This window comes from Hippichthys cyanospilos, chromosome 21 (assembly GCF_059441005.1).
Source record: "Hippichthys cyanospilos isolate Australia breed blue-spotted pipefish chromosome 21, RoL_Hcya_1.0, whole genome shotgun sequence".
NCBI lineage: Eukaryota > Metazoa > Chordata > Actinopteri > Syngnathiformes > Syngnathidae > Hippichthys > Hippichthys cyanospilos.
In genome coordinates this window covers 11,960,339-12,104,517 of record NC_142389.1, presented here as the reverse complement: position 1 = coordinate 12,104,517, position 144,179 = coordinate 11,960,339, and the positions used below count along the sequence as shown (strand labels likewise).

General features: G+C 38.1%; 4 protein-coding genes and 2 long non-coding RNA genes across 14 annotated transcripts; 3 read left to right on the top strand and 3 right to left on the bottom strand.

The window, feature by feature from the left end:
- Nucleotides 1–10,424: 10,424 nt before the first annotated feature.
- LOC148406630 (uncharacterized) lies at nucleotides 10,425–14,953 on the top strand. Its single transcript, XR_015864026.1, has 3 exons — nucleotides 10,425–10,599; nucleotides 10,672–10,748; nucleotides 13,456–14,953. It is a non-coding gene; the product is annotated as an uncharacterized LOC148406630 (long non-coding RNA).
- Nucleotides 14,954–34,156: 19,203 nt separating this feature from the next.
- Nucleotides 34,157–50,201, bottom strand: khdrbs1b (KH domain containing, RNA binding, signal transduction associated 1b). 4 transcript variants are annotated; one of them, XR_015863972.1, is made up of 12 exons: nucleotides 49,847–50,201; nucleotides 48,085–48,203; nucleotides 47,242–47,358; nucleotides 45,978–46,124; nucleotides 43,904–44,034; nucleotides 43,633–43,840; nucleotides 43,473–43,540; nucleotides 43,182–43,240; nucleotides 42,912–43,106; nucleotides 41,394–41,478; nucleotides 40,938–41,005; nucleotides 34,157–34,236 (listed from the first exon to the last, which is right to left on the bottom strand). XR_015863972.1 is itself a non-coding variant. In XM_088404776.1 (9 exons), the coding sequence occupies exons 1-9, from the start codon at nucleotides 49,941–49,943 to the stop codon at nucleotides 42,997–42,999; spliced, it is 1,056 nt and encodes a 351-aa protein (XP_088260902.1). In that variant the 5' UTR covers nucleotides 49,944–50,200; the 3' UTR covers nucleotides 41,855–42,996. The 4 variants fall into 4 exon arrangements, 2 of the variants coding, with proteins under 2 accessions (XP_088260902.1, XP_088260903.1); XR_015863973.1 differs by lacking the exons at nucleotides 34,157–34,236; nucleotides 41,394–41,478; XM_088404776.1 differs by lacking the exons at nucleotides 34,157–34,236; nucleotides 40,938–41,005; nucleotides 41,394–41,478 and having other exon boundaries at nucleotides 41,855–43,106; nucleotides 49,847–50,200.
- A 13,984-nt stretch (nucleotides 50,202–64,185) lies between these two features.
- Nucleotides 64,186–73,277, bottom strand: LOC148406627 (homeobox-containing protein 1). Of its 6 annotated transcripts, XM_088404841.1 has the most exons (11): nucleotides 73,002–73,277; nucleotides 72,348–72,457; nucleotides 71,351–71,786; nucleotides 70,993–71,078; nucleotides 69,893–70,003; nucleotides 69,205–69,411; nucleotides 67,858–68,011; nucleotides 67,063–67,145; nucleotides 66,763–66,858; nucleotides 66,576–66,694; nucleotides 64,186–66,503 (listed from the first exon to the last, which is right to left on the bottom strand). In XM_088404841.1, the coding sequence occupies exons 2-11, from the start codon at nucleotides 72,427–72,429 to the stop codon at nucleotides 66,363–66,365; spliced, it is 1,515 nt and encodes a 504-aa protein (XP_088260967.1). In that variant the 5' UTR covers nucleotides 72,430–72,457; nucleotides 73,002–73,277; the 3' UTR covers nucleotides 64,186–66,362. The 6 variants fall into 6 exon arrangements, with proteins under 6 accessions (XP_088260967.1, XP_088260966.1, XP_088260968.1 ...); XM_088404840.1 differs by lacking the exon at nucleotides 73,002–73,277 and having other exon boundaries at nucleotides 72,348–72,622; XM_088404842.1 differs by lacking the exon at nucleotides 73,002–73,277 and having other exon boundaries at nucleotides 66,576–66,691; nucleotides 72,348–72,622.
- Nucleotides 69,355–71,936, top strand: LOC148406628 (uncharacterized). The gene is made up of 3 exons (XR_015863980.1): nucleotides 69,355–69,831; nucleotides 69,912–69,979; nucleotides 71,380–71,936. It is a non-coding gene; the product is annotated as an uncharacterized LOC148406628 (long non-coding RNA).
- Nucleotides 73,278–74,420: 1,143 nt separating the features above from the next.
- Nucleotides 74,421–81,616, top strand: LOC148406626 (transmembrane protein 54-like). Its single transcript, XM_088404848.1, has 5 exons — nucleotides 74,421–74,692; nucleotides 75,365–75,561; nucleotides 77,067–77,126; nucleotides 78,286–78,477; nucleotides 80,471–81,616. Exons 1-5 carry the CDS (start codon nucleotides 74,680–74,682, stop codon nucleotides 80,960–80,962), a joined length of 954 nt encoding a protein of 317 aa, XP_088260974.1. The 5' UTR covers nucleotides 74,421–74,679; the 3' UTR covers nucleotides 80,963–81,616.
- Nucleotides 81,617–81,945: 329 nt separating this feature from the next.
- Nucleotides 81,946–127,915, bottom strand: LOC148406625 (hippocalcin-like protein 1). The gene is made up of 5 exons (XM_088404457.1): nucleotides 127,553–127,915; nucleotides 92,876–93,058; nucleotides 89,956–90,237; nucleotides 86,900–87,005; nucleotides 81,946–85,737 (listed from the first exon to the last, which is right to left on the bottom strand). Exons 2-5 carry the CDS (start codon nucleotides 92,969–92,971, stop codon nucleotides 85,640–85,642), a joined length of 582 nt encoding a protein of 193 aa, XP_088260583.1. The 5' UTR covers nucleotides 92,972–93,058; nucleotides 127,553–127,915; the 3' UTR covers nucleotides 81,946–85,639.
- Nucleotides 127,916–144,179: the final 16,264 nt, after the last annotated feature.

Genomic DNA, 144,179 nt, shown 5'->3' with positions numbered 1-144,179 from the left:
AAAAGAAGAAGCGATGAAAAAAAGAGCTTGTGATACGACATCTGTCAAGAGTGCAGAGGTGATGATGCCAATGGCATTCATTCTCTTTGTGCCTCTGCTCCCCAAAACACATCAGCCTGTCTGTCATCGCTGCAGCTTACTTTTGGTGCCGACACATTTGCAGTCAAGGAAAGTGTGTTACCGCCTCTCTTGGTGCGACTATTTACAGTATCTCTCAAGCCATCGAGGCCTGTCACTGGCAACCTCACCTCCACACACACACACACACACACACACACACACACACACACGCACACACACACATTTGAACACAACCGACAATGGAAACGTTTCTATGTACTTATCATACTCACTGATATTTCATTACTATAATTAAATTAAAAAAACATACTTCCACTTCCAAAGTCTAAAAATTTCTACTGATTAATTCTTATTTTGCATATTTGGAGGGTGTTTCCAAATACCGGTATGCAAAATGAAAATTAACTATTCACAACTAATCTACTAGTTTAGTTGTGAATCATTAATTTTCATCTAAAACAAACTAGTAGTTTAGTTGTGAATAGTAGTTTAAGTAATAATTTATTTATGTATAGTAGTTTAATTATTTTTTACCAGCAAAAGTAGTTTCCTCCATAGTCTTCTTTTTGCCTAGGTACAAATTCTAAACACGTCATGAATGATTCACAAGCAACTGTTTTAAAAATTGCTTTTGTTTTGGATCTGGTTTTGTTTAATATACAGTACAGATGGAATTCAGCTGCTGGAGCAGTTAAAAAAAAAAAAAAGAATTTCTAAAGTATATGCAGTTGATTGATTCTTTTTGATGTGATTGAAAAATCAAAATAATAAAAAATATATTTTATTGGCTCTTGGATTATTCAATTTTCCTGTATGTGGCCCTCAAATAAAAAGGAAGTACTATACTGTAGTTGCTTGATTTTTTTTTTTTTTTTTAAATTGGGTCGTGAGAATGATAACTTGTAAAAGTCTATATATATATATATATATATATATATATATATATATATATATATATATATATATATATATATATATATATATATATATATATATATATATATATATATATATATATATATCTGTAGCAATACATAATCAATACTTTGGGAAACAAACGATGGGAAGGTACTGGAAAAAGAGTATGCAATATGCAAGACTTGCTTTACTGAAATTTACCATCATGGTGAACTACTGTCCGTTGATCATAAGGGCAAACCAAGCCGGCCAACAATCATATATATATATATATATATATATATATATATATATATATATATATATATATATATATATATATATATATATATATATATATATATATATATATATATATATATATATATATATATATAAAACAATAACTTAATAGACTAGGGAAATTCAATTACATTCTTTCCAAAAACCACAACTACACATCAGTACAGCATGAAACATGATATTAAATGAATATAGAAGTTATTGAATGAAGAACTTTTTTTAACCTTGGTCAGCTCCTCCCTTACTCAGGAGATGCTCGTTGTGACTAGATCATGTCGTCGGGGTGTGTTGTCAAATTGGTTGTTCCACCGCTTGAACATAAAGTTTGTTGGTAAACAAAACACACATTAACTATATCCACGATATTGTTGTCAATTGTTCTCTTTTTAAGGCTGAAATGTTACCAAATGGATGATTTTGATCTCTTATAACTAGCAACTTCATACTCGATTTTGTCTTGGTCAGCTATCTCACAACTAAACCATAAATTAAGCACACTAGTTTTGTGACATCACTTGTGCTGGTGAGAAAAAAAAAAGACAAAAATTAATAGTTATCATTTATTGAATAATTTGTTATAATGAAATATTACAAAAATAAGGAGTTTCAAAATTGATATGCAATATATTGCAGATTGAGCATCGTATTGTGACACACAATGCCCCGATATATCAATATAATCGCCCAGCCCTATAAATTATTATCATGGACAAATGCAACTAAATAGTGAGAGCTTTGGGAAAGGTTGGGAACCCCTGACAAAAACACATTTTAAAAAGTTTTACAAAGTTCAAACGGGAGTCATGGGGATGCAGTTAACATGGCTTTGTGTGGAATTAAAACTCTGCATCAAAAGCTTATATAAACACAAAACAAATGTTTGTTCCCTAGCTGTGCTCCACACATAGTTACTATCAGTTCAAACACTTGGCGACAGAGGTTTTATGCAAGCGTAGTGCTTTGCCTGCCTTGTCAAGACTGAAGGTCTAGAAGGGGGAAAAACCCCATGTGATCAGGTTGAACTTCCAACAACGTGCGCAAAAAGAAAGACCGGTCTATATTCAAGTCATTGACTGAAAGCTTTAAGGAGCTCTTTAAAAAGCCCCTGCTGACTTGCAAGGATAAATGGAGGTAGTCTTGAACACATACAGTACACTCACACCAGTGTGGTCTGTCAGAAGTCCAATTGCAGAGCGATGTACCAAAGAAAAGCTCAACAGACAGATGCAGCCTGGTCGGTGTGGGAGGAAGGTGGTGAGAGGTGAGATGGAAGTAGAGGGAGGAGAAATCATCCAAATGAACGTACACTTTCAGGATATGACATCGGGTACACGGGGAGTAGGGGACTCTACTGTTTTTCTATGTAAATTCTAATTTATAATAGAAAAAATGTCATGTCTGTATTTTTTGTAACATCGCAAGAGCGCGCCAAGCATGATATTCTTTCTAAGGTGCCACGTTAGCGGAGGAGTAGCTCGCATCCGGCAGCAGTGTGATGTAGGATTCCTGTAGAGCTCCAACAAGCAGGGGTGGGTACTTGAAGCGTTGACGCAATAAAAAGTTGAGGCAAACTTCAAAAAGCTTCTGGCACTGGTGCAAGGGGCATGCAGAGCGGAGAGCCCCGGGCATTCAACTGGGAGGAGGGAGATGGTCAAACACATTGCACGGGCATGAAAATAAGAACTAAGCACAAATACAATCTTGCCATGCAATTGGCTGGCAGACAGTTCAAGGTGTCCCCCACCTACTACCCGAATTCAGCTGGTATAGGCACCAGCAAGGATGCGACCAATGTGAGGATAAGCAGCTCGAGAAAATGTATGTATGGATGGAAAATATCATCTGTCAAAAAAAATGCTATGAAATGGATAAGTAGTATGACAAAGTGGTAATTGATAGTGAGGGGAATTTGAGCTCTTTATTATTATTCACAAACAATTCACAATGAAGAGCCGTTCAAAACACTAGCCATTTTATGTTTTTTTTTAATTAATTCTAATAATTATTTTATATACTGTATTATTTTTTAGTTTATTGTAAAACACCAATATTTCACTCATAAAATAAAAATTGGGATTAGCGATAGTACATCATGAATCAAGTGCCATCCTGCACAACGTTCAAAAATGATTTGTTCGCGAACGTCGATAGTAACTATTAACTAAAGGGTGACTACCTTTTCAAGTATCATGTCATATCTATTTAACGTTTGTGCAGTGTTTTTTCAAATTCTTTGATCTTTATATCAAAGGGAAAGCATTGAAACCATATACTTATATACAAAGCACTGATTTAGAGCATCATCACAAGTGTCTTCATGAAAAGTCCTGTCATCAGCTGTAATGTTGGTGATCTGTAATATGTGGACACAACATTTATAGAAATACGCATGATGGCGCCCACTGTGGCTGCCGTCTTCTGTCCGCTGAGGTGAACAATGACAATAATTCAATGTGCAATATTCAATGTGCACAATGTGCAATATATACATACATATACACACTTATATACATGAATGTACATCTTTATATATACAGGGGATTCTCAACTAACCACGTTGATCCGTTCTCAAGAAGCGGTGAAACCCAAATTTCAGTGTAAGTACACTAAACAAATAATGAATAAAAAATAAATCAATAATAAATAAAATAAATAGATTGTTCTACATGTAATAAAATGTATCAAATGACATAAAAACCATATGAATTAAAGTAAAGTAAAAATTAAGTAATGTTTAATTAAAAAAAAAGAAAGAACAATTCCTTACCTTGGAAAAAGCCAATGTTGGTTGCTGTTTCATCGTTTTTCAACCTTAATGATGTCTAATTTTGCCTCCATGATGATGGCCTTTCTTTTCTTTGATGCACTTGTGCAAAAAGTTAAAGAAAAACAATTAAAAAGAAAGCGAGTAAAAAGAGAAACACAACCTGAGAGACGCTGTCTTCTTCGCCTACAACCACCACAATTTTATGGCGTGTTCGTAACATTGAAACATCATAAATTGAGGACCCCCTGTATATAGATGGATGGATGGATGGATGGATGGATGGATGGATGGATGGATGGATGGATGGATGGATGGATGGATGGATAGATGGATGGATGGATGGATGGATGGATGGATGGATGGATGGATGGATGGATGGATGGATAGATAGATAGATAGATAGATAGATAGATAGATAGATAGATAGATAGATAGATAGATAGATAGATAGATAGATAGATAGATAGATAGATAGATAGATAGATAGATAGATGTCACCTAAAGACAAAATGATTACGCCACTTGAAAGGCCTCACCCATGTCTTACAATACGAGTTGCTGCAAATTGAGTTGACCTTTTTCATAGACAGCGCTGTTTGGACTGAAATGAATGCTGAAGTACAACAGCAGCAAAAACTCAGAAGAATTAAAGTGTTAAATCTTACACTGCTTCTAGCGTTGAGAGTTGTGGGATGCTGGACCAATAGGTTGACTGCAGCCTGGGACATTCAATCACAGGGTGCGTGGAGAGAGAGAGACAAACCACAACGTGAGCCCAGGCTGCCTGCAAGTCAGGTAAGCGAACTCTCACACCATCACAGAATCGACAGTAACGTTGTAAAGATGTGTGGGTACAAATAAATGCTTCCCACCTAATATCCGCCTCCCCCAGCAGGTCATTAAATGCCCCCGCCACTGCTTGCGGAAAAACTGCAACTATTCAAAGATGTGAATGAGTCACTTTTTTAGTGGTTACTGCTTAGTTGAATCAGGGTAGACAAGGCCTTGGTAGACATTGAAGAGAATCTCCCTCCTTGTTGCTTTCAAAGAACTGAGTCATTCGTGCTAAACTCCATCGCACTTCATCTGCTTTCCAGAAACCCCTAAACGAGATCACATCCTGTGTTGAGTAACCCAACCAGCATACTGCCATCTTTATCTATATGGCCAGACCACTCGTAGAGGGCTAATTTGCTTTTGCCTGAGTAATGAGCACAATTGACAGAAAGTACAATTTAATTAGGGGCCACACAGATGCGGAAGATAACGCAACAACGCCTTGCCACAAGTCCATCACTGCAATCTGATTTAATAATTACCCGTAGCAATAGGATTTTTTTTTCTCCCTCTTCATGCAAATGCAAGGTGGATACCAAGGAGCAAGCTCGACTTGTTTATTGGATATTGAGAAAAAATGACTTAAGAAGAGTATGGTCCCCATGACAAAAACAAATAGTTTTTTGTGGAAGGAAATAAGATGTCACACTGTAATATTCAGCATCTAGCAGGGATTAGTGCCAGACCGCGGCTGCATACAATCTTGTGTGGTATTCTGTGCATTGACAGACACTTATTTAAGATGCAACACACACACATGCAAAAACACACACACACACACACACACACAAAAGCATCAGAAAATGGACCCGTGGATCCAGACTCATCTTGTATCCAAGCAATAGCTGCATGGCAAATAACATGCCGGTAAAAAAAAAAATGCAGTCTTCCGCATTTTATCATCATAAACAATAATCATGCATGAAATGTTATGAGTGTTTACATTTGCAAGTTATGTTAGAACCACAATCGAGGCACCCATGTCTAAAGGAATAAGAGCACCAAGGTGTTTTGTTTAACTCCCTTATCGTCTACTGTTTTATTAGTACAAAATTGAATCGTAATGGCAAGAGATTTAATAAAAAAAAAAAAAAAAAAAAATTTAATTAACTACTGGTTATATATCTTTAGTCTCATCTAAAATATTTGGAAAAGTTTCAGTCAGAGTTTTTTTTTTAAATTTAGAATATGTACTCCACAATATGCTCAGAATGTAAGTCTATTCATTTATTAGTGGTTCATTATTACTGCCCGTATTGCTCTATGCACACATGCACGCGCACACAACAAGACAGTGGCTTCAGTCATTTATTTTCTTAAACAGCCTAACACTTGACTGTTAATCTTGTTACACTTGCTATCGTTATCAGTGGCTGCAGTCACAGCTCGATGCTTTGCATTTATGCGGTAGGCTAAACTTGAGCTGCCTCTGTAGTCAACTCCGCAGCAAATGCACATCACTCAACCTTTACCAAATGTGCCATCAGGGTGTGTATGCTAAATTTGCCATTCATCGGACACACAACAGGAGCCTATCAAGATATGTCAAAGACAACGACAGCCAATCAGTTCCCACTTCAGGTTGTGATTGACCTTTGTTGTCGACTCAAGAACAAAAAACCTGATGCATAAAAAAAATCGAATCAGCATACAGAAAGCAGAGAGTTTGGGGTAAATAAAAACTAGATTAACGCAATTGAAAAATTCTACTTAACCGTGAGTGTAATTGATTGACCACAATTAATCTGCTAATCTGAATCCGCCAGAATCCAACAACTAAACCGCTGAAGTATTCTGCTTTGATATGTTATCTAGAATCTGGGGCCACAAATAGGCTGTCAATAGGCCAGATGGAGCCCGTCGGCCACCTAATGAACACCGTTTGTCACAGAATACTCCCATGCAACCCACATTATGAAGACAACACTGCAGTTTTGTTTACATTCCCAATAATCCTTTTTCCCTGCAAGGCCAAACCATTGGACTGTGTACAAAGACATATTTTATGTTATTTAAAAAAATGGAACCTCAAAGCACAAATACGGCCCTCAGTGAGATTGTCTCCTTTGCTAAATATTGCAGGAACAGTGCAGCAGCAGTGAATCACCAGTGTTTGCTGCCCGTGGGTGGCAAAGTGTAGCGCAGACAACATTGTTTGTTATTTCAAAAGCCCAGTGCAAAGCCCGCATGTATTGTGCCCGAAAGCAATTATTGCTGCGGATGAGCGCCATGCCACGTGTCCTCAACCATGGGAGGCTGTCACATCGCTGCGTGTATGTGTCATCTGCAAGGCAACATAGTCTGGCGTGGGCAAAGATTAAAAGAATGAAAGCAAAAGAAAGATTCAGGAAAACAGTGATTTGGAATAAATGTGTGTAAATGATCTTGCTTTGATGGCCTTGAAATCAAACCTCTTACAGAATGAGTTTTGGACCTAGCCAAGCATAAAAAGCACAAGTGAAATGAATAAGGAAAGGTGGCAATGATTTGGGTTTTGGTCATGCAGATTTCTGTGTGCTTGGAAAGATTGTGCAAAAACTACATAACAAAACATAACAGTTTTGTGACAATCAGTTATTGCCACAAAATTGTGTGAGGCATGACCTATCAAATTGCGCTATACAGTTCTACAAAACCTTTATTCATCGTCATAGTCATTATTCAAAGCCGAATTCCAGAAGCTGGTGCCCTTTTTTTGGAAGTTGGCAAACTCTATCGTGTAAATTACTACCACCTACAGGCTTGAGCTGGAAAACAATTTCTTTCCCTTTAATAACAATTCAATTACAGACCAGCATAAATTACAGCCTTTATAATAAGCATACTTTAAATTAATAACAACACAGCATTTTTTTTTTATCTAAGACAACTGTTCACTGGATCAGGGATGAAATGGTGATAGTGTTCCATCAAATGTATACCAGTGACGCCAGTAAGTTATTATTATGTAACATTTTGCCATTACAACATTGAAAGGAAAATTTCTTTCTGGGACAACAGTTGATTCGTCTGTCTTAAAATGACTACTATGTAATAGTGTTCTCAGTCGCGGACATCCTCTAGCTGAGACAAAATGAACACAGTGGACACAAAAGAATAGACTGGCTCTCAGAAAGATGTTGCACAGAAAAAAATAAAAATGCCTTATTTTAGCATTTATTTTAAAATGTGTTCATGTCAAGTCTGGAAAGGCTTTTTTATTTATTTTTTTTAATAAACAAGTAGATGACACATTTTTAATAGTTATACATCAATACTAAAAGACACTCCAATGAATGTCTAAACTCTGTAAAGCTGTATAACTACGTCTTTGGGATTGAATGAGTTTCCTCTATCAATGTGATCCAGTCAACTGCTACAGGGAAGGCACTCAGCAAAGCTTTCTTCTCTTCAAGGATGTTTCAATCACAATCCAAAGACACCATCAAGCTGAATGCATCCATCAAGATTATGAATCTTCAAATGCACTATCATCACAAAATCTGCTGCGCCGCCACTCTCCAGTCCATCCCCACTAAGTCCAGCCTTCGCTGATGCGCAGGACCTTGATGTCACTTTTGAGGATTTGCCATGGCACATTTCCGCTGCAAATCTAGCGTGTTCCTGCCAGTGTCTGCACCCCACCCACCCACCCACCCCCAAAACTATTCTCACAAATCCACAGAGGAAGGCCAAAACACAAATCTCCTCCATCACAATGGTACAAAACATTACCATCGTGAAACGAAGCACTGATTGTCCTCGTAACGCTCCGGTTCGATGTAATGATTGAACCTTGAGCAAAATACGAAGAAGACTGAATGTCTAACTGTGAGGAAATTGTAAATGGATGCATTTATGGAGCACATTTCTACCGTACTTTAAGTCATTTTTCCTCAGAAGAGCTTACACAATGATGATGGCTTACAGTTACACTAATCATGAAGAATCAACAAGAATTGACTATTGTGTTACTCGACAATATACAGAAGAAAGAAATGTTTAAAGTCAGACACAACCCATTGTGTAGTGTTGTATACATTCTGATGTGGAGCTTTTAACTGTTGGAATAAGCTGTAACAAAATGCTGGGTCAAAATTAAAACGAAAAAAAATGTATTGCTTCATGCATTTAACCCGGAAAGTTAATCCCTTTTTAACTCATAACTGTTGTTTTGTGACGTACTTTGGAAACACCTTCAACTACAAATGGTGTGAACCAGGGGCGTAGACTGAAATTTTGGAGAGGATTGGCCAAAGTAATACATCTCAATGAGGGGTGGCCATGAATGTGTGCATCATTCTATATTATTATACAATCTAGAGTGCTCAATATTCTTACCATGGCTGTTTTTATAATGTGGGACAAAAATGGAGCAGCCTGTGAAAACATACAGGCACAGGGAGAACAAGCAAACTCCACACAATAAGACTGGAGCTGGAAGCAAAAGTCGACCTCAGCACTGTGAGGCAGCTGTGTTAACATTGTGTATTACATTTTTTCCGTACCATAAGGCGCAAATAAAGGCCTTTAATTTTCTCAAAACTCTACAATCTAGTGAGCCTTGTGTGTGTAATGAGTCCCAAAATGTGTCAAAATGTTATTGTGCGACTTCTGCAACCCCTCATCTTGACTGACTGACCATTTCCCGCTTACGCAGTGACAAAAGGGAAAGCCCGTGCACTGTAAGTACTCTCGCAAAGAGCAGTCAGTAAGTGCAGTAGTCAGTGTTAAGTGCTTTGCGTATCTAAGGTAGAAAAGCTTTTATTTAAGTACAAGTCCATTTACCTTAAACCAATCAGAGAACATTATGTAATACATATGTACAATGGGTACACTGGTTTTGGAGAATGACCAAGAAAACTTGTTTGCTCACTTACACAAACAGCTTGGTAGAACGAACGAGCCTCCCTTTTTTGTTGCAACACTTACAGTACTTATATAGCTTATAGTTTCATAACAGCATGGGTCAAAACATTCCATTATACTGACATCACAGAATTGCGAATCTAACCATATTTGGACAAACCCACTGCTGGTTATATAACCTTACATAACCGTGGCTATTAGTCCCGTCACGTAGGGTCCTCAGTTCATCCGTAGTTCAAAAATCACTCTTCATCACTGGCAGCTCTAAACGAATCAGAAAACATTACATATTATGTGCAATACATACGCTGAGAGTGCTATAACATTCGGAGAACTTTGCATACGTTCTTTTACTTTGCCGGCTATGTTAGCGCATGCGCCTTTGAATACCTATGTTTGGGTTGAGTATGGAAAGAGACGCCATAATCGAGACTGTGCCTAATAATATGGTGCGCTGTATCATGCAGAAAATACGGTGTGTACATTGAAATTTTACATTTTCATTGTGCACACGCCCTTGATTAGATGGCTTCAACACCTGCGCTTAATTGACAATGGACGGGCACTCTAACAAGAGCCAATCAAGTTTGGCATGCTGGCAAAATGGGCCTATCGCAAGCAAGGGTGGAACTACACTCCCCCTTTATAAGGACAGGGGTTATGGGAAGAGGTGAGGTTGATGAATGCTGCCTGGACTGGACGTGTACCCTGAAGAAGAAGTGGAGTGAGAGCTGGTGGTTCATATATCTGAAGGTGCAAGTGGCAGAGGCCTTTGCTGATCCTTGGCCTGGCAGCAATGCTTGGAATGCCTTTCGATGCGAGTGGCAGAGGCTGGAGCTTCTGCCACAAAGGCGTGACATTCCCTGGCCAGTGAACTATTTTTGTCCCACCCTTCCCAGTGGGCAGCCTGTTTTATTTCTCCTTTTGTCCGTCGACAGGTGACCCTCATGTGTGGCCTCCGATCTGGAATGGTGGGAGAGGACTCGCTGGAACCTCGTCGATCGCCGACTGCATGGTGAGTGTTTTTAGCTTGGACTTTTAAATCTTTTAAGAGACGTTTACATGTGTTTTTATGAGTGACTTTTAGTTTTTAGGGTTGGATCTAATGTTGACCAACTGCTCTTCCTTGTGAATAACAAGGACTAAAAGGGGTGGTTGTGAGGGAAAGTTCCGCAGCTTGGCTGTCACTCAAATCCCCCTTCATGACAATGTGGTTAACATAAATAACTTGTGGTACGTTCTGCGGAGAACACACAACATCATAAAGGACACGACACACCCACAAAACGATCTGTTTGAAATGCTGCCATCAGGCAGATGCTGCAAGAACCTGAGGGCCAGGACAGCCAGACTGGCAAACAGCTTCTACCCACAAGCATTTCGGATTCTCAACAAAACCCTCACAAACTATTCGGCCTCTCACTGCATGCATGAAAAATATCTTGCACAAAAATGTTGCTCTACATGATATTCTGCACTACATTATAAGCACCATTGTCTCTGTTTTCTGCTATTTATTGATTTATTGCTATTTATTGCTCAATTATGGAATGTAGTCTGCTACACGGGAAGTGAACACAATAGGAATTTCATTGTGTGGTACAACTATACATATGACAATATATCTCTCTTGAATCTTGAATCAAAAAATTGTGTGTTAAAATCGTCAAAAATAAAGAAATAAATTAAAAAAAACATCCGCATTTTTCCCTAGGAGTGGGTTTGTCCAAAAGGGAGGCCAGCCCCTGGTCTTAACCAAGTTATTATTCAACTCTTGATAAGTCACAGCTGTCAATTAAAGGTCCTCCCATATCATAAAGCATGACACTTTGTTTCTCACCAGATAGTTTCATCATTTTTTCCTAATGTTGATGACTTATTTTGAGCAACAAAGACTGAATCCCAAAATGTGAGCTTTCCAGCCATTAACGAGTTGAGATTCCGCTGCTCAAAGGAGGATGGTGCCTCCAACCAATTACTTGCAAGACACCCACCGAGTCAGACAAAACGGCATGTGGCAAAGGGCTTTCATGTAAATGCCAAGGAACAAACTATCGCGAACCTTCAGCACTGGGTCGTGTTACCCCGAGGTGACAACGGTTCAAATTCGGCTCACGCAAAAATCAATGATCACTTGTGTTCGCGGTGCACAGATCAATGGTATTAAGAGTGATCAAACAGGGTGTCAAATCCCACCCTGCGGCAGGCCGTGTCCCACTCTCTCCGCTACAGCTACATTTAGCAGCGATCCCACTCCCAGTTTGAAGCACGGTGCCGTCTCCAGGGCACGGGCAGATAAATGTGTCGCCAGCCTGAGCAGTGGCAGTTAAGTAAGCGAGCGGCAGGAGAGGCAGCGGTTCATTTATGAATCATATTAGGATTTATGAGACAATGAAGCATGGAGGTGCTTTATTACGCTGCCACCAACATGGATGTCGCTCGGAATATTTCAACTCGTGTTTCCTACACATCGTTCGCATAACTATGAAACGGAGTCATTAAAGTTCGGGGAAAATTTCAGGAAAAGTCAACTTATTATTCAAGAAGGATTCGTTTCCACTCTTTTCTCATTTGAGTGGTTTAGGAAAAGGCTGAAAACAAAGAAGTTCCCACATGAGTTACTTTTAGTTTCCATCCATATTGGATGACTATAAGATGTTATTAACATGCAGGGCTGTGACCGAGTCCAATCAGGCGTGGAGACAAAATAGCACTTATCTCCGCAAGTCATGTGAAGGAATAAGGAACCAGAATCATACGTGTGCTTTGGGAGCCAAAGTGTGAAAAGTTATTTTGCCGCTTCACTGAAGCAGGATTGGATCAGGACTGCCTAACACGTGCAGAAAAGGGTTTCAGAAAGGTTAAAACGGGCCAGATCACTTTTTTATTATATATTTATTTGTTTGCAGGTCTTTTTGTGTGGTTTTGCATGCCTGTTAAACTACAAACATAGCTAGTAGATTCAAGTCACATTTTTGACAACTTTGACTCATATTTTAGAATGTCTTAAAAAGTCGACATGACTTTGAATTGGAGTTCTTGAGACTGCATGCCATTAACGACTATAGATGTCAAAGTTCCTTTTTCCATTGACAGCTATATAAGTCACACATCTATCTTAACCGGAGTAGCAAATTAAAAATAAACCAGGTTAAATACATATGTTTTTTCAATCAATCAATCAAATTTTATTTATATAGCCTCGAATCACCGAAGTCTCAAAGGGCTTCACAGATGAAAAGAGGTCATTTCGAGAATTCTTTTCGGTGTAAGGTACACAACAGCATCCCCTGTCAAAGCTCCTAGAAGGGGAAGGAAAAACTCAAAAACCTCAATTTGGGGAAAATCAGAAACCTTCAGAAGGGACCACAGGGGAGAGGAGTCCCCTTCCAGGCCCACAGGTTGAAGTGGATGCTGCATGTACCAAATACAGACAAATAGATACACATCACAGACAAATATAAGTACACAATAGAGATTACAGAAAACATATTGTGCTAATATAGTGCAATGACTTGACAGCAGGCAAAGTCATTGGGCAAGAACCTTCCCACAGTCCAACCAAGTCGACCGCAGACGCTCGATCTCTTAACTCGCGATGGATTTAATTCATTTTTACCAAATGGCACGGCAAAGGAATACAATGTAAAATGGCTTCCAAAAATTCTTCAAACGGGCGAATAACAGCCTGGTTGAGAGGGGAATCCTGCTATGTGATTCAGGTTACGAGAAGCGTGTCAAAGACGATGGATGGGCGAGCGAGGTGATGAACACGGGAGCGAGGGAGCACGGCCAGGTTGCTGAATCCTCCGCTGTGCTCACTATTGCAACGATTCATCAGCTGACCGGTGACAGGCGGGAAAAGTGCATCACCTCACACCACAGAAACAAACTGCACCCAGCCTGTGTCATTCATTGAACACTTTCAATGCATCCTCTGCTATTTTTTTTTCTTCTTCAGGCTGTTATTGTAATTGTGTGTAACTGTTACAGTTGCAGGGAAGCACACCCCAGTTTTCGACATGAATCCACAAAATTATCATCAAACTTTGATGATGTGCTCCACCCACGTCAGATGGCATCTTTGCAGCATCTGTCAAGGAAACATGCATCTCACTGGTGCTCATTTGAAAGGAATTCCCGAGTGGCAGTTCATCAAAGTACAGTATACCCAAAATGGCTGCTTCAAACCAAATTGGCTGACTTCCAGTGCAGAAAGTATTTACTTGATTCTATATGAAGCAAAAAGTACATACAGGAAATGCCTGTTGATCAGTAACAATCTACCGACAGTTTTTCAAACAACTTTGAGCTGAGGAATGTGATCGTATTTAACCCAATGTCTCTCGTTGTGAAAATTGAATGTTCCTCTGACCCTTGTAACAAGGAAACTAGCCAAAGGTGGAGCAGTTTTATTGGCATCATTATTAAACCCGTAATCCGAGCAATCTGACGCGTTGGTTCATGTAATGACACCTAATTACGTGGCCCCGTAAAATGCCAGCCCTCTCCCAGGTCAGCTTGTTGCAGTTTGCCATGCCGCAAACGCCTTCGTTTCATGTGTGCGCATGATACAAAAGGTAATTATTAGCTAGAGAGACTCTCATTAGAAATGTTGCGTATCAGACCAGTGCAGAGAGAGCGGGAACCAAATCTAATTACTGCCCTCTTTTCACCCGCCCCTCTGCGACATCAATACTCCATTATAGTGGCTTGCCTTCGGGGCGCAGGTTGGCTCGGACTCCGACTTGTGCGGTGTTGAGATTTACATGCAAACAAGCACGAGGCATGAAGCCATTAAATTATGTGTTCTGGAAAAATTCAATATCTACAAAAGCTGAGAGTACGATGCACCCTATTTGTTTTTTCTCATATTTCATGATAAAAGTGTGGGGATACCAGGTAGCTAATTATCGCCTCTTTTTCATTTGAACTGTAACATCATCCAATGTTCCAGAATGTGTTTTACAATAGTGCTTTAGAATAGTGCTTCTCAACTTTTGTCACCCTTAACTGTTTTTTTCTATTGTCACAAAATTAAAAGAAAAGAGAAGGCTAAGCTAGCTAGATAGTGTAGTAGGGACACCTGGTTACTCTAAGTCTAAGCTATCTAGATACGCGAGCTAGCTGGCTATGCTAGTTAAATAGATAGATAGTGTAGCATTGAGGGGTCCCAAAGAAAGAATTACATCAATCTGAGCCAGATAAAAGTGCAGACATACAAAAGAAACAATACAGTTCAAAAATAGTCGGAGAAAACATGTCTTTTATGTTTAACCGGGTGTCAATGGTCGTATTAGTTATTATTAATTTTGCTATTAAATAAATTCCATTTGCAAGAATTTAGGAATGAATGCATGGTGCTGTTTTGAACCTCTACCTGTTTTGACCATCTAAAGTAATTTTTAGCCTCCTCATGTTTGTTTTTTTTAATGCTTTTTGTTAGATACAAGTAGCTCAATGGCCCAAATCAGGTCGAAATTGATGGCAAGGGGTTACACATACTGTACAGTAAAGATACACCTTTGATATTCAAAGAGTCTTCCAGATCATCTTACCTTAGAAACTGATGATAAACATTAATTCATAGACAAAAACAAGTACATTTATTTCAATGGGGAATATTGTTTCAGTTTGGGTTTTTAATTTTGGTCAAGGTCTGACTTTTTGGGAGAGATTTATTATAAACCTGAGTTTCAGCTACATGTTGGTGATGTCATAAATCAAGGAACCAGTGGAAAGTGAAAACTGCAGTTCGCTCTAGAGGAAATACTTTTGTGAAAAGTCGTCGCAACAATTTAATGTCTTAACATTTCAGTTCAAAAATTCTCGCAAGAATCTTACATACACATTTCAGACAATCAGGGTATCCAATTTAGTGCTGATCCAAATTAGCATTGTTCAGCCTTGCTGAAGGACTCTGCTCTACTGAGTTCCGTTTCAGTGATTCTTGCAGTCGTTAAAAAGAAGAAAAGAGCCAACTCCGAGAGGACTCGGGCTGCCAACTGCAAAGAGAAACTTCAATCTTTGCCAAGCACTTTTGTCGCCTGATGGAGAAGTTGCAAATGAGAAATGGAGGGCGAAGACTGTGGGAGGCATCAAGAGTTTGGCTGGCATCTCGGCTGCACTCCCACTCACGACTCGAGTGGAGCGACGACAGGTGGGCGTTTTCCCGGGGAGGGCGGCAGACTCAGTGAGGCAGGTAAAAAAAAAAAAAAAAAAAAAGAATGCGAGGAAAGGTGCGAGATATAATTCAGCGCCGGAGACGGCAGGCGAAAGAGGGAAGGGCTCGGCGTGGGATGGATTTATTACATCCGCTTCCATCAGGGTGTGTAATGATGCTGAAAGGCTGCGTCCCACCACTGTTGGTCGCGATGCTGGTGGGAGTTAAATTAAACAGGCCGTCAGCCATTGTTCGCCATCAATAGCCACTTTACCACTGCCTGAAAAAAAAAAACATGTCTTTTTTTTTCCCCCGCTTTCTCTCTATGTCACAATTCTATATGAACGGCACTGACAGCTAATGGGGGGGGGGGCAACACTGTAGTGATGTGGTTTTGTAATAATATTAAATCTTTAGGCACCTTAACATTTGGTGAGTGTTTAAACCCTTAAGGACCATAAATGGTCCCTGTCATATGATACGATAATACAGTATACTTTTTTTTTTTTTTTACTTTGAACACATCAAATCTTTTCAACAATTTGCTGTCTATGAGATATAAAGATTGCAAAAAAGGTTTTGTGTTTATGGTTTATGCTCTTTTTGTCAAGAAACAGTATAAACTGTGTTAAAACATGTGTTATTTTACCGCCAAAAATGTCCAAATGGAATAATTGAGATGGTTGTATTACAACCTTTGGTCAGTCGATAATTTGTAACAAATCTGATGTTAATGCATTCCTTTTTTTGGAGCAGTGAGAGAGTTTCCACATGGGCCCACAAATGGGCCCTATTATAAAAGTGTTTAAATAATTAATACAATAATTTTTTTTTTACTTTAAACACATAAAATCTTATCACTAAGATCAGATGTACCTATAGATACTAAGTTAGTATTACTTTTTATTTCTTGTTTTATGCTGGTTTTCTCCCAATAACACCTGCTCTTTTCAAGCAACAAACACAAAATATGTATTATCCCCCCCCAAAAAAAAAGTTTCAAAGTGAAATAATTGATTATGTTAAGGCCTTTGATACTTCAATAATTCATAACATCACTGATTTTAATGCATTGGGCGGGGGGAGCAATGACATTTTTTAAATCAAAATTTAATTAGAACAAAATACAGAAAATGTATTTAACTTTTTATCGTTTGTTTACAAGCAGCTAAATCTCTGCAACGTCTGCCCGCAAACAGATATATTTTAAGCTATCTACACAGGAAAAAGAATAATTGAATTTCTTATGTTAGATGCGCTACGCGGTATATATTCTTTTCTCGAACCAAAAAAAGAGTCAATGTATGCAGGGTTTGTTGTTGCTGCGCTCGATTATTTACTGTTGTTTTCAGAACCTTATTCACTGATAAGACCTTAGGGCTCAGTGGAAAATGGGCCCCATGTGAATTATGCAAGCCGGCAGCCATTGAGATCAATAGAGGCGCTGTAAGTCCAGCCTGCTCTACATATTGAATCGCTTGCCCGTGTTGTTGGTGCTTTAATTCTTTGTGTTACAGCAGCCATATATTAGATATGTGCATCTTAAACACCTCTCAGACTGATTCTCTCGACTTCAAGCCAGTGTTTCACACTTTGAGGACACGCTTTGCAGTAGAGCAACATGGCTTGCAGAGCGGTTGACTTGCAAGTTTGTTTTCTTCTTAATTTTTTTTTCCCATTGAATTTCATGTAATGTAAAGCAATTCAGTTGAGGCTTAAATATGTGTATTAACTGTACCGCTCATGGTTTACGCATCATTTTCACATCTTTTTCGAGTCCAGACATGACATTCCCAGGTACTAAATTACATTTTTTTTCCCCAAAATATCAACCACAGACAAAATAATTACTTTTTAACTCATTCAATGCCAGTGACGTATTTTCACGTTTTTAGGAGTCCAGAAAGTCAATCCCAGATACTTAAGTATTGATTTAATACTTAAGTATCTGGTTATCTAGTTATCATTAAATTATATTACCTGGGGGGTGGCACTCCACTGGAGGCTGCCATGTCTATTATACGTAGCTACGGACAATGGTAAATGCAGCACCTCCTGCTGTCCATAATCAAAAACGGCCTAAATCTTACACATTGTCCCTCTAATGTCCTTGAGTATCAATTAAATCCTTAAATATCTGGGATTTAATGTCCAGACTTTAAAAAAAAACTTGAAAATACATCCCTGGCACTGAATGAGTTAATACAGAAAATGAGAAATTACATTAATATCAAGTTACTGCCTTACAAAAATAAAGTTTGCTGATGTATAATGTTAAGTTCTAAAAAGAAGCATGAATGACCAAATGTGTGTAATTAGCCTGAATTGCATTGACTATTTACAACATAAGAAAATAACAACAGAAGCTTATCCGATGTCATGAACCAATCAGCTCCTTCCTGTGAGCACAACAGTCAATCATCTCCATGTGTATATCGACTCAGCTCCTCCCTTTATACCACTGCGTAAAAAAGTCAAACACAAGATATTAGTGACTGGATGGGAATTTCAAATTATTTTCTAATTGATTTAAATCTCTCTTTGTAAAAGTAAGTGCTTTATAAGTTGTTCCATATTTTTATGGTCACGCCTGCATGGGGTCATTTTTTCTTTTGCAGCAGCAGCAGCAGTACTACAGCTTTGCAAAGGATGAAAGCACTGGAGCCTATTATGGGTCAAACATGGTCTCTTTCTTTTATAGAGCCTTTTAAAATGTGCTCATGTGTGCTCCACTTTTATTTTATTTCATCCACGGCCTCGGGGCAGGTCACCGCTGACGAGGTTGAGTGCGGTGACGCGGAAGTCCTCCAAATCCGAGAGATGATTTTGCCGGCAAAGTGAATTGGATGCTGGTTTTCTTGAAAGCGGCGTTTTGTGTTAATGGTGCATCACGTGATTCGTGCTTGCACAGATGGAGACTTGACTGTTGGATCTCAAATAGGAAGGACATTTTGTGAATAGACACTGGAAATGTTGGATAGTGATGTAGACAAGGTTTTTCATCGTGGTCTTCCTTGGAGTTCTGAGTTCCTGGGTTTGGTCCAATTTGCTATTTCCTTCACTGAGGCATTTCTAAGCATTATTCTGTGCTCTCAAATCACAGATGTCAGATAAACATGACTTGAGAGAAAACTTGAACACAGAAGATATTTGTTACCTTTCCTACACCACCTGTACACAAGTAAATACACTCCAACCTTATCCACATCTTTTATTTTCATTTTAATTACGGAGTTGAGGAGGAGAGATTTTGCACCAAGCTTTACAATAGAACTTGTCAAAGTAGCGTAAATATGTGTTTGGGAGCAACATCTGGACAATCAATGTTACTAGTCAATCATTTATCCATGAGGGGAATTATAGTTATGAATCCATGTGGACTGATTTGATATGAGAAATGGATGTTCATGAGAGTGGTGTATTGATACTGTTTTGAATTTTAATGTCAATAAAACACTTGTTTTTGACCCCTTTAGACACTGTTGGAATAGATTTAGCACCTGCGAGCCTTGTGAGGATGAGAGGTCAAGATGATGGATGGATGGATGGATGGATGGATGGATGGATGGATGGATGGATGGATGGATGGATGGATGGATGGATGGATGGATGGATGGATGGATGGATGGACGGAAAGAGGGACGTTTCATGGCCGGCCAGCATTGAACGTCACAAAGGGGGTGAGGCAGCCATACGGTGAGAGGTACAGCTTCAGTAAACAAGATGTTTCACAACCAGGTTAGAAAATAACTGCAGTATAAAATTCACATTTAATCGGAAATTAAATCCCCAATGTGCCAAATGTAATTCATATGCAATCTTTCATTGTGGATTGTTTAAAATATCATGATATAGGCTCTTCAAATGAATATTTTTTTCTGTTAACTATACTTGTGTAGTATACTGGGGTGACTAAACATTTAACACGATACATTTTACTACAATGTGGCCCACAGAGCAAATGAGTTGGACACCGCTGTCTGAAAGCTATTTTTAGCTGAATATGTTTCCTACGTATATGCAAGCTAGGAGGGAGCAATTTCTACCATTAATTGCTTCTCTTTGACAGAAGTCTGCACCCTCTGAGTGCTTTTGTTCTCCTATTAGGTCCAGGTGGGAGAAAGTAAAGAAGGGGTAATGGGGCTTCTATGTTTGGCGTGAATTGTGAAGATGAGACTTCACACACACACAGATGAGCAAGCAAACAAGAAGAGAAGAAGCTTCTTGGTTTTAAATGAGACCATAGTGGATTCCATTCTAATTTCCTTCTCTTCCATTTTATCCCGGTTTGTGCCGACTGAAGCCTAATGATGTCCCGGGTGACGTGCCGGCCGCCGCTCGTGGCTGCGCAGTCGCGTGCACGTAGGCGCCAAGCAGCTGTTCGCTTTGGCCAGCTGAGTCTATCTGACTTGAAGGGGGCGCGTGCGGGGCAGATTGTGGGGAGGAAGCGACAACGCTACATCTACCTTTTGTGCCGTTTTTCTGCCACCATCTCCAGACGGGAGGCATTAGGCTGCTTCATTATCTGCTCGGCTGCAGATTTGTATGAGGAAGCATCAGCGCTTTCACGAGGCCGTCACGCCCCGCCGGTGTACGTCGTAATCCGACATCTGCGACAAAAAAAAAAAAAAAAACGGTGGATTAGAGAACAACGGCAGCCAACAACCGAGTTTCATACAACCATGTTCTATTCTTTTCAAATCGATGTCAACGGGGTAGAGTGTACAAACCAAGTCACGTGCTTTAATAGCACAAAGGATTGGCACAAAATTCCCAGGATGATTTGAGTTTATTGTTTGCCGTTAATATCTTTTTATGTCATTTGTTTTAGCGGTTCCCTTTGGGGCCTGGCCAATTAAATCGACTGATTATGGCCCTTCAAACATCAGCCAAAAATAATCGTCCAAATTCCGGATTTTTTTGTTTTTTACCTCGATGTACACCAACCAGCAAGTGTCTACAAGTATCACTGTTCATGACACAATCCATGCCATAACCATGTATCATACTGTATGTCATGAAATTTGCTGATAAGACTATTCAGCAGACCTGTCAGTCAAAACAAAGCAAATCTTCATTTTTAAAAGGAATGATTAGATGAGCAATGCAAGGAAGACATTGACCTGATGTCACTACTTTCCACACAAGTTTGTTTAAAACAAATATTACAAAATCCAAAAATACATAGTGAATCAAAAGTAAGCATAAATGTGTTGAATATGATACCCATATAAGTACTAGTAACACAAACACATGACAAGAATGAATGTCCTTTGAACTTCATTGATTGCTCCATGCAATGCATTTTGTGATTCAAACTTTTTTTTAAAGATTTTTTGTTGAAACTCACTATTTGGGGGGAATAGGCTGGCCCATGAATAGTGAAAATCTGCATACAATTGTCATCTATTGAAATGCATTGAGAGGATCAAACGCTATTAAATTTATTATATTTGTTTTCATTAATCTGCTAATTAATTAGTAACCAGCCAAAAAAAGTATGTCAGCATGTATTTTTTTCTTTTACATGCCCTAGCTAACAGTGCTGTTTGTATATTGCATATTAAGTTGAAGGACCCCTAAATGCGCTTTGTGCAGCAGCCACACATATTGTCCATACCGAAAACTCCTCTACACTGATGGCAATACAAAGTTAGCATTTGGCCTATGACACTTTGCAAATGAGTTAACAAGTATGACGATGAAGAATCACGGAGAAACAAGCAAATACTGCCTCATCAATGAGATTGACATACTCCCCAGTCAACAATATATTATATCTAAATCCTTGACGTTGAGGCACTTTCAAAAATGTGCGCCTGATGGGCTTATCTCCAATCAAGACCCTAAACCGGTGGTTCTTGACCTGAGCTCGATCGAACCCTAGGGGTTCGGTGAGTCGTTCTCAGGGGTTCGGTGGAGCCTCCGCCGCAGAGGTCCACCCCTCAGTCTAGTCTGCAGTTAGTGTGTATGGCGTTATATTTGTGCCACAATTACAAGCGCGCAAAAAAAAAATTTGAGCGGAGAAAATCAAACTGAGCGAGCGAAAACAGATTTTGAGCACAAGAAAAAAAACTATTGAGCGCGTAATAATAAGAGTTTAAGCATGCGCCGATGGATTTTGAACACTGAAAAAGAAATTGCTCACTCAAAATTCCTTTTTGCTCGCTCGGGATAGCCCTCTGTCGCTCAACATCTCACTCTCGCTCGCGATACTCCTCCCTCCCTCGCTCAACATCGCGTTTGCTCAACATCGAGCTCTCGCTCGCTCGAGTCGTCCTCTGCGCTCGCTCAATTCAGCTCACACGTTACGTTTGTGCCACAAAACCAGCCAATCGGAGCTTGTAAAAGCACTTTGATTGACAGCTTGGTATCCAATGAGATTGCTTGTACGCTATCCGTTGACGCACTCTCGTTTGCCCTGTGTTCACCCGGAAAGGGCAAACGAGAGTGCGTCAACACGGCCTTGGGCTGGAGAATTACTTTTAATACTATTATTATTACTGTATTGTATCATTTGACAGATATACCTTGTTAGTTTTTGTACTTTAATAATATAAGCCCACCTCCTCCTGCCCATGTCGATGTGACGCACTCTCGTTTGCTCGTTCTGGGTGAAAACAACAAGCAATCTGATTGGATACAAACCTGTCAATCAATGTGCTTTTACAAGCACCGATTGGCTGGTTTTGTGACACAAACGTAACGTGTGTGCAGAACTGAGCGAGCGCAGAGGACGACTCGAGCGAGCGAGAGCTCAATGTTGAGCAAACGCGATGTTGAGTGAGGGAGGGAGGAGTATCGCGAGCGAGAGCGAGATGTTGAGCGTGAGAATGCTATTGCGAGCGAGCAAAATGGAATTTTGAGCGAGAAAGTTCTTTTCAATAACTTTTTTCTGCGCTCAAAATCTGTTTTCGCTCGCTCAGTTAGATTTTCTCCGCTCAATTTTTTTTCCGCACGCTCGTAATTGTGGCACAAATCTAACGCCATATTAGTGGGCACAGTCATTGAAAGCGTCCTGCTCTGAGATTTCCTGCTGGTCCGCTTTGAGGTCGCTGGTTTATGCAGCAGAGTGATACCTCTCCGTTAGACCGCTTTGAGAGCGCTGGATCAGCAGCAGAATGACACCTCCTTCTCAATCGGGACCACACACCGGAATTAGTCCGTTATCTCCAAAGCACCGATCCAGGCAAATGAGCTCCTGCGGCCGGCGATCTAAAGGGTCGATCGCCGTACGGACTCACAACGTGACGGCGGGGAACTGGTACTTTTACCCACGGTGATGACACGTTGTAAAACAGCTATAAAGGAGTGTGCGCACTGCCAGTGTATTACTTCCTTTTTATTTCGTGCACCAGGAAAAAAAAAACCATAGGCTACAGTATTTTATTTTTTACTAAAGAAGGGTTCGGTGAATGAGCATATGAAACTGGTGGGGTTCGGTGCCTCCAACAAGGTTAAGAACCACTGCCCTAAACCTTTGTTTTGCAGGGATTAAAAGGTAGGGAGTATTTAAACTTTAATGTTTTCAGATAGGCCACTTTTGCCTACAGGAATCAGACTAACATGCTTGATGTGCTTGGTAAGCGCAGTAGTGTGCCAATAGCATTTGTATTGTTGTGCGCTGATCTGGGACCAGGCCATTAAGACACTTACTGGCACGAAAAACTTGCCGGGCTGTTTATTGTTTGACTGTACATCAGTTTAAACTAAAACCTCAATGGAGAAATGTCATATTTTAAAATACGAATCGTTAATTAATTTGGGGGAAACTTTGTATTTGCAATGTGAAGTGTAATTGCAATTAAATAAAATTCAGCATCATTTTTTTTTTTTAGTATTTCAGGAGCTTTGATGCACTGGGTCAGTGGTTCTCAACCTTTTTTAAGGGATGTACTACCTGTGAAATATATTTTTCAGCATAGTACGCCTTAACCAGTCAGTGCAAAGAATTTTGGGGTTTAAAAAAAAATTAAAACATGCCATCAGTGTTGGATTTATTAAGCTTTAGACCCTTTCAAACTTCATTTGTATTGGTCCACAAAGAATAATCAACCTAAAATGTCCTCTTTTGTATCATAGAAGAAATCTGTTGTCAAAAAGAAATAACTTAATTATCAATAAATATTTTTCCATTAAAAAAAATAAACAAGAGTTGTTCTAATTCAAGTACCGGTACCCCCAGAGGTATAAATACCCTAATTTGAAAACCACTGCACTAGGTTATGTTTTTTCTTGTTAAGACTGTGACTTGCATAAACACTGGAAAAACAAAAGTAGGTAAAAGAAGTTGAAAGTTGTTTTTTTTTCTTTTGTTAATGTTAAAAAGGATCCAGTCTTAGGCATACTTATACAATTGTTCTTGATAATATTATTAAAGTCACTGCAGCAAATAGGAGGGTGCAAAAGGTTTTCTCTTTCCTGGGGGAGGGGGGGGGGGGGGGGGGGGGGTCTTTGCAAAATATAATTGAGAAGGATTGGATTAATTACCAAGCCTTGGAAATTTAAATTAGATGAGCTTCATTGTGGAAAGCAAGATTTATCTACCACAAGATTTTTGGTGCCATGTGCTTTCCAGATCATTTATTTTTGTTGAAATCATTTGGAAGTACGCACTCTTCTTGTTTGACTGTATTCCAGCATAACACACACACACACACATACACACACAATGTCTTTTCATTGCTGGTGAAAGCCATTCTTCTCCCTGAAATAAAGCTCAACCTTCAACTATAATTGAATTTATCTGGTTTTCATACATCTTTCTATCTACAATTTTCAACATTTGGGCAGAAATTGGTGTTAGTAAAAGTTCAGGACTGGTGTTGCAATTCATAAATCCAAAGTATACAATTTATCCCATTTAGGTAATCTACCCTGTAGTCCAACACATCTTCCTGAGCATCTCTGCCACTTCCGATTTCAATATCATCCTGATGACAGCCACATCTTCAAAATGAGTCATCTTGATGAGCGCCTTGTTTGGAAAAGAGAGAGAGGCTTGAAATACAACTTTTCTGACACAACTTGTACATTACCAGACTGTGAAAAATCAAACATTTTCAACTGTCAATCAAAGTTGAGCAATATCATTTGGAGCACTAATTGGTTTATGAATCTTACAAGCTCCTGAAACAAATGTGACATGAGTGCATCCTAATGATTAGTGGCGTATGTGTGGTTTTGTGTGTGTGTGTGTGTGTGTGGATAAATAAAAAGTTCAACTAGTGTCCCAGTTACTTAGAATAACTCAAAAGAGCACAAGTGCTCTCACAGGAGCCGCTTTCTTCTAAAAATTGCCAAGTCGTCAAGGTTGCGCGCTCCAGAGGGTCCCGTGCTAATGTTGTGATGTGCCTTTAAATGGTAATTAGTTCGTTATCGGTGCGGGCATGCCAACAACGTAAAATCAGCTGATTTGCTGATGTGCTTTATAGTTACAGTCCGCATGTTTGGCTATAAAGGAATATTTGTTTGTATAAGGAAAACACTAATCTCATTGGAATTACTGTATTAGAAATGAGTCATGCGTCTCCATTAAATTTAAATTCACAGGCAAGGCTCTAAGTATCATAAGTAAAGAAATGTCAGAACACGATTTCCTGTGATGCACATGACTTTTCCTGTGTAACCCTGTCGACAAGTTTAACTGAGTTCCTTTCAAAGCTGTTGTTTTTTTACAAAACACATCTAAGCCTGTTCTCTAAATAGACTTCTGAATGAGCAACGCAGTGACAAGGTGATGATGATCTGTGACCAGGTGTTGTAGATTTGAGTACGGCTGAGGAAATGCTAAGTGAAAATCTACACTTTCACTCTACAATTAGTTGGGATAAAAATAACCCAAAAAATGACACTTCCCAATACTTAGGTCATTTTGACCCAACTTTTTTGGTTATTTTGCACAAAACCCCCCAAAATTGGTTATTCTGTAAAAGACAACCTTAAAAATGGAGTTGTTTTGGGGGTCAAACACTGGCTCATCCTTTTTGATCCATAATTGAGTTATTTTATAAAGTGTAGATAGTTTCTTCTTCTTTTTACTGTGTTTCTAAGATTCCTTTGTTATTATCCTTTCTTATTCCAGATTAAAGGGGAAGTCAACCCCATTTTATTTTTTTACAATATGTTCAATGTAGCCCCACTAATCTAAACATGGTATTCTGATTAATATCCTGCCTGGGGAAAGTAAATTAGGCTGTATAATCTCAGAGGATGACCATTTTAACAATTGCTACCAACCGAAAATGACATTACAGGGCTCAGCATTGGACCAATCACGGTCACATTACCAAACTCAGAAAGAAAACAGGTGTGCTTTGATTGGTTGTTGCCTGAAACTTGAGCAAGAGCGATGTCATTTTCAGTGGACAGCAAATGGTAAAATGACCACTGACTGAGATGGATAAACATGGGTGGTTTTTACTGCTTAGTTCATATTCCACACTCTAGTCAAGTTTATTTGTACATCTCTGAATTACGACAGTCTCGAAGGGCTTCACGGGTGAAAAGGAAATTACAGATCACAGAACATTACAGATACAAAACAGCATCCCTGAAAAACCCCATCTGGGGAAAATAAGAAACCTTTAGAAGGAACCGCAGGGAGGAGGGGCCTCCTTCCAGGCTGAAAGGTTGCACTCGATGCCGGGTGTAAAAAATTACACATTGGGCCATATTAAGCCTAAGCATATTAAGCACATGTCTAACACGAAGAAAAAAAAAGAGTTGGGTTTGAAAAAATTCAACGGTGGGTACAAAAAGTGTACAAAAACGACCAACTTAATGTTTTTGTCAGTTTGATCCACAAATCAACCCCAAACCTGGCTCTTTTTGTACATGACAACCTCAAATGTTGGGTTACACAATTAAACCATTAAATTGTAAAATAAAAACACATAAATAAATAAATAAACAAATAAATAAATAAAAGGACATTGTGTGTTTTATTGAAAGTATAAGCTTAAAATGACTTAATTTCTTGTTACACTTGTATGACATTTACGAATGTTAAAAGAAATTATTGCCAGCAAAAAAGATTTTATGATCTCAACTGGACACTTCTTTTTCAATAATAATTAAAAAAACAAAAAACAGCTTTTTTTTCTTTTCTGTTTAACTGGTCAGCCTGAGAGACATCACTGATTTGCCTGTGGAAATTTGCAGAACATCTAAACACGCAAGCGTTACCTTGTCACAACTCTTTCTAGCGCTCATCTGGAATGAGAACATGCCCTGGGCCATGCTGGAAGAACGGGGAAAAAAGGACAGCGGGAAACAAAATGAAAGAGAAAAGCTAAAGGGGATAACAGGGCTTGATAAAAGGCCAAGCTAGGACACAAAGGAGAGAAGGTAGGGGACGGGTCATAGAACTAGCCTGGGAGGTCAATTGCATGAAGAGACCCAAGGCTCATCATCACATCTCCTCCGTGAAGTCCAACTGTACCTTCTAGGCTTCTATTTAACATGCAAATGGATGAAACACATGCATCCACACAGGGACCTAAAGACAGGTGCCCGCATTTATCCGGGAGAGAAGCTAATTAGAGGTGAGGGACCTTAGTCGAGCCAAGAAGAAAAAAGCGACAGACAGAAGCGCAAAGAGGAGAAAAGAAGAGTCGGAGTGAAACTGTTGAGAAAAAGTTGAGTGTATTTCTTTTTGCTAGAATCTAAATGAGGCGTCGCGTGGGCGTCGAGCTGCAGTCTGGGGGTCTTGCGGTGGTCAGGCACACGCAGAAACAAAATTCAAAAACACCAAATGTTTCAAAGTGAACTTTAAATCTTGACTAACCGCTTATCTCAGAGGGAGCCACATTTGGTAACCTTGGCAACAGTTTAGAATGAAGGGTAAGTTAAAGAATCTGGCTAAAGTTTCTTGAAGGCGACTCAGGGGAGGGTACAAATAACAATGCCAGGTATCTTATTTTTAGGTTTATAGGTCCTCCTCGACATTAGATGGCGCTATATAGTTGCAGTGTGATTAAATCGCAAATCCTTATCTGCAAGTTTTTGTTGTAAATACTTTGACATTTTGTTAAATGAAATGTTATAAGAAGTACTAGAGGTATTAGTACTGGTATCAGTGAGTACTCAAAGAGTGACTACTCATCCTAGTATCGGTCTGGAATTCTAAAAAAGTGGTATCGAACATCCCAACATTACAAACGCACGTCATCATTTTGCTTAGCTTATCCTAAGGTTCAGTTTTTGGACTGCAAGGATTTTGTTACCATAAAAACCGGTCAGAGCCAAACACTAAAAAGGTACATAGATAACAATTGCCATGCTTGTTTTTCTAATTTCATAAATAAAAAGCACTTAAGCAATGCACAAACACAAAATCAGGAGGGCTAATGTGGGATGATAAAAAAATATACATGAGTATTTTTTTTATAAAGATAAACATATACGTTAGAAAACATTGATCAGAAATCAACAAAAGGAGTTAGAGGACATCACATAAATGTATGTTTGCATGTAAAAATCAAATTTAAGAATTGATTTTTAAAAATGGCAGCACCAATCGCACACAGATGCGTGACATTATAGCGTCATGACTGAATTTGCAAAAGTATCTTTTAACTATAATTATTCTACCTTTATTTTTCTTTCCTATCTGTAACTCGTGTAGTCTTATTTTCACTTAAAAATTAGTGTGTTGACGTAACTAAGAAACGGATGTTTCACTTGGTGTTATTGATCCAAACGAACAAGCTTCCACGAGCTAACATTGGCAACATACATATAACAGTATTAGCGATGCGTCTTAAAACAATACATTGAGTAAGAATATCTTGCTACGGGAATGTGTGTGTCATTCATTTAGCTGATTTTTTTCCTGATTGAATCGAAACAAAAGAGTGTGAATGGACGTCAATTACGAACTGCATTGTACGGCAGTTCGGTATCGCGCAGTGCATTCTGGGACTTGTAGTAATTTGGTCATTGTGTCTACAATTCTAACAACCCGGAGGTACTGTAATTTAATTTAAAATGATATCCTACCAGTTACTAATAATTTACTTTAATGTATGTGAATTGTAATGGTTTTAATAGGGACAGAACCAAAATTGTTTTCAACAATTTCAAAACGCTTAAACAAAAAACTAACACTTAATGATGGAGATGGGGGCATTGTAGGAGAAATGTACTGTACTTTGAATATACAAAGAAAAATCAGCATTACCTCCTCGAACTAACAGCTTGAAAAATGAAACTACAAGTGTTACTACGGCATTTATTTAAATAGCAGATCAGTAATATTGATACAGGAAAGCACCTGAATAAAATGGCTGAAATGAAGCTTTCACAGACAGTATAAAAGTAGCACACACACACACACACACAAAACACATTATCGTGCATTGGCTACAGCTCTGATGCCTCAAAATATGCGCTGTCACCCCATTTTAGTGTGTAACAATTTATAAAGAATAACCACTTTGGGCAGGAAGAACATTTTAAAGGTGTAACCGTGACAAGACATGATGCTACCTTGGAAAAATGCAGGTTCACTCTAGCCCTCCAATTACGTTTTTACAGAAAAGCAACAAAATGGCAGACAAAATTATTTCTTTTATGGCATGTAAATAGACTACAGATGCACCTGTGATGCACCTCTACGCAGAAAATTGCTGACTTTGAATAGGAAGGTTAAAGTTATTCTAGATTTTTTTTTTTTTAATATGGTGTGGTAAAAATATTAGACGGAGAATGTGAGGATTCATCACATCTGCACGTAAGCGAGCGTGTGTGTGTGTGCTGGCAACGAGACAGCAAATGCCACACCTGTCGTGTTCCCCAAATAACATTTATCAAACGGTGAGCGAGATCCGGCGCGTGTACGCCGTGTTCTTCGCCAGTTGAAGGCTCATAAGAAATAGACCTTTCACAAATCCTGTTGATATTTAAAAGCGTCTCCTCAGGGCCGGAGCTCACTCCTCAACATGTGCTCTTGTTGAATTCTCCCAATCCCTGAGCGACTAGCTTCGATCGATGCCATCGACAAACCTCGGAGAAGCCAACCTTTGCTTTAAAACAGGTTTAGACCAACTGAGTGGAGATGAAAAAAAAGGGGGAATGGGTGCAGAAAACAACCATCCTCGTGATTCTTTTGTCTCTTTTTATTACTGTCAAATATTTGAAATTGCTTCCTCTGGTCTCAGGCCCTGCCAGCATTCCTTTCCCCCACTTTTCTTTTTTTCCAAGAAAAATGTAATCTTTAAGAGAGTTGCAGTCAAGTACCTATCCAGGTCAAAACCAGCCTTAATTTAAGGTATCATATCATCACAGAGACTACCATTACCAGTAAGCGATACTCAAAGCAAAAAAAAAAAAAAAGCGACATGGCCTCATTGGCAGTAGTTGGCTCAATATCATACTTGACAAAACATACAAAACTTATTTATCCATTTCCAGCAGTAAAATGCTTATATTTTGTCTTTTGATTTGATAGCTAAATTATTTTTTTGTGTAAAATTTAAAATGTATTCAAATTTAGCCCATTTCAGGCTCATTTACTGCCATTCAAAACAACTGTCAATTTTGGAAACTTGTTTTATCGTGCATTTCCCCTGATTTTTGCATTAATCATTTCAACAGCAACTCGCGAAGAGACAATAATTCTCTACAATCTAATTACAATTTATAGAATTTTTTGTGGTGGGTGGCAGTAATGGCCAACTTATGACATTTGCATGCCTTTCAATGACTTCCATGATTGGCTTAGCCTGGACTCCCATATTTCAAAAGTCATAATGCTCTAATTGTGACATAATATTCCTATTTTATATTTTAATATTTCAATTTCATAAATATATGCAGCACAGTTACTTCTGTTATTATTGCATTTTTAATATTTTTACGCCCATATATGACAAGTTTATGACCCTTTCAAAGTCAGCCCAAGGTGATAATAAGACCAGGCGAGTGAAAAATCCCCGGACATCAAGGGGTTAATACAATTTTTTAAAAATTCTCCCCCCCCTTGCTGTTGATTGAAAATGAATCAAGGCTCACTGAAGTTTTTATTTAGAGAAATCTAATTAATTCTACACAAAACGATTTTACTGCTGAAGATGGCGAAATAAGTTTAGTGTTCATTTAGCATTCTAATAATCAATTCTAAAAATGATAAAAAAACAAAAAACAAAGTGTTTACTGCTGAAAATGACTAAATAAGTTTAGTACAGTATACATTCAAGATTCTAATAACAATAATAATCCATCCACATCAGTTTTCAGTAAGAAAACAGAAGTTCCAGTACTCTCCTTCTCGACAGTTAAACCAGGCAAAGGGTAACAGCAAATCACTAATTTAATTAATAAATAAGTCTAAAATCACTGATTATAAATTATGAGTTTTAAATGTCCGAATGAAATTGAATACGCCTCACGTCTCGTATCACGAGATGTCAACTCTCCCGTTAGCGGCTAGCCGTCAAGGAAAGACTTTGGCCTTATTCTACAATATCGGCGAAAGTAACGTTTTTTTATTTTTAACCAAGGCGAGACTTGTGCCTTATTCTACAATATCGGCGAAATTAACTTTTTTTTAACTAAGTGTTTACGTGTGTTCAGTGAGCCGCCATTCCCCCATTCCTCCGGTTTCTCCCGAATCCAAGGCCACTCGGCAAGTAAGAGTGCAAGTCAGCTCTGCACGCGTCGCCATGACAACCATCTCTCCACTCGTCGCCAGTGTTGCAGCAAGCGTCGGGATGCGATGTTCCTCTGATGGTGTGAATCTTGTCAGGAGCAGGAGATGCAATCCAGCTGTCCGCCAGATCCGCATATCCACGCCATCATCAAGTTTAACACGTCCACCTCCACGCCTGACAAAGACGAGTCGGGCCTGCTGTTTCTCGCCCATTTGGACCACTACTTTATAAAGCGGGCATGCAGGCGGAAGAGCTCCTGTGCACTTGTATCGATCGTTCAAACAAGTAACATTTACTTTATTCTTCTCCCTCGTGCCGGACACTTGATCGATTCCGAAAGGAGACGGCTCGAATCGCTTAGCCTTCATTACATTAGAGAAGAAGCAGGGATCATTATGTCACGTATAATGGCCCAGACGGGGGTTATGTTTGGAACTCATTCAAGTCATTCTGGGAAATCGGTAAACATAAAAAGTTGACGACACCAGGTTTGTTATTTAATGCCACACCAGATAGGTAGCAGCAGTGTTGGCATAAGGGAAACGGTGAGGATAAGCAGAAATAATCATTTCAAGCAGTAACTGTCCTGTTAGGTGGTAATTTAAAAACCCTAAACCATAAATTGCCCACCATCATCCCGCCTCGCCCATTTTTCGTGAATCCGTACATTGACAAAATGCATGTTTTTTTGTGATCGCACTCAGAACCAGAAGAAAATAATAAATTGTAAGCACTCAACAGTAATAACTCATTTTTAACCCCTTTCTGATAATCACAGAACCGGGTATTCATACCATACTGAGAAATGGTTATCACTCTCCCTTCACTGAAACTTAATTTGAATCCATTTTTCATTACACGCTGAGAAAGAAGAAATGACAATGACATTTAAAACTTTAAAACAAACTGTTTTGGGGATTGTTGTATCTTTCACTCTTCTAAATATACCAACTCCGGACAACGACGTAGTGTTGACTCTGCACTAGCATAGCACATTGTCGTAACAAGCGGTTCAATGCAACTTGGAACCCGGGCTTCCATCATGCATTGCGTGACAAACTATGGGTGCCATTAAGGCTCAAAATACACCACAGGGATTTACTGTACAGTATTTGATTTCCGATAGCAAACAAGCCTTTTTTCTTCAATTTTTATTCTTAAGCATTTATTTCCAAGGAATACTTTTCTGCACAAAAATGACTATTCACTGAAACATACTAGGAACCATCAGCTTTCAATTATTGTAAATCTCTTAGTAATTATAAAATTGTAAATATTCCATGTGAATGGCTTCCTTCCTCCATGTGGAAAAAAAAAAATCTGCTGTTAATTTCTTAATTGGAATAAATTGTTTGTGGTAGAGGAAACGTCATAACCCATTCAATCCCAGGGACGTAACAGAAGTAAGCAACGGTTTGAGGTACTTGAGTACTAATGTAACAGATGACCCTTAGGTATTTGGGTACTAAAATAATTAAGTACCAAAGTACTCAATTACTCTCGTACCTAAATTGATTTTTAATGAATTATAATTAAATGCCACTGTAAATCGATTACCTCAGGTAATAAATTGTTAAAAGTAATTGATTACTTTGGGTGATTAAGTGCTGAAGTAATTGATGACTTCAAGTTCAAAAGTAAGCCACTATTTTAGGTATTTCAGTACTAAGTAATTGATTACTTTGGGTGATTAAGTGCTGAAGTAATTGATGACTTCAAGTTCAAAAGTAAGCCACTGTTTTAGGTATTTCAGTACTAAGTAATTGATTACCCTGGGTGATTAAGTGCTGAAGTAATTGATGACTTCAGGTTCAAAAGTAAGCCACTGTTTTATGTATTTCAGTACTTAAGTAATGGATTTCTCTAGCTACCTAACTAATAGAATAATTAGCTACCATAGTATCAAGTTAATTTGTACTTCTATTTAGCTACTAGTACTACCAAAAAAAAGTCGAATTCCTGGCATTGACTGGACATTTAAAAAATGTATATATATATATATATATATATATATATGCATTTTGGTTTGAGTAATAGAAAGATGGAAATATTAAATGACATGTTCTTTCTTTGTATCACTCCCTTGTGAGCTATCACCTTATTGTGGTGTTTTGTTTTTTTTAACCCAAAAATGCTTTGCACTGGTTAAGGGGTACTTAACTGAAAAGATGTTTCACAGGGGATACAGCTCTGAAAAAAGGCTAAGAACCACTGCTCTAGCCAAGCACTTTAAAAAAAAAAAAAAAAAGTATTTTGGATTCAATGGGTTCAAGAAAAATGAAAATATTCTATGTTATTTTCTTTTATTCGATGCCTTGTATCAACGTCAATAAAAATCCCTTCTTCAATGCAGTGGGAGGGAATTCTTTTACAACACCCTCTATAAAAACATTTGCAATTCAGACCTGACAGACTGCGAGGCCTGTCAGGAATTAGAAACAATTTCACGGCTCGACTACGAGAGAGAAGGCTGCTCATTTGACACTGAATCAAAGCGTAACAATTGCATTAGACGCCGGAGAGGTTCTCTATCAGTAAGAAGAAAAAAAAAAAACCTAAAGCAGCAGTTGCATTTGGACTTAGAAAAAGGGGTCCTGTTCATTGTTGGTCTCTGGTGATTCCATTGGAAGCCCGCTGAGGTCATCTGGCTCCAAAGTCTCCACTTGACGGCCGTCTTACTGTGTTTCCTGGAGAGAGCAAAGCAGCGATGTCATTGAAAGGATCAAAAGATGCTCATACATGTGTCATAAGGGGAAATGTACATTTATTTAACAGCACAATGTATGGTACAAAGGAGAAAAATCAATTTGAAGTAGTACATGAGCGAGCGGTAGCTTTTACGCTGTCTGAGACAAAACATCAGCTTGTGCATTCAATCAGCTTTAAAGTCATAGGTCGCTATTTTAATCTGCTCGAAGGGGAAATTGTTACCTTGAAAACATTTCAAATGCTGTCTGGTTTGTGGTTTCAATTACATGGAAAAACAGTTTGAATTTAAATCAATTTCATTATGAATCAACTTTGTGCATGGTAACTGGAATTTAGCACATTGTTATATGACACTCATAAATCACAAAATGCCACCCTTTAAGGTATGTGGCCTACCTCGAGTATTTTTCTGACATTACTTTTACACCCAATATTTAAAAAATAGGGTGTAGCAAGATACTTAGAAAAATATACATAACCATACAATCATATTCTAGATTTTGACACCTTGGGAATGATAAGGTCGAAAAACTGGTACCGCTGGAACATAAATGGCGGTCAACTACAATTCAACAAAAATGTTCAAAAAAATTCTGATTTAAGCCAATTGTTTGCAATATAAGAATAATGTAAAAATAATAGTAATGACTACAAGTATGCATCTCATGTTGGCACAAAAAATAAAACAATTCCCCAAATATGACACACATTTAAGACGCACCCTAAATTTGGAGGTCAAATTCTGGTATTTTCTATGTTACCGGTGTAGAAGATGGGCCAACACTTGGGCAACAGTGTAAAAACAATTACTAAACAGAATATATATATATATATATATATATATATATATATATATATATATATATATATTTTTTTTTTTTTTTTAATTCTATATTTTCTGGAGCTGGAGACATCATTAGGTTTTTTGGAAGGAAAAAAAAGTTAAGTTACAGTTTCTTTCTATTTTTAAGACTGTGGCTACAGTAAAAGTAGCCCTGGGATTTGTGAAAGCACTTTTCACTTCTTTTTTTTTTTTTTTAACAGGACTTCTGCAGTTATCAACAAATTTTTTTGTTTTTGTTTTTAATAACACATTCTTTTCAAATTCGGAGGAAATTATTGGAACATGCAAATTATATTGACTATTTTGCTTTTATTTGAACTTTTTACAGATGCGCATTATCATTAGGGATACAATCTTCCAGCCAGAAAGCTAGTGATAAATGTTATATGTATAGTTTCAACGTGTAAAAAAATCAAGGCATGAATTGAACATCACACTTTTTTTTGCAGTGGTTACAGGTTACCTGGCTGAAGATATTTTATAGACTGAAAAAATATTTCACAAGATAAACTACGGACACAAAACTGTTTTGTCATAGTTTTTTTTTTTTTTTTACAGTGAGAGCACAACAACACCCTAGGAATACATCTGCAAATGTCAGGAAACAAAAAACATTTTTTACAGTGGGAGCGCAACAACACCCTAGGAATACATTTGCAAATGTCAGGAAACAGAAAAAACATTTCTAACATGCTCACCTTCAATATCAAACAATTTTCGCATAATTCTGCTCCCCCTACCATATGAGAAATAGAATATCACAGCATTGAATGCAAATATCTACAAAGTTTTAAATTAAAGTTCAAATCGGTCAAAAATTATGAAAATAATTTGCTGCACCAGATATCACCTAAGTTTAAAAAATTGAGAATTCATATTTGCATTGGGCTTTTCTCACACAACATCACTTTCTAACAAACATTCCCACCCTGGTGATAATTCCAGCTCGCGCCATCCTTCTTGTATTGAGTTTGCGTGTTCTCCCCGTGCCCATGTGGGTTCTCTCCGGCCACATTCCAAAAAAAGATGCACGGTAGTGGTCTTGGATATTCTAAAATTGTCTTTTGGTGTGATTGGAGGCGTGAGTGGTTGTTCATCCCTGTGTGCCCTGTGATTGATTGGCAACCAGTTCAGGATGTCCCCCTGCTACTGCCCGTAGACAGCTGGGATAGACAACAGCAAGCCAGCAACTCTAGTGAGGATAAGCGGCTATAGAAAATGGATGGATGATCCACTACCGGAGGGGGAAAAAAAGTGCAGCATTGTGGCTAGATCTGTGTATGGAAAGCTTATGCTCTGCAGTTAACTTGATTAAAGTGTGACCGAGCCGCACTACTCTCCAAACGTTCAATTAACTTTTCCCTGTCTTCCAGGCAGACGGTAGTACATTGTGAGTAATCCCTCAGACAGCGCTCCTCCTGCTACTACTATTTCCATTCCGGTAATCGCCAGAGTCCCTTTTGCTGCCGTTTCCTCTCTGTCGTAGCGGGCCTGGAGCAATGGCTGCTCATTAGTCACTTTCGCAGAGGCCGCGGTGACACTAGCGCGCCGCACTCTCACTCTCCCCTCCTCCGCGGTCGGTACTGCCATCGGCGAGCGACACCACATGCCAATTCGCACGCTTGTCAAGACGCGAGGAGATCATCACAATCCGCCAGGGCATTGTCTATATGCAACTGATAGAGTTGCTAGCATGAGAAATTAGCTGACATAAAGACTACACTGCTAGTGGTGGTCAGCATTTACAGTTATGTCACAATAAGGCAGTCCTATCATCGCAAAAGTAACTACGCTGTACATTTATATATTTATCACATTTAAATAGAATTGTCAAAATTAGGCTATTAGGACTTTTGTATTTTGATAGTCCAAGCTAAGCCAATCATCAAAGTCATTGAACGGCTTACAAATGTGATTGTCGGTAGCGCCGCCTAGTGGTTTTGGGGTGCCAACTCAAAAATGTCTATTGCGCCCCGTTTGGGAGTTGCTGTTGAAAGGATTAATGCAAAAACCGGGGGAAATGCATGATAAAACCAAGTTTTCAATATGTCCAAAATTGACAATATTTCCAATTTTCAATAGAAGTAAATGACCCCAACATGGGCTAAATTTCACACCTATAGGGTGTACCTCTTGACCTCCCGTTTGCAAGCATTTAAAAGGGAAGGCAAGCGTGGTGTCATGTTTTGACAATCTATACAATATTTAAGCCCTTTTATTTTTTTTTTTAGTTTTTTGTATACTTCCCTTATATTGAATTTGATATTGAAAATATGGAATGTGAAAGCTGTAAATATGAAATATAAAATCACCCAATGTTAAGTCAATGGGATTTTTGGGGAAAACGATATAAATAATTGGAATGAGAAAAATGGAAGCACACTCACAAATAAGTGGAATAATATGAGATTGGAATGGTGTGAATCGAATGAACAGGGAATGAGTTGAAACTCATCAAAAAACGGGCAGAATAAAGAAGAGGTATAACAAAGAGGTGTCCACAGTACATTGTTCCATGTTCTTTTTTAAGGGAAAAAAAGAAAATCTTAAAGGGGTATTTGGTTATTATTCATTTCGTTACGTGTTTTATTTCATTAATAGTGTTCTTATTTTCTGATGTTTTTCCTATCAAAATCCCATAAAGGGTTACTAATATTTGGCTGTGTGGGGCTTTCTGGAAAACAATAAAAATGTTTACATGTAGACACCTCTGTGATTGTCACACTTTTTGTTACAAACTGACCCTGTCCCCTATTAGAGAAGGTGAAGTTATTTGGCCCTCACGAGAAAAAGTTTGGTGCCCCTGGTCTAGATGCTCAGTGTCATACAAAATGAACCTTAATTAGCTTTGACAACTTTAGGCGAGGGCAGTCTTAACCAATCCTTACAGCATGAACTGACGATGCCTACTTGGATGGGAAGCAAATAATTTCTTGCAGGGTTAGGGTAGTTAGTTCACACATTTGAAACATTTTAAAATAGAATTGAGGATATTGACAGATATGGTAAAATCTGTTTTTAAACACTGAACAAAAAACAAAAAACAAAGCTTACTGCATACAGCTAACAGGAGCTGTATGCATTTTGTTTATTCCATTTACCAATCAATTTCAGACTCTTAGCAGCGATCTTTTTCCTCACACTTTGCGGCTCATACTACAGAATCTTTTCATTTTTTTGAAGCCACCAGGGGGGTTTAATTTTTCACTTGGAACTGACATTTTCCCCCCACCACAAGGGAAATTCTCCCCTAGTAAAAATGTTATCATGTTATTGTATTGGTGCTGTATTCTGACAGTATATATATTCTTACTTCTGAACGTACATGTATGTTTAATCTGTGTTGGTGCTCCTCTTATTTATTTTTTAAATGCAGGCATGTTCAGTCTGTATTAAAGGCATGATGAGAGGGAATTAATACAAATAAAAAAATCTTCCTGCGTAAATATCTGATGTGGCTTATCGTCCGGTCAGCCTATAAATGACAACAATAGATTTTTTTTGTTAAGTTTTTGCTGGTGTGGCTAAAAATATGGTACAGTTGCATGATTAGATAGTTAATATTGTTGAGTCTGCTCAGTAAAACAAAAAAAAACTTGAAACTGAAAATTTGTTAGCCATTATTTTGGTTGCAAAATTTAGCCAAAATCTTTTCTGGGTGGGCTGAATTTCGTGAGAGGTTTTGGGTATTTGTGTCCCATCACTACTGTTTACTATTCCAAATATAAACAAGCTTACGGTTATATGTATGATTCTGTGAGTTATTTAACAAGGGGTGTGTCCAAACCAACAACAAAAAAATCAAAATCAATTTTAAATATGATTGTCACGTATTTACCTACTTCTGAGATCATAGGCCAGTAAAAATGGTTCTAAAGAGAGATTGGTAACAAAAAAAACTCCCCCCCCCAAAACCTTTTCAAAGATAAAGACAACTTGAAAGTTTGATATTTCAGTCGGCTTATTAGTAGATTATCCCAGAAAACAAATGGTCCGTACTCAAACACACAAAACTTTCAACAAAATGAAGCAAAAGATAAAATACAAAACACAATGTATCCAAACTCCAAGATAATTCACATTTTACTTATGTGTAAATGATTAAAAATACTGTCTTAAATGTTACAAACAAATGATTACGCTCCCGATATACTCAGAGATGAATTGGCACATACTATCAATTTAGCTGCTCACTTGGAAAAAGTTCATTTTCATAGCTTGTCATAAATTATCTGAGAAATGTCATTATTTTTCATTTGGGCAACAGTTTTTCACATAATATTTTGGGACTGCATTTTCCTATTAGGGCTGCACAATTAATCAAATTTTAATAGCGATCACAAGATTGGCTGCCATGATTAATTAAGATGATCCTTGGCGTTATTAACATTTAAAAAGCCACCTCAAGATCTTTGTCATCCTACCACCAGGGGGGCAATGTTTCCCTATATGTTTGCATGTGAGATGTCGGCTTTTCTCACCCTATTATTTACCAGTGTGAAATGGTTCAGTTTTTCACCTGATTCCTAATATAAAACTGTGCTAGCTGTCAATTGAGACCCATTTTTAAAAATCCGACTGGCAAAAAATTTGAATACATTTGGTTAGAAAGGAACGAAAATGATAATGACTGCAAATTGATTAACAATTGCTTAAAAGTAAATGTGCATGGTTCTAAGTAGGCTTGATTTTTTTCATTGGTTTGTACTCAGCAAGTAAGTTAACTGTGCTGCCCTGTGTGCCATTTGTTTTTATTATTTACTCTATTTTAGTTTAATATTATTTGTTAGTATCAAGCCTTGAGGCCTTGTTTATATAATGCATGTTTGAAAAAAAATAAATAAAAAGGGATAATAGACATGTTTGACCAAACATTAAGAATAATCGTAATTTCAACATTGACCAAAATAATCGGGATTATTTTGGCCATAATCATGCAGCCCTGTTTCCTTTTAAATTCAAATGTGTCTTTTTCTACCTTTTTTTTGTTACATCTTATTTTATACCATAAAAGCTTTACAGTTTATTGTTAGCTTAAGAAATAAAGTTGTCCACAAGCTATTGTTGTGGAAAAAGACATGTTTCTTACAAATCAAAAGTTAATCAATGTAAAAAACAGTCTCCCTTTGTTAACCGATCTTGCACATGAGCCCACATAGTATGATGATTCTTTGCACCTCTATAGATTGAAGCAAAAATCATTTTTAACTGAATGGAATATCGATTCTGAATCTAATCAGAGACCCCAAAATCACAATAGAATCGCGAGCCAGCCAAAGATTCCCATCCCTACTACCAACCTCGTAAGTCTGAAGTTTCATCACTTTTGCCACCTACTCAGTCCACATCAAATTCCAAGCTGCAACTTTCACAGTTGTGTCAAAAACTGAACAAGGAAACATGTCGCTGAAACACTTTATTTTTTTAAAGTCCAAATAAAAACATGATTGCAATCGTAAATGTGCAAGCACAAATACAACCTAAGATCAGAAAGAGTCTGATGTAGAAAGTAGCTATCACTGCCACTACGTCCCTTTAGCACACTAACCCCACACCCGTATTCCGGTGGCCATAAACTGGCAGCCCACCGGTGACCACAGTATGTATTTGTATCTTCCTGCTCCTTTGAAAAATCAGTTCTTATGTACAAGACAACTACAAAGCAGATGCCGGTGAGTGAGGGTGGCGGAGGCATGCAACACTTCTTTCCATAAGGCTTTTGTTTGATCTCAAGAGCATATGAGAAGACTGCATGATTAGAGGAAACCGCTTGTATGAAACTTGAGTGCCATATCACTCGTGGTTCTTAATGGAAAGGGATGGCGGAGGACCAACCTGAGCAGCACATGGCCTCCCTCCAGCAGTGTGGGTCTCCTGGCACTTTGCGAGAGGCCTAGACGGGCCTGAGGGAAGTAAAGAGGCCAAATCAATACCCGGTGGACAGAGCACAAAGAGATACTTGTGAAATGGAGCTCATGCAACACATCTACAAGAGAACATCTGCTCATGCAACTCAGTTATTGTACAAGTGGAACAATTTAAAAAAAATTACAAAATAAATTGCTATTGACTTAGATTTGGCTTTGTTCATTTTAGCAAGAGTTGCATTAACACTAGCCTGATGGTTGGTTAGTACACAGAACAGTTATTTTAGTACATAAAATACATTGAAGTTGATTATTTTTTAACTTTTGGAGTTTTTTTGTCTTGGGTTACTACTTTTAAAGCATGTTTATGTCAAAGGATAAAAAAAACACACTACCAAATTAAACATTTAGGGTTATAGGTTACCTTTACAGTGGAGTTGTCTAGGTTAAAAGCCTCCTCTCCATTGCACTGCCATTAGTGTGTCATTCAAGACAACGAGGCCTAGATCCTGAATGGTGGTTTGAATTCAGTTAATTTGCAGCGGCGATGAAAGCAATTGTCATTAACGGTTAAAACGAGACCACAGGTAAGATGATTGAAAAAGTCTTATACATACCCAGGCAATCAATGCTTTACAACTCTACACATTAGGAAGCTATCCGGCTTATTTTAGCGGTCTTACCTCGGGGTCCTTTTTAAAAAGTATAGAAAGAGAGAGAGAGAATAAGTCGAGCTCTTTTGATAATCCATCAAGACATCATTTAGGAGGGTTAAAGTCTGCACACGTCAAAGCAAAATTCCTTTAAAGTTTAAAATTCGTTTTTGAAAACAAAAAGGCCATTTCAGATTGGACTAGGACAGGAAACAAATCAAAGCAAGTTACGTTTCATAGAAAACCCACTAAGCTTTATTGACAAACTGTTGCAAAACATCTTTTGGACAGATTTAGTAACCTATTTATGCAAGCGTACACATGTAGCATAATGCATTTTATGGAGAGGGTACAGAGTAAGTACAGTTAGGAGGTTTTAAAATATGTACAAGAGTTGGGATTGAGCTGCAGGATCCCTTCTCTATGGAGAGAGAAAGACGACCCATGTGGAGATTTGTGTCCCAATCCTTTGCAGTCTTCTCTTTTTGGGGCATGCAATTTATGCAGAATCAGATCACAATCAGGAGGCCATTTTGTGCTCAAAAAAATGTTACAATGTCGGCTTTTTTTTTTTGGCTTACATGTAAGTCAAATAAAGGATATGAGGACAGGCCATCTCAACAGTGTCTTTATTAGGGCTATATTTCAAAACTCTAAGTACAATGACAAATATTGCAGCCTAAAGTCTAAATGAAGAATAATGTTTTAGAACTATTTAAAACAAAAGATCACAAAAGAAGGAATTGATTTCCATTAACTTTAATATTCACTTGATTTTAGATTTCTTTTTGTTTCTACATTACAGGTTTAAAAAGGTGTTTTTATTTGCACTATATTAACAGAATTTTGAAATGTAGCCTAAATGGGAATCTGCAACTGAACCATGACAGATTCTTTATTTAACACAATTAAAATGTATTCTTTAAGACAGGTGGAGAATGAGCCATTAATTCAACTGGAAATTTACTATTACAAAACATTTTTAAAAAAAGCTAGAGGGAGAGGGAATGGTCAGAGAAAAATGATACAGGAAAAACAACCAAACTAAAAAGGAAAGAGAACTCTAGAAATCACTTTGGTTGTGTAGTGTGTGCATTAGGGAGTATGTGGTGTGTAGCCAAATCTTAAAAAAAAAAAAAAAAAAAAAAAAAAAGATTTCCAGTTCCCAATGTTCTAAAGAAAAGTCCAATTGAGAAAAAAAAAAAAAAAAAAACTAAATAAAAAACAAACAAACGAAAAATAAAACGAAAACAAAAAAACGAGGAACCAAAGCCAAAACGGGCAATTACTTGTGTTGGGCTGCTTAAAGCGAGAGCTGCCGTTGATGACAGGCGCTCGTCAGGGCAACCCTGTAAGAGGGAAGGCGGGTCCACTTCAGTACTGTTGGTATGGGTGCTGCCTGTAGGCTGTCTTGGCAGCTCCTCTGGCCGCAGACGCAGCCTTGCCCGGTGCTGCTCTCTGGTTGCCGTTCCAGTCATCCTGGGCTAAGAACCACACATTCACACGGTTAAACTCAAAACCCAAAGAAAAAAAAATACATGCTATAAATGTATACTTACTAAAGTTTTCATATGACTCTGCAGACTCTCCATGTCCGTAGTCATAATATTCTGCCTCTCTGATGGTTGCACATAGGAAGAAGGAAAAATAAAATACAAATAAAAATCAATCTCAGTCAAACATCAAGTTAAATGTCTTTCACATTGGTTTCCATAAGCGAGAGACCAAAGCTCCCGAAGAGCGGTGCCAAACAGCCAAGCGGCATCAGGGTTGGATGGTGCATAAGGGTTCAAAAACAGATTTCAAGCGAAGGTGGCAGGTGAGAAGAGAGAAATGTGTGATTCACTCACGCCTGTGGCTGGCTGTAATAGCTGTCGTATGACTCGTAGGTGGTGTCGGTGTAGCTTTCGTCGTAGGCCTGGGGAGGAGGGAGAAAAGCAGCTTGTCAATGCACTGGGCTGAACAACTGAAATCTTCCTGAGCTTGAACCCATATTCTAAAGTGGCTTACATATTCCTGATAGCTCTCTGCGACCGCAGCAGGAGTGTGCTGGAGAGGCAGCATTCTCTGAGGGGGCCCGCCACGCCCACCACGGGACGCTGCAGCTCCCCGGGCGACAGCGGGCCCTCCACGGCCTGCTGGGACACCCCTTCCTGCTCCTCTAGCTCCCCGAGCTGCACCACGAGGTGGCATTCCCCTTCCCCTGAGATATGGGTCACTGTGATCAAGTCCACAAACATTGTCCTTTTGACACTTCTGCATCCCTCCTTCACCTCCTTACCTGTGAGCTCCTGGGAGGGCTCCGCGCCCTCGAATTGGCATGCCACCTCTTCCTCGGCCACTGAGATCCTGGCCTCCGTTGAGGTAACCCATCTCCATGAACTGCTCCTGGCAGATCTCGTCTGTCACATCCTGCATGCAGAAAGGAAGATGTCAATGAGCAGTGCCAATTTTACACCTATCTTAGGTAATTGTATGATTGGACACATAAGCGCTGGAGTCAACGCAGACGTACATAGAAACCGTTTTCTTTTTCAGAGTTGGACATGTATGTGTTCTGGTATGACTGAGATCATTCGAACAAATCATGTGATGTGTTGATAAAGCGAACAGAATCCCGAAAGAGTGCCAAATTCACGAGCAAAGCAAGATGACCAGAAAAAAACTTCTTGCAAACTCAAGCACAAACAGCAAAACAAAAAGCTTCCTAGGCTTCATAAACTGCCTGTCACCGTATTCAGCCTGCTCTGATCGAATACTTAACTCATTAAAAAAAAAAAAAGTTGCAGTGGATTAGAGCACCCACCTGCCCAGGTAGCACAAATCCCACAATATAACCGTTGTTTTGCTCTGGGGATCAATTTTGAGCATGCGACTGAATCATTTTTTTTTTTTCCACACAGCAGACCTGTGCTGGAATGGAACTGAGTTCTAATGACAGGCGAAAAAGACAGAAGATGCTGGAATATGAAAGGGCAGATGGCAGTTTTCAATTACCTTGAGCGGCTGGCAAAGCAGAAGCCATTTGAATGATCACCAATGAATCTATGGCAACGTGCCATGCCCAATGCTGCAGCATCTTGTAGGCTAGCAGGGTGAGAGCTCTTTACCTCTCAGGATGTTAGATGAGCTCAGTGAAGCCCTCTGTACAAATGATCAAATATGCACTACTGGGTCACCAAAAGGACCCAGTGAGCCAGATAGCAAGTTTTGGGCCCTTTTTTCCCCTTTTAAATTTTCAACAATCTGCACACATCAGAAGGTCCAGCTTGATCCTGAGGCTAAGTTCAGCTAATCAATCGGAAGCACAGTGGAACCACTAAAGTCAATTTTTTTTCTGGGAAAATATGCTTTTCAGGGTCAAGCTCAATTTTAGAGTTTGGTCCATTTTTTCTTGCTGAGGTCATCAGGTCGTAAGTGTGCTTTATTTTACTTTGTGCTTTTTGTGATGCCACCACCCAAAGACCAATGACAATAGCATAACTTTCTGTGACATGTTAACTGACACAGGAATAAAGATTTCCAGATGCTAAGAATGCTTAGCATGACCATAACCTGATGCTTGCCAGCAACATCACTTCTATGCCATACAGCTTTCATAAGGTAAATAGTATTACCTCAATGTGTGACGGCTTGGTTTTGTTTTGTTTTTTAACACTGTGTTGTGACAGTCAAAAGACCTGACAAAATACATCCATCTACATCCAGCCAGCTTTTAATTTCCACATAACAGCAGTTCAAAAATTACGACTGGTTCAGGTCTTTACTCTTGAGAATGCTGCAACCCAATGTGAGGCCTTCCACAAACCTCAAATGGAGCATTGTTAGCGAGCATGTAGCATTTGCTCCAACCAGATGGACCCAAGAATTATCACCATCAACGTAAAACCAAACCCTGGGTGTACGCATAGTACAGCCGAACTTAAAACTCACAGCTGTCTGGATGTTAAACATCTCTCGAGAGACAAAATAGACAGACCTCATGATGAGTGTCACAAATTATTCATGCACTAACTGAGCTATCATTTTTCACATCGCCACCCCGAGCACCCCCCAACAAAGGTACGACAGAATGAGAGCACTTTGTTCTGGAGTTACTATTTGCATGAAAAGAAGATGTGGACATAACACATTTGAAATCAGCAAACTGATTACATTGTAATTGTCATCCTGCCAACCAAAAGACAAGACTCACCATAAGACAAGACTCAAACAGACTAAGTTTAAAATGAACTTGGGGATTCAAGGTAGATGACATGTCAAGTCTATTTTTAATAACTGTTCCTTCGAATTGATTGCAAAACAACTGGGAGTCAAAGTAACGGTTCACTGAAAGCATGCGGTGTGCAACTCACAGGGAAGAGGAACTTCTTCACTTCCTCCATGGCGTGGGCCATACGCAGGTAGGCTTCAGGCAGCGGGGCGTACACCTCGACAAACACATGCAGCTCCATGTTCAAGTGGGAGTACTTTGGCTCGCCGCCGTTCCTCAGTTCTTCCTCCTTCAATGTGGAGAGGGAGACATTCATTTTTAGGACATTTTGTAGTAGCCTAAGAACTACCTACACCTGGGTGCAACCAGTTTAAATATCCATTATAATAGCACAGATGTGCAGCAGGGTTAAAACACCTCTGGGTCCAGCCATCTGGGCACTAGGTCTACCCTTGAGGCTGGCACATGTGCCAGATGTGTGATGGCTCGGGGAAAGCCAGCCTACAAGTGTGCTGTTCCAGATATGGACCAGCTAAGGTTGCAAAGGGGGGACAATTTCAGGAAGGTTTCCTCTGAATGTTTATGCTAAATTTTGGAAACACTGATGTTAAATTCATATATAAATATGAAAAAAGTGATTTGTCATACACAAACATCCTTTGAAAAATAGTACATCTGAAAACACAATATTTTAACATTTGTTTGTGAAGAAGAACTTTATAATGTTTCATATATTTCATTACCATATTTTCCACAATATAAGGCGCACCCAAAATCCTTAAATTTTGTCAAAATCTGACAGTGTGCCTCATAATTAAGTGTTTCCTATACGGCGCCTAAACCGTAAAGTATAAACCATAACCTATGCATGTTCCAATTTTTGAAGCAATTTATATGGGGACAAGGCGCAAAAAAATAAGTTTTTGTAAAATAAATAGCGCAGTTTTAAAAAAAAGATTTCAGTTGTGATTTGATTAAGAAATTTGAGTTCAATATTCCACTGAATCATAATTAAATTCTCATGAAATCCACATTCGTCTTGGGATTGATCTAAACAGTATTTTAATGTAATCAAGAGGTATTATAACTTGTAATTTGGTGCGACTTAAATGTGAAACGTTTTTAAATGGGTAATTTATTGAAGGAGCGCCTTAGAGTGCAGAAAATACGGTACACGTGCTATTTCTTTTTTATTTCTTTACAGGTTAATTATTCACGCCCTCCTCTGAAAGCTGGCTGGAAAAAAATCAAAAACACTAAACATCAGAGAAAAATAAATGTGTCAATTATGCACTAATATTTCATCCAACTATATTCAAGTCCTATTCGGAACAAACCTTCAATTTTATGAATTTCTTATTTTCTGTAATTCCCTCATAGTTTCAAGTTTCCAGCCGTGTTCCTACCTTGGCTTTGTCTCTCATGGAACCCTTGCCCAGCACAGAAATTTTAGCCCCAGTCTCCTCCTGCAGACGTTTGATGGTGTTGCCTTGGGGTCCCAAAATCTTTCCCACAAAATTGAACTGGAGGGGTACAAGCACATTTTCAATGACAGGAGAGGGTACGCGCACATTTTCATTGACGGGAGATTGAAGGCACAATCGCTGTCAATGTTCTTGGTTGTTTTGAAAGCTAAACTAGATCATTGAGAACCAAATTCAGTCACTGTCTTATCACAGCTAAAATGTTGCACAATGACTCCCAACCACCTCCGAACTGACGTGCAGTCTGAAAGCTGAGTCTTGGCTCTTTATTTTTGTTTTGAAAATACAAAAACCAACCATCAGCACAGAACAGACTGGGATCAGCTTGAGGTGTTCTGTTGTGCTTTTAGAATTAACACACAAATGAAGGCTTAACTTGCATGATTCTTTTAGTGCTCACATTAAACCCTCGCAACAATTTTCCTCATAGCCTTGACTTACACCAACAGAGCTGTAAGTTTGAGTCTTGTAAATGCTTCTAAACAGAAGGGAGAGGGTGTATCAAAACAACAGGGCAAAATGAAATTCAGAGTAACAAAGCAGCCCTGTTAGCATTCTGATCTGTTAAAGGCTGTTTTATAACACTACACCACTTTAGGCTGTAATTACAACAAGTTTTAAGATCAGGATTAAGACAAGTAATTTGAGACCTTGCACAACCCTGTGGCTTTCGGTAATTGAGACTCGACTGCACTGAGATAAATTGAATCTCAATGGGGAATGGAGATTTAAAAATGAGAAGAGAAGAAAAAAAAACCACCTCACCTTGGGGTACTGTTTCACGGGTATGAGGACCCGCTCCTTGAGTTTGATGAACTTGTTTGTGAAAAGATCAAGGTACGTCTCTGGCTCCTTGGACTCGCCCTTTTGGATCCTCTCAATTTCTGTAGGGGGCGAGGGATTGGTTCAGACAAGGTGTTCATAAGACACCAGATTCAAAAGTTTTTGAATGACCGAACAGAACTGATGGATGACTTAAAACAGAATGAATTATACCAAGTGAAGGAGTGCTGAAATTGAGCCAACGACATGAGAAAATGCTGAGTTTCAAACCGGGGTCCACAAAACTTCACCTTCTGCCTTTTAACCCGATTTAAAAGCAGATCAAAGCGCTGCCCTTTTCGCCATAAATATTCATCTGAATATGCATCTGAAATATTGCTCAAATTCAGCATGTGCTTTCAAAATCCAAGTGTCACATTTGCTGGTGCCAACCTTTGTGCAAAGTTTAGCACGGTTGGCAGCAAGCATTGGTTGAGGCGTATCTGAATGCAGTTTCAAGGTCATACTATTCACGTATTATCCCCAAGTCATATTATTTGACACCACTTAAAATTGTAAAAAATGGTAAACATGTTTTGGTGGTTGTGCACAATGAAAAGTTTGGGAAGACAACAAATAGATGAATAAAATAAAAAAATGGTAAAACTGTTTTGGTGGTTGTGCACAATAAAAAGTTTGGGAAGACAACAAATAGATGAATAAACAGATCTCTCTAACAGCGTTACATGCACACAAACTAGGTCCAGATCAAAATAAGATTACCGTGATATTTACACCAGTCACATAATCCGGTATAAATAATCACACTTAATTTGTGTCAATGTGAAATTTCGAAGTGTCATCTGTCACACTTATCAAACCAATCATGATCAGAAGTTAATTAAATTGGAATGGAGACATGGAGCTACAGAAAATAAGGACAAAAAGCCAAGAAGAGTTTTTGATCCGTTTCATGTTTATGATCTATGAATGTTTTCAGAGTGAATTCGTGGATATTTACGTTAATACTACGTCAGCATGTTCCTGATTGACTACGGTCGTTATGACGTATCCTTCAAATTCGTCGTAAATGGAGCAGTTTGTGGTGCGAACGAATTTTTGCAGTAGTTTGCATTTTCACACCGAATGTTAGTCTATCACAAAACTGGGAAAATGCTTACCACAAAAAAGTGGTTTGAAATGACGTAACAACAGCATAAGACTGAATACGAGCGCGCTGAGTTTCAAGGGGGTTAGACAAAGAAAGTCTATATGGCGGTTTAGTGTGTGGATTGGGGGGGGGGGGTTGTTGTACCGTTTGGCCACTTGGAAAACCATGTATTAGGGTTCTCTTGGCCCGCACAAAACTAGCCAAAAGCGTCAACTACCCGTGTACATTTGCGGGCTAAATAAAAACTCGTGGCGACAAAACAGCAATGAGGTCGACGTCAATTCAAAAGCGAAAAAGACGACGGCGGCTGTACTTTGAAGCACGCTGTAGGAAGCGGAAATTGTTAAAAAGTATACAAAGCAGCTACAATAGCCAAGAATTATAAAACTATCAAACATGATTTAGTCAAACATTATCTGCCGTATATTTTAGAGTAACTACGCAAGCAAAGCCGAACGCTTCCGTTTGGAGCCATAATGGAGTCCAACCGTCGCCACATGGCGTTCGACGGCGTAGTCGTCAGTCGGCTTTCCTCTCGACAAACTTCTAGCGAAGACGCGAAAAGCCGGACAAATATATACAAAATCACCTTACCTGCTTCTAAAAGTTTCATGGCGTGTGTGAAAGACGAATCCAGACTGTCTTTCTCTGCCATCAGCTGGGGCAGGTATTTGTTGTCGCCGTTCTCCATTTTGAGTTAGATGAGAAGAGAGAGGGCTCAGTTCGGGTGGAGTTGAATAGCTTATGGCGGCCAAAAAAAATCCCAAGGAATGAGCTGCAAAAAGTAGTCCTTTTCTGAAATTAGAAACAGGTGCGTGTTGAATTTTCTTTTTCAAATACTTTGCGATGGTTTCGAAGTTGGACGTTTCCGATAGCTATCGTGGCCGTCTATTTTATCCCGTTCCGCTCAGTCTAGTGACTGGGTTGGAATGAGATAGAAACGAAGAAGAAGAGACGAGAAAAGGGACGATGAAAGGCGGAAGTTGCGTCACGGTTGCGCAAACAACTATAGCAACGCCCCCAATGAAGCTGACCGGCGTGAACAGTATTTTTTGTCATAATTGTCCATTTGTAAGTTTATTATGGCATAAATTATGTGATTATTTTTACAATACTTTTGCAAAGAATGTCATGATAGCCTGAAGAATGTTTTGTTCGGTTAAAAATAATGGAGAAAAAAGTGAATGTATGTATTGATTAGATTTATTGATGTCTTTGTCAAACTACCACATTGATTGCTCCAAATGTATTTGAAGAAAACAAGTTTGTTTTATAACTAAATTAAACAATACATTGTCGGAAATCGGATATTCAGACAATAAACAGGCTAAAAAAACAAGAGATTTGCAATAAGTTAAACGTATTTATACAAATTATTGTACTCCTACTACATGTGTGTATGTATGTATGTATGTATGTATGTATGTATGTATGTATGTATGTATGTATGTATGTATGTATTTATTTATTTATTTATTTATTTATTTATTTTCTTTCTTTCTACCTTTTTATGCTTACTCTTTTGGATTCCTTGTCTCTAATATTTTTTATATGTACTATTATTGTTTCCTCATTGTTCAAAGTTGTTCATATATTGCATATTCTGGATTGGAATTATTGCAATAAAAAGATTAGCACCCAATTATATCACTGTAGTGCAGTATATTAAAGTTTTGACAAAAAGTAAAAAAAAAGTATTTCTTTCAGATTTGTTTTTTGTTTTAAAATCATTTATTTTTGAATAAGATAATAAGGCATCTTAAGTTTGGATTTATCCACTGATAATATACCATTCACAATATTTAATTTAATATTAGATACCAGTACAATATATTCAATGCAAATTTTTGCTCAAGTACATATTACGGTGGTAGCCGCTATGGTACCTTGTCAAAAACAAATTTAGCTAGTTATCTATCATTTTCGTAATTATCATAATGGACACCTATTGTTTGATGTGGCACTATGTGTTATCTTAAAACTACAAAAAACATTCAAGGTTGTGAGTTTTTCAGGCGATGCTGTTGTGAATTTATGATGTTCTTGAACTCGTGATTATTGTCACTTGTCAAGCCCTTGGAGACTTTGTTGTGATAAAAGACAATATAAATAAATTTGACTACAAAACAAGCGCAGTATAATTATTATTATTTCTTACAAGACCCCAATCAAGATCAAACCTTAATCGAAATGACCCCTCTATTTATATCTTTGTGTCAGCGTATGAAGAAGCGTGGCCATCATCTTATTTTGATAAAGTAAGGATTTGAAGGTTGCGTATGTATTATCAAATGCAGTCGGTAACCTAAAAAATGGTCACAATAATAAATATTTAGGTCATTTGAAACTTGGTCTTGAGTAACAAGTGCTTGTACCATTAAATCCAACCGGTAAATAAGGCATTATTGTAGCTAAACGTTCCTGAAATTTCCGTGAATTGAACACGCAGCTCTTTACTGACCCTCAGTGGCAGTGCTAGACATTGCGGAGAATGTGCTACGTGAACAGCTCAAATTGGTTCCATCAGAGGAAGCCCTTTTCCTCTCCACTAATATCGATCCCACACACTTAGTGCAGAAGTGAAAAGAACGTCAGGAGCGGACCTTTCGGGGATTGATTCCTATGGCCCGAATGCTTGTAATGAACCTGTCATGTCATTGAGTGGAGCCTACGAGAGGGTCAGATGGTTAGACTTGACCTAATGCATACAAAACAAGTCCAGGTCAGTGCTTGCAGAGTAGCAGCAGCAGTGAACAAACCATAAAAAACAGCAGGCCATTTGTCAGTACGCCGCCAGAGAGAGAACCATTACAATTAACCGCAAGGTGCATCCACGCGTGCATCTGCTTGGAACAAATGAGCTTCAAAATGTGTTTGCAGCGAATACTTATGGCAGACTGGAGACCCGCCCGTGCTATCTATGATCTATCTATGACCATTACACCGTTATTAGGATTGGGGCTCGCAAAGGCCGTCCTGACTCATCTTGTCAATGACAGAAAGCTTCTTCGCCCGTGAGCGGAATTCCGATGGGCTCATAAAAAAAAGAGTTACTCCGCTTGGCAGGTGGATGAGTTCTGATCCGTTAGTTGTGTGTCCGTCCCTGCAAAGAAAAACGCCAGAGTTTGGGGTTAATGTTTTCCACCTTGCACCTAGCCAGGTGGAAAACGGTCAACGTCTTCCACATCACCACCAGTCGAGCGACAAAGTTCACAAAAGGCTACAGTGCAAAATTATCTTTGAGCTTCCACAGACGCATGCAAAATCTCTTTAAAACACATACTCTTTAAAAGGAGTCAAGAGCATTAACATATCGCAATTCCCCAAATATAAGATACACTTTTTTTCCCCAGAAATGAAAGCCAAAAGTATGGGTGCATCCTATATACGGTGACTTAAATATTTGATTTTTTTTTTTGTGACCGTTCGAGAAAGAGTGATCTCCCAGCCACATAAACTGAGATTTGACGCGCAATGTGCGTATTCCTACTTACAAATAATTACTGGAACGAGTTAGTGCATCCTATATAGATATAAATAAATAAATAAATGGAAAAAAAAAAAATATATATATATATATTACCAGAATTTGACCCTAAAATTAAGGGTGCATCTTATACACATGTGCTTCCTGTATTAGGAGAATTACGTTAATTTATCCACAACAAAACTCTGCCCATCAAAAATACAGTATGCTTTACTCTGCCCTCGTAACTGCAATTGTAAGCTTTGCTCATTTTATGTACATTTGCAGTGTCAAGACATCACTCACAATATCAAATAATGACAAAAGTCTCCTTTAATACATTCAGAACATCATTTAGGCAAGTGAGATGTTCTGCTTCACCGCAAGGGTCAAAGCATCAATACAAGGCCACGGAAAGCCTTTTTCCCCTCTCCCATGAAAGCTTTTTCAACTGTCACACTCACTTAGGTTGACAACACTGACGCCCCCAGCTTCACCATCACGAGCTCTTATGCCATTTCTTCATCACACACCTCACAAAACACACTTTGTCTTCATGCAATCCCCCGCAAAACGCAATTTGTTGCTGTCATAGTTGATCATGTATCTCAACATGCACTCGCAAGGAAGCCTCAAATATTTCACCGTTTGATGAGTTTCTTGTACAAAGTATGTGTGTGTGCAGCACCATAACATTTATGTCAAGTAAACAAGCGGGAGGCTGCACAGACTCTTCGCCCTGTAAAGATATTCACAAGTGATTTATCATGCACAGCCACATTCATTGGGCCCAAATGAAAAGCCAATAAGGGGTTTATAGCTATATATATATTATATATTTATAGATATCCTCACATAATACCCTGCCGCTCGTTAGCTTTTTATAGTCATGCTCACCTCAGGGAAATAGCTCAGGAGGCAGTTTGCATTTGACCATATCAGTAAGCAAAGTGTAAATTGGCTGTGAAGAATAAACATGTAAGGTTATTAATCACACGAGAGTTTTACTTTTTGTCTGTATTTTCACAATGGATGCATTACCAGATCATTTAAAGAGCCTGTAATACAATTTGTTCCCAAGTAACTGCTAATAACAATAATAATAATAATTATTATTATGGTAATTATTTGGCAGTGATATGTCATTAAACTACATTTTACTATTTGATTTCTTTGAGGACATGGCTAAAACATCACCCTTGGGCATGAGTTGCCCCTTCCAGCTGGTATAAGAACCTAAGCATATTGATTTGCATTATTAACTCGATTATGAGACGCATCTGAATGGTTCTCTGGTAGGGCTGCTTTAGAGTGCCAAATTGTCAGCCATGAGTGCACGCCAAAGTGAGAAAGATGGAAGAACGGGAATGGAGGATTATTGTTTATTTATTTTTTTAATTGGACTTGACTGCTAGTGTAGGGACCAGGATTTCGGGCTAGCATCGACACTTTGGAGTGACTCAGACCCAATGTCCACTACCGCAAACACAAATGAATAGGTTGGTTCTCAGATGGACAAACACACAGGCAAAAACACCCAAGAATGGCTGAGAGAAAAGCGTTGGACTATTCTAAAGTGGCCTTCCATGAGCCCAGATCTGAATCCCATTGAACATCTGTGGAAGGAGCTGAAACATACCATTTGGAGAAGACACCCATCAAACCTTGGACAACTGGAGCAGTTTGCTCATGAGGAGTGGGCCAAAATACCTGTTGACAGCTGCAGAACGCTCATTGACAAAAACGGAAATCGCTTCATTGCAAGTGATTGCCTCAAAAGGTTGTCATTTTGTCCAGGCCTGTTTCATTAGTTTGTTTTTTTAAATAATTATGTTAATCAGCAATTCAAAAGTGATGGCTGATTTTGATTATTTAATTTTCAATATTTTTTTATTTATTGTTACTTTTGTAAGTTTCAAGTGATTTCAGTGAGAATTGTGGCTTTTTCCTTCTTTAACTGAGGGCTACCAACAATTTTGTCCACGTGTGGGTATGTTCTTATAGATTTAGCAGATATCGCATCTCAAGTTTTCTCTATCCTTGCTTTCCACTATAACAGAATGTGATGTGTTTACAGAAATGCTGCTGCTACTCATTGGGGGTTGCATTTTTTTAAGCTATGCTAAAATATCTACCTCTATAAGATTTGCTACAAAAACATGCACTAGCGTTGCTAGAAATTGCTCTGATCAATCTCTGCCCGTGAATTCGTGCTCCAGTCTAAATAAGCCTTCTAATAATTCCAACAAGAAACACGTATCATTACCCTTCATCCTGAATTTTTTTTGCACTCATCAAATATGCTATTTCTCACCTCGTCGCTTCATAGCGTGTCCACAGCAATCCATAATTCCATTTTCCTGTTCATTTAAGAACAATAGCTCTGAGTCAGCTTTTCAGCAGCGGCTCAACATCACATTGTCCTTGATTCTCAACCGTGTAATGTTCTCTTTATCTTTACAGCACTGTATGGCAAGGATAAAGCTGTGAAACTAATATGTCTCATATATACGCACACATATGCTGTGTGCTTAGAAAGTGAACTTCTTTTCTCATACTTAACAACGAGAATAAACAAAAAGATCTTCAAAGGTAGTGAAGCTGAATTCTTCCTATGCAATAGTTTGTTATGGGCAGCCTGTCTATTGCAAATATGGTATTCTGATTAATATCGCATTTGTTTTTATTTATCTCAGGGGGTCTCATCATAATCTGTATGAGGAATCTGGAGCTACCAAAACAAAGAGGCATGCTGGAACAGGGAAAAACACAAACAGGTTTCATATTGTGCAGTGTGCTCCGAGGTTCTGGCTAACAGCTGTCTGAAAACCCTCTGGCCTGTGCGTGAGAGTGTGTGTGGCAACCTTATTGGATGGTGTATGCGGCTTCAAAAAGGGGAGGAGGGCATGGGCTGCTGTAATTGTTCATTTTTGTATTGGAATGCATTAGAAGAAAAACAATGTTTCCTGTGATGCAGTGTGGTAACTCTACATTTCTACTTATCTGTGTAAAGGTAAACCATAACCTACAAAAAAGACCATCAATAAAAATCCCAGAGGTTTTTTTTTTTTTGTCCTTTTACCTATCAGGAAAGCCACCTCTTCTCCCCTGTCGTTGTGGATAATCAGACTGCTTGTCAGGTCTGTCTCCCACTCAGGTCCAGGTTACGGGGTTCTTCTCCAAGTGTCAGCTCCAATTTGTCTACTTTGGCCTTTGAGTTAAAGTATGCATATGCACACAAAGCCCAATGGAAACAAGCTTGGTGGAAAAAAATATCTCACACATGCCATAGGCAACGACAAGTTGAGGCCTCTTGAATAGAACAGCACCTGAATCTGACACTTGCTCTGATGAGGTTTGCGTTTTCAACGGAGCTGCCAACAATCAGAAATGTGTTTTGTCCAGCAAGTTCTTTTTATGGCCCAATGTGATTTGCAGTGTGTGAAAGATATTTCATTATTTGACAATGAAACATAACATACACATTTTATTTAGGCACAACATATAAGCACCCAATACATCCATCCATCCATCCATCTGCGCAAGGTGAGGAGCTACAGTATACAGCTAGCTAGCTATCTACTAGTCTGGCCAGCGAGCAAGCTATCAATCTGACTAGCGTGCTATTTAGCCAGCTTGCTACCTATTGAAGTGGGTAAAATGCATAAGCCCCTTTGCTTTACAAACATTGGTTTTACACAAACATTTATTTTAATCAAACATTTATTTTAAACATACATTTATTTTAACCATGCATTCATGTTATCTTTATGTTAGTGTGACAGTTATATAACTGACATACATATAGCGTCTAAATACTTGGTTATTAACTGCAGTTATTTTCATTACCATGGTTACCGACGTTACCAGTCATTGTTCATGTATCAAGGTTGGTGTATTAATCGAGTAGGGTTGCACAGGTTATTCTGATCACAGGGAAACCGGCCAGGCATGTGCGGGGACAGGGAAATTATGTCGTGTTTTAATGAGTGAAATAAATACTTGTATCTTATCAGGGACGTTCGGTCAGGAAAGCTGGCGAAAGGATGATGTTTTTGCTAAGAGAACAGTAAAATAGGTTTGTTGAAGAGAGCAGTAAAAAAGGTTTGTTGAAGATGGCTGAGAACTGAAAAGGGAGACAGGCAAGGGTTTTTTGTCTATGTTTGCAGGCTATTGAAGACCATGCTGCTCTGATGGAGTCGCCTTAAATGGTGGAAACAAGCCAGACGGCGTCATATCAAGTTTCCTTTTGTATTCCATCCCCCAAGGGAGGAAATTGTTGATAAACTGTAACTATATAATCTTTGGCGGGATTGTCTAGATGCGCCTTTTCCTCTCCGATTTGTTCACAAGCCGGTATTCTCGTGTTAGAAGAACGCCCAGAATTCTGTCTCTGTAATTACTTGTTGGACTTTGAAGATAAAGTCAGCTCAAATTATAATCAAGAGTGAGTGTCTTTTTAATTGTACTTAACGGTATTTTACCCTTGTTGAATGTTTATCTATTACCTCTTATATTAATTATCATTTATTAATCACCTTTTCAAGCAGATTAAACGAACACACAGGAATTTATCCTGGTGATCAAGTAAAACCACTTTTCAAATTCCAACAATAACTATCTGGCTCTCATTCCATCTATCTTGCTTGCTCTCTATCTCGTTCGCTATCTGTCTAGCTTGCATATCTCACTAGCTACATAAGGCTAAAGAACTTCATCCCAGATTTGCTTTGTTCAGGTGTATACTGCCATCAACACTAACTGATTCACCATACGGTTAAGGTCAGGGTAAGATATAGGCCATACCATGAGCAGTGTAAACTCCAAAAGTATTATTATTATTTTGCAGTGTGGGCTGGTGTGTTGTCATGCAAGGCAATAATTTTACAGCTTTAGCCACAGTTCTTCTTTTGATACCACTGTACGACATAGTTAGTTGGCAACTCAAAATATGTTTTATGAAGCAGTATTGCTCAGCAATCAGAAACTCAGCATAGTGACCTCCAAACTGTGTGCAGTCTTCCCCAATTTGATTGCAATGAGACGATTCTTCCCTCCAGCTCTCTCCCCGCCTGCAGTTCTTATTATGATGATGAGCCGTTGAGTTAATAAGCTTATTAACTACCTGTGTAGGAGACAAACCGGCTCCAACTGCGAACCCACACCCCTTGGTCCCCCCCGTCCCCTCCTCCACAGTTGAACAAAGCACTGTCATCCTTGCCCGACTGTCTCCAAGGTCGCTTTGCTTTTAACAGGGCTGGCTTTGCTACAGGAAGTCTCTAAAGTCACACGGTAATGAGCTTAATTAGAATAATTCAAGGTCAGGCAGGAGGACAGCGACGTGTTAGAGAGAAGGGCATAAAAAGAACCGAGACCAAAATAAAAGGAAACCATATTCTGCTGAGGGTGGGTTTAATGAGATGACGCAGCATGCCATGGTTAATCACCGCATATAAAGGTGATATCTTGTCTGAATTTCAACACGGGTCTGTCTGTTCCTTTAGTTTTCTAAGTAAGTGGAAACAGAAGTTGAATATTGCACGGTTCACCCATCCATCCATCCTGCTGGTGCCTATCCCAGCTGACTTTGGGCAATAGATGGCAGGCACCCTGAAAAACCATTCACACACACCGATCACACCTAAGAGCAATTTAGTGTGGCCCTGTACACCTGCATGTTTTTGGAGTGTGGGAGAAAGCCGGAGTGGCCAGAGAGAACCCACGCAGGCTCGGGGAGAACATGCAAACTCCACACTAGAAGGCTGGAGCCAGGTGGAATTGAACTCGGGTCCCTTAACTGTGACGCGGACGTGCTAACCACTGCCCCACCGAGCCGCCGACTTTCAGCATTTTTCTTCAATTTAGTGCCATCCATTTTCAGACTTTTCTTTGCTGGGAAATAAATAAATATATAAATAAGTACCTGGGATTTTATGTTTTGTCTCTTGAGACATAAAAATATGTCTTTGGGATAGAATGAGTTAAAAGCGAATTCCAACGATTGCAGTACATTTCATTTGAGTTGTACACACGCCCGACTCATAATGACAATTTTAGAGTCATGAACATACAAGTATGTGTCAGTGATGTATCCAACAAGACTCACTGCAGCTTTGCTTACCTTGCTTTTACACAGTATTTCAGATGATGTACACCAGTTTGAAAGTGGACGACCTTTGTCGAGCCCTGTGCTTCTCAAATAGGCATACAGTACATGTACCCCTGGGGTTACGTGATGGCACTTTAGTGGGTATGTGAAATTTTAACAAGGTTTTGGCAGGTATCAGCAAATCTAAAATGCTGTGACAGGAACAGTGCATTTATTATTTAAATTGAGAGCAATTTATTTGCAAGATTAAGCAACTAAAGGCTAATTGCAGAACTTTTTAAGCCTTTATTTTATTAAGTTTGATAGTCATTGTCATTGGTGACGCAATTTTTTGGCTGACGAGCCGGAAATAAAACAAGGTGATATGACTGAATCTATCTTGTGGAGTTACTTAATAAATACACCTAGATATATCACACCAAATGTAGTTCCAAAGTTCAAAAAAATTAACACTGATGGTACAGCACTATTTAAAAAAGGATTTTCCCAAATCAAAAATGCTTTGCACTGGTTTGGTGGTACTGATCTGAAAAAAAATCTTTCACAAGGAGTCACTATTACATCATTTGACGCCTGATGGCTTCAGATTTCAAAACATACACTGGATTTTTATTCCTTCTCTTCATTTTCCTACGGGCATTTGTGTAGAGCATAGCATTGAAAGAGCAAAGAGACCAAGTTTTGCGTGCCAAACTGGGGATGTCAGGACAATATATTTAAACAAAAAAAAAAGAAACTCAGTGGACAGACCTCTGAGGAATATTTTCAAGTATTTCAACCTGCTTGTGTTGAGTAGAGACATTGTTAAGCAAGAAAAAAAGAAAAAGAAAAGCAAAGGGGTCTTTTTTGGACTGTGACCATGACAGATTCAGGGCAATGTATGCTATTGTGGCTGTGCTTTCTCCTTTTATTTGTCTTTTCAAAAAGGGACTTGGCATAAAAAGGTTATTTCTTATCTAGTCTCTTTCTTTCAAGGGTAAACGGGTTGTGAGGCCGGTGCCTATTAAAGGAGGTGCCTTTTTTTTTTTAAACACTGCAGAAAGTAGAATTTCCTTCCATTATGCTGCCAGAGTGAAGGTAACCTTAACAGTCCCTCCTGCCTTTATCTCCATCAGTGTACCCCATCCTCACTTCATTGCATGAAAAAGACACGTTCACTTAAAGGTGGAATTCAATCAGATGAGACAGGACAGTTCACGGTTTGGTAGGAAATAAACAAGTAAAATCAAAACGGGCAAAATCAGCAGAAAAGGCCTCTAATCAAAACGGCCGCTGGCCGAGCAGTGGAGCAATAAGCGCTGACAAATTGAATTGCATACTTTTCATGCCACATGTGTCATCAGGATTCTTAAAAAAAAAAGGGGGGGGGGGGGGAAGAAGTTACAGAAGCTGTGAGATGGTTTGTGTCGTCAGCAGAAAAGGTGACAGGTCATGAATTCTGTTTTCTACTGCTAAGGGAAATAGCACCTTTCAAGAGAGAATGAACGATAGCGGAACCACTTTAGTCTCTTGAAAAATGATGCTGTGCTGCGTATTAAATGAGAAATATTTGTTGTTAAAAGGACTTATTTGAAAAATGTAGAGGCTCGTGAAAGGACATTTGTTTTTACCATGGGTTTAGCAATGGTGGTTTTGAGCATGTGAAATAAGTGGAACCTTACTGGGTCAAATTAAATGGTTTATTATGTTTATATATAAAATATATATATATATATATATATATATATATATATATATATATATATATATATTTTTTTTTTTTTTTTTTTCCCACTGTTCTCCAACTGGGTAGAGTATCCTTTTCTGTTGTGAAGCTTCATTTATAAATACAGATGGACTAAATAATGCACAGTGACATCATTGATGTTCTTACACTTGAAAGCAAGAGCAAATCGGTCTTTCTCAAATAACGTAAATTCATGCACTTTTATATCCGTATGTGTACCTCTAGTTGATATCACATTCTTTTAACTCATATAGTATTTTTGTAATTTATGGAAACATAGAGCTGCCGATGTGGAGCAAACATTTTTGAACACAAACTAATTTGAACACCTTTTAAAATACATTTGAACATATTTTCAAATTCATTCAAACACATTTTCAAAGATGTTAGAATGTACTTTCAAATACATTCAAACAGCCTTTGAAATACATTCAAACATACTTGCAAAGATGTCCAAACATTTGCAAAACACGCTCAATTGTACTTGAAAATATGGCTGAACATAATTTAAGGCTATATGTGAAAACATAAATTCCACCCTCCAATACTTCCATGGCGTATGCAAGTCCACATTCTGTGGCATGATGGGAACAAATGTTGTTTTTTGCATTTAGCTGAGAAGTACGTTGGAACGTACTTCCAAATATTTCCGAACACATTTGCAAATATGTTTTAACGTATTGGAAAGTATGTCCGAAAGTAATTTTAGGCTTAATGTAAAAACAGCAGGGTATATTTGTCAAAACCAAATGTTCAAATGTACTTGTAAATAATCAAACAAAGCTAAAAATAAAAGATTTTAATTCTATATTATTGTAGGTTACAATCCTCTCTAATCTCCAACAGTATTCACATATGAACTAAAATGCCTTGTACACACATTCCCAACATGGTAAAGGTCAAGAAAGTGTTGATGCCAGTGTACTTGTGGGTATTTGTGGTTATGCATGTAATAGTATCTAAATTTGAATAAGGCCTTGAGGGAGTGTAAATGATTATTCGTCCTCTCTTGGCACGCTGCTTTAAATCACGCCCGAGGGCCGTCGAACCGCAACCCAACCGTCTAATCGGATCGAAACGTAACTTTTTAGCGATGACACAGCGTGTTTGGGCTGTAGAACGTGTCGTGCTGGCGCATGAGAACACAGTTGATGTGCTGGAAGTTGCTTGAGGCCACTTGGTGGGGAACCTTGGGCGCGTGGGCAAGAGCGTTTGATGAGGGCCGCCATACTATTGGAAACCAAATACCCCAGAGGGACAGATATAAAAAGACTTCGGGCTGGAGAATAAACCTCAAGTTACATTTAACATTAACAGTGTTAACGGAGAGCTTGTTCTGTCTCCTAAAGCTTTAAATTATGACCAAGTATTGCCACAGACAACCTTGGATGACTTCAAATACCAATTAAACTGCTTAGCCTTTAAGCATGAGTGAATATGCATATTCATGCCCTGCCTTTATATTCAAAAGATGATTTGATGGCTAATGAATGGTTAGTAAACATTTGGAGTCGATTCAGACATGAGTCTCGAGGCCAAACTTTTTACTGTTATTACTACAATGAGATCAATGTGTCTATATGCATAGGAAAAGTATTGTGACTTAACGAAATGCCAAATGTTGCAGTTAATTTGGCATTACGGCACTCCTGCACCACGCTCACAGCTCAATCGCAAATAAATTTAATAAGCAGGAACGCATGAAGAGGGGACTGGTGATCACTTTCTGCGGATTTAGAGGGGACAGTTTTTGGAAATGGCTGTGGAGTGAATTAGAGGCATTAGTTAGCTTGAATAAGTAACCTGCAGGCCGTGCTTGATGCAAGTAACAGTGACAGAATGGCCCAGAGCATTGACGTATAGGCATGCTGACAAAACGCTCGAAGTTATGAGTATAATGGAAGTCACTAGAAATCATGGAATTTCTTTAAAAACTGAACTCGATTTATTCGCAGTGCGCCAATTCCCAAATTACTTTAGCACTACAATGCTGCCATCTGCTGCCGACAACTGGGCAAGAAACTGTTGCTTATTGTGGAGGACAAAAATATCGTTTGCTCTGTGTTTATATTACATTATTTCATGGGTACATGTACACACGAATAAATAAATACATTTTGGGAAAATCCGGCTGGAATGACACTGAAATGTAACGATTAAAAAATAATGACACTGAAATGTAATCATTAAAAAATAAACAACAATAACAACTGGGCAGAAACTGATGCTTATTGTGGAGGAAAAAAAATATCTTTTGCACTATGTTTATTTAATATAAACATAGTGCATAAGTACATTATGGGAAAATCCTGTTGGAATGACATTGAAATGTAATAAGTAAAAATAACAAATTATAGCTGGCTTTGCTAAGCAAAATGGTCCTTAAATGTACATGGAAAAAGAAAGAGGTCATATTCAGTTCATGAAAACTGTGAGCATATTTTTATTCATTGCATAAACGCAGAGAAAGACATTAACACCGAAGGGAAGGGCCACGAGTCCTTTTTGTTGGGTTGGCACCTACCTTGCAACTCTGGACCACTACAAATATCTCAAGTCACTGAATATGTCCCATAAGTGCATGTTGCATGTTTTAAAGCCTTATCACCAAGAAAATCAAACTAAAACAAGATCATATGGTATTATTAGATCCTGCTCATCCATCCATTACCTACTTAGACCGTATTTTCAGCACTATAAGGCGCACCTGAAAGCCTTATTTTTTTTTTTTCTTCAAAAAAGCTGATGATGCGCCTTATAATTGGGTGCACCTTATATATGGATCAATATTGAGATTGGGATCCGTAGATGGGAAATGAACTGATAAAGTAAGCTTTACCTGTTTCTTTTGTGTGTTTACAGTTGAACAAGGTTGGTCACATTGGCATTGAGTTATGCTATTTAGAGTTTAGAGTTATTATTTGAGTTATTATTGTTATTACTTTGAGTATTACTATATTGTGATTGAAAAAGTTTGAAAGTTTTAAGTCATTAATTGAGGGTGCGCCTTATAATCTGGTGCACATTATATATGGAAAAACGTTTTAAAATATGTTATTAATTGAGGTTGCGCCTTATAATCCGGTGCACCTTATAAAGTGGAAAATAGGGTATGTGTGTTTTTGTTTTTGCATCATGAGATTGGGATTCATATTATTATTTTTTGCAGGGGACACCTAATCCTTTTGGGGCCATTTTGGCAGGCCTCACTAGTCCAGATCTTTTTGGGGCTTTAGACATTAGCTTCAAATTGGAACTTGGTTGAGGTTAGTGTTAACATCAGGTAAAGGGAAAAGCATCATGTCAATGCTCCACCAAGATAAGACAAACATGTTTGAGTGTATGTACTGTATGTGTTTCTAGAAACTGTGCATATTATAAAAGGTATAACATTATTACATGACTTCACAAAAATCTGACTCAAGCAATTGTAATTAAATAGCAAAAGGATAAATATATTGAGAAATAATTAACTTCAAGTAATATCGATGTCAGGGAGAAAAGATATGATTTGTGACAGGACTTCATCCATTCAGATTGCTCTGATGTGATCCCATATTGTGCTAACCACCTCTTGGGAGCATAGCTCTCATGCTGTATTAACCATCAACAAAAAACAAATGGGACATAGCCATTGTTAACAATACTTTTATTGTTGCTTGCTGTCAGATAAAAGCAGATAGCAAGGAGCATAATAATAATAACAGTAATAATATTCTATTTTGGAGGGTTTCCTTTGGAGTTCTGTCCAACCCACAACTGACATGAATGCTACAAGACACTGTATCATAAACAGTCACAACAATGGCTGCCATTGGCTTGTAACGCATGGATTCCTTTTAAAGAATGTTGGCTAGTGTTGTACTTAACATCACCTGGACCGGCTTTGGCATCAGGATTTAACACTATTTCAGGAAAAGGGGCTGTCGTTTCGCAAATAGTGGCTACTAAACTGCAGAATGCGGGTGAGGCCCTGATTTGTATCGATTTCAATTATTATTAAGCTAGATAAAACCTGGAACATATGGATGGAAAAGCGACCAGGTCAGAGTCTGCTGGAAGCTTAAAAGTCTTTAATACTGCAAAGGGAACTTGATAAGGAGCCACATGAAGCCATGTGACGGAGTGTTTACATGACTTGGTTGGTGTTGCTGTTTTGGCTAACAACATAATTCAAAGCAGCTCAGCAGTTGACTAATGTTTGCATGCAAACAATAGCTTCTGTCAACTAACCTAATTAAAAGGTGTCTATTTGACTTTTAATGGACGAGGGCAAAGTATCCATTTAATGGCTGGCCACTACAGGAAATACACTGTAATAATGCTTTAGAAATGACCCATTAGTTTTTCCGAATGGGAAAAAGACAAATTGGCCACTGTGTCGATTTGAACAGCCACTATTTGAGGAAATATGGTCATTAAATCCCAAATTTCCTTCTTTAGCTGACTTTACCTTGGTAGATGCTTCTGTTTTGGTTAGCGACAGTTACAAGTCTTTAATGTCCGTGTGAGATCTGAGGTATTTACAGTTCTGACCCGTTTTTTTTTTTTTTTCCTGATGGGAAAAGGCAGGCATTTGTTTTAAGGAGGAGTTTCGATTCGTCGAGAGACGGCCACTATTTGAGGAAATATGGTATATATTACAAGCACATTTGTCCATTTTATGAACATTTCATGAGCGACTCCAGCACAGTTGAAGACTGCTAGTCATGTTTCAAGTTTGACAATTCTACAGTATATTTCTGCTAATGTCGTTAGTTTGAAGAAAAGCACCCACAAACGTGATTATCCTCTGGGTTATTATGTACACAAGCGTTATTATTACTATTAGAGTGAGATCCACTTTCGAAGTGCAGTATGCGAGCAAAAGCTTTTAGCTTATTCCAATAAGAAGGGAAGAAGACGGCGTTGTGATTTTCAATCACATTGACATTTGTTTTGGTGGAAAGAAGCTTTACAGGCTCGGAAAATGAGGTTAGACGAGGGAGAGAAAAAAAGAGCAACAAGAGCAGCATCGAGTTGAACAAAGACATGATGGATAGTCCTCGCTTTGTTCTACTAATAAAAAAAAAAGTATAAATAGAACATCCTGTTTGGAGCGAGCACGGATATGATGAACAAAATCTCTTGAAGCTTCCACACACACACACACACACACACACACACACACACACACACACACACACACAACCACAAAACTACACACGAACATCTGGTGCACTTCTTCACTGTCTTGATCCACCATTGTTGGATTTCCTGAGATTCCAGGTGTCCCTCAGGGCTTTGCAAATTCCATCATTGGCCGAATGATATTATCAATCGACTCTGAGGTCGGACATCAGCACCAGAGAAAAGAAAAAAAGAAGGGGGGAAAAGCAAACACACACATACATTTCCATGCAGACAAGATCTTTTAAAGCATTTCTCTGACCTGACCTGCAGGCACTTCATCACCACTCAGCGTAAAAAAGAAAGCGTGAGGTGAAAAAAAACATAGAAAAGCAAATAAAAAATGCTTAAAATGGGTGAGGTATCCTTTAGGTAATTCTAAGGAATTTAGGCTTGTTAATACCACCTTGGAATGCACTACATATTGATATATGTTTATGTATATATTTATATATGTACTGTATATTGCTGTTAACATAAGCAAGATAGTTTTGGATAAATATGGCAGCCTCTTTTCCATCAGGAGGGACCTCAAGTGAGTTTCAGAACCCAATGGTGTCGTCAGTCCCCTGAGGAGGAGGCAGACTTTTTTTTTTTTTTTTTTAAGTATTTAGATTAAAACGGCATCACCAGCTTTTGGTCACTCTTCATCCACAGTTTCCCTTTTTGGATCCTTCTCTTTCGGTTCCGCTGCCTGTATGGCGGGGCAGGGGTGGACCTCGGGGGTTGCCCTCACAGAGCCATCTTGTTGCTCCACCACTCTCTGGACGGATGTCTCTTCCTGTCAAAAAGGAAAAAGAACCGTTCAATTCAACTTTGAAGATGACTTCTAGCCAGTTCAGCAGTGACTCACCTGCTCTGAGAAACGTTGATTGACCGGATCGGAAAACTCTTGCATCTCCCCTTCTTCGCCATTGGAGTGGCAACTCGGACTCGTGACCTCGATGCCGTGGCTTTCCAAAATGGCAGCTTCTACATGTAAATAAAGGTAAAAATAAGACATTTGCAGTGGGGTTTTCCTCATCATACTAAGCGCTCACCGATATTGGCTCGTCGCTTCATCTCTTTGCGGCGGTTAGCAAACCAGTTGTACACCTTTAACGCCGTCACACGCTCAAACTCGGACAGCTTGCACCCTGACCATAAAAAGAGTAAGAAACAGTTGTTTCACACATCAGTCATGTCATTACAATGTATGGAATGTTTCATGTTAGAAAAAAAAAATAAATAAAATAAATATATGATGTTACCTTGCTTGTGTCTAACTATGCCTTTTCATATACTGTACACGTTTAATTGTATAAATCTAAATATCCTGATTCACAAATATTTTCTGGCACCTGGTTTCTGAATGACTGAGTTGCAGGCATTGGCAATCTCCTCACGCTTGGACTCATCAGGGTACTGGTTCTCCACGAAGAAACTGCAAGAGTGATGGAAATGTTAAAATCAAAAGGTACAGAAAGAAAAACATCTGACCACACAACCAAAGACCCCATGTTAAGTCTCTTCACTGAGATATTAAAGTTACCGGATCGGAACAACTCTCCAAATTTTAATGGACATCTTGGTATGAATTTGTCACATTAACATATGTGCTCACACATACACGCACGCGTTCGTCCTTGGATCTAAAACATCTCCTTGGGCTTAGCACTGTAGAGGGTCCATGTGGTCTTATTACAGTGAGTGCCCCTAGTACTTACTGCACGCATCTAATGGACAAATCAATTGTGCACAGTGGGCGGGACAGTTGTGGGGGGGGGGGGGGGGGGGGGGGGGGGGGGGGCAACGCTACTTTGTCAGCATCCTTCTAGCAACACATTTATTCCAGAGAAGCAGAGGTAATAAACGTCTGCTTAATAAAGTCATAGCAAACAGAAAACAGAACACGCTCCCAAATGTGCACGGTATGCTTTTTCCTGCTAAGGATTTGGGAAAAAAAAATATATTGTGTGTAGTAAAGGGTAATAATCACAACAATGTCTGATTTGGTTAAGAGTCATTTGCAGTTTACCATGAAATAGCCAAACCACAGCTTGCTCAACATTGTTTCATTTATTTATTTATTTTTAAGTCTCTCCAGAACACCAGGAACTGAAAGACCCCTGCCATATCCTATAATGCCTCCAAACCTCTCCATGATGGCCTGGCACTCCTTCCTCCAGGTGAACCGACTTCCTCGACGCAGCCTCAGTGGCGCCCCGACTATTGCCGGCCTGTCAGCCATGATGCCCGTCCGCCAGTCAGGTTCCTCCTTCACCATTGAGCGCATCGATAAAGTCGCCCCTGCATGAGAGGAGAAGTTACGTAGTTGTCAAAATACGGGATAAAGATGTTGAGGTGTATTTTAAAATTGGGCAAGACTCAGTAGTGTTCCAAATAACATTTCTGATCTCGAAAATCAGCATGTAACTGTGCACCGTTAAAACTAATATTACATTCATTTAACCATTTTTGTCAGTAATTAAATTGATAGTCAAATTGTATTTAACGTACGATTAATACATTTAAAAGCACATTTTTCCTCACTTGCTGTTGATTGAAAATGATCACGCATGCTACTGGCTCAGGAAACAACCAATCATTGCTCAACAGTTTTCTCACAAGCTGAGCAGTGATTGGTTGTTAATTGAGCCTGGAGTGCAGGAGATGCTCTTTTTCAAAATATGTTTTTAAATGTATTACTTGTACGTGAAAAATTCATTGTCAAATGAATTACAGACAAAATGTTTATTTTTGTTTATTTATTTATTTTTGTTTATTTATTTATTTTTTTACTACGGATGCCACATGACAGCAGCAACAAAATAATTTCGTCCAAATGAAGCTTCACAATTCCCTTCAACTTAATTTCTTGGCACCTAGAAGGCACAAGGGTCTGAAAAAGAAAAAAAAAAGAATACGTGGGTACGCACAGTACCCAGTTTCATAAGAGTCCATATATTCAATCCTAAATATTTAAGTTTTAGACTAAAGGAGAGTCTAAAAATGGCTGGTACTAAAAATTGAAGCACAGAAAATAAATGGAACTTCCAACATTTGCAACTACTGAGATGCGCCTGAAAAAGTGGATAAAGAGAAACATAAAGTAAAAGACCAAAATGATCTCAAAGCATGTGTTTCACTGCAAAATACTTTGTGAAAGAGTGGCACAGGTCTTTGGGAATAAGACTAACATTTCTTTAGTGTCTCAAGGGATTGGGGTAATCAAGAACTTGTGTACTAAACTCATCTAATATCCCTTTATGGAATTTGTTTGTGCCCTGGAGCATCGTGAGTGCTCTTAAACGAGAGGGACTTTTCCAAAAAAAAAAAAAAACTGGAAAGCGGCCTGACCAAATCAATTGATTTCACGATCACTTTCCATGTAGCTTTTCTCAAAGGTGCACAATGTATAAGAAACATGAGTATCCCAGTATAATAGTGAGACCAGGTTTGGTGACTCGAGAGTAAGGGTGAGGGGGAGGGTCCAGGGTTACCTGGCTGGGCTGCGGTGGCGGCGGCAGTGTACCACGGCAACAAGTGCATCAGCAGCTCTCTCTGCCTGCTCCACATGGGGTTGGAGTTGGGGTTGAGGTTGGTGTTGGGGTTGGGGAGGCAGCCGCTCGCCCCCGCCGCCAGCCCGTCTCTGTCCCCTCCCCTGGCCCTGGGACTCACGCTGTGCTGGCTTTCGCTCCACCTCAGCCCTTCAGTCAGGGTAAGATTGCAGGCATCAGATTGGGCAAAACTGAATTTGTATTGTGCCGTGTTGTGCAATCAGCCAATGAGAATTTCCTTTTGTTTGTTTTTTTGCCGTGTCAGCTGAGTGAATAGAAGCTTTAATCAGAAGCAAAAGCGCTGTGGCCGTCTGTGTTTGACCGGAACCACTGGCGAGGATCATTGTTGTTATTGTTAGTATCAGCCCGTGTAAGAGGGAAAACCAGCACCAGAGTGGCTCCAGCATGAGAACTACGGCAACGTTTCTAGGCTGAAGCGGGTAAAGATTTCAAAGCAAAGATGAAGGGAGGAAGAAGCAACGTGGACGTCGAGTAAACTATTTTTGGGCATGACAAGCCAACTCAAAGCTCTGTGCGTCATCTTCCGCATGCAGAAGGAAGTTGGACTTTGTTAGCATGCGTTCCTTTACATCCTGGTTGAATCGGAAACTTTTCTTATGCAAGGCCTCACCTGGGTTATTTCTCTCCAGCAGGTACCAACGGTAGAAAGCTCTGCGTTTGGAGTCGCTCATCTCTAAGCCCTGCTGCAGCAACCACTGTGAGATGTAACTCTGACTAATGCCTGAGGAAAGAAGGCAAATGATAACAAAATGATTTGAATTTCAACGGTACAGATTTATTTTCAAATTAGGAACAAATTAAATGCCACGTGAAACAACATATGGACAAATTTTGTTTAAGTAACTCATTTGGAAAAGTTGCACTAGGTTTCATGCAGATGCACATTGTCATTCATGACAATTTTCCAGCAGATGAGACAGAAATAAAACAGAGAATCTTCTAGACGAGCTGAATAAAATACACCTTGAGATACCTATAAAAATGAAGTTCCAATGGCACGGCAGTCTGTTTTAAAGGGACATTGTGTAAGATTGAGATCATTTTTCATCACGGCCAGCAGGAGGTGCCGCATTTACCGTTGTCCATAGCTATAACAGAAATGGCAGCCTCTGGAGGAGTGCCACACCTCATGTAATATAAATTAATGATAACTAGACCTACAATTATATTTAAAACACAAAGTTGGTCGTTAAAAACACATTTCTGTGCAAATTTTTCAAATGTACAAGAATTTGATTTATTCCATTTTAACGAAAAACTGTCTTAAACTTACACAGTGTCCCTTTAAGTGTTTTCCCCTCCACTGGTTAGGGGGTGCATGGGAAAAAAATATATATGTATGTATGTATATGTATATACTGTATCTGTACACACACACACACACTCCATAAATCATTGAAAAAGAGCTTGAGAACCTGTCCTTTGTCATTAACTTCATCTACTTCCAGTCTAGGAAAAAACGGAATCTGACATGTACAGCCACCGATGACAGTGTAAAAAAACGTGTGAGATGTTGATGCCAATGCATTGCTATCAAACTATCATTTCTTTTAATATGTTTGACGTTACACTGTTCTTTTAGAAATTCCTGTACAGGTGATGACGATTGTTTGAAGATGACTATTTTCAAATGTGGAACAAACTACTCCAATTATCAATGCTCTCAATGGAAACAGATAGTTTTCAACTAAGATTATCGGCTTTGCTTACCTGTAACTTGTCCCACAATTGCCTGGGAGATCCTTCGGTTGTTGAGAAAGGTTTTGATCTCCTCTTTCACCAAGTTGCTATCCCTTCTGTGAAAGTTGAAAACAAACAATTCTGTACATGTCACCGCAGACATTTAGACTGTGGAGGCTTGCTTAACTTATTCAGTGGAAAGTCTTTTTTTCAGTTATCCCAGGACACCTGACCTGAATTAACGTGACTACACTTGTGGAGGAGCAGGCTGCAGCTCTAGGGAGCTCAAGTGCCATTACCTGATGTTATAATAGTCTGTCTTTGTCTGTTCCTTTATCCTCCTGGATTCATCCTCACCCAGTGCTAATTCATGCTTGACCTTGCTCACCTCATGTATTCTTCCACCTTCTCCTCCAGGTCCCACTCCTCCTCCCCAACCATATCGTAGCTGAATGAGCGCTGCACGGCCACACTGGTGGGGTACAGGGGAGGAGGCGAGGCCTCAATGCTATTGCTTGGGGACAGCGCAGCACCGTCCAGCCCGGAGGTCTGCGTCGTGGCCGAGGCGAGGGAGAGAGAGGAAGTGGACGACGAAGAAGATGGTGCCGGGGCGGAGGTGGTGGCATTATTGCCGTTGTTGTTACTGGAAGGGGCTGGGTGGGAGTCACAGTGAGGCGGGCGGTGGTCCGGGTCGAGTCTCTCAAGAGACTCCAAGGCGTGGACAATCTGGGGTTTGGTCATGCCAGAGAGGCGCAGACGTTGCAGGAGGTCGATCTGCTCAATGGTGTAGCGTGGCTCCACCCCACAGCAATTCATTTTGACATCTGCACGATAAACATAAATCACAACAATTCATACTTCTGCGCAATTGTCTAAGAGCAACAAAGATAATTCAGCCATTAAATTGATTAAAACATATACATTGTTAATTGTGGTTACATTAACACCCACCTACTTTCTATAACTTATTCTCATTAGGGCCAAGAGTAGGCTGAAAATCGTCAAATCATAGATTCAAACCCAGGACTTCAAAACTATGAGACAGATAATACAACAATTAGTACTACTTAAAACAATGTTCACCTCATTAGTTAAATGAGGTGACCAAATAGTTTAATCAACTCTTAGTATAATACATTGTAGTTTTGTGTGAGAAGGATCATTTATATAAAATGTCAGTCAAAAAAAGTCTGCAGTCACACATCTTCAAGGCTTAAAACAGTGAGACAAACCTGTAGTATAACCAAACGTCCAAGTTGAAACTTCCTTAGAAAGTATTAGTCATGACAACTCAATGATTTGAAGTTAAGTATGTTGGCATAGTATTATGGAGGGACAATAAGTTGCATTACACTGATTGCGCCCCCAGCCCACCGCTAGCTTACCTGATAGAGGGGGCGACATGGAGAGGCGCCCCGGGAGTGGCTCCGTGCTTCGGGTCGCAGCGGGGACACACCACTGTCGCATGGCTAGAGATCCGCTCGACGTGGACCTCCTAAAAGGAGCAGACGTGCCGGAGCGTTTCGCGGTGATTAAGCGGCTGTTAGCATCCTGACATACCGACAGCTTCAAGATGACTTGCCGGAAGGCTAATTCGGCTAAGCTAACGCCGCTAACTCAGTGTGGTTCCCTAGAGCCTGCTCGGAAACAATCTGTTAAGTTAAACGTTACAGTGCTAACGAAGTGAGGAAGTCAAAGTAATTTGTGTTTCAAAATAAAATAAAATTCTCCTTTCAATTTACAGTAGCGACATTCAAAGTTGGATTATATTTTGAAAAGCACAGGAAGCGATAATACCATGATTGCCCACAATGACGCGTAGACAGTCTCGTCTCGGCTAACTTATCTAAACTTGCACAATGGATGCTAAATTATATAATAGGGATCTTTTTAATAAGTGTATTTTCGAAGCAGCAAATAGATCGTCGGACAGCACACATAAAGGGAAGATGTTACGGGCGTGTTAGCTTCGTAGCTAGCAGTTAGCTTCTCGCTAACTAGCACCGGGGTGGTCCCACGGCGGACGGCGGCTCGCTTACCTCCACTCAGCCACCGGCTGGTTGGATGTTGACTACTCAGTGCGGGAAAACCTGTCAACAACTGTAAACTGCCTCTCCTCCTCTAAGTTCCTCGGTCCCTGGGATGTTCTTTGTTGTTTTTTTTTTTGGTTTGGTTTTTTTTTGTTTTGTTTTTTTTACAACCGGGTACGTAGCGCCCACCGCTGGGTCATGTTGTCTTTGGGCTATGCAGCAATACTGTATGCAAATGTACAAGGAGTCTCGATTTATGACCCCCCTTCACCCGACACCACTGCCGTCAAGTACGTCTGGATTATTATGACTTCCGGTTGTGCTGTAAACACAGCACCAGACACCCACACAGTACCACCGATGCAAATGCACCTCATATACATACACTTTCAGGCAAAAAATGTCAAAACCCACAATAAATCTACAGTCAGGGGACGTTTCCTTAAGTGCACCTCTACCCAAGTAGATCAAATGTGAACATATTGTGTATGCAAAAAAAAAAAAATGTATCGCAAGAATACTGGACGTAGTTATTCTGAGTATCTACTGAGCCGTCATAAATCACACTGGACACTGATTGTCAGACGTTAATTATTTTTTTCTGTCATTTTTAAAGCCTGCATTTCTCCATCTGGTGGCGCCAAAGGCACAGTTTGTGTTGTATTTTTACAGTACATAATACAGTATAGCCATAGTGATTAAAGACAGTGTAATTGAAAAAAAAAACATTACATTTGTCTTTTTAGTGAAAATTATTTTAAAAAGAGTAGGCATTTTTGTTTCATTCATATTATTTACATGCGGCTCAGTGGAGCGGTGGTAAACACGTTCACCTCACAGTTCAGGGACCCGAGTTCAAATCCATTTCGCTCTGGCCTTCCTGTGTATAATTTGCATGTTCTCCATGAGCCCGCGTGGGTTCTCTCCGGGCACCCCGACTTCCTTCCACGCTCCAAAAAAACATGCATGACAGGTGCATTGACATACTAAATTGTACTTAGTACACGGATGGTTGTTCGTCTCTGTTTGCCCTGCAATTGGTTGGCAACCAATTCAGGGTGTCCCCATCTAATGCTGAGATGGGTACCAGTAAGCCTGTGACCCTTGTGAGAATACGCGGCTCTAGAAAATAAGCGGGTGGATGGATCATATTATTTACGAATATTCACCAGATGACACCAAAGCAAATATATATTTTTTGAAAATTGAACAACGAAACAAAGTAGGCATATTATTGTACTTAAGTAAACAGGACGCACCTTTCGAAATTACCAAAACACCGTTATGACGTCAATAAAAGCACCTGTGTTCACCTGCGGTCACCTGCAACTTAATTAAACAAAGACAATGACGATTATAATGATGGCTTTCAAAATAAAACTACATACATTCTATTTACTTAATAAACCACTGTAACAACATTTATTAGCCCATCACCGTCTTTGTTTTAACTTTTTAATTTTAGCAAAATATGTTAGTGCTTGCATAAAACTCAGTAAATCTTGAATCATCCATTCTAGAAAGGTATGATATTTTGTTTTGATGGTCAGGACTAACGACATACTTGAGTTGCTAGACCAGCGTGTGTGACTTGTTTAGTTGGAAGAGAAGAGATGACGTGCAGTCCTTCTTTTAACACTTAAACCCATACTGTAAGTCGACTTAAGCGAATGGGGACCTGATCGAGATGGCCAGAACAGGTAATTGAAAACACATAGTTTTGATCCTTTTTGAAGTCTAAAATATTGTTTGGGTTTGGCAGTAATGCGACCAGAGGAGATGACGTTTGTGGGAGCATTTATGTTCTTTAAATAATTCCAATCACCTTTTCACTACTAGTGATGTATTACGATTGATAATACAATATTCTAAGTAAGGAAAGGCTCATAGGATTTAACGTCTTTAAATAATGTGAAAAATAATCAACTATTCTGACAAAAAAAAATAAGAACCATCAAAACAAAACTTCTAAACAATTTTCTTTTCGATAAGCAAATAAAGGATGAATTGATGAATCAAAAAGCCCTTTCCCAAGAATGAATGCTTGATGATCATTGAATTAGCTTCCAATTGTTTTTTTTCTTGACATCTAGCAACCCAATAAAAAAATGACTGTAATCAAGATTGGCAGCAAGTGGTTCAGTTTCTGCTCCATTTAATGTTGCCGTATATTTTTTTATATGTTCTTCCAAGGGACATTTTGTCAGTTCAAGCCAACATTGGGATCATTAATGATTAATGCTAGCGACATTTCTGCGTGTGTTTGACCTGGCTTGCTTTACTCCAATCGATATGACACTGGGACGTTGAACCGGGGACGCCGCCACAGACACGCCTGATGTAACATGATCTAAACTCGTTTTTCTCCGCAGGGGTGTGTTGCGCCAGCCTGGAGGAACCGGCAGCACTGATGAAGATGGGGCTCAGTATGGTGCTCATGGGCCATGTCAATTTCTTGTTGGGAGCGTTGGTGCATGGCGTGGTGCTCCGGCACATCAATCTTCACAAGCAGGCGCGTGCCATGGAGTATGCCATCTCCAATGTTGTGGCTCTCGCATCTGGACTGGTGGTGAGTATATTCTATATTACTGTAATAAGCACTGGGGAAATGTCAACACTAACAGTTGAATAGTGAGCAAGGTCTGCCACAAATAGTGGGGTAAAAAAAAGTAACTGATGTGCCACCTAAAGAGACTTTGAATGCCTGTATAAATTCATTTAGTGCCAGCTATTTTCTGACCCTCCTTTATCATTAATATCAACCTCTGGGGGAAATTTTGACCCAGCTCAGCCTATTAGATATAACCCTATTAGATATTTTTTATGTGTGATGAAAGGAAAAGCATACAAAAAAACACCAGGAGGCTATAATATTGCATAGATTGTCAAAACATGTCTGCTTTCTTCAATATGACGTCCTGCTGTCCCTTCTTAATGCTTGTAAATGAGAGGTATACCCTGCAGATGTCAAAGTTAACACCATGTCGGGCTCATTTACTGCCATTCATTTTGAAAACCCAATGTTTTATCATGAATTCCTCTCGTTTTTTGCTTTAATCCTTTCAATGGCAACTTGCAAATAGGGTGCAGTAGAAATATTTGTGTTTGGACCCCCAAAACACCGGGGGGCACTAGCGGACAACTTCTGACATTTGCAAGCCTTTCAATGACTTCAATGAGTGGCTTAGCCTGACTCCCATAATTCAAAAGTTATAATACTCTAATTATGACATAATAAATATTCAAATTTCAATTTCACAAACAAATATTCAGCGTAATTACTTTTGCTATTATAGCATTTTTACAGTTTTGGAGAGTTGTAGTTGACAAAAGACTTTGAGACAAGAACTAAATGACGCAGGAAAGCTTTTATTTTGCTGTAGGGAAGCGTTTTATTTCATGCAACTCAAAACAGTAGATCTGCATATTCCTGTCTGCAGAATCTGCAGCACTGAAGAGCTGTTTTTTTTTCTCACAAAATGAAAATTCTTTGAAAAGAAACAGCCTTGGAATAGATGGATGGGTGGATATATGGATAGATAGAAAGGCTGATGCCACTGAACATTTTGAGGGGTTGAAAGTAAAAATATATTTAAATTTGACGATGTTATGACCCTTTCAAAGTCAGCTCAAGTTGCTTGATAATAAAGCCAGGTTAGTAAAAAATCCCCAGACACCCAGGGGTTAAAAAAATACTGTAGATAAGTCCACATGATTCAACGTTTGGACTGAAAAGACACATAAATATATCTCCGGGATTAAATGAGTTAACATTCAAATATATCACAATTTGGAGTCAAAAAACCTCTTATTCCAAACTTATTGTACAACATTATCCTTAAAAATAAATAATTTTATTCTAGAAATATGCAAGCCCTTTTTTACACATACACCCATTTTTCGTGCCTTTTCTAGTTGCTGAAAACATATTTTAAATGCCTTTAAAATCCATGGATTATTACAACAATTGCCTTACTGCCCATACCTTTGCTTTTAGTCATGTTATGAGATCACCACTCGTATAAGATGTGAACTTTATTCTGAACTTGTGAACTTTATTTTTTGTTACTGCAGGGAATCGTAGTTGGCATTTTGGCTATTGTCCTGTCCAAAAACAAGAAAAGCAGAAACCTGGTGAGTATTATAACCCTCTATTTCATAAGACTCAAAAGAGAAAGTATGTTGACTATGTTATGACAAGTTACGCTCCTCTGAGTTCCCAGCTATTCTGTTTCATCTAACAACACCAGTGTTTACTTGACAAATTGAGTACAATGTGTTTTTTCAGAACTGCGTAGTGTATTGGCTGTAATATTGTCAGTTTGAGTATTTTGAAAGCCCAAGATATTTATTTTAAATGATTAAAAAGCCTCGAAACATTTAACCCACAAGCTATAAAGATGCTTTTTTAAAACATTTTTTAGGCTTAGGCCTTGTCTACATTTAGCTGGTGTTCTTGCAAACGGGCAGTAAATGTGTATATGTGTATAGTATATGTGGCCAGGCTTTTTTGTTTTCATCAAAATTGAATGTTTCAAAACCTCTGGTCAAAGTGGAGATTTGCCCAAGCCTCCGGTTTCGTGGTTGCGTGTGACCAGCTTCAATGAGGATTTGCGTTATCGCGCTAATCTTTTTTTTTTTCCTGCCGAAGACGCGGATACCGGTGAGGTCAGAGGTGTACGTTCTTTCTGATTGGGCAGAATTTTGTGACATTACTGCTGCCGAGCGACTTGGCATGCTTGTACACGAATTTGAAACCGCACTGTGCGGTTTCATATTAACGCAGCCTTTTCAAATAAACAAACGACGGCGACGAGGGGGAGTCTATGCAGATTTACGTTAGCCGGTTACATGTAGACAAGGTCTTAGTGAATCCTGATCAGAGAAATATTCACCACCTTTTGTATATGCTGTGGACAAATGTTGATTGAAACTCACCTTTATAAATCGCTCCCCGTTTGTCTTTTGTTAGGCTGCATCAGTGCCACATAGGCCTTGCAGCGATATCGGCTGCTTACCATCTCTTTTGATAATCATCCAGCCGTCATAGATCTTACAGCAATTGCTAATTGGGCCTCCTGATAAACGACAGAGTGAATACCCAACTGCACACAATTATAAGAGAGAATAGAACCTTACATGCTTAATTGTCTCCTTGCTAACTGGCTTGCATAATCTGCTAGCATCTAACAAGCTAGCTTGAACTAAATAGCAAGCCATTTTTTTTTCATAATAATGTTAAACATATTTTATGCAGAATGCATTTTACTTGTCTGCGTATATCTAATCACAGACATGGTCCCTCTTCAGCGTGAGCCTAATATCGTCGCTAATGGCGTCGGCGTCGGCCATCGGCCTTCTGGTGTCCATCGTGAGAGCCATCATCCATGGCGGGCGGAGCCTGTTGACGCACTGCCGTTTCCCTGATGCCATTGGCTACTCCAGCATCACTAATGAGTGTCCTTTTGACCCTACGCGCATCTATGTGAGTGAGTTGTGGCACACTGAACAAAGCAGCTATTCAACATATCACTGGCACCAGGCCAAAACTTCATTTGGGTGAATTTTATATTTCATCAAAAAAATAATTACAATTCATCAGTCCATACATGTAGGTGTTATTTTAACTTATTTTTGACACTTTTAAAGGGTTGGAAATGGCTTGCTTTCTTTCACGATGCAATGGTTGAACAAACTAATGGACATCTATGGTATGAAAAGTGATTCGTTCAATTCCAAAGACATACCATATTTTTTGGAGTATAAGCCACACCAAAAAAAAATTAAAAGAAAACCGATATTTATTATTTATAAGCAGCACAGCTTGTAAAATAAGAAATCTACTGTTTGCAGAAAGCTGATAAATGTAAGTTTTTCCAATTTTTATTTAAAACGTTTTTTTTTTCTGCTGCTTAGATACCTGCCTGCACGTTTATAAATAAGAGCAGCACCAACATATTTTCAACATTACACACTTAGATTATTAGAATGCTGCCCGAACACAACAGTAACATTTGATTGTATATAATATTGGAGTGTCCCTCCTGGCTTCGAGTAAAATAGCAGTTCAAAATCAAATTCAATATTTCGATAAAGTCCTCATCTTTCCGTCCCCTGTATACCGAGAAATTGTTATCTGGTGGATGTTTCAAAAAAACAAAACAAAAAACAACAACAACAAAAAAACTGCACACGAACCACACTGAATTATATGTAGGGTTTAAAATATGAGAAAAAAAATGCATCTTATTGTCATCCCTTTGCGTACTCGAGATTTTAAATCAAACAAACAAACAAATGCAAAAATCCTTTAAAAATAATTATTGAATTATTTCAGGAAAATATAAGTTCATAAAATACATTTTATGTTCAGTAGGTTATTAAATTTTATTGTTGTAAAAAGCCAGATTCTCCTCAAACTAGAATGGTTCCAGCCATCTTGCCACATTTCCTCTCAATTCAATGATTTAATTTTGTAAACACATCTCTACTATGATCCCAAAAGAGGACATTTTAAGTTGAATATTTTTCTGTGGACAAATATTTATTTATAATGATTTCTTTTTGAGCTCAGGTCTAAAACTTTGTTGATTATTTTTTGTGGACAAATATTTATTAGTCATTAAGTTAATAAATATTTTTTGTGAACAGACCTCTACCGTAACCCCAAAACATGATGCTTTATGTTCAATATTTTTCTGTGGACAAATATTTGTTTAAATATATTTAATATATTTATAAATAGTTATTTATACATACTGTATACAGGTCTGACACTTAATGGTGATTACTTTTTTGTGGAAAAATATTTATTAATAATTAAGATATTTGTTAACAGATTTCTTTTATGATCCAAGAGAGGATCAGGCTGATCTTTTTTTTTTTTTGTAGACCAATGCAAATAAGTTTGAAAAGGTCAAATTTTATTTGACAAATCAGACACTGATGGCATGTTTTAAGTTTTTTTTTTTTTTTTTTTTTACCCTTAACCCCAAAATACTTTACAATGGTTAAGAAGTACTTGGCTGAAAATATATTTCACATGAAATTTTTCACTGAAAAAGGGTGAGAACTACTGGTCTAGAAATTCAATCCCACTACTAATTTCCAGATTTTATTGTATTTTATTTTTTTTTCAAACATTAGGGTATGGTCACAAAATCTTTTTCCATATAAATAAATAAATAAATAAATGAAGTACCTGGCATTAAACGCTTTAGACTCTTTCAAGATGTGTAAAAATACGTTCTTGGGATTGAATGAGTTCAGAGTTCCTATAAAATAACTTGGCCGCTTCTCAAACATGTTCAGTTCTAGATGTTTTATTCATAGAAGTAAATAGAATCGCAGACTAGGTGTGGATGTTGTGCAACGCACCAATGGCCTCACTTTAAGTGGATGCACTCAAGCCTCAGATTGAACCTCACACGGTGCAGCTGCTATCTACATCTAACAGTCGGATGCTCCCCTTCCATTAGAGCACCACTCTGATCCTCTGGGTGCCTCTCATCGTGACTTGTGTGGTCCAGCTGATTTTCTCCGCCCGCTGCCTGTCCGTGTGCGTCTCCTTCCTGGGTTTGCCCTGCCGGCCGCACAGGAAGCGGCCCAGAGAGGCCCGAGCGGTGATGAAAGCCACGAGGCCATTGGAGGAACTGGTTGACCCTCGTGTCAACAAAGCAAAGCAGCACAAAGAAAGCACCCCTCCCCTTCCTCCCAAGCGCTACACCGAAGCCCCGAGGAGCTACACTGAACCTAGAACGGTGTCACATCCCGTCAGGCAGCAGCGCCGGCAGCCTCCCCCGCCATACTACAGCAGTCTCCCCCCCGCAGAGAGGCGGCCTCCTACTCTTCGCCAACAGCCTCGCTGGGAAAGGTCGCGGAACCCTGATGCTACCCAAGTGAGCCAGAAGCCAGAACAGCGCCAGCTATTGGAGAGAGGCGCTCTGGAGAGATCCAGTTTCTGGATATAGCCGAAAAGACTGCTTTTTATTTCGCATGGACCTCCAGTTCGACCTGTGCAAAATGGCCACTTGATTAGGAATACCTGCACCAACTGTTGCCATTCGCTACAAAAATAGTTTTTATTATTATTGTTATTATTTTTGAAAGGGAACTATTTCAGTTTTTCAAGCACCATGATGCCACAAATACAATTTTGTCATAATTTTCTACTGTCTAGTTCAGAACTTCACTGCATTATCCTTGAAAATGCTCAGAACAGTCCTTTGACATTATTACAGAATTGCTTTTTCATTTATTTTAATATTTTAGTCATATTTTAGACTTTGCACCTGTCATTAATGTCGTGGTCCGTAAGTGTGTCAGTATTAGCAATAGCCATAATAATAGTTTGAGCTATATGAACCATCACAATGGTCAACATTTATCAATCTGCTTCAATATGTTTTTATAAATAGCAAATATAATAATTGGATTGTTAATCCCCTCCATTATTTGATAAAGACATTTTTTTTTACTGTGACTGGAGAATAAAGGAGGTTTCCATTGTTTGTGCCTAACAATACTGTACCTCGTGAGGGCGTCTTCACCAGCAATGTTTGTGTGTGTGTGTGTAGCTATTTTTTTTATTTATTACCTTTTCAAAATAAACATTTGAGTCATTAGCGGTTGTGTGTCTTTGCCTTTAATAGAAAATCATTGTAATGTGCAGTAATGTTTGCTGACAGTAACCTGACAGGAAGGACTGGTTCACACGCACAGACACATGCACACGCGCGCGCGCGCACGCCCCCCCCCCCCCCCCCCCCGCCCCCCACACACACACACACACACTCGTCCACACTTTTTTGTTAATTAGCAACCACTATTTTCTGAAGGTCGGATGTAATATAAAGCCTCTGTCATTAAACACTATTTTTTTCTAATTGGGTATTAGGGCTGATGTAGTTTTTGATCCTGAACGTGTTGTTTTAAAAGAAACCAAAAACGAAAATACTTTGTATCCTAATTTTATTTAGAACCAGAAATGACAGAAGTCCACACGTGCAGTTTTGAAACAAATACTGTATATCTATACTGTTCAGGTCCAATAGAACAACTCCTCACGTGATGTTTTTTTTTTTTTTTTCATGCAACACAAAAGTTAGGAAGGGTGCGTTTGCAGTGCAATGGTTCCATCAGAAGAAAATATTCATTCATCCTAACAAGGAAGCAACTTCATGTGAGGCAGTGACAATATAGAAAACGGTGTTGTTCCTTATCCTACCAGCAAGAGGCAGTGACGCTACAGGGTCCCCCAAAAGCAAAAAACGAGCTGAGTAGAAAACCTCAAGGGTATTCAAAGCTGGCACACATTGGACACGCCACAAATTCACTTGACTTGGGCAAAAAAAAAAAAAAAAAAAACACTCAAGAAAATACATGAAATGATGGAAAATTTTACACTATAACAGATGAAATGTTTTTTAATGGGCATTTATGCCTGTAAACTGCAAAATTATCCCTAGCAAACATTGTTTTTTAATGATTGAATGCAAACTCACTCAAGAAGTTATTTTCTTAGTTTTGATTGTATTCGCTTTACCGCAGTCAAAGAGGAAAAAAAAACGTGTGCAGTTTAGTAGAAGAAAGGAGTATTAGGGCAACACTGAGGAAAAGTTGAACGAAAAGGCTAAGAATTTTTACGTAAAAGATAGATGACGATTTACAACAACTGTCGGAATGTTAAGTGGACCACAATTTCCTGTGTTAGATGCGTGACTAAAACCATGCTAGAGAGAATAAAGTCGCAATATGACGATAATATAAATTATGACGTTACAATTCTAAAAGCCATGACCTTAGAATACATTCGTATACTACAAGAAAAACACGTTAGGTGAACAACATACATCAATAAGCCCTTATCCCATTCAGGAGCGAAAATCGGCAAACATGTCGCAAGCTGTCGCTAAAATGTTGCCAGAGGTCGTCAGACATTCACCTGTACTGCTTGTCACAAGGAAATTTCGAACATCTTCATGTTGCTCTTGCGACAAGACCAGGAGATTAAAAAAACATTAAAACTGTTGGCAAAAGTTTGGCAATCTCTTGCAACATTTTGGTCAACTTTGGGGAACTAGGGCAAACCCTGAGGAGACAAAAAAAAAAAAAAAAAATGCAATCTTGCCCATCAGTGGGATAGGGGCGTAATGAGAAAATTAGGAGTTGGACAAAATGACAAGAAAAAATGTTGTACCGTTCCAAAAATAAAGCCATGCTGATGTGCAAATTAAGATTTTATAAATTTCTGAAAAAGCTACTGTGAAGTCGGAATGCTAAGAGAATAAAGTCAGTCATAGGAATACATTCAGAGTGTTGTTATACTATATTACGCAGTAGCTACAATGGAATTTACATCACAGAATTTAATTATGAAACGTAGTTTTTTTTGAGGAGGCATTACATTCCAAGAATAAAATTGTAATTTTACATGAAACGTTGCAATATTATAGGAATATTGACTGAAAAAAAAAACGAAAGTATAAAAATTGCACACAAATAAAGTCATTTTTGTCAAGTTAAGAGAATAAGAAGAGAATAAGACTCGACATATTTAGAATAAGAATAAGACTTGTCATATTTAAAATTTAATTAGGAACAATTGCAAACATTTTTTTAAAATTACGACTTTATTTTTGTATGTAGATGCCATTTTTTTTTTCAGTGTGGCCTTAATACTACTTAGTAGAATCATGGTGCACACATTTCTGCACCACAGAATGAAGTGTGAATTTTCCTGCATCTTAGCGAGCACCTAAGATTTCAAATGCGGGCTTCTTTGTTTGTAACATAAAAGTCAACAAATGCAAATCCGAAATCGCCAATTATACCAATCATGGAAACGATGCCTGAAGACCCCGCATGTAAACAGAGCCACTACTTTGGAATTCTCCATAAAATACTTGACTAATCTTGTAAAACATATCCCTTCATCTACCTGCCCGCTAAGCAGACTAATCCAGGAGGTGATTAAAGCGTTCCGAGTGATGAACGAGCCCTTAGTGAGTAACCTGTGGGTCAAAACAAGACAAATCATTTTGTTCTGCCGGGTACAGTGCCGAACTGCAAGAAGATACCACCGTGCATAACATATATATATTTTTTTTGGGGGGGGGTCATTTTCTTTATCATGCAGTGCAGATGGGTTACAACTAGCATATAGTAATACTGTTAAAATGAACCTCAAGCATTCCATAGGTATCGACATGCACACGCACAATCAGACTTGATACTTTGCAAACACAAAAAGTGTGCTACTGTGCTGTAATACATCAAATGCATGAGGGGTAATTCACTTCAATCAACCTTAACTTTGCATTTTGTCATTTCGCTCTTTGTCACTATAAACAACAATATGGTCATATTGAATACAACATCAATAAAACGTACAAAGAAAATGACATGAAAGCATTGTGTACAAAACACAAAACGTTAAAATGGAAAAACCACGACTGCGATAGCAACAGCCATGTTGGTTCTTGGCTCCCCAAAGAAATATCATATTCCCTCAAATAGTGTTTTTTTTTAGATGCCTGTTTGAACCTGTTGCTAACCAAAACAGCAGCGCGTAAGCTGTCTCAAATGAAATGGCGACTGGACGCATATGACTTTCATGCATGTTATTAACTCTTTCAGTGCCATGGATGAGAATTTTCTTGATGTAAAATGCTTTTTTAAATGAATGGTTAGATGACACTTGTGGCCAGTGCTCCTTTTAATAATATGCCAGAGCACTGTTGTAATGTAGTATTATACATATACAAACTGTTATTTTGCCATGAAAAAAACATTTTCAAAAGTTACATGGTTGTTTTATTTAGTAATGTTTCGCATTCCACCGACATTAGCGCATGCTAAACCCATTTTAACTCTATTGCTAACCAAATCTGCAGCCCCTACCACAAGCACAGAAAACATCTCAGAAAAATTAGTGTGAAGACTAATGCAATTATTCTCAATGTCCAGCTCCCTCTATAGTTGAGAAAGTGAGTCACAGAATTAAATGTTAGCTCTGCATAATATTAAAGTTTTTTTTTTTTTTTTTTATCAATAAAGGGCTTTCTCAGTAGATATGCAGTAAACTAAAATGTTCCAACCACTATTTGAGGAAATATTAATAATAATAATAATAATAAAATTAATAGCATACAAAATATTCCTAAAATGAAATAAATTAAACTCAAACAAAATTCAAACCAACCTCACCCCACCAGCCCGTACAAGTAAACACCATGAGGCTACGCTACATAATACTGTACCGCCTTTGCAAATGAGCTTCATTTTATGATACACAATAGACATGATATATATAGATATGTACATGATATACATGTGTGTGCCGGGCGTGACACCGCTCACGTTCCAAAGCAAGCGAACCATTTAGAAACATGAGCCGCTCTCACTGATACAGATGTGCATGTCCTTTGATATTAGCTGACATATACAGTACAAAAATAAACAGTTAGATGAGAGTGATACGTTCCGTCTTATATTCCATCCCTTTGCATACACGAACATTAAAAATAAACATGATATGAGAGAACTGTCATGCATTTATCCTCAATGACCGTTGTCATAGCAACAGGGGGGGGGGGGGGGGGGCAAGAGGGTAGGGTGCCAAGCGGGCTTTCTGAAGGAGAGGGGTTTCAGAACTGGGAGGCGGAGCTAGGGTCACACTGGAGTAGCCGGACGATGGAGGGGTCGCTTTTGGCACCTTTGATGAACTCCTCAAGGGACAACTTGCCTGCATGGGGGGAATAAGTATACTGTTGAGTTTGTTATTCCCAAGAGCTATTGTTCTATTTAATACAGTGTACATGTATACTTCTTGTTCCTGCCACCAGGGTAACCCTTACTTGTGAAACTTGTTTGAAATTGAGTACCGTTTTATTTTAATTTTTATTTGACCTAATACTACTTTATCATGTTGTAATTTAGTTCAATATACCATAGCGCTTGCACGTTTTAGAAACACCTTCAAATTCAAATGGTCTTGAACCTATTAAGAGCTCAAAACATTCAAGGTAACTCTTGAAATCCACAAATGTGAACTTAACGTCATTGCAGATCATAATGTGGCATCCAGTCATAATAAAATGAAAGACAATTCAGATGATAAAGCATAATCCACATCATAACTGAAATTCATTCCAGGTCATAAAACATTATCCACATCATAATGAACTGAAAGTTATTTCAAATCATAAACCATCGTCCACATCACTATGACCTAAATATCATTTCAGTCATAAACCATCACCCGCACCATAGTCATAAAACGTCATTCACCCCAATGAACTGATAGTCATTTGAAGTCACAAAGCATCATCCACATCAACATTAACGGAGTCATTTCAAGTCATAACGCATCATCCACATCATAACTGAAATCAATTCCAAGTCATAAAACATTAACCACATCATAATGAACTGAAAGTCATTTCAAGTCATTTCACTCATAACCCACCAACCACATCATAAAACAGCATTCACCTCAATGAACTCATAGTCATTCCAAATCACAAAACATCATGCACATCAAAATTAACTGAGTCATTTAAAGCCACAAAACATCATCCACATCATTATGAACTGAAAGATGTTTTGTGTCATAAAGGACGACCCAACATCATGATTAACCAAAAGTCATTTGAGGTCATCATCTACTTGATAACTGAAAAAAAGTAACTCCAGTTCGTCAAGTATAACGCACATCATAATGAACCAAGTCCTTCCAGTCATATAGCATCAGTCATATCATAAAGAGACAGTAAAAGTACACAAATGTGCAAACCTGACATTTTGGCAAGCGATGCAAAAAATCTAAAATCATTTTGTTTTGAATAACATTGAATTTGAAGCCATTTCCAAACTTATGACCGCTACCCCATTTTTAAATACCTCACCGTCATTATTGAGGTCCATTTGCCTGAAGATCTTATCCGTCCTCTTCTCGGGCGTGGACTCGTCCTCCGGCATCTTCATTACAGAGGACACCATCTTGTAAATGGCCTGTGGGGAGACACAGGAGAGGAGAGGAGAGGAGATTTTGAGTGGCAACTGATAAAAAAAGAAAAAATAGACTAAAAGAAGACTAATAGAAGTCCATGTGCAAGACGCTGATAAGTGGTGTCATCAGGGTTGGGGTTATTGATCCAATTCATCTTTGGGTCCACTTGTATGACCGCTGCGTTGCCTCTGGTGGCATTAAATTAACCTCAGCAAGGTAGCCTGCGGCGCACATCTACAATTAGCTTACAGAGCCATTAAGATGGCTCCCGTGAGACTGTCGCGCGTAAAACAGACAGTAGATCAGTGGGACACTTCGAGAGGAGAAGGACGTTCGTGTAAATTAGAACCTCCAAGCGTCTGGGCTCCTAAAGCAAGACAGACTACATTGGATTACTTTGTCATTTGCGCCACTTACAAAGACCATCATTTATAGTAGTCAATACACTGCTTATGTAATACTCAGGTTTGCCTTTCGCAACCTTAAACAGGAATGATGTCTATGACTCACCTGTTACCAGAAGCAATTTGTATTAATTTGTCCAATTTGTTTGTAGGCTACTTACCAGCTTGATGATAAATGGTGTACAGGGGTGTCAAACTCATTTTTATCATGGGTGACATTGTGGTTATAGTTTCTGTCATAGGGGCCAAAATGACTGTGAATCAAATACATTTCAAGAGTGTCCGTCACACACTTAGCTAGTTTTGAAATTTCTCAAAAGAGATATTGGGAAGGAAATAATGGGTGTTTTTTGCACCAAAATTTTCCGAAAAGTTTGGTATTTTATCCAGAAACTTCAAATCAGAATTTCACAGGCCACATAAAATGATGCGGCGGGCCTGATCTGGCCCCAGGGACTTGAGTTTAACACCTGTGATGTAGGACAACGGAGTCAATCCAGTTGGGATACTGAAGTTAGATCACATAGCTCTATGACCTAGTATCAATGCTTGTCAGTTATTTTTTGCAAAGCCACCCTGCACTTGCTGCCATGAGTTGAGTTTCTCACCTGATTTTTGAAAAATCTGAACATTGGAATTAATTCGGTTTGAAATGACTGAAAATGACATTTTGACTGCTAATTCATTAAAATTTGCTTAAAAGTAAATAATGTGCTTGGATCTAAGTAGGCTTCAGTTTTTTTTAATTGGTTTGCACTCAGCAGGTAAGTTACCTGTGTTGCCAAGTTTTTGCAATGTCCTGGGTGAACTTTTTAATTATTATTTGTTTTTTTGTAATTATTGTTATTTGTAAATGTCAAGCTTGAAGCCTAGTTTAAAGAGCAATAAATAGACATGTATGACCAAATATGATGAATAATCATGATTAATAATTGTGATTGATTGTGATAGTTGTGATTTCAATATTGACCAAAATAATCGTGGTTATTATTTTGGCCATAATCGTGCAGCTCTATTTGAACGTACTGAAAAGTCATTTTAACATACTGCAAAGTGATTCCAATGAATTGACACAGTCATTCAAACATCATTTGAATGTATTTGGGAAAATTATTCGTATTAGTAAAATGAAGGCTAAATGCTAAAAACTGCCCCCCCCCATTATAGCACAAGGTTTTGAATTGTGAATGCATGGCATTATGGGAAAAATGCTACGTTTTTAGCATTTTGCTTGCGTTTTACTGATATGGTCAAATGACAACATAAAAAATAATTTTATTAATTTTTTTGTCAAAGACTAATAACTCCATATTGTCGACGGACACATCAGGTGAAGCACTTGACGGACCCTTTGTCTCATATCACAGTGTGCAAACTGCGCGAGTTGGGGGATAATCCCGCTATTGTGCACACTCAGGGATAAAGTGTGGTTAAATTTAACTTTCTAATCCACCACAACACACACACACACACACACACACACACACACACACACACACTCATATGCACGCATGCGCCATTAATGATGACATATTTGAACAAATAGCACCTGCCTCTATGTATTTTCTTTCAGTTGAACATTTACATACTAAACTTCTAACGGATTAAATGTAATACATTTGATTAAATATAAATGAACATCTGCAGGACTAAACTGGAAAGGCGCCTAATTAGCGTAAGTCTAAAATTGCCAATTAAAAAGAAAAAAAAAACTTCTGCACAATGGACATAGACACAATATACTGCAGAATAACAGAACAGTAGAGACACCATAATTAACTTTTTCTTTCCTCCAAAGTCCAATGATTTCAGTTAAAAGAATAAAAAATAAATATTTAAATCTGAAATTAAATCATCATCTTCATGTTATCATGAAACAAGCTCTCTGGAAAGCCAAAGGTGATTTTAAAAAATAAAATTACCTTTGCGCCCAAATGTTTAACTTTTTCCAATGATTTCAATAAATATAATTATGAAATACTTATAAACATCAAAAGTTAAATCAAGATTGATGTAGATTAAAAGAAGATATTTTTAAAAAGTTGATCCAATTCTTTCCTATTAAAGGCTTAGTCCGCTTGTCTATAATTGATATACTGGTAATCATAAAATTATTTTTCACCTACAATTAATACTTTTAAAAACACATTTTACAATTTGCTGTCGGCTAAAAACGAAGTGCTGAGAGCTAAGGTAACGACAGCTCAGCTTATAAACATCACATGACCAACAGGTGAGCCGCGTCGTTACCAGAGCCTCAAGCACAGGTGCTGTCATTTTCATTTGAAAGCAAGTGGCAAAATGTGTTTGATCAAAATTACAAATTAAAATCCCTTTAATGTTAATGCATTTAATAAGATAAAAATAAGTATTAAGAACACATCCATTTGACCAAAAATGTTGCAGTAACACGTATAAACAGACAATATAATAATTTTTACAGGTGTATCTATTTTTTAGTCTTTGCAATCCTTGTGAAGATAAACGGTTAAGACAATGGATAGAAGCATCAATTCCAAAAATGTTAGCACATTTGTTAGCCTGTCACCTGTACAATCTCCAGCATTTCCTCGCGGCTGATGTAGCCGTTTCCGTCCAGGTCGTACATGCTAAATGCCCACTTGAGCTTCTGCTCCAGCTTGCCCCGCGACGTCACGCTCAGGGCGATGATGAACTCCCGGAAGTCGATTGTGCCGTCGCCATTGGTGTCGAACGTTCGAAAGACGTGCTCGGCAAACTTGGATGCGTCGCCATAAGGAAAGAAGTTGGCGTAGATCTTCTTGAACTCCTCAACATTCAAAGTTCCACTGGGACAGTCCTTAAGAAAACCCTTTACAGAAGGAAAAAATAACTTACGTACTAAAATTTTTAGGCCAGGTCTACATTTCAATTTTCAGCATCGGGCCAAAACCTGGCAAGTCACATTTGACCTGAAAGTGTTAAAATCGCTTGTTAACTTTCATGACACAATTCAAATATTTGAACTAACTTGCAATTTTTGAGGTCTCCTGAGAAATGATGATTTTGAAGCTATGAGGATTCCACCCAACGCCGACAAGATACGTATCAGGGCACTTTGTTAAAAATTCAACCAGGTTTTCAAAGAAAAAGTAGCAAACCGTTTTAGATACAGGCTACCCATTTAGCAAACCTAACAACTTTGTCAACTGAATAATTCTAGCTAGCTAGCTAGCTAACCCTACTAAAGGGTAAGTCGAGTAAAAAATGTTTCTTACTATAATAAGCTGTTTGCACCTCCTTTAGTCTAAATATAGCATTTTTATTAAAGTTGGCTTTGTAGAATATGAAGTCAACAGCAAGTGACAAAAGTGGCTAAGTTTCACAACGCAATGGAAATGTGTGGACAAACTTTGTCAAATGTTGGGGTGTGTGTATATATATATATATATATATATATATATATATATATATATCCCTCGCTAGGCCTCTCCTATCCCCCCTCAGTGCATTGCGGCTATTTATTTCATTTAAAAAAAAAAAAAAAGATTAAAAAAACTATATAGATGCACGTGAAGGATTCCTGTTTGCCACAGGCGAGTTAACTAAAAATGCTTAAATCTTAAATTATTAAACCTTATACAGTAACTGGACTGTTATCCCTTCTTTTTTATCCCTTTGGCTGTAGTCTCAGGTAGAGCCACGGTTATATTAGCGATACCCAAAAGTCTAATTAGAGTGAAGCTTGTACTTGACCAAACATGATAACAATCAGACTTTATGCTTGAAATTCCAAGCACTCCTTCAAGACACGTGATAAATTACCGTTTTTAGGAAGCACCCATACTTTTGGCTTTCATTTTTGGGCAAAAAAGTGTGTCTTATATTTGGGGAATAATTTTTAACTTGGGTTTAAGGCAATTAAACAATACAGAAGCAATATGTAATTAATAAATGTATCAATGCTATGTTGCTTCTGTATTGGTTTAATGTATTTATAGTCATACTGTACTGTTTACACTGTGTATGACCAATATCACCACTTGTACAGCACTATGCACACAGCAGTGACTGTTTTAAAGTGCTGTATAAAGAAAGTTGTGTTGAGCTATTATACTTGGCTCTGACTCCATTACTGCTGGCGTCTTTTTATTTGTATGCAGCATTGCAGGTAAATGCTGCTTCACCATGTTTGCTTTGAAACCTGTGCTCGACTACAACTATTCAATATGCATGATCAGTATAAATAAAGAATCAGTCAAGAGATGTCCTCCAGGAGTTATAAGAATAGTGCAGTCATAGTCTATTTAAATCGACAAATTAGTCATGGTTGAGCATCATCTGCGGGATGTGACCTGATGTCAGTGAAGCTGAGGTCAAAGGTAACCGAGGTGGCGGCTTTATCAGTGACAGCTGTTCGTCGCCCAGCTGTGAGCACATTCTTTAATGTATGCAGGTCTAATCCACACATAAGGCGTATATAACCATCACATATGCACAAAGGAGTCATGCGGTCAGGTCAGCATGCCATCACTTCTTAATCCAGTCTGGCCAGTGGATTAACACGTTGGGAGTGGTTGGCGCTCGGCCCGCTGTCAGGTCACTTTCTACCGAGCATACTCTGTTTCGGGTTCTAAAAGCAGCAAAATAGTACAACTTTTATTTTGTGAGGTAAATTATTGATATTTCTGACTAGAATGCTAGCGAGCAAAAGTTTAAATATTTTGATGAATTGCCCAATTTAAAGGGATGCAAAACCTATTTCACCATTTTTAGAAATAAAAGGGTTATATTTTGCCCTAAAATTAGTTTAATGACTAAATTATTTTTCAAATGAAATTACCGACAATACCTTTAAAAACACATTTTTCCACTTGCTAACAACTGAAAATGACATCCAGAGCTAAAGACTCAAGTAACAACCAATCACAGCTCACCTGAATTAAAGGTTTGGCCATTTGACGTTGATGAAAGTGAACCATTATTAATTTGTTACCTGAGCCTTGAGCACATGATGTCATTTTTAGTCAACAAGTGGAAAAAAAATGTATTAAATTGGATGTATTAATTGGATGTGAACATAGTTATCAAATTAATAATAGAAAAATTGTTACCTTTTTTACTGATAAAAATGGCTAGATAAATTCAGTATCTGTTTAATATTTTATCACTTTGTTGGCTTTAAATTCTGATTTGTTTTTTTGAAGTGCTGCAGATGGTGTGCCACCTAGAGGTCTGGAGTGGAATTATACGAATTCAACCCAAGGGAAAGAAGTCTGGTGAAAATATTTCAATTTTACTTGATTTTTTTAATATTCCTTCATTTGACTTCACTGGTGCATTGAACAAAATTAGAGTAGTTGCATATGTTATTTCAAATATGGATTGTTTGACATTGATTTTCCACTCTATGTTCTGCATTGAGTCCCCTGCATAGATTTAACCAAATCTGATTATGTAAGCAGCGTCATTTATTTATTTACATGTCCACTCTCTGTGTGAGGGCTTACCTTATACCACTCCTGCAACTCGTGGTCAGAGAACTCCGTGTTCTCCCTCAGGTCCTGCAGCATCTCGGGCCGCAGCTTGCTATTCTGTTTGCCCATGGCGACGGCTCGGGCAAGGGGTCCTTGCTTTTCTTTTTCTTGACTTGATGACAGTGACTACAGCGCCGCTCAGGTCGCTTTTCACACCTGTCAATCACACATAAGAACGTACAGCAGGTTAGTGACACTTCAGTTTATGAGTTATGAGCTATTAATTAGCTAGCACTTCAGCAAGACCTCATGAAAAAGTGGGAGCTCATGCTTGCCAAATAATGACCCGCTCTTACACTCCACTTGGATACTAAAGTTGATAAAAGGCTCCATACCATAAATATTAGTATTGATCCTTTACTTTTTGGGGGAGGATTTGTCAAGGGTTCCTTTCCTTCAATTCCTTTTTAGTGCATGGGACACATTTGCTAGCCCACCATGCTATAGCTACAATCATTTGAGATTTCAATATTTTTTAACGTTGTTTTAGAACGCAGTTTAATCAAGACTGTACTCAAAGTCCTACTTCGATTCCAGTCTCTATGTCTGCCACCTCTTTATTTCTATATTTGTTTAGTTTTTTTGTTGTTGTTATGCTAATCGTATAACTTTAATAGCATTATGACATGGGTAAGAACTCAGCAAGAAAGTTTAATTTGAAAAAAAAAATGCTATTAATAGAACAAATGATAATGCCATAATATTTTATGAACCAATGAATCGACAATACGGGCGCCAGTATTTACTTGGTATCGATAGATACCACCTCCCATATTGCACGGCTCCATTTGCAAATTTATAGATCACAGATATTTTTGGGGCCACTACAAGATACCAAAAATAGAGCTTTGGTGCCAAGAAGTGATGTTGAAATTGAAGGGGAGGCGTTTCTTGTTGACTATGTTTAACTCTTTTAAGTGCCAAGCTTTATCAGAAATGGCAATGTCTAGTGTACCTAGTATATTTATCATTTTCACTTATCTTTCAAGGTCGAAAAGAATACTGTGTTACATGTAAACATGGGTATCATATGAAAGATTGATTTCCATTCCTCTCTTAGAATTACAAGTGTAAAACATATGTTGTGTTAAAACACTGCTATCCAATGGTCACAGTTATCACTACAGCGCTCAATTGGCTTAATATGAGATACGCACTATTCAAGTGTGTCAGCTACCCTCCATAAAAGTATTTGACGAGAATGTTATTCATAAATTTTATTAGTATTTTAAAAGACGAGAACTCTCGTTCAACCTGTGCTTTAGCACTTGCAGGAATTCCTATGTTCCCTATTACGTAATACATCGTCAGAGGTGCACAAAAAGCAACGTGACTTTGACAAAGACTGTTTTGTACTAAAACCAAATCTCACGTAGGCACCAAATAAACCTAATCCGCTCGACACAGAATGTTATAAAACACAGTAAACGGCAGCATCACATTTGCAAAACATTAAATAAATAATCCTGAGGCTTGTTGACGTCACACACACACACAACCAAAAATACTGATCACATTGAAAGTGGACAGCTGTGTTTGTGTGTCAAGTCAGATGTGTGCTGTGATGTGCGTGCTTTCCTAATCTTCCTGACCCACAAAGCGCACATTTTCACAGATCCGACAAAACTATTCCAGTAAAACCAAATCACCACAGTGACCACCTTAAAAATCCGTGGCTGTTAACTCCTTCACTACAATTGACAAAAATAGACATCACTAGGTCAAAAATCAAACTGTGCTGGCAGTGACTGAGTTAATATTACATTATACTATTGTCACTCAATCGAGAGTTGTGTCTCAAGTGCAATAAATCCTCAAATAGCAGTTGTGCCTCTAATTAATGTGTGCCCCAATTATTGTTCATAGCTCTTGTCCTAATAAGGGTTGCAGGTGAGCTGGAGCATATCCCAGATGACTTCAGGACGAGAGGCCAAGCAATCTTGGCACACAGAAACGAACAAGGATTCACACTGACAATCACACTTGTAGTGACAATTTATAATCATCAAAATACATGTTTTTGCAATGTTAGAAGAAAAACAGCTCAATAAACCTTATTGCTAACCAAATAAGAAGCACACAACAAGGTGACCTACAGTGAATTAAAGGAGTGAACTGTATTAAGACAAGCCTCACTTGTTTTATGCGTTTTCCATAACAGTCTTTCGATCTTGGTTTAAAGATTAAATTTTCTATAGTAATATAATTCTTCATAACTGTTCCAAAAATCTCAGTTGTGTTAAATGTAGCCAAGTAAATGAACACTCCCTTGGCTACCATTTGCTGGAATACCATAATTAGGAGGCCAGAAAATTATAATGTAGTAACTGAGCAAAAATACAGTACAAATGAGTAGGGCTAGAAAACGAATTGAAATTTGTGTGTTTTAAAGTTTTCGCAAGATGAAAAAAACAATGCGTGCATGCAAGTTCCTTCATTGTGTCGTTTTACTGTAAAATTAATAAACTAGAAAAAAACAATTACAAAGTCAATGGATATTTAATGATTTTAGTCATTTCTATGGTATTTGACTCGGTCAATTTGAAAATTCGCTGGATTATATATTAGGATATAAACTACAGTATAAAACAAGTACTTCACACATTTTTAATCGTAAAATTAAAACAACCAATGGTAATCGTAATTGCAACAGTGTTAAATTCTGAGAAAATAACACATTATTGCTTAGAAGTGTATATCGTCGAACAGATGACTCATCGCATTTGTTTAAATGATTACCCCCAGGCTAATTGTCAGTAGAAGTATTCTAATTGGAGTAAATAAGAAAAATTGGAAGAAAATGAATATTACCTCCAGGGACCGAGCCTATTCATTTGTGTTCATTGCAATGGACATTTATTTTTGGCCTACAGCTTACCCTGCTAAGTCCTAGTATGCTCAGTAGAGGACATCCTGGCCTTTCTAACAATGTCTCATGCTGTCTTACTGAGACAAAATGGACACAACAGTGGGCACAAATTAATAGTCTGCCTCTTCGGAAGGACATGCAGTCATATCTGTCAAACCCCAAAATCACTCAAATTAAACTATAAAGCTCCTTTAATCCACAGGATGAAAATAATTTTGAAAAAAAAATGCAATGTACGTTTTGTCCACGCAACAGCTGTGCTTCCATTTATGCGTAATGACAGTTATGCATTAACACACTTAACTCATTCAATCTCAAATATGTATTGAGTTTTTAAAAATAAATTCAAACATTCAATTCCAGGTATTTGTATGCATTTCTTTTTGAGTATTTAGCTAAAAAAAAGTCTAAAACAGTCTTATACTGAATGAATTGAATTGAAAATGAATTGACTCCTCAGTTACTTCAGTACCTAAAGTACTCAAGTAATCAATTTGGACTTAGTTACATAACAAAAAGAACTAGCAGTGTGGCACTTAACAAATTGGCTATTTACCTCTTAACTGTCCTAAAGTAATCAATTATTTTAGTAAGTACTTAGTTACATAGAGTAATTTATTACTTCAGAACTGAATTCATTTAAGATCCGTCATTTCTAGATCATTCTTTTACTAAACACTTGAATAAAATTGAAAGAAAAGTAAAGAAGTACTTGGGACTGAATGACAAACCTCTTAGAAAAAGCAAAACCCTAAAAATATGTCTTCGGGATTGAATGGGTTAAGCATATTCAGCGCGCCGGTCAGCGCAGGTCTTGGCCCACACACCTTGAACGCCTCTACAGCCGGCTAATAAAATGATGTAGTGTGCATATTAAGTCACTGTGCAAGGCGTTGGCGTAGTGACTTGACATTGATGCTTGTAGGCATTTATCAAAGCACCTAGGGGAGTGCACCAGGCATCACTTACCATTTATTGACTCTGTGCCCCCCCCATTCCCTGATATTCAAATATTAATTGTGCCTATGCACTGAATCATAATTAGGAAATATAAATATTCTTAGAACCTGAACCAATATCATAGTATCCCTATATGTAGCACTGATACGACTTGGTTAATGTCTGCTCGCTTTAATAATAACAATAAAAAGACTTCCCGTGTCTTCAATAAAAGTTTCCAGTTAAAACACAACACTCAAAGCTAATTCTTTACTTACTTGCCGTGCGTCAAAAGTAAATAGCAATAAGCGCTACTTCATAATGCGCAACATAATCATGAATGATGAATGTAAAAAGCAGATCAATTGGTCATACAGCAGAGGAAGCACGATGCATTAAAAATTTAGATAGGGCCGCAACAATATACCGTTCAATACCAGGACTTTTTTTGTTGCATTACATGAAACTCGAATGTAGCTTGGTTGTATTCAATCAACAACATTAATCTAATGTCGATATCGTATAATTAGTGTTTTTAAGAATTATACATACTATGTGTCACAAAGTGTGCACGTCACCGTTTGTAAAACCAAGTGTCACCATTTGCAGTGCGCATGTCACCTGTTGCATCACTAAGTGTCATTAAGGATTTTATGTCAGTTATCCTTGATATTCAATGTTATTTCGGAAAACATGTCACAGTTTGTCACTGAGCCTTTCATCTTGTTTAGTATATAAATTGAGATTACTTTAATTCCTTCAAATAATTGATTACTTTAGAACTTATTTTATTTCATATCTACCATTTTTAGACCTTCCTTTAGCCCCCACTCAATGGGCTGACTATAAATATGATCATTATCTTTAAAATGTTTCTAAATATACCTAAACCGGTATTTTTTTAATATTAACAAAAGAAAAATAGCAAAATAAATCAACTTTCAACAACTGTTCATCCTTTTTTTCCAGTGTTTATAACAGGTTACAGCTTAGGCTAAAACAGAAAAAAAAGTGCATCAAAGTCCCTGAAATTATGAAAAAAAAAACATGAAAATTCTTATTTTATTGCAATTACACTTCAAATGGCAAAAACAAAGTCTTTTCCCTCGCCTTGCGCCCCCCCGGGGGGCCCCACCCCACTATTTGTGAGTCACTGCTTTAGCTAAACACGAAAACAATAGAAAAAAAATAACTACCAACATTTTGAAAGTATGCTAACATTACTAACAATAACCCAGCTATTGCTTCTATGTGTAAAACATTTTTTTCACCTCTTAGTAGGCGTTAATTAGTTTATGCCACAAGACTTAGCTAAGACTGCACCAACCTCAAAAGAGGGTGACCTCAAAAAGGTGAAAGAGTAGTAAAATTTTAACTCGTAGTGGTGGTGCAAAACTAAAAATACACTTTCCCTTTCCTTACTTGATAAAGTGATAATCATCTATTTTTCAATGCGGCTCATAATACATATTTAAAAAGTCTGTACTGCAGAATTGATATGAGCTCATTATGAGGATATTCTTGACCCGGTTTCAAATTGTGCCGCTTCATACGATGTATGCATCTCCCTCAATTGATCACGATGACCTCATCACCCTTTGTGTTTTTCACCTCCACTCAGCACACAGCGAAACCAAGTCACGCGAGCAAACACCGTTGACCCGCTTAGAAGGCTCTGGAGCAGATGTTCAAATCTTAGCATGTGTTTGTGTCTGTGTGTGTCAATTTAACCACGAGGCCTCAGCAACAACTACCAACAAGTAAGCAAGCAGTTGGACCGGAGATTCAGATTAGAGCTTTGCGACTCAGGATGGAGAGATGAACGATTAAGAGGCAGTACGGAGGATTGGGAGTGGGCCCTGGGATTAGTGTGAGTGAGGATGGCGAGGAAAGAAACGCCATGAGATAACAGCAGTGACAGCATACGGCAAGCTTTTCATAAGTCAAAAGAAAAGTACAAAGAGCAAACGGTGTGGAAATGTCAGTGGGGATAGTAAGTGGGGAGTTGTGGCCCAGGGCCATATGTCACACTTTTTGTGTGATTTGGCACTTGAAGGCTTTTTGTCACAGCCAAACACATCCTTGAGCCACCATGTGGGATTCTAATGGGCCAAGCTGTTAAATTGTGTGCTGTTAACTAAAAAAATGTCTATGATGGTTTTTTGTTTTGTTTTTTTTATTTTGTGCATTTCGATAGGGATGATACAGCAAAAATGAAACAATAATCGTATAGTGCAGTTGTATTGTATGATTCAAAGAGATTTTATTGTCACATGTGTAGTACTATACCACACAGTGAAATTCTTAAGTAATTCTTAAGTAATTATCAAATATCAGGGAATATCAGTCCTGAGGTCGCAGTGGTTGAAGGTATCGTTTGGTATTATACGTTTTGGTTTGGTATGGATGGCATGACGCGGCATGGTATGGTACGGTATCAGGTGGTAGGGGTTGGTTTGATATGGTTTGGTATGTTGTAGTTTGGTACAGTCTGGTATGGTGTTGATTGCTATAGTATGGTTTCGTACAGTCGGGTATGGTATGCAGTGGCGATCCGTGCATTTCACATTTAGCCCTTCAGTGAATGGACCCCTCATGCGCACGTACACGGGATTTTTTTCAGAGCATTTAAAGATCAATAAACCCACATCAACAATTAAAGCTTATCATTATACGTGCCAAAACTTAGAATAAGTCATAATAATTTCTAATTATTTGTCCACAAAGTTTTATGAAGTCTATCAAGAGCAGGCAAGCTTCAACAAGATTGTACGCTAAATCACAAATGGCAATTTAATATAAGTGTCAGGGCTGCGTGGTGAGTTGAGTTGGGAAGGAACGGGACCCAAAAAATGTGGGAAAACTGAGAAATATGTGGCTCAAAAAGGACGTTTTAACAAGGAAATGAGGCAGGACCAAACGGGAGCAAAACTGGATGGACAAAGTATCACCAGACAGGTGGATGAAATCAAACTAATGAGAACGCAGACAATAAAGGGAGATGCGAGTGGGACAGAAACATGAACCAAATCCCACAACAACAAAAGCCAACCAAACATGACAATTGAATATGAATGACATAAAATGACAAAAACATATTAACTCACCCAAAACTGATGTCCTGAAGTTATTGCAGTACAAAATTCATTCTTCTATTTTTCCTCAGAAAGACTTTCATGACTTGCTTGTAGAGTTTGTCTTTGCATTTCATTTCCAATAATAAATCCTTTTGTATTGACATGGACACTAATGCTGAAAGTTGTGTCAGCCCAATTTCTATTTTGCTCTCCTTCAGCCATTGTGGATTAAAGAAAAACAATCATCCGCAAGTCTGGCTTTGATGTACGCTAACGCTAATGTTAGCTTGTTGAGCAACATGTTTTTTTTCTTTTTTTTTTAAATAACTTTATTTAATTACTTTCACTGTTAAACATGGTGGATCAATATAGCACCAGCTTCTTGCAGTGACCATCCACTTACGTCACGTTCTACATAAGGCTTCTAGATGGCGCTTATGACTCGATTGGCAATTGCAGCTGTCTAACAATAATATGGGCCATTACACAATATGTCATTGCACACTGCACAGAAGCCTTCTACTTGTTCAAGTGAATGCCTGAGCGCCTCCCAGCTAGGCAGACATGGTCTGCCTGGAAGTATGCCTGGTGACACGGGTTAGATGAATTCTAATCAGCTAAAAACTCTACACTAAAACGGCAGCACTTTTTAGGCGTGTAAACATATGGATATACTATGACACGAAAAACAGAATATGGATAATAATTTTACATATATATATATATACATATATATATATATATATATATATATATATATATATATATATATATATATATATATAACTTTTTAAATCAAATTGACTTTTATTATAGTTATTCTAATTATTATAGTTTATTATAGTTGGGATAATTTCACGTTATATTAGGCCAGCAGAGAAGGCCTTGCTGGCCCTGACGGATCCACCACTATGGTATGGTATAACACGGATTTGATACAGTACAGGTTGGTTAGGTACGGTTTGGTTCAGTCAATACAGCATGGCTCAGTCTCGCAGCTGAGAGACTGTGGGTCTCGATCCCCCAATCATCATGACAATGTCGAAGCATCCTTGAGAAAGACACTGAAGCCTCAGTTACTCCTGATTCAGAAGGTAAAGGACTAGTTAGTGTAAAGTGCTTAGAGTACCAACGGTAGAAAAACGCGATAAGTAAAAGTTCATTTACCAAGTCCAGTATGGTACAATATGGGTTGGTATGGTATGTATGTATGTATGGTTGTTTTGCTTGGTATGGTATGGTATGGAATCTATTTGGTATGGTATGGAATGGTATGGTTGGTTTGGTATAGTATAGTATGGTACTGTATGGTATGGTAAGGTATAGTATGGTATAGGATGAAACAACCTAACATGACTTGTTGCGAAGTCATCTTTAAGGAAGGTCAGTCAATTTTGAGGCTTATTTGAGTAAAGTATTGACATCATCACCTCTCAGACAGTCTCCATTACTCGGCACAATACGACCCAAAGTGGCTGTGCGGCTCATATAATTACAGTCATCAGCAAGCAGACAATGCCGGACTATCTCCTCCTTCCGGCGTGACGCAGGCGGCACAACAGGAGGATGAAAAATAGTGTAGGATAAATGATGTGAAATTGCAAGTGAGGGGGCGGGAAAATATAGATGAAAGGTGTTGTCGTCTCAGGTGGCCCTGGTAGAATGAGCGCAGGATCAATGGTGCCTGTCGGTGTTGCTTTTCACCTGGCACCAGTTCAGTCTGCTTTGGAGCCGGCGGAACAGCCCTCTCACCCCTCATCCCCAACCACAGATATTTTCTCCTTTTATGAGCACATCTTACTAAAAAGCCCCTTCAGATTATGCTTATATTTTGTGCTTTTCTTCATCAAATTCACATTCATCTCGCTCTCCCGGTTCCTCCACTCTCCATCTCAATTTGCTCACCGCCGCCACGGCTCGGTCTATCGGAGCTGACGTCTGGGCCATCGCGCAGTAATGCACGGCATAATAAAACTCCTACCTCCAGTCGAAACACTTTAATATCTGCTATTTCTCACCGCTGCCCACAGAAATCGTTTCGACTTCTTCTAAAAGGACACGAATCAACTTGCTTCAAGTTCTCTCAGTCAGAGGAATAAATAAATAATATCTTAATTTGAAAAGATTTTAAGTGTGTGTTAATGTAATTTAAAGTATATGGGGAAATAACAGCAAATGTAATTTAATGCTATTGAATGACAGGAACTGTACATTTCTTTCGAAATTTTGCGCAAATTAATTGGAACATGATGGAATATGTTCTTTAAGGCATTTCGCCCGCTTTACGATTAAAATCAACAACTGTCATGACCTGTGACGTTGGTTGCATTTGTTGTTTTGCCTCACTCTTGAGGCGTTTTTAGGTAATTGCTCTTATTTTCTGTTGGCGTTAAACTGCCTTCGCTAAAATGCTGGTCCGCTATTGGTCGCCATCTCGACTCCCTAAGATACTGGTCTTCTATTGGTCGGTGTCCCGGAAGCACTAAGATGCTGGTCTGCTATTGGTCGGCCACACTCATTTAAAATGGCGGAATGGTAAAGCTTTGTTCATTGTGAGTGGTTACAAAACCATATTTATAGTGTATTTTAGTGCTTAATTCGTTAGCCATGAGTCCTAAGAATGCTAGTGATGTTAAAGAGAGAAGTAAGATGATTCGTATGGAAATGAAGCTGGAGATAATCAAGAAATATGAAGAAAGTTAGCATAGCCTAGGCTACCCTTACTAGGGAATATGGCCACAACAAGCGTCACTCAAAGGTATATAAATTCTTTATATATTTTTTTGTTTTGATGTTATTTAATTGTATACATCTATATTATATAGAAGTAGAACTTAATATGCTACAGTCTTGATACCAATTTTTTATAAGTATATACAATTTTGATGTTTTTAGCTGGGGTTTTACACGCATTAGCTAATTAACATAGGTTTGGATTGGATATGGCGAATTTGCCTTACGAGCCCAACCGCAGAATGGATTATTCTCGTAAACTAGGGGCCCACTGTATAATGTAACATAATATAATATATTGTTACATTGTGTTTTCGCCCCACAATGTGAGAAGCACTGCACTATGTACAAATTTACTTTTAGTTTAGTAAATCATAATTAATCATAATTTTAAGCCAGTTAAATCATAATTTAAACCAATTTCTTTCCATGGTATGGTATGGTACGGTACAAAAATGTTGACGTTAGTGTCGGTTAACTGTAAATATTGAATTATAATTCTAACTTTACTAATATTGGCTCTGCTATTGCTATTACATGCTACCAGTTTGTGTGAAGACCCTTACCATGCTATTGATTTCTCATAATAATTAAGAATCAGCTGTAGTAAATATGTAAATCTACAATTACAATTATAAAACAACATAAAAGCATGTTAGAAGTGTAAAGGCATTTATGCTCACAGCCTTCAGTTCTCCTTTTTGGCTGTGATATGTCCGCTGTGACCCAAAAAGGCGTACGGCTGAGATGAGAACACGCGGTTAGCATTATTGGAAGAAAAAGGGACCTTAATGGAGTGGTTAAAAATAAGAATGAGGACTGGTCCTAAGCGTGGGGCGCTCTCATCTCTCCTTCCACATCCTGATAATAACTCCATCAAAGAGGGAGGGCTTAATTACATGCATACTCACATGCCTTACGCCACAAAAAAAGGTCTCAAGTTCTCAACTGTTGGCTGCTTTCTTTACATTTAAAGGAAGGGGTAGAAAAGAGAGCCAATGAGCCAGATTGAAGTGCTGAAGGAAAATGATTATAGGGCTTCAAAAGTAGGCAGGAAGTAGATAAGTCAAACACATTTGTTGAAAGTGACTCATGCTGTCAAAAGTGGAATGGTATGCTGGCATTCAAATAAGGTAAATCCATACAGTGAACCCCCATTTATGACAAGGATACGTTTAAAAGCCTACCCATGAGTGAAAATCAGCAATGTGCCGAGACCATTCAAATGTAACGTGTTAAAAGCAGGTTTAGACACCCACTTGCATTCAATATACTTATGTTAGATTATCAAAATACAATTTTTTTCTGCACTATAAGGTGTACCTAAAAGCCTTCAATTTTCTCATAAACTGACAGTGCGCCTTATAATCTGGTACACCTTATACAGTGCATAAACAGCGTGTTTACATTTTTGGGTGACGGGGAAAAAAAAAAAATTCACCATGTAACTTCTTCTGTTATAAATGTGTTTTTTCAAATTCAAAATTTTCTAACAGACCGTCTGAAATTTTGATCAGCTATTGCCCACAGGTGTTGAACTCCAATCCTCGAGGGGCCGTATCCGGCATGTATTCAAACTTTCTCTCTCAAACACACCTGATTCAAATGATGAGGACCATTTTTCAAGCTCCTCCAGTTTGCTAAAAAGATAATCATTTAAATAAGTTGAGTTGGAGGGAGAAAATTGGAAAACATGCAGGATACTGGCCCTTGAGGACTGGAGTTCGACACCTGTGCTGTAGATGCTCCGATTTTTGAGGCAATTTATATCGGCACAAGCAGCATGGAGTTTGAAAACAAAAAGGGGGAATTCTATAAGACAAACCCAGAAACTATTTTTAAATCAACAAAACAATATATTTTAAGGTTTTTAGTTGCAATTTGATTTAAAAAAAGTCTAATGTTTAATTCACACATGATTATATAGTTTTAAACTCTTAATTCATCTTGGCATTGATCTAAAGTCTTTTTAATGTAATCAAGAGGTATTTCTTCCACAAATCATCTTTATTCTTAATTTCTGATTGAAAAGTATGACTGATTTATCTGATTGTTTTGTTGACATTCCCTTTAGCGCAGCTCCATCTAGAGGATGCATAATGTAACACCAACCATTACAGAAACTTCTATTCTCTCTCTCTCTCTCATATATATATATATATATATATATATATATATATATATATATATATATATATATATATATATATATATATATATATATATATATACATATATATATATATATATATATATATATATATATATATATATATATATATATATATATATATATATATATATATATATATATATATATATATATATACACACACACTGTATATAAGGGCTAATTATGCATATTAATTAAAAAACTCAGTTGACTAATGTCTCTTTTATGGCAGTTAAACACTACTAACTGCGACACCACTTAGGGAGTGTCACTGGCAAAAAAAAAAGACGAACCGCTACGTAGTTTTAATTTAAAAAGTTGCTTGATGGCTCATTGGTAAAATAAATAAATTGCGCACTGTGCAATGGCACGTTCAAACATTGTATTATTTGTACGTTTTCGTTTCCGCTCTCAAGCAAAACTACTTACAAGTCTTTGAAAAAAAAAAAAATATTTGATGTTTTTTTTTTATGTTAATTCCAAGATTTTGCTCAAATACCGTGAGACGATTCAGAGAAAAAAAATGATAAATGCAATTAATTCATTCGTTAAAAAATATTAATCACACTAACATACCGCATTATGTATTGGGTATGTTAGATAAGTTTCTCTTAAGTGATACTCCGCACATTTAACCATCTTCTTTATTAATTTCAAGACGTAAATATTTTATTTTCTCAGTAAAGTTGGTAACACAATTATTTTTAATGTAGTTTAGTATAGAACTTGTTTTTGGATTTGATTATGTAATGTTCACAAGCTGAGCTGTGATAGGCCGTTTTCTGAGCCTTAAGCACAAGTGATGTCATTTTCACTCGACAGCAAGCAGAAAAATGCATTTTTAAATGTATTATTTGGACATGAAAACTAATTTAGGTCTAAAATCAATTATTGACAAAATATTTGTTTTTACTGAGGAAATTAATAATAAGCTTAATATCCTTTAAATGTCTGTGGCTGTGGCTGTCCTTTTCAACATGAGGTTATTACAGTAAGTTTGCTGAAAAATACCATATAAATGCAAGACCATAGGCGAACAAAAACATTGTACAGGAGTGGGGCTTGCATTTTTATATAATGCTATTTTATTTGCCATTGAATAGTTCAGTTTATGTCTATATTAGAATCATCTAAATCGTGGGCTGGTTTTTTGGCTAGAAAAAAAAAAGGAAAATATTAATTAAATAGCACTGCATCAAACCCAAAAACATTGGCCCTCCAGGCATCTGCCCTCTATGCCAGCTGGTCAGTCCAACCCTGCATGAGAATTACAGTGGGGCCCCGTGTTACGAGATTAATCCATTCCGCGGTTGGGTTTGTAAGGTGTATTCACCGTATGGCGGGCAATCCAAACCTATGTTAAATAATGCATGTAAAACCCCCACCTAAAAAGATCAAAATTGAATATACATATTAAAATTTAGTATCAAAATAGTACAGTAAGTTCTACTTATATATAATATAGATGTATACAATTAAATAACATAATTAAAAAATATATAAAAAATTATTTACCTTTGAGTAGCACTCGTTATGCCCATAATTGCCTAATAGGGTTTATCAACCGCATCGTTTCCATATAAATCATCTTCTTACTTCTCTCTTTAACATCACGAGCAATCTTGGGACCCATAGTTAACCCTTTCAACTTTGAATTAAACAGTAAAATGCACTATAAATATGGTTTTGTGACCACTCCCAATCAAACAAAGCTTTACCATTCCACCATTTTGAAACAAATGAGGCTGACCAAGAGACCACCATCTCCGTGAGGAGATGCCAACCAATAGCAGACCAGAATTGTAGTGATGCGATACAGGGAGGCAAGTGTGACAGCAACTGAAAATAAGTGTAATTACCTAAAAACGCCTACAGATGGAGGTGAAACAACACAAATACAGCCAAGCCCCTAGGGTCATGAAAGTTGTTTTTGTCGCAAAACCAGCAAAATACCATAAAGAGGGGATAAAAAACTCAGTATTCCACATCGCAACATGAAAATAACGTAAGCCAGGGACGCTGTAACACGGGGGTCCACTGTATAACAAATGTTTCCAAGTTGGCCTATATGAAAACAAGGACACAGGTGAACTCAGACCTCCATCTGGGAGAAGGTTAACCTCATTTCTAATATTCCATCTTCAAGTACCGCAGTCACCACCTGCCTGGAGCGTCGTCAAGTGGCGAGAGAGGCTGCATGGGGCTATACACAAAAACATTTCGCTATCATCTTGACTGCTGTGACAACAGGTCTCAGTAGTTATACCTTCCTTCCCGTTCACTTTCTAACACGATTCTCTCCTGAAAACTGTGAAGTCAGTGATTCATTGCCCTGTGTCTCTCTAGACAAGCGATGGATGGACAGATTTAGGGAGGGTGTGACTCTGATGGTAGATGGATAAACAGAATGATGGACTGATAGAAAGAGGGAGGTTGAGACAGATTGCGTGATGAGTAAAGTGTAGATGGATGAATGCTAGATGCAGTGACAGATAATGGAGGAAAGGAGGGACAGAAAGACAGAGCGAATAACAGATGGTAGATTGATTAATAGATAAGTGGGTGGATGGACGCTAAAAAGAAGGAAAAAAGACTGATGGATGGTCAGTGCATTGGATAGAATAAAGGATGATGGTAGATTGAGGTAAAATTGGCTATTCACTCTTGATGCATATGTGCATAATAATAAACTTTGTGAGTGAGTCTGTTAACTTCTTCATTGAGGATCTTGTGTAATCTACGGATGCATTGCAGATTATGGTGAGGTCATTAGAATGGCTCTTTCCAATAATGATAATTTAAAGACCTGCACATCTTGCTACCCATGAAGTGGCACATGGCTAAATGTTACTTTCACTTTTTTAGGCCCAATTTTTCATGCAGACATTTTGTAAGATAACTCCTAAACCCATTGGAACTCTGATGCTAACCAAAACAGCAGCTCCAAGGTACATGTACTGACTTTGGGATGATGGAAACAAATGTGCAACATGTTTGCTTGGCATCTGTTCTCAAGAAAATGGATTCCGTATCCTCCTGAGATTGACCTCATTCATGTCCAGTGTTGTGGACAGACCAGGACGCCCTTGACTGAGCACACTAGGGCTTGGGATGGTAGCTCCAATGAGTCAAAACATACACTGCCAAAACAAATGTCCAATTCAGTGGACACAAATGAATAAATTGTGTCTCAGGAGTAACATCAGTTTGAGGTGGTGAAAATAAACGTTCCTTGACAATTTTCCAAATAAGGGACAAATTTTGCTTGGTTTGAGTATGTCACTTCTTGTTTACTTTAAAACAGATCCATAAAATAGAAGAGGAATTCAACATTGTTGACTTAAACGCCTTATGCTTGATGCTAACATAGTGTATAACATCAGCTAAATTAGCATCAACATTAAGCAAGGCAACTTTATTTATATAACAAAAGGTAACTTAAGTGCTTCAAACAACATCTAAACGCATTAACAAATGACTGAAGACATTCACAGGAAAGTCTGCTAGCCTAACAGAAATTAGCATCGGTTAGACCACGCAACTTTATATATATATATATATATATATATATATATATATATATATATATATATATATATATATATATATATATATATATATATATATATATATATATATATATATATATGTATATATATATATATATATATATATATATATATATATATATATATATATATATATATATATATACATATATATATATATATATATATATATATATATATATATACTGTATATATATATATATATATATATATATATATATATATATATATATATATATATATATATATATATAGCTAAAGGCAACTCAATGTGCTTCTCACAAACAAAAGCACAACATCTAAAAAGCATTAACAAACAACTAGACATTCTCAAAACAAAGACAACAAAAGTAGCTCGTTAAAATTACTAAAAGGATGTATATTGACAATATTTAAGCACATTTGCAACAGAAAGCTCAAGCGACATTGCCGAAGGTTATTTTGGTCCAATTTCATTTGACTCTTGTGCAGCATTTTGTCCATTCCCTTTACATCAAAGGCATTTCACATCAAGGGGAATTGAAGGAATTCACTAGGGGGCTGAAATTTCACCCAGATGATGACAGCATGTCAAATTTTAACATGGCAGGACAACTCAGATATCACGATATCCAGGGATGTGCCATCCCTTGGCTAAAATACTGTGAGAATGATGGGAAATAAAATGACCCAAAACTGGTCAAAATACTGCACTGCACAAGGGTTAGACTGGAGCACAATTTGTTCAACTGAACGTCTGTGGGTAAGTCGATAAATATAGCTATCACCTGACTAGCCTTTAAGGCCAACACGATGGCCAACAAAATGCATTTGAAGCATTTGATCTAAGTGCAAAGCACAGACTCAACAAAAGGGGTTCAAGGATTGACCCTTGAGGGACCCCCAGATATCATGGTCAATTGATCAGATTTCCTATGTCACAAAAATAATTTTACCCTAGCAGGACTTGCAACTGTTCCATTTGATTCTACTCAAATTCCCAGCCAATCCAACAGCATGTTAAAGCGACTACAATTTTGACCAGAAGCTACTTGAACACATATGGAGTAGCAACAGATTGGGGGAAAAAAAATCCAAAAATACTCACATGCATTTGTGGGAACCACGACTACAAGTTCAATTAGAAATTCCGAAGTGTGAGGCACACATGCTAACGACTTGGCCACCCAGAATTGTTTGCACGTAACAATGACCTTTAGTCCAATTTGCCCCCCCACACAGCCTCCTCCTACTGCTGCAGAGGCAACAGAGAATAGAAATTTATTTCCATCCTTAGCTGCAATCGATGCGCCGACACACAACACCTGAATATCTTCCCTTTATTTCTCCCGTTTAGCTTCCCGCTCCCGCCCCACTCCATCCGTCTTGCATCCCCTGGAAACCTTCTTAAATGTCACCTTTGTGGTTTTTCTGTAACAGCGCTTGATCTCTGCTAAATGCTTTCGGGCCCCCGCGAGCCGCCACATTGAGATCACCCCCCCAGGGTTGCGCTGTTCTAGATCTTTCTGCCAGCAAGCGGCACAGAGCTCGGCCCGCTGGCCTTTGTCCCGGTTACTAAACAACCACAGGAGGCATGATGCCAACCTGGCTGTGGCAACTGGAGAAAGCAATCAATCTCTCACCCCTGTGCTGCTGACAAATTAGCGCGCAGGTTTAATGAGATGGACTGGAACATGGCAAGAATGCCCACTCACTGCACTGACTAATATCGTTGTTTTAAACTAAAGGATGGGGGGGCTTATCTGCAAAACATCTCAAAAACTGGTGGGACACCCTGATTTCTGCCTTTAATGCAGTTACTTAACCAATTACCCACAGGTAGTGCTCTAACTAAATGTTATGTTCATAATAGATTCATCTCTCGCAGGGGTGTCAAACTCATTTTTATCATGGGCCAGATTGTTGTTATAGTTTTTGTCAGAGGGCCAGACATTTTTTTAAGTGTGTTTGTCACACACTTACCTCATTTTGAAATCAGAGGCTGGTAAAAACTGTTCATAAGACAGACCAGGAACACTTTTTTTAAGACAACTTGCAAGTTTGTTATTTTAGCCAGATACAGTACTTGAAGTCAAATCAGCATTTCGCGGGTCACGTAGAATTATGTCGCAGGCCGTATTTGGCCCCCAGGCCTTGAGTTTGACACCTGTGATCTATCGGTTCTCATCTATTAACTCATCCAATCCCAAAGATATGTTTTTACAGACATCTGATCCCAAAATTTTCAGTTCATTTATAATCTGGATCAGGCGTTCTCAATTTTGGGAGTCAGGTATCCCTTTTAGAAAGCAAATTTTCCAAGGACCCCATTGCAAACATTTGCGGGGGGGAAAAAAAATTCAGACAAACATAAGTGCCCTTTTTATTCATAATTAATTTGATAACAGGTATATTTGTTACTTTTAAGCTATACTGAAGTTTAGAAAATAAAAATTGCAAATTGCACACCTCCTTAAAACAAACCAAGTAAATTTCCCCCCAAATAGTTGCTGCTAATTATTTAGTCAAAAACAGCATTAACTTTGCTGGCTTCATCGCGTCGTTAGCAAACAATTGTAAACACAAAACGCATTTCAACAAATTTAAAAATTATTACGGTTTTAAAAATATACTATAACTGGTTGAATTATTGAAGAGTCATGAATACTTTGACAGTTTAATATAAAATGAAATGAGCGCAAATATATATATTTTTCATTAATACATTTTTTTCAACAATAACCCAATATTCTGTCCTTCCTGGAACTTCTATCTTGGTCGACAGCGTACTGTCAATGCACTATCAACAGCGGCCAGAGGCGGCGCCAAAAACATACTAAGGCAAGGCACAAATCTGTAACTGTTACAAGATAAACCACTGTAAATCAGTTCAAAAACACCTAAATTATTTCACAGACCCCACTTTGAAAACGCCTGATTTAAATGCTTTATGACCTCAAATGTCTTTCATTTAGGATGTGGACAACGATTTATGGCCTACAATGAGTTTTAGTTTTTTTATGATGTGCATGATTACCGATAATGACTTTCAGTTATAAAATGGATGATGCTGTATGACCTGAAATTACTTTCAGATGCATGGATGATTCTTCATGATTTGGAATGATTGTTTGATTTGGATGGATCATGGATTATGATCTACAATGAGATTTAGCTCTTTATGATGAGGATGACGCCTTAAGACCTGAAATGACTGTATGAAATGAATGATGCCTCATGACCTGAAATGACTTTATGGTGTGGAAAATGCTTTTCCTTCACAGCTGTGCATTATCAAAAGCTAATGTCTTGAATTTCTTGACCCTTTTTTAATGTGTTTGAGACAAGTAGAATTTGGACTGGTACTGCACACTATTAGTGCAAATTTTTGTCATTTAAAAAGTCATTCTCTATGGCTGGTGGCTTTCGAGGTATCACAACAAATGTAGCAAGCCAAAAAAGGTATGCCACTATTGGACCATGTGCTACATTTGCATGTGGCAAGGACACACACACACACACACACACACACGCACGCACACACATTCCCAGATGGAGATGGTAATTATTATCGCGGCAGTCTTTTGGAGCTGGAGGCAAACACTTACATATTCAGTACAAGGATGACGGCAATATATAATAACGTTTTGGAAATACAATACTCACAAATAGTTACAATGCACTATGACCTTTACAGATGAACATATTTTGACGTCTAAACTTTTGAATGTGCATGCTCAAGAATTTACTGTTTCAATAATTTTTGCATGACTTGCTGTTCTCCAATAAGGAGCTGATGAAAAAAATTAAAAACGGGCCCTTGAACTGACCAACGAATGTTCTTCAAGAGACAAACATATCGACAAACATAGTCATTCATCAAACATAAGACTGACAATATTTGTTTTCTATCTATCTATCTATCTATCTATCTATCTATCTATCTATCTATCTATCTATCTATCTATCTATCTATCTATCTATCTATCTATCTATCTATCTATCTATCTATCTGTCTGTCTATCTGTCTGTCTGTCTGTCTGTCTGTCTGTCTGTCTGTCTGTCTGTCATTTTGAAGTACTTCCTTTTGTGACAAACTGGCTTTACTTCCTGTTGCACCGGTTAGCCACACACCTGTGAAGACTTATCAGCCATTAGTTATTATCCACTGTTTTTCACCTGTTTCAATGCTTTTATTTTTTTTTAAGTTAGACTTTTTGATCAAATGTCATGTCTTCACTTAGTTTGGACTTCTATGTTGCTGTTCTGAACTTGGGACGGGTAAGAATTTGATGTTCATAACCACCAAACGCTAATCATCAAAACAGCCAGTTCATGTTATTTTATTCATTTAGTTTAGTTACTTTCAACTTTAGAATGGCAGTAAAATAAATAAATGTATACGCATGGTACATTTTGCTGCAAAAACATAGCCAGTTTTCTTGTGGCGCTATTGTTTACATAATACCATGGACTACTTAGATAATAACATCATTTTAATTATTAATGCATTTAGCAACAACTTTTTGTTTCCCAGTGACATGCGATGAATTTTTCATAACCGGAGGACTCTTGTTGGTGAAAATAGACATTTTTGTTTTTAATTGGCTAGGCCACAGTCATATTTTGAGGCCCTGGAGAGCATCATTATGGAGTAAGCTCTGTGAGAATTAAAAGAGTTTGGGGGGGGGGGGGGGGGGGGGGGGGGGGGGTTGGAAAAAAAACAAAACAGAATGGATATGGTGTTTAATAGTGAGAAAATCATATAAGGGCAGTATGGTGTGTGAGTGGTTAGTGCATCTGCTCCATGGTTGAGGGGTTCTGGATTCGAACCGATTCCAAAAGCAAGTTTCTTATTGCGAATACTATCTGGTGCTGGTTTACATATGCTCATATTTGATTTTTAATTAAAGGGCAAGTCAACCCAAATAATTTCTTTACAATATGTTCTATGTAGCACAACTAATGCTGACATGATGTTCAGATCCATATTGCATTTATGGAATATAAATTAACGCCAGGAAGGTGGGAAGTTGGATTTATCCCTCTTGGATTGCCCCAGTTCCGACCACAAAGCGTTCAAGATGAAGGTCAACAAAAATGGCTGATTCTGATTCATCACATTTTGAACTCGGACAAAACATTCCTTCCAGTGGTGAGCCGTCAGTGCCAGCAAGGCCATCTCCACGAGCCTAAAATAACCTGACATTATTATAAATATGACAAACTATAATAATTATAACAACTATAATAAAAGTCCATTTCATTTTACATTTATTTTTACAAAATATCTATATTTTATATATAAAAGTATTCTCCATATTCTGTTCTTTTCGTGTCATTTTATATCCAATTCATTACGCTCCTTGCAGTGTTGTAGTTTTAGAGTTTTTAGCCAATTAGAATTCAGCAAACTTGTGTAGCAATGCTGTGTGAAATCTGCCTTTGCCAGAAGCCAGGGCATTCGCATCAACACGGCGCGGGCTTTTGCACAAGCGCATATGGATGTGTCAGTGGCCCTAATGCTTATTAGACAGCTGTAATAGAGAATCGAGCCATACGTTCGTCATCTAGAGGTCTCACGTTAAAGGTGACGTGGTAGGATGCTCACTGCACGAAGGCGGTGCTATAATGATCCACCGATCATTATTTCTTTATTTTTGACCCACAATGGCTGAGGAAGAACAAAACAGAAATTGGACTGACGCGACTCAGCATTGGCGTCCATGTCAATAGAAAATGATTTCTTATTGGAAATGAAACGCAGAAACTCTACAAGCAAGTCATTGAAGTCTTTCTGAGGGAAAGAAAGAAGAATGGATTTTGTATTGAAAGAAATGAGAGACCTGTTTTTTTTAGTCAAGTATTTGATTCATTTTCTCCATTTTTAATATGTTTTAGTAATTTTATTTTGTTCACATTCAATTAGTGGTAAGAAATAAAATAATGTTCTTATATTAAAGTGTGATTTGTAATTTAGCGTACAATCTTGTTAAAGCTTGCCTGTTTTGTTGTCACGGTCTGTCCGGGTTTTTCCTGTTGTGGCTTTATTTTGTTGAGTTTTACTTATTTTGCTTTTGGGTTCGTGTTGTTTTTTCCCTGGCGTCTGTTGCTAGTATAATTTGTGTCACCTGTCTTGAGCGTGTTCCAGCTCTAGTGTAGATCTAGCGTTTCGTGTTTCGCCCAGCTTCTGCGAGCAATAAATCGTTTTATTGAGCCCATCTCATCCTGCCTCCCTGCATTTTGGATCCACCTTCCCACATCCATCACCAACATGTCTCATCGACTTCACCTTTTACCATCTGTTAAGATTTCAAAGACTATATGCTGTAAATGTGTATTCTATTATTGTTTGAGCCTAGAATGGAAACAGTCGCCATTTTTTAAGGTAAAGGTTTCAAAATCAAAACACTCTGAAGTCCGCCAGCCTCACGGAAACAGATTGTGTGTGACTGCAGTGTGCCGCTTGTCTAGTTGCACTGTTTGCCGCTTCTGGAAGGCAGTAGCAAGCAGTGGGGGAAAAGGATATACCCTTCACGGGAGATTATGTGGGAAGCTGAAGAGGCCTGCTGCGGTGCATTGTGGGGGATTCTTGCTCGTGTTGGAAACGGAGGCAGAGAAAGATCAGAGGGACTCCTCGCCTTTCTCGCACTCGCTCAGATGTTGCGCTCGCATGCTCACTCGCTCCCGCTGCCTCCTTCAACACCTGAAGGCTCGCCTGTGAAGTTCGAGTGTCGTGCCTTTGCTGCTTAGCAACTCTTTTTATTTATTTATTTTCTCACTCTGATGCCAAAAGCGAGACGAAACGCTCGGAGCCACAAAATTAGGTACACACACATTGTACAGTATTGCAGGTTTTTACACGATTCCTTCAGTGATGCACTTTTTAAATGCCACATCATGCCAGGCACCATTGAGCTCTCCTAAAAGCATTGAGCTCTCCTGAAAGAAATGCTGCCTAATTAAGAGCAAGAAAAGGCACTCAACCACTTGAGCAGTAGTCATTTTCACGGAATAGAGAGACTAGCTCCCTATTAGAACTGTGCTGTGCTATACCCGCCTGACACCCAGCGTATTCGTTCCTGGTCTATATCTATTGACTCACACACACACACACACACACATATATATATATATATATATATATATATATATATATATATATATATATATATATATATATATATATATATATATATATATATACAGTAATCCCTCGCTGAATCGCGGTTCATCTTTCACGGGTTCACTGCTTCACGGATTTTTTACAGTGTGGATATTTTATACAGTGCATTGTGCTCTGAATCCTGATTGCCTCAGGGGATTTCTGTTGTTTTGAAATAAAATATTGACGCTGTTCTGTATTGGTTTTTCACTTGTCAATTTATTATAAAAAGCAAGAGGATCCAAAAACTTGCTTTGTCTCTCCTGTAACTGCCGTGTGCGAACGTGCTAGTAAGCACATTGATTGACAGCTTGGTCTCTGGGAGTCGATCACGTGACTCGTAGGCGTGCCGAGAGCAAACGCGCACACTATGTAGGCACAGACAGCAATGGATAAATGCGCAGCTTTGGAAATCTGACTTTTACCTAGATTTCTTTCGCAATAAATTGAAATTTCAAGTGTATTGTTATGATATAGGAGGCTTCACTTTAATTCGATGTCCGGGCATATCCGTTTATAAAAATCTTGCTCAGAAAAAGAAAGAGCTCAATTACTACTCATAACAATGTGCAGGTTCAGGACGAAGAGGCATAGCTGGGACTGTGAAATACGTGAGTGACAATGTTTCCAACTTTGTATTACTATATTAAAAAAAATTGTAATAAAATTTGGGGCTTTAAAACAGGTTTTGATTTTTGTTTTTTTTTTCTATAATTTAGCATTGCATTGTGAAATAATTAAAAAATATAAAGCTGGCTACTTCATGGATTTCCGTGATAAACGAGGGATTACTATATATATATATATATATATATATATATATATATATATATATATATATATATATATATATATATATATATATATATATATATATATATATATATATATATATATATATGTGTGTGTGTGTGTGTGTGTACGTGTGTGTGTATACAGTATATCAATGTGTGTATGTATTCAAGATTCTAAGTGTTTTGAAATCCTGAGTTAAGTCCAAAACAAGGTATAAACACCCAATATAAATAATAATTAACATTGGTTTTATTTTATTTACCGGAACTTGTTGACCGTGAGATGGAATGGATATAACTACTCATGTTAACTACCGTATTTTCCGGACTATAAGCCGCATCGGTATATAAGCCGCAGCAGCAAAATATGAGCAAAAAAATGTTTTTTGTCACGGATAAGCCACACTGGACTAAAAAACTGCAGGTAATAAAATGAGATATTTCTGCAAAAAGATGTTTCATAAAAGTTTATAATTATTCTTTGTAATTTAATTTTTTTTGTACTTGTCTGCCAACGGCAACATCCTATATTTAACAGACTGAACATGCCTGCACGTTTAGTCACAAGATATTTATAGAAAATGCATGAATGGATATTTTCAACAGAATACTGTTAGTTAAATAGCAGTTCAAAATCGAAATCAATACTTCATCTTTTTTAATCTCCCTTTGTTTGATAGATTTGTTAAGTGAACATAGAAACACATTGCACATAATTCATACATGCAATCATAAATAAAATCATATATACTGTGTACTGTATATAAAATTTACGTCACAAATTTACCCAAAATTTGATACATTCTCTTATCCAATATAGACACATTTATTAATAATATAGTTTTAAAACTCTTTGAGCACAGCCATTGATTTACATATTTTCAGTTCAGTTTCAAAGTTGTTCCATAAATTGTAACCTCGAACAGATACAGATATTTGCCTGCTGGTGCCTAGCAAAAAAAACAACAAAAAAAACAACAACAGACAAGCCGCACTGGACTATAAGTCATAGGGCTCAAATCATGAAGAAAAAGTCACGAGTTACAGTCCGAAAAATACGGTACTCTATCATTTGTTATTCTGAGTGAATGTAACTCATTATCCATTATTTATTATCTGATATATAAATTAATTTTTAGACACCAACAAAATGTGCCCATGCTAACTAGTTAGTAATGGACTCAACATGCTAGCGATGACCATTTAAAGACAACAAATACTGATTAGTAGTTAGTTCAAATACACATTGTAATATGTATGCTACTATTGTTATAGTGTCATGAAAGTCACTTACAGATGATAATTGGACAGTTTTCCATGAATAAATGCAAGTGGAGGTGCCTGTTAGCTACTATGAGGTCGATAACTTCTTTTTCGCCTCCTCATTTTTCTTTTTCTTGACGAGCACGTTTTGTGCTTGACTGCCTCCTGCTGATTAAAATTTGATTATTTATTTATAATTTTTTAATTATAAACTATCCAAAACCTCTGACGTTCTCAGCTTTGATGTGGATATTTTAGTCTACCTTTTTATTAAAACCATCTTACCCAATTGGTCGACCTTTTCCCCCCAGCTAGTGTCCCCAGTAGAGGACATCCTGGCCTTTTCAATGATGTCTCATGTGTTTGGGAAGGATGCAACTCTAAAGTGGGCTCAATTTTGACTAGACATCTGAAATTTAAACCCCTTTTAATCTGCAAACGTTTTTCGCCACTCATTGGCAGTTGGTATCCTACCTCCATCTCACTGTGGCACTTGTGTCCCCCCTAAATGCAAACGCGACAGTGAGGAGACACCTCCAGGAAGGAACAGCTTGCGGCCTTCTGATCACTCACATCCCACTTCAGCCCACGGACTGTATACTCTCTTGTGTTTACAAGCAACAGCCAGGCTATGATCCCCGAGTGTAAGAATTACAGTGTGTAAAAACAGGATGGCATTGTGAGACTGCAGTGTTATCACGAGGTTGTTTACTTGCTATGGTGTGAAAATGATGGATTTATTTGACATTACATGGAAGAAGACAAATTCTTATAAAACTGGATTCGAAGTTCAGATCGCACTGTTACTGATGGAGATTAGCGCATATTGTTGTTCATATTTTGAATGGATTTAGGGGCTGCTCCTTTTAAATTGTGGGCTGGCCTCCTCGGGAAGGGGGTAGCGAAATAATTACATTTCACCACATCAGCCCCAAAAAACGCTGGCCCATCGGGCATATGCCCTAAAAGCCAGGTGGCCAGTACATCCTAACACGTCCATCGACAAGTCTGCTTCCTCCCATCGTGCAGCTCCATGAGCACAATTTAATGAGATCCAACTCAAGAGCTGTATCCAAAATTACAGAAGAGTAGCTCATTTATCAGCCAGGCCTCGAACGAAAAATGCCTCTCGCTCACAGACTCGTCAAGAGGAGAAAAGGTTGCAGTACGATTTAGCGTAAATGAGTCTGCAGTCATTAGACAAGCTCGTAAATGCATCCAAGCCAGCCGACGCCACATTTATTTGATTATTTTTTCTCCATTTGATTGGTCTTCTGTAGCCCTGAGAGTGCTGAAGTGTGATGGTGGGGGGAGTGATAGAGGAAGCTAAAATGACTGTGACATTTTTCAGCTATAACATCTTCTGCTGTTGCTCTCATTTTGTGGATAAAAAATAAGGAATGCAAGTGAAATGAGTTTGCTGCCATACAATACGTGCTAGTACAAAAAAGTACTGTATGTAATTGCCATGTGTAATGTAAATATATTGTAAACAGTAGTTAAAATTGTACAATTGTACTTTAAAATGTGGTTAAAAGTCAAATTTTGCTGGGAAAAATATGCCACATGACTTCAATATTATAACAATATGTCATTTGTATTTGTACTGATTTGAATGATAAAACTTTACTTAAGACTTAATTTTTTCACTTATCCAGGTAACATTTTTTAGTCTCAGTTTTTTGGAACTTGATTGTAAAATAAGTCTTTTTGAAATTCTCAAAGTATTTTTATACCATTCAAGACCTGGTTTTTGCAATTTAATGGCAAACATCATTTTTTTTTTTGCTTTGCATGTTTTCCGGTTTTCTTTCCCCAACACACCTGATTCAAATGATTAGCTCATTAGCAAGCTCTGCAGGAGCTTCAAAATGATCCCAGTCATTTGAATCAGGTGTTTTGAGGGAAAAGGTGTGAAAACATGTATGATACCGGCCTTCGAGGACTGGAGTTCAACACCTGTGATTTAGAGTGTCCAATACACCTGCCATGCATGTTTTTAGATTATGGGAGAAACCCGGAGTGCCTGGAGAGAACATGCAAACTCCAACATTACACACTATAAACATTCTTAAAGAAACATATTCACTACCCTCGTTCGATTAGCAAGACTTCAGGAGTTAGCTCTCTACATACACAACAGATAACTGTGTAGAGGAAACAAAATTAAAATGAACTTGAAAATACGCACTCCATCACCGTTCTGACACACAAACGTTACATAAGCATGTTGACATGTACTTACAGACATAGTTTCCTGACTTTTCCACGAACGAGGCGTTGATCTACAGTACTACAGTATAGCGACCTCCTGAGTGAAGATGATGCAGCACCCCTCAGGCATAGACTACGACGGAAATGACCACAAGGTGGCACTAATGGACCATGTAACGTCTGCATACAACTAGTATTCGTCTAGTAAACGTAAAACAATGAATCAAATTATTTACTAAAAATGAAACAAAGTACAGTTCCAGCACAGTCAAAAACAAACAAATTTAAAGTAACGAGCCCTTTTTTTTTTAATGTTGCAAGTAGAAAGTACGATATTTGTGTTTTAAATGTAGGGAGTAAAAGTAAAAAGTAAAACGTTGTCAGAAAAAATACTTCAAAAAGTACAAAGTACAGGCAAATTTTACTTAAGTACAGTAAGTACGAAGTATTTGTACTTCGTTCCTTCCCATCAATGCTGGGGTCCCATAACTGTGAGGCGGATGTGCTACTCATTGCGCCACCGAGCCACCCTTGTCCTTCCAATGTCCAATATATTTGTGTAACATGCCTGTCTTCCCTTCATACTCTAAAAACATTAGATCATATATAACCCAATTATGGGTCAAAAAGGACTTAAAATATTTGGGTTAATTTGACCCAATTTTCTGGGTTGTTTTATACAAGGTGACCCAATTTTTGGTGTTGTTCAGTCCAAAACGCTTTTTTTATTTTTTGGCACAAACAACCCTGACTTCAATTGATCCAAACATAGGGCTGAACCATTGTTTCCCATAATTGCGTTATTTAGTTTTTTTGGTATCAAATTCTGTTTACTTTTGGGTATAGCCTTATTACTCCTTGAGACTGATTACTGCTGACAAGTAAATCCATAAACACTACACACATCCCCATGTCCACTTTAAATGAGCTAAATTTATAAATAAAAATCATATGAAGATGCATGTTTAACTGAAAAATACACCGTATGCACTGTGAGTCTGTCTTGCCTTCCTGAAATAGCCTTAACTGATTGGAACAACAACAATCTTCTTTTAATGGCTTTACTGTTGGAGTAAAGGGATGATGTTAAACTACTATTTTATTTATGCTGGGAGCCTTTTCAAATGGAGAGGACAAAAAAGGACATGGGAGAAGATGAAAGGCAAAGTGAAGAGAGCAAAAGCTGTGACCATGCAAACAGTCCCTTCCCTTGTGGGGCACACAATGGATCGATGGAATAAGAGGAAGAGTTGGACATGTTGTGGAAAAGACAAGGAATCCACTTTTTAAATAGAATCTAAATAGAAGAGTGCCGCATGTCGATCTTTTTGCAGAAAATGGCTGCCCTTTCAGACCTTCTAATGGCTGCAGGAGCTCAGTGTCCGAATGACTCTTACTGTAGTTCCTTTCATATTTGTCTATTGTTACGGTGGAGCGGGTGTGCGTTGAGGATTCACCTTCTAATCTGGACTAGTGTCTTTTTGATTGGATTCCCTAGAGTTTAAGCGTCTAGATGGCCCTGGATTTTTACCATTGTAGTCAAGAGAGACCCGATATGTTTAGAATAGAAAGAAGGCCCGTGTGTGACTCAGAGTTCTGATCCAAATATAGGCATAACTATTATTTTCTTATAGACTCGGACAAATGTATTAATGGGGAATGAGTTTTTGTGAATAATTGAGCTCTATTTCATAGACAATCAACAACATTAGTAATCAACATTGTTGGTAATCAATGCTGTTGATTGTTGAATGAAACAAATTCAATTTCCTCTATCTAGAACATGGGTGTCAAACCCAATTCCCATCAACACAATTTACATTGCTCCACAAAAGCAAATGAAGTGTGCTGACATCATTGCGAAAAGATTCCTTCTCAAATGGATTGGTTCTTTTCATTTCTGACCTGCCATGCAATAGGATTTTATTTTTAGCAGTACCATGCTGGCTCTCCTACAGTTCTAAAAAAAAAATAAAAGTGTCTAGTTTTCACTTTCGTATCGTTGATATGGATTATCACTAACTTTGGATGAGTCATTTGTAAAAGGAACAGATCCATGTTCTTATTATGTCAATATTATCCATGTTAATGTTACGGTATTCATCTAGTTTGACATGGGGACTGACCAAATCAATGTGTGTGTGTGTGTGTGTGGGGGGGGGGGGGGGGGGGGGGGGGGGTATTTACAAATGAAAGGTTTTTGCCCGACATTGATATGTTCTATAAAAGATGTCCAACTCAACGATCAGTTGAGCTCAGATGGTGAACGGTGAAAATAAGGAAAAACTTCAAGTTTAAGAAAACAAGTGTAGTTTATCTCTTAATTTTTGTAAAAGGTGAGAGAAGAACTAAAAAATACATTCAAAAAGTTGTATGAACAGTTGTGTGTGAAAACAGAATAAATAAGGGAAAATTTAAAACTATCACATCCTAGATAGGAACCCTGAGGTATCCCCTGAAAAATTATCATAACCACTGACTTTTTACCAAGTGGGGATAAAAGCACCCTAGGGGTATGAAAGAGTTTAGCAAGGTTTCAAGTATCAACAAATATAATTCAACACTATTTAAAACCATCAACAACAAATTAAAAGCAAATTAATTGGAAAATGGAGCAATAAATTGCTAAATTTTATTATAATGAATCATTTGCAAAACATGATGCCCTTTTTCATGTTACTTTTTATTAGTGTGAGCATTGTCATTAGTGACTTATACCAGTGGTGGTAATACAGTTTATCCATCCATCCATCCATCCATCCATCCATCCATCCATCCATCCATCCATCCATCCATCCATCCATCCATCCATTCATCCAAACTTAAGATGCTATACTGTATATAGAGACCCTGATACCACATTTATGTAAACTCAAGATGCTCTATCAAGGAACCCTGAGGTACCCCATGCACAATCTACATAACACTTGTGCTCTAGGTCCATTCACAGTTGGACCAAAGAACTGCAGGAGACCACAGACTGTCAAGCAAACGATGTGGACTAAAGGTGAGTTCTCTGACATCATTGACTGAGCCTAAAAAAAAAAAAAAATCCATACAAAGTCTTCAGTTTAGCTTTGCACATCCAGCTGAGCATTGACTTCCTCAACCTTATCGCAGACTTTATCGAGACACCCGGCTCCTCCCTAAAGTTGGATCAGAGGAGATTATTGGCTTAAAGCATGCATGGGGACAACATGCAGACCCCCGCATCAACCCATATTGGCCACACCCTTCTCCCCACCCCCCTTTTCTCTCTACAGATCAAAACAGTCACATGGGGAATTACACTTTTAAATCCTATCTGATTCTCAAGGGTTTGATGATGAAACATCCCGGCTTGTGGCAAACCAATGATGACAATGATATTTAAATGTTCTATATCTCGATTTCCCTCACCAGCCTTGGGTGAATAAATCAAATAGTCAGCCATTTTTTCCCCAAAGTTTGAGTAATTTCTGAGAGCAGTTTTTCCACTTCCTGTCAAATCTAATTGAATAACAGAAGTGCTAATGTGCATGCGGGTGTCTGTTTATCATTAGCTTAGAACAATGTTTTCCAACCGAGCCATGGCGCGACATCGAACCAAAAAAATCATAAATCAATACTAAACCCATCGAGACTATGCAGCAACATGTAAGGAATCATTTGCGAAAGTTTAACATATTTCCAAACATTTGACCGGTACTTTTTGTGTGGTGAATACTGTATTTAGCTTGTGCAATTGTATTTTAATGTTGATAATTATCATATTTTTAGAGGGGTTTTGTACTGTGGTACTTTGAGTAAAATGTTTGAGAGCAAATATTCTAAAGCAGTCATTCTTCACCTTTTTTCCCATAACTTCAAACCAATACATATAAATGTTTTTGTTTTTTGTTTTTTATGAAGGAAAACATTTTTAAATCTGTGGGTTGAGTGCCATCTATGTCTCATTTTTTAAATTTGAAACTACATTTATAGTGCTATTGCTAGGCGTATTTCTTTTTTTTTTTTTCTTTTTTTAGCAACTCCAGTTGATAGATCACATGACATCATGTTTTATTCCTGGCTTGTCTGCTGGAAAATTACATCTTTAATTACAATGGGCATTTATGTAAAACTTAATAAAATAAAGACATCTGAGATTTTGCATAGGAGTCACAATAACAGTTTGGCTCTAAGTGTTTTTATGTTCCAATTAATTTGCCTTTAATTTGAAAATTGGCATTATATAGCTTTCCATTAGATATATTGATACCTGCAGAAATCCTTTTCCATTTATTGCGTACCCCAGGAGTACGCCTATTTGGGAACCACTTTTAATTAATTGTACCGATATAAGACTTTGCCAAAACAAACTGTGCTGCATCAAAAACAACATTCAGGTTTAGCTTATAGCTTTTGTTTACCTTCAGGTTTAGCTTCCAAACAACATTAGCAGTAGCCAGTATGATTTAAATGCAGTATTTGTTGGAAACCGTTTGTCATCTGAATTGTCCATGGATCGCACTTCCTGTGTATTCTCAATAGAGTATAAATGCAACACAAGGTAGACAGTTAGCACAGCAGACCACAGTAAAAGTAAGTTTTGGTTTGTCTCTTGATGGTTTTGCGACTCTAGTCTCCTACAAAGAGGTTAGCGTCGCCCTCTGAGATAATTCCATTGGCCTTCCACATCCATCATGCTGTTGGAAGACTTACAAGCAGCAGGCCGCTGCTGCGGGGGTGGGCGTGGGTCTTGATGAAAGTCAAGCCCTTGAAACCCAAACCGAGCCTTTCTCCCGCTGTTGCTCATAAACCAACACTGACCTTCCTTACAGACACAAACCGTAATCCAAAGTGACTTTCCTGGGCATGTAGTCTCTGTATACATGCTGACATGTGAGTGAGTGGGGAAGGGTAGTGTGGGGGTGGCGCTGATGCTGGGAAGTCCCAGCAGCATCAAGGTCGACATGAGCAACACATTGTGTCTGAAGGGAAAAAAAACAGTCATGAAAGAGAATTCCCAGTCTTTTCGCCTATAGAGCCTTACTTGAATTCACCTTTGCTTCAGGGTTAAACCCAAAACCATGCTGTCAAGAGGATAGCATATGCAAGTTGAACAAAAGGGGACCAAGGATTGACCCCGGAGGGACCCCATGTCGTGGCCATTCTATCACATGCAAACCTTCTAATGGACATAAAGTAACTTATTTGCACCAAGTATGTCTCAAACCATTAGGACTGTTTGATTTAGTCCTACCTAGTGTTCAAACAGTATACTGTTATATACGTGAGACCCAGCCTATTCATCTATGTCCACTGTAGAGGGCATTTGTTTTTGGGCTCATTGGAGCTAATCTACTCAGCCCGAGAGTGCTCAGTAGAGGACAGCCAGGCCTTTCCAATGATAACTCAGGTGTTGTAATTAAGTTTGTGGTATTGCTGAGCCAACATGGACATAATGGTGGACACAAATGGGGTCCAAAGGAGCATGTACAGTAAATGAAAAGTAGAGCATGTGTAGACGTGTTGAGCATGTGTGTGTGTTTCTGTATGTCTATACTTGTGAGAACCGTTTTGAGTTTTCTGCCAACATAGTGAGGACATTTTGTAGAAGAGAAGACATTTAGGCCAGTCCTGACTTGTTCAGCCCCCTTTTTGAGGGTCAAGACTTGCCTGTAGAGCATAGATTAGAATTGGGTTAGCGTAAGGTTACAATAAGGGTCAGGGTTAGAAAATCAATTCAAGTTAGAGTTAGGGGCTAGGAAATGCATGACGTCGATGGATGTACAAATGTGTACGTGTGTTTGTGTATGTGTGTGACGGACTGAGGATGGCTCCGACACACACTTAGTGTCTTATGTAACAACTAGATTAGCACATGCAAGCTAAACGCTGCCTCTGCCCCAAACCACATCCGCGGCATAATTCAGACTGTGCCACTTTCTAAGCACGCCGCCGAGCACATGTTGTTGGCGCGTGATTCCCACTTACGGCGCAAAAATTGACCACACAAGCCAACGCATGGCTCAGTTATTATCAAGTGTCTGTTTTAGAAGTGGAGCCTATTAAAGGGAACCTTGGCGATAATTGTTATTTTTGCTTGGCTGCCTACCAAGCTGCTTTCTTGGAGACTCCCATTAACTAGGGGTCCAATCCAGTCGTAGCCAGACTGTAATGGCCGCGGCAACCCATAACTGTCAATCAAGTGGAAAACGCTGCCTTGCTCGACAAATTCAACATGTCAAAGCTGTCCAAGATGACCTCGTAAGTCCAACTTATGACTTTGTACATAATAAGTAAAATTCTTACACATCTGATCCGCTAGATTTTTTCTTCTCTGCATTCTCTGCAAAATTGGCGATTGGCTGGTGAGTCATTTTTTGAGCAATGATGTGATTGATCAGAGCCGCAAAATGAATTAAGGCAGAAAAAATACCTATGTTTGTTCTTTTGTGATGTACTTTGCTGCCTTTAATTATATAAGGCGTCACACCATAAAGTGGAACCCTTTTCCCCAAAATTTCAATATTTTTTAACACAGTCACTGTCGTTGACAGCTTTCAGGGTTTTTTTGCTCAATTTTTCATGTATGTTTATCAAAAGGTTTTTAGGATTTGATCATTCATTTTTGCCCCATTGCATTTCAGTGGGCATCAATTCTATGAAAAATTTTGCTTTTTGTGGCCCGTAGACATATCGGTCGATTTTCTGATCTGATTGTGATCGTTTTTTAAAACCTCTGATTACTGATCACTACTTACTTTATTCGTATAAATCTTAACCTATATCAAAGATCCATTTTTACAATGAGCAAGTTAGTATGTTTCTAAACAATCAATGACAACCTGAAACACAATATTTTTAACATTTGTCTCCATTTGTTGCCTGGCCACATTAGACCACACTTTCTACATCTATTTTTTTTAACAAAGATCTTGAAAAATAACCTAAAAATAATGATTTAGCCGGTGTTAATACACCAACTGTTGACAAAGAAAACCAAAACAAATCATTTTGACAGTTACAGTTTACTGTTATTTTGTTCTAACTAACCAGTCTCTGACCAAAAAAAGTAGGGAATGCTGGCTTTTACAGGCCATTGTAATAGGAGTTTGTTTTTGAAAGATTTCACTGTCAAAAAATGTCAGTGATATTTTGTTTTAGCAAATCAATTGCCAACAATTTTGTATAATGAACACAAAGCCAATTTTCTGTCAACTCATTATGCATGGAATCAACATCTGCAGGCTATCTGATTAAAAGTTTAGAAAATCTCAACGCAAGCCCTTAACCTCTGAGGACAGCTGCCTCCTCTCACTTTTCCGCTCGTGCTAGCTCGTCCTCGTTATCCCGAGTCGAGCTGGCATCAAGAGCATCCAAGTGACAGGTGATAATTAGCATCCTCACTTTGCCGGTCCCGCGGCCTCTGACTTAATTTGTGGATGTGGTTGCCAAAGCTGCCAATCGGCAAGTTAAGAGGCAATGGGGAGCTACAGTAGAAGGAGAGCTTTGTGGACGCACTGAAGAAACTGACTTTCAGGGCGTGACCTAACTCCAGTGAAGTCCAAGTGACATATAAAATCACTTCGCCATGGATTTTGATGTAACAACACATAGGTTGTGGTTTGCACTTTGATGTATTGCTGCAAAAGTCCAACATAATACAGAGAAGTGATGCTCTTTGTGGTGGCCATGTGCATTCAGCCTTTAAGATCATTCATTAAAAATGAAGGCCCTGCTTCCTATTGGCTAAACAAACAAAAGGTCGCTGTTGAGGAACCCTTTCAATGTCATTTATAGTCCACATGCATGCGTGTGTGTGAATGTTTCAGCTCCAATTGGCCGCAGAAATAAGTCACAGTGGACAATCACAAGACTCCTCTGAAGGCATGCATTGCACTCTCTTACCCGATACGAGGCACGTTATGGAGAGAAGGGATGTCCTCGGCGCTCCGTGTGCAAGGACAGCCGACGCGAGATGCAAGGATGCTAGGGCACCTTCCGCGCGGGGCTCCGGAGATTCAAAAAAAAAAAAAAAAAAAGAGCGCGGATGCTGGCTCGACCGCGACTCGCTTTTAGACGCGACTTTTGCGGCTGCTCAGCCCGCACATGTGTCACGATGGATGAATGGATGGATTAATGGGTACCCCCACTGAACCCCTCCGGTCTCACTCGAGCCGAATCTCGCAGAGCATGTTTAGCGTGATCTCCTACGGAGGAGTCTGCATACAGAAGAAGGATGGTGTGTTTTTTCAATGGTGTGCGCCGAAGGAGTGGATTTAAAACCAGGGAGAGGAGGGGGAGGTGCCGTCCAGATTACTTGGTGGAGCTTTAATTAGGTAGCCTTGCGCCTATTGGCACAGACGTGGCGCACAGCCCCGCCCACTTTCTCCATCTCTCACTCTCCCCTCAGAAAAAAAAAAAAAAGTCTATACAAAGGAGCAAGGCGCTTATTGTCTCTTCCTATACAGTATGCACGGCTACAGCTTTATGAAATTTGCTTTTATTTTAAGCACAATATTATAAATTAAACTGATACAATGTAATGAAAAATAATAATAAAAATACATATCCGTGTCACCCTGAGACCCAGTTTATTTGTGTCCACTGCTGTGCCCATTTTGCCCTAGCATGACAGCAAAGTTAATTGCATCCTACCGTAACAACAGGGAATCACTGAAGGAGCCATGATGATGTCCTCTAATAAGCACACTAGGACTTACAGTAGTAGGGTAGCGCCAATGAGTCAAAACATATAGACAGTGGACACAAATGATTGAGCAACTTAGTTTTGTACTTAAAATACAAAGTAACTAGAAAATGTGCAATTCCTGGAGAAATTGCGTGAAAAGGCGAAAACACTGAAATCGAGGCATTGAATTTTAGAATGATGTGGAATGCTTGAATGGCTTGAATATGTGAAGTATTCTGAATATTACAAAGCTGGAACGCTTTAAATAGACCTAATTATGTAGAAGATACAAAGGAAAAAGTGAAATTGTGTTTTCAATCGCAGGAAGAGGAAAATGGAACTCGTGGAATGGCGGGAATCGGGGGAATCAATTAAAGTTGGAATCGTGTAAATCAGATGAATAATGGCGAAGAAAGAAGGTTACAAAGTTTTGGTGAGAACAGTGTTGGGTAATAGTTTAAAAATAGTTATGAATTATTGGAATGTGTGAGGAATTATGGGTAATAGTCTTAAAATAGTTATAAATTATTGGAATGTGTGAATATTAGTAATGATGAAAATGTGAAAGGAATGAATTGAATAATGTATAGGTGAAATGTTAGATATGCCATTGGGAATGAATTATGAATTATTACGGGTGAAAAATATGGAATTGTGGGAAAAGAGTAATATTTATGAATTATCAGAAAGGTGGAAATGCTCCATGAGGTGGAATGCAAGGTAAATATTATGAATGTGAAATGGGGAAGCTCAAAATTTGAAATGTTAAATCTCCCATTGGGAATGAATGGGAAATCCTCCCATTGAAAATCAAGTGTGAAATTTTAAAAGGTGAAAAATATGGAATTATCGGAAAATATTGGAATGTATGAATCAATGAAATAATGGGAATGATCCCTAAGGCAAAATGAATGAGCAAAATATGAAATGTGATACCTGTAAATATGAAATGTAAAATCACCCAATGTTAAATCAATGGAATTTTTGCTGTGGAAAACAGGAAATTGTGAGAAATCTGTCAATATTTTGAATGAGAAAAATGGAAGTCGTCGCACGATTAATTGAAATAATATGAAATTGGAATGGTGTGAATTTTATGAGCTGGGAATGAGTTGAAACGCCCCAAAAACGGGCGGAATAAATAACAAACACACAAAAACATCATAAAAACAAATGTAAAGGTTACGGTTGGAGTGGCAATAAAAAACATTCATACTCTATTTAGTACATACTTTTTGAAAAAGACTGTCACATATACTTAGTAAGCAATGTTTGTCATTTTTCACAGAGGATAAAGAATATATCAAAGATGAAATGTTTGTCTACATGTGTTGCTGCACCCCTTACTGTTAATCCGAAAGAATTATAAAAACACATATGCTATCTGTTAGCCCATCTATGGCACATTGCGTTGTGTCTTTACCTGGCATGGATTGTAACCCCCATGAAACGAAGGGCTTCATTGTGCTTTTTGCTATCATTTTTCAATTTTGCTATCACTTAATTAAGTTTCTTAGCCCAAGCATAGTATGTGTATGTGTATTCAGGAATATTGTTCACACCAAATGTTGGAATCCCATGATCTCCTTCATGCTTGTCATGTGATTGGCATCCTTCTGCGAGCATCACATGTTCAACAGTGGTGTCATGCGGTTTTGTTGTGGAGATTCACAAGCTTAATTTGCACTTCAGTAAAGGAGATGCAATCAAGGATGGTCAATTTTTGCTTACCATCATTCTCCAAATATAAGACCCGCTTGTATTTAAGAGGCAAACTTAATTTGAGGGTTTTCTGGTATTTTCTGTGCTACGGTGTATTTGACACATTAACACTATTCATATTTTCATATCATCATATTTTCTTGTTATCATATTCATAAGTTATATATTTGTTGCAGGTTAAGTGTGTTCCAGATTTTCCACATTGTGAGTGGTCAGTGAACGCAGCGCCAGTGTAACGGAGAATGCACTCGAAGCAGTTGTTAATCTTTCTCCTCGCGACACAGCTTGAGTTGATTTTGCTATAAATATAAAAGATGTGCATCAATAATGTTGCACCAAATTTATCATTGTGTGCATATGCCAAAAGACCGCAAATAAGAAACAGGTTAAACCTTTCCATGTTCTCGAAATGGTGCACACAGGATCCATACCTTGCCACTCTTAAATTGAATCTGCTGGAGACGTCATCATTTTTACATGATCCTCTCCTTTTTAGTAATATTCCTCTGTGTGAGCATAGATGGACTCGGATGGTGGTTCAATCTGCTCGCTTCTTTTATTGAAAATAATGCTGTAACAACCTCAGCTAAAACAAGTTCTTGTTAGCTGCAAAAGGCATGTGCTGTCAACAGCCAACTGACGCTAGGTTTTCGCAGTAACAGTTACCTATTATGGTAATTATTCTAAGAATAGGGCAGATATATAAACCACGTCTGTGCATCAAAACTCAGCTCATGTGGCTGACAGATCAATCTTGCTTGAATGGCGTTGAAAAAAAAAAAAGACACCCATACTTTTGGCCTTCATTTGTGGGAAAAAGTACATCTTATATTTGGGGGATTATGGTATTTAAAATGTGTTTTTGCTTTCAGCACAGATTCATAAGGCTTCTTCATACACGCACACACTGAGGTTCGCCACCCGATCCAGACGTCGCCCACACTTTGTCACACCTCGTAGCACTCGAGACTCGTGTGTTTATTTTTTCATTAAATCAAAGGTTGGCAATGACTCATCTCTTCGGACCGAGTCTCGCTGTAGAGACAACGGGTTTCCTTCGTGTTACGGAACCGGGCCATCAGGAAAATTAAAGACAAGCAACCATGGGATGGATTTTAAATGAGGGTGGTCTGCCGCTGTATGTTTTCCCCTCAGGGTGCGATCATCATGTAATGAGCTCTCAGTCATCCAGGCAGCTCATATTTTGTTGATTTGGCCCATGTGACCTGACCGCTCTCTGCTGTGTAATCAATTCATCTTTCTGGTTTACCTGTTTTCTCTGTCTATTGCTGTTGAACCCCCAATGCCAAACATTTGGAGTACTACCCAAACATTTTTGTCAAAATGTGCCTTGAAAGTTAAATATACAAGTCAGTCCATCTTAGGAAACTTCAGCACAGTCAGCAGCCGCATTTATTCAACAAAATGACACACATATGACGAATGATAGATGCAGTGGATATAAGAATTACACACCTCTGGTAAAATGAAGGGTTTTAGTGCTTTCCTCTTTTAATGTGACAAATAAACTGCACAGCTCAATTAGAAAATCTATCTGTCTATCCATCTGTCCGTCTGTCTGTCTGTCCGTCCGTCCGTCCATGCTATAAGGTGCGCCATCAGCTTTTTTTTTTTTTAAATAAGGCTTTTAGGTGCGCCTTATAGTGGAGAAAATACAGTACTTTTTTTTTTGTTTTAATCCAACTGTAGCCTGCATTGTTTCTAAACCAGACACATTTGGAAGCCAACTAATGTCACTAAATTAATGGAGTTTCATTAAAGTAACCGTCCCTCCGTCACAGTACATTTTTATGGTTTCCATTACAATTTTTTTGTAATGGCATTATTTGGAACCTGAGCAAATCAGTTCACTTTTTTATAATTCATCTAGGGCAAATTTGTGTGCTCCAATTTAAAGGTGGTGCTTTATTGCATTATGCCAAACATCACAGTAAAGTTATTAGCAAGCACACAGATGGCAAGAGGCGAAAACCTGTCACGAATACAAAGTCAAGAATTATGCATGGGATCAAAGGGAATGATTTATTGACAAGTGTTATTGAGGAGGAATTTTGATGAAGGATACAGGGATAGTAATCACACCACAGCAATGGGAAGAGGAGGTGGGGGTGCGATCAAATGCAGAGGTGAAAAACAGCAGCAGAATGGCAATTTTCATGCACTGCCTGAAGAGGAAGGGGGGGGGGGTGTCATCCGTTAATGGTGATAAACTATCTCACAGGCGTGTTCGTTACAATGCTGAAAACGCGGATAGGAGACTGCTGGAACTCAGTTATCTTCCCTTCGTTCAACTACGCAACAATAGCAAACGTATCAGGGGGTGAAATGGAAGAAAAAACAGGAAGATTGTGCAAAGTTGGACTTGAAGCACCTGTAATGTATATCCTACTAAACCTCATTTTAGCTGTTTGTGAAATGGCAATGGTAAAAGTAGTAGAGGTACTAATTAAAAGGGTAAAGAGTGCTGTAATGTAATGTAGTCAATATTACTGCACCATAACTGCCAAAATAGTCCTCAGAAGTCAGTATGGTAATTCCATGACTTTTTTTGCTAGGACGATAAATGCATGTAATCAGCCTAGAGAAGTTTATGTTTCAGAATGTTTTAAGGGGGGCTTAAATAATGTAAATAAGGAAAATCCTATGAATAGCCATAGTAGTGAAAGGGTAGCATATACATGCTGAACAAAACAGGGCCAAAGATTGACCCAGGAGGGACCCCATGTCCATGGCTATTCCATCGGTTGGTCACAAAATAACTTATTTGCCCCAGCATAAACAAACACCATTTAGGACTGTTCAATTTATTTGTCAAACCTTTGGGATTACATCCGTTAGTTATTCAGCAGCTCCAGATGATAGACTATGTAAGATCATCTGTTTGATTTCCGGCTCATCTGCTGGAAAAAAGGTGTCCCAAATGACAATGCACAACTGTATAAAATTGAATAATACAAATTTTTGCAATCAAGAAATACATCCCTTCACGTTTGAATTAATTTCCTCTCAATTTGAAAACTAATATACTGTTAACATGATAGTTGCAGAACCCTAGTTAAAATCTCACAAACCCCCAAATTACCTTCACCTACCTCCTGAGTATCACTGGTAGTGGTTAACATGCCTGCCTCACAATTATATAAACTCACAATTAAATATACTCTGGTTCACTTTCACATTTCAAAAATATGCATGTTGGGTTCATTCAAAAAAAATTTCCCGAAGTGTGAATGGAAGAAGTTTTTCTTTGTGCTTGGCTTCCGAAGACTTCAGGTTATACCCCGCCTTTTTTAGAAAATGGGTGGCTAGATGGATGACAACCTTTCCTAAATAGCCGTCACCCACTGTGTTGTTTTCCTGTGCCCACCATCATGCCTCCCCTTGCCTCACCTCTATATTGCCCCGTGGAGACCAGGATAAATATCCACCTCAGCGTTTACTTATTTCATTAGTTAGCCATGACTCTCTGTCTCTCTGTCCTGTGAATGAGGACATTGATGTGATTGAATTACCCCTCCATCGCCCATCCCCATTGACTTTCTCTCTCTCTCATCCTCTCCCTCTTTCCTTTTTGTTCTGTGGCCACTTTCCTTCCTCTGCTGTTGCTGCATTTTTTTTATTTTTTATTTTTTGGTGCTATTGCATAACCGGGGGCGTCACATCGCCTCTTTCTCATGGCGGTGTGGTCACTGGTGGTGACGGGATGGGGACGGCGGCCAGAGCCCTGACCTTCATTTTGTTTTACTAGAAAGACTCAGACGAGCCAAGCTGTACTGCCATTAGTGGAACGTCACTAGACCAGTTTGGGAATGTGTAAACACCAAGAAGAAAAATACATATTTATAAATAGTGCATGAAAATTCTAATTAAAACCCAAATCACAAAAATTTTGCTATTAGTGAAACTTATATGGACCAGGCTTGTTTCAAACTCACTTTTACACAAATACATGTTAACAAATAAATCGTAAAACAAAAAAATATTCCTTGAAAAGGTACAAAGGTATTGCTTTACCGCCATCTTATGACATCATGGTGCTAAGTCACTATGTTGAAGTGATTTGAAAAGCTTCGTTTTGACGAAAGTACTTTGGCATCATCCTGTGGCATCTATTGTCAAGAAACTTTGTTGGAGGTGAGGAGCCATATTTAGACAAAAAATGTGCTTTGTGCTTTTCGGACCTTTTGTGATGTACAATTACAAACCTCTCAATCTGGGAATCAATTACTTATGACATTTAACATTATGTAAATACATAGACAGTTGCAAAGTTGGACTTTAAATTTGCAACTGTCTACGTATTAATATGGGTTACCTAGATCCATCCCATTCTCCATTACATTAAATTCATTTGTATTCCTCAGGCATCTCCGCAAATGTGACCTTTCTGAGGTATTCCGGGGGCCCCCATATGAATAGTAATTTATTGAAATAATTCGCCATGTCGTCTTATTACATGAGGTGGGTGGACTAAATGAAGCAAATCAGCACTTGAAACTGTACTGTTGGCTGAGCCCTTTGTGTCAATTATGGTGCCGCCTATCAATTAAGAGCATGTGGTGAGTATTTATTCATGTTTAGCTAGCAACAGTACCATCAAGTTTTTTTTACAACACCAAATAAGGGACTTCCATGTGTGATTTTAGCCAGTTGTTCTAAAAGACTCAAACTAAGAGTATTTGCTGTCAGAAATGCAAGTCTGCAACCCAGCAATTTCTTTTTAAAAGCTCCTTTATTGACTCGCCAAATCAATTTAAACATAATGAAGTGCATGTGGCACCAGGCTATGTCATAAAAAACATGAGGTGACTGATTTGGTGCAATCACCACAGCCTGAAAACCACCAAAAACAAAGACACATAAATTAATGACCATGGCAATGGGAAATGATTACCAGTAGGTAACTTGAAATACATTCGTCAATTTAATACAATTGACAGAATTCTCAAATTACCAAGTCACTTTATCGAATTTGACCAAATCCCCCCAAATAGCTCAGAATGCACACATTGATAACATGTTCACTCAATTTACCGTAAATAACATCATAAAGTTCTCAATATTGTGACAGCAAAAGGAAACTGTCAATTCTATAGTGGAGGCGAAAAAGCAACAGGAAGAGAAGGTAAACAATAATAGAGCACAAAGCAGCTCTGTTGTTCCGCTTGAGTGAGTACTTGCCAACACAATAGCAATAATCACGAGGTGCGTGTTCCTCACAGCGCCAGTTCAAGAGCCAGAGGCCCACCAGTTGTGCTAAATTGTACTTTCTCTCACTTTCTCCTCCACTTTCCTCTATTTCCCCATCTCACAGACATCCCCAGTCAACTTTTATTACCAATGCAGAGCTCTCTTCCCACTGAGTCGTCTCAAGTCCCCATGGAGCGCCATTCAAATGCCATTCAAAACCCAAGCCGCATCCACAAAATAGGCATCACAAACAGCGTTGCTAGGGAACAGCTTGGATTCCGCACCATTATTGAGATTGAAAAACACAGGAAATAGAATTGGATCATTTCATTTTGCTTATGGAATTATCATCCATTCAGCAACATCATGTGACACTAACTGTTCTCTCCTGACAGGTTAAATCATGTCAGTATTTTGCCCTTTGCAAGTTTGGATCCAAGCCCTATTGTGTGGAATATCATGTAATTGGATAGTTGTCTCCGCAAAGAAAATACAAAAGGCATCACTGGTGCCCTGAACTTCACCTGTGTTGGACAAAAATCAGCCACAACTTATTGCTATAACCCAGACAAGACATTTTGACATGTCTGTTTGAAAGGTCAAAGTCCTCTTGTAGCAAAATTAAACATTTGATTGCTGTGGATTAAAATGTTTTACTACACAAGGCGCAAGGCGAGAAAATGCAGATTGCTTCGAATCAGAAGTGCATTCGCAGTATGTGTTTAAATGTATTAATTATACCTTTATTAATTATAGATCATAAGGAACAGTGTAATGGCATTTCATTTCAATAGTGAAATGTTATTTGCAAGTTGAGTGTTTCCGATCCAATCATGGTCATGGATTGTATTAAACTGGTATCTCAAACTAGCAGCTGATAGACTTTAATTACTGCTAATGAACTTCTGATTAGAAGCAATCTGTATTTTAATGCCTTGTACTTGTGTCTTTGACCTTAACTTAAACCTTTCAAACTGCAAGGCAAGATGTCTTGCCTGGGTTACAGTAAAAAAAATGTGCCAACTGCCATCCAACACGGGTGAAGTTTTCAAAAAATACCAAAAAATAATATTTTACTAAAAAATTGCTAAATTTAGTATCCATTTGCTCCTTTGGTAGTCAAAACTTTTAAAATGAGATTTAGTAAAATCTGTGAATAATTGATCTAATTAATCTCATTTGAATCTCACTCAAAAATTTCTAAGAAACACGTCTTTAATTTATTTTTTAAATTTTGATATGCTTTGCTATTGTGGCAGATTAAACGGGTGATATACAGCAATGAAAAGTAGCTTCAGTCATTTATTTTTTAGATGCCATTAATCTTGTCTCTGTATTTAAGTGCTGGCTGCAATCTTAAGTTTCTACCATCAGTGGAAAGGATGCTATTTTCTCCATTAATAATATAGACTATTAATATAATGCCATATCATTGAAATTAAACTTTTTTTTTTGTTATTTGACACCATTTGAGGAAGATTGATCTGTATGCCACATAAGCCAGGTTATCACATGCAGATGTAGATTTTTACCTCGGCCGTATTGTTACTGACAATAATTATTGTAACGGTACGTGCTAGAAAGGAGATGTCGTTTGGCTGTTGGAAAAGTGCCTGTTGCAGCTTGCGATAGCCGAGGTTGTTACGGCAATATTTTCAATAAAAGAAGCAAGCAGACTGAATTAATGTCCGAGTCCATATTCACACACAGGAATACTGTATTACTAAAATCGAAAGGATCATGTAAATGTTATAACGTCTCTAGCTGATTCAGTTAAGTGGCAAACTACAGAGCTGTGTGCACTGGTTAGAGAACACGGAAATGTATTCCATTTTACTCGTTTATTAATTTTAGCGCCAAGCATTATCGGAAAAAGAAACTAGAGGGCCAGTATAGGCCAGTATAGGTAGCATTTTCACTCATCTTCTACGGCTGACAGAATATTGTGTGCTGTGTCCATGTAAATATGGGTAGTATCATATGAAAGAATGCATGTGGGTTATATCTGTGTTGTAAGTGTGGAAACACTGTTATCAGTTGTCACAGTTATCAGTGCAATGCTCATTTGGCGTATATTAGGTAAGCATTAGTCAAGGGTGTCAGCTACCCGCCATTAAAAAAAAAAAACGTATTTGACGAGAATGTTATTATTTATTATTGTTATTACTATTTTAAAAGACAATAATTCTCATTCATGGCGCTGAAAGAGTACTTTAATTTAATTTCATTTAATTTCATCTAATTTCATTTACACACATCATGGTGGAACACGGATGGTGCACAACTTCAGGTATTCATGGCAAAATGAACTTAAGGTACGTTGCGAGGATAAGGATAAACAACTGCTTCTAGCACATTCACCTGTGCAATGCTGCATTCACTGACCGCTCACAATGCGGGGAATCTTAAAGACACTTAACCCCAACAAATATAAATTACAGTATTTTCCGCATTATAAGGCGCACCTACAAGCCTTATTTTTTTTAAAAAGCTGATGGTGCGCCTTATATAAGGTGCGCCTTATATATGGATCAATATTGAGATGATGGGGAATAAACTGATAGAGTAAGCTTTTCCTGTTTCTTTCGTGTATTTACAGTTGAACAAGGTTGGTCATATTGACATTGAGTTATTATGCTATTGAGAGTTTAGTTATTATTTGAGTTATTATTGTTATTACTTTGAGCATTACTATATTGTGATTGAAAAAGTTTTAAAATATGTCATAAAGTGAGGGTGCGCCTTATAATCCAGTGCGCCTTATATGTGGAAAAAAAGTTTTAAAATATGTCATTAATTGAGGGTGCGCCTTACAATCTGGTGCACCTTATTGTGTGGAAAATATGGTGCACATAGTTCACAAGAAAATATGAAGAATTTAGGAAGATGAGATTTAATCTGTTTTTTACATTGTCGGTTTGTGTCTTTTACACAACAATGAGATTGTTGGAGTTATGGTAATCCCCTTTTCTGTTTAATATGACAGTAAATTTAAACTGTGTGGCAATACACAGATTGATTTTTTTTTCTTTTTCTGTTCCACTATATTGGGCATAGTCGGAATGTAAAATGTCTTTCCCGAAGCAGCTGCGGGTTTCGCTGCTTAGGATTCTTCCATTCTTGTCCAGCCAGACTTGCGACAGTTGCTTTTAACATACTGGCTAACGCTCACTAATGTGTCTCACTGCACACTGTAACGCTTCCCTTTAATCTGCTTTGGCTGCGAGTAGAGGATGTTCTCACCTGTAAGATCATCACAGGGGGGCTTAATAAAAGGCAGCGATGGATGACTGCCCCTAACAAGCTCCACTACTACATGGATAATGAACCCTTGACTAGGATTAAATAGCATCACATTCTAGTTTGATAGATTTAAAAACATATGACAGTAGCGACAGTCGTAATGTATTCATGAAATTCAAGGTTTAGGAGCCCGCATGGAAGAGCTTCTGGCTTTCTGCTAATGAAGAGTAGATGCATCGTCTTTGTTGCAAACACGGAGAGTGTCATCTTTCATCTTAATGCCTCTGGAGAAAGCTGCTCAAGAAAAGCGGGAGAGCGAATGTGTCGTGATGAAAGTCTCTTGTTCTAACAAAGCTTCTTGTCTCCTCGCACTCTGCTGCTTACAGTGTCAATGATGATGCTCATCTATTTTCTTTAGTTTTTCTCTAAACTTTTTAATGGTGTATGGGGCATTTATTTACACATAAAAGTATGATCTTCGGGAATAGGTTTTGCTTAAAAAGTGTTTCTGCACATCCACCGCACTAGGTGGTGCAAGGGTACTTGCGGGAGTTATAAACTTTTTAAATGACTGTCAACACAGTTTTTTTTTTTTCAAGTTAAAATGTTTAAGGTATTGCTGCTCCTGTGTTAATGTTCCAGATCAATCATGATTATTTAATGATAGTTTGAATATGAATGTACATCTTTTTGGATTATTTCAGGCACTTTGATGCACTAAGTCTTTTTTTTTTTTTTTTCAGTTTCAGACTAACCTGTTTAAATTGTAAAAGGTAGTTTACAATTGTTGAAAGTTAATTTATCGCTTTTTTATTGTTAATGTTAAGAAGGATAGAATTTTAGCTGTATCTATACACTTTTTATAGATAATAATCTTATTTTAAATTCCAGCAGCGAGTGGGGGGACTGCTCGCAAAATGTTTTCTGTTTCCTTGAAGGGTTTTGCAAAAAATAAATAAATGAGAAGCACTGGTTTCAGATGAAAATAAAAAATGGTATTGTTAAAAGTAAAAAAAAAATAAAACAAAATCATTTACCCAATTTGAAAAGAAGACCATCTATTATTTACAGAATTAAATCATGGAAGACATTATTCTAAGGAAATATAATTTTAACAATAATTAATAATTAACAATAACAATAATCAACAACAATAATTAATAGTATATGACAGTGCATCTCAAATAGTGGGGCGGGCCCCCTCTGGGTGAGGTGATGCCAGGGGGGAGTGTGGCTGACCCTAGGAAAAAGGCTTTGTTTTTGTCATGTTAGGAGTAATTGCAATAAAATAACAATTTTCGTCATATTTTTCTTTTAGTTTCTGGCACTTTGATGCACTTGGTTATTTTGTTCTGTTTTAGACTAAGCTGTAACTTGTATAAATGTAAAAACTAACAGGTTTTGAAAGTTGATTTATATTGATTTTATCTTTTAATAATGTTAAAAAGGATATCGGTTGATATACTTATACAATAATCTTATTTATAGTATGCGCGTCGAGTGTGTGTAAGAAACTTAACACATATTTATTTAAAGATTTGACTTATACAAAAATAAATACTGTGCAAAATGTTCAGACTTCACTAAGTCTATTGATGTTTAAATCTGTATTAACGTTAAAAATGGCTTTCTTTATAATGTAGTACAAATCACATGAAAACTCATTCATCGAAACTGAGCTTTATCTTTCCAATGGATTCTTTTGGATACAGTTGTGTGTAATTAGATGGCGGCGCTGTAGCTAAGGCCAAGGTTATGGTCAGTGGGTGTGTATTCACACCAAATGCCAAGAAGCACAGCTGAATATTTAATAGGTTAAACCCTTGTCTTATCCTCTAATCCCCTCTGCATTTGCATCACATCTTGCGCCAAATGCTATGAGTTTAAGCCAAAATAAATGGAAGTAAAGCTGGTGGATGCCTGTTCCGATTTTCAGATGTTAAAGAGAACATTCTGCCCTCTCGAAGTTCTTTATGTGAGGGGATGTCTAATCTAAAGAGCAGAACTGATGTGTGATGCTAGACACAGCTGTTGCTCACTGTAGTGCCCTGTTCGAACAGTGCCTATGGTTGCATGAGAGGATTACACTTGGCTATCCGCCGCCGGCTACTTAATAGCATCAGGCCGAGACAACGCCAAGGCTCCGGAGCTCTTACGCAACACCGGCACATGAACGCCTCTTGCTGAAAGCACCCAAAATAAAAGTAGCTTGGATGACGCCTGTTGGTCTCCTACTGAGATTGCAAAAGCACTCACATTCTGTACTTGAGTTGAAGCATTAGTGTTTAAAAAGAAAAGAAAAAAAAACATTCTGGTAAAGTTAGAAGTATGTTTATTTGAAAATATGTACTTTCAAGTAGTATATTCAGGACCTGTTGAAAAATTTCCACATACAGCAAGTAGAAATACATGTGACAATAATTTTCGACAATATCTTCAATATGTAAGAGGAAAGCCTACTTGAACATCTAGAACATACCAGTATGTGTGCTGACTTCCATTTAATACAATCTTGAATGCAATCGCTTTATTGTAAACAACTCCACAGCTTGTATCTAACACTGCAAGTTAGTAACTGTAATGGAGTAACTGTAACTAAGTAACTGTAACTAAGTAAGTGAATACATTACTGGAAGTAATTGAGTCACTGTAGCTAAAGAGCTCGAAACAAATAAAAAAATAATAATAATCGTACAGTTTTGTAAAAGCCAACTCATACATTTATAAATCGTTGCTAATGTGTTTTGACTCTCATTTAACATGTTTTGTGTTCATTAAGCTCAATTATGAGAGGGTGCATAGGCTTTAGCAACTAAAAACTTTAATCTAATGATTAAATTACAATTGCAAGAAAGAATGATGTTGTTTGCCCCAAAATTGTGTAACTTTGATTCAGTCAATTGGTTTGGTCATGATTATGAAAGTGATAATATGCAAATGTCTTATTTTGGTTAAACACAAAAAATAATTTAACCACTTTCATAAGGGACTACAAAAATCAGAAAAATAATCACAGACGAGCTGAAATTGGAGGATTCGGATCATTTTAAGTTAAAAAATAATAATAATAATAATTATCACCAGAGTATCGTGTTCAAGCTCGTCCATGGACGAGACTTTTCGTCATGAAAAATACTTAGGTTGTGCGCCACTGACAAGAATTCTCATCAGCTATGTTTTGTTTTTTTTTAATTGAATGGATAGATGACACTCGTGGCCAGTGCTCCTTTTAATACTAAACCAATTGTGCACTGTTGTAATATACTTACATACATACGCAAACTGTTATTTTGACATCAAAAACACATTTTCACTGTTTTTGTTCATGTTCTATTGAAGGTAAGAACTGTCAATGTTTTAGATGTTACTAAAAAAATATTACCGTCAAATGACCTACAGTATTTTCAAACAGTGATCACTGAAGATGGGAATAAGGTAGGATCTCATTTTTTTTCGAGGTAAAGAATCAAATCGAATCTTTCATGTGGTCTCTCCAATGTCTGCATAGCCATATAATAGAATATTCGTCATCCTTGAAGAATGGATCATAATGCTTGAAATTGGCTGGCACTCAGTTACCTTTTCAGATAATGCATGGCACTGAAAGAGTTCATCCTTGTGCAATATTGTATGCAATCACTTGATCTTTTCATCAAAGACATTTCACATCAAAGGCAAAGAATTGAAAAAAGACACTGAGCTAAAATTTCACCCACAAATCTCAACATGGCACGAAAGTGTGCCATCCCTTGGCTAAAATACTGCAAGGATGATGTGGAAGAAATTGACCCAAAAATGGTCAAAATAAGCGTTAACTTCCCCTTTAAGATCAACAACTGTCCACATTTTAATGCTAATATACAGTACATTTATCATTTATAAAGTTTGAGGAAAGAATATTTGCTTTTTTGAATCTGTATCTTTGAAATAAAAAGCAGAAAATATCCAAAGAAAAATAAATCTTCAAGTAAATAAGTGATAAGTGAAAAATCGATTCTTCCCACCACTGGTCTCTTAACAATACGCCCTGTAAAACAATGCTGACCCTGGGCCAATTAAACGAATCGTAATGTGGGATTGATGTCTAATACGGAAATACGATGATGCGAAGCCGCCACTGACCTTTGCAGTTGCTTCCACGATCATTTCCACAGCTCTCGTAATGCTAATTAACAATAAAACACAAGATTGTGCCGCTTCAAAGGTTCCCTTTTGCAATTTGAGCTCATGCTGTCGCTTGCATTCAATTTCCCTGTTTGATTAGTGAATTATATCAAAGGGTCAACGGCAAGCTTTCGATGGGAGCCTTCATCCGAATTTGAGGTGAGGCCGGCGTAGAAAACAGAAAAATAAAAGCTAAATTAATAATGTAGCCTGGGCTGGCTGCCATGAGGAGCTGAGCTGTTGTAATATTGATGAGCTGTGCGCAACGGGAATGACTCATCTGGAGCTGCAGATCACAAAAAGGCGTGCGTATGCTTTTATATATATATATATATATATATATATATATATATATATATATATATATATATCATTCCCCCAAACAACACTTTTTCCTATACAACCTATGAAAAAAATAGAAATAGCTTTTATGGAATATCGTCATTAACTATGCCTGTGGCCCAAGACGCTGCAAAATTTTCAGTAAACAGATTATTTGGAAACTTCTATTTGGAATGCCCTAGTTTTGGCATGATTAAATAATCAATGATCTTTGTCCTGTAATTTTCATCCTGACTGTCATACGTTGCGTTTGGGTTTTCTTGTATGAGGGTTAAAAAATCAACAAGGAATAATCCAACATTTAAAAGAATATCGTATTTTCCGCACTATGGGGCGCACCTGAAAGCCTTCAATTTTCTCAAAAGCTGATGTGCGCCTTATAAGCCGGCACGCCTTACATAGAAGAAAATTCACACACACACACACTCACACACACACACACACACACACACACGCACACACACACACACACACACACACACACACACACACACACACACAAATACATATACAATTTATGCAATTTATATGGGAACAAGGTGCAAAAATGTATGTAATGTAAGAATAAATAAATGTAATTGTGGTATTTATTTCCCCATTCTTCATATAGTACTTTCCACAAGTCATCTTTATTCTCAAATTCAGATTGTCAATGAATAAAAATTGACTGACTTATCTGATTGTTTAGTTGACATTCCCTTTCTCTCAGCTATGGAGTAGGGAACTCCGGTTCCTCGAGAGGCAAATACTGCCTATTTTCAATATCTCCCTCGCCTTTCACACCTAGTTCAAATAATCAGCTCATCAACAGTCAGGTGGAAGCCTGATAACGATCCTGACCATTTCAATCAGGTGTGTTGAAAGTGAGACACATCAAAAACAGGCAGGATTGGGCTCTCGAGGAACCGGAGTACCCTACCCCTGATCTCAAGCATCGGTCTCAAACTCCAGTCCTCGAGGGCCGCAAAACCTGCATGTTTTCCAGTGTTCTCACCCCAACACACCTGATTCAGATGATTAGCTTATTAGCAAGCTCGGCAGGAGCATGAAAATGATCCTAATCATTTGGATCAGGTGTGTTTGAGAGAGCAAAATAAAAGCTAACAATATAACAGTAGGGTTTCCTCATACTTCTCTAACTTTTGATTTAATTATGTCATT

Coding starts and splice junctions, on each gene's coding strand:
- LOC148406627 (XM_088404841.1), bottom strand. CDS start 72,429: ATGCGACAGTGGTGTGTCCCCGCTGCGACCCGAAGCACGGAGCCACTC. Junction 67,146..67,857: donor TGCCAGGCCATCATGGAGAG/GTTTGGAGGCAT, acceptor TCACTCTTGCAG/TTTCTTCGTGGAGAACCAGT. Junction 66,695..66,762: donor GAAGCGACGAGCCAATATCG/GTGAGCGCTTAG, acceptor ATTTACATGTAG/AAGCTGCCATTTTGGAAAGC.
- LOC148406625 (XM_088404457.1), bottom strand. CDS start 92,971: ATGGGCAAACAGAATAGCAAGCTGCGGCCCGAGATGCTGCAGGACCTG. Junction 90,238..92,875: donor AGTTGCAGGAGTGGTATAAG/GTAAGCCCTCAC, acceptor CCTTCTGTAAAG/GGTTTTCTTAAGGACTGTCC. Junction 87,006..89,955: donor AAATGCTGGAGATTGTACAG/GTGACAGGCTAA, acceptor GTCTCCCCACAG/GCCATTTACAAGATGGTGTC.
- LOC148406626 (XM_088404848.1), top strand. Junction 75,562..77,066: donor CTCTCGCATCTGGACTGGTG/GTGAGTATATTC, acceptor TTGTTACTGCAG/GGAATCGTAGTTGGCATTTT. Junction 78,478..80,470: donor TTGACCCTACGCGCATCTAT/GTGAGTGAGTTG, acceptor CCCTTCCATTAG/AGCACCACTCTGATCCTCTG.
- khdrbs1b (XM_088404776.1), bottom strand. CDS start 49,943: ATGGAGAACGGCGACAACAAATACCTGCCCCAGCTGATGGCAGAGAAA. Junction 44,035..45,977: donor TGAAGAAGTTCCTCTTCCCT/GTGAGTTGCACA, acceptor TTCTGCATGCAG/GATGTGACAGACGAGATCTG. Junction 43,107..43,181: donor AGAGTCATATGAAAACTTTA/GTAAGTATACAT, acceptor TGTGGTTCTTAG/CCCAGGATGACTGGAACGGC.